This window comes from Amblyomma americanum, chromosome 7 (assembly GCF_052857255.1).
Source record: "Amblyomma americanum isolate KBUSLIRL-KWMA chromosome 7, ASM5285725v1, whole genome shotgun sequence".
Classification (NCBI taxonomy): Eukaryota; Metazoa; Arthropoda; class Arachnida; order Ixodida; family Ixodidae; genus Amblyomma; species Amblyomma americanum.
The window spans coordinates 46,090,824-46,234,284 of NC_135503.1; the positions used below are offsets into that span (position 1 = coordinate 46,090,824).

General features: G+C 47.1%; 4 protein-coding genes and 1 long non-coding RNA gene across 8 annotated transcripts in view; 3 read left to right on the forward strand and 2 right to left on the reverse strand.

Annotated features, from left to right (window-relative positions):
- The first annotated feature begins 600 nt into the window (after window positions 1-600).
- On the forward strand, window positions 601-71,233 carry LOC144099029 (diacylglycerol kinase theta). 2 transcript variants are annotated; one of them, XM_077632034.1, is made up of 19 exons: window positions 601-2,202; window positions 25,523-25,602; window positions 26,600-26,702; window positions 27,960-28,048; window positions 29,207-29,338; window positions 33,179-33,356; window positions 34,393-34,488; window positions 35,369-35,463; window positions 36,497-36,563; window positions 37,694-37,835; window positions 41,261-41,403; window positions 41,496-41,560; window positions 42,517-42,667; window positions 43,412-43,596; window positions 44,844-45,421; window positions 46,577-46,732; window positions 50,041-50,206; window positions 53,888-53,986; window positions 68,542-71,233. In XM_077632034.1, exons 1-19 carry the CDS (start codon window positions 1,914-1,916, stop codon window positions 68,674-68,676), a joined length of 2,949 nt encoding a protein of 982 aa, XP_077488160.1. In that variant the 5' UTR covers window positions 601-1,913; the 3' UTR covers window positions 68,677-71,233. The 2 variants fall into 2 exon arrangements, with proteins under 2 accessions (XP_077488160.1, XP_077488161.1); XM_077632035.1 differs by lacking the exon at window positions 68,542-71,233 and adding an exon at window positions 57,161-63,888.
- Window positions 71,234-81,582: 10,349 nt separating this feature from the next.
- Window positions 81,583-85,203, reverse strand: LOC144099033 (mitochondrial nicotinamide adenine dinucleotide transporter SLC25A51). 2 transcript variants are annotated; one of them, XM_077632046.1, is made up of 2 exons: window positions 85,017-85,203; window positions 81,583-84,290 (listed from the first exon to the last, which is right to left on the reverse strand). In XM_077632046.1, the coding sequence occupies exon 2, from the start codon at window positions 84,204-84,206 to the stop codon at window positions 83,301-83,303; it is 906 nt and encodes a 301-aa protein (XP_077488172.1). In that variant the 5' UTR covers window positions 84,207-84,290; window positions 85,017-85,203; the 3' UTR covers window positions 81,583-83,300. The 2 variants fall into 2 exon arrangements, with proteins under 2 accessions (XP_077488172.1, XP_077488173.1); XM_077632047.1 differs by having other exon boundaries at window positions 81,583-84,357; window positions 85,017-85,196.
- Window positions 85,204-85,546: 343 nt separating this feature from the next.
- On the forward strand, window positions 85,547-107,826 carry LOC144099034 (uncharacterized). Its single transcript, XR_013307287.1, has 4 exons — window positions 85,547-87,302; window positions 88,175-88,269; window positions 94,554-94,637; window positions 107,609-107,826. It is a non-coding gene; the product is annotated as an uncharacterized LOC144099034 (long non-coding RNA).
- A 6,800-nt stretch (window positions 107,827-114,626) lies between these two features.
- Window positions 114,627-118,691, forward strand: LOC144097090 (putative chitinase 2). Its single transcript, XM_077629879.1, has 2 exons — window positions 114,627-115,680; window positions 117,852-118,691. Exons 1-2 carry the CDS (start codon window positions 114,802-114,804, stop codon window positions 118,185-118,187), a joined length of 1,215 nt encoding a protein of 404 aa, XP_077486005.1. The 5' UTR covers window positions 114,627-114,801; the 3' UTR covers window positions 118,188-118,691.
- A 6,255-nt stretch (window positions 118,692-124,946) lies between these two features.
- Window positions 124,947-143,461, reverse strand: part of LOC144099035 (uncharacterized) — a 187,983-nt gene continuing 169,468 nt past the window's right edge. For both annotated transcript variants that reach the window (XM_077632048.1, XM_077632049.1), the window contains exons 7-15: window positions 141,708-141,818; window positions 138,436-138,623; window positions 136,152-136,306; window positions 134,038-134,080; window positions 132,244-132,430; window positions 130,516-130,651; window positions 128,495-128,558; window positions 126,996-127,957; window positions 124,947-126,759 (exon numbers count right to left, since the gene is read on the reverse strand). In XM_077632048.1, the coding sequence (XP_077488174.1) occupies window positions 128,510-128,558; window positions 130,516-130,651; window positions 132,244-132,430; window positions 134,038-134,080; window positions 136,152-136,306; window positions 138,436-138,623; window positions 141,708-141,818 (869 nt within the window). In that variant the 3' untranslated portion in view covers window positions 124,947-126,759; window positions 126,996-127,957; window positions 128,495-128,509. The remainder of the gene's footprint in view (window positions 126,760-126,995; window positions 127,958-128,494; window positions 128,559-130,515; window positions 130,652-132,243; window positions 132,431-134,037; window positions 134,081-136,151; window positions 136,307-138,435; window positions 138,624-141,707; window positions 141,819-143,461) is intronic.

A 143,461-nucleotide genomic window follows, 5' to 3' on the forward strand; every position in this document is an offset into this window, starting at 1 on the left:
CCAGAGCAGCATAACGTTTGTTAGGTACAAAGTCATGGCTGTCGAGCTAATATTTCTAGTTTCCTTAGCGAGACCTGGATCTGGACCTATAGTAAAGGCCCGGTATTCAAGCAAATTTAGCGAACGGAATTGAGAGAAAATGTAAAAGAATTTACAGGGTAAGCTAAATATTTGTGCATATGCAGTTTTTTTTTTTCGCGGACTATGGATGCTGAGCGTACAGTTCTCAAAATAACAGAACAATACTAATCTCAAGCACTTCCGCAGTTGTCTGATGAGGGCGTGGAGCACCGCGACCGTTAAGAGCGCAAAAGAAAACGTTTTCTGAGCTTCTGTGCCTACCTCATCTAACTGGTCCATGCTGCGAGCCACTACACATTTGGATTGAACGCTAAGTAACCGACTTGACGCTTGGCGTGCTAAATACAGACTGGCAGGAACGACACTACTTTTTGCGCCCGCATCTCTGGCGGCCTCTGCGTTTACCGCTAACGCGTAGAGGGAGAGAGAGAGTGAAGAGTGCGGAGGGATGCTCACACCCCTCTCTCTTTCTCCCCCACCGCGCGTCGCCCGCAGCGCCCCCCGCCGCTTTCCTCCCTCGGCTCTGCTCCGCGGATCAGGCCCGAGAGGCTCGCCGCGCACCGGTGTCGTCGCCGCCGTTGCGTGTTTTGGGGATGCGACCCGGCCGCCCGTCCTCATCGGCCAAGAGTTGCGACTGGCGTCGAGTGTGACGGCTTCAGCGAGCCGCGGCGGCCGACCCTCGCGAGGGACTCCGATGAGAAGAAGAGCGCAGCGGGACCGCCGAGCACCGCCGAGCGCCGCCGTGGTGGGCCTCTTCGATCCCGCGGCCGCTCCTCCGCCGACCGTCTGCTCGATGCGCGCCGGCCTCGGCCCGTCCTGCTGTGCGCGACCGAACCGACGCCGCCGGCCGCCCCCGGCGTTGCCGCAGCGCCGGCTCTGACTCCGCGCAAGGAGGGAAAACTGTGCCCGACGACGTGATTGTAGTACGTGCCTGTTTCGCGTGACCGAGGCTCCCCTTTCGCTACACACAACACAGCCTGCTTCCTCGACACACCTCCCCCCACCCGCTCCTCTGCTCGCCGCCTCCCCCCTCCCCAACTTCCCCGCTGTGTGTGCGGTGCTCGTCGAATGGCGATGGCCCGTCATCGAGATCGGCCGCCAAGAAGGACTCGCCAGGACGCGACCCGGAAGCCGGGACAGCAGCACCCCGCCGGCGTTGCGCCGAGCCCCGCGTCGTTCGCCCGTGGAGCGGCCTCTGCAGCGGCGGCCTCCGGCGGCCTGCCTCAAGGCGCTAACCCTCGTCCCAAGCTCCAGCGCCGCTAAGCCTGCGCGCCTCTCTGCCGGCCCCCCGCCCGCACAGTCAGCGGTCGCTGCCCGGCGGGACTCGGGGCCTACGCGGACGGCCCCCTTTCGAGCGGACCCCTGCACGACCGCCCAAGGCTCGAGCGAGGGATCCGCCGTAGAAGTGTACGCTTTTAGGCCTGACTGAGAGGGGGAGGAGGAGAGGGGGAGTTTTGTGTTGTTTTTTTTTACCCCTCCGGTCGGCTCGTGTCTCGCCGAGACCGCCGGTGACCGCGGCGGTGACGACGCGAGGGGACCCCCAGCCGGCGGCCGGAGCCCGCGGTCCTCGCGTCTTCGTGTCCGCAATCCCCGCGGCGTGTCCAAGGCGCCCGGCCGGCGCGCGGGCGCTGCGGTGACATGGCAAGCTGGCGGCGTCGAGCCGGGCCGGAGTGACGCGTCGCGCCGACGACCGCAGCACCGCGTCGTCGCCGGAGGCGTCGGCGTCCGTCTCCCGCGGGGCTCCAAGACGCCGCTGCGACGCGGCCCCGCTACTACCGCCACCGGCTCGCTGAGTGCAAGCGGTGGCGAGCTGTTTTCGGTGGTGCAGAAACATGGCTTCGTCGGCAGCCAGGCCTAACATGGGCGTCGGTTCGAGCGAGCCGCAGCAATGCTCGGAACCCGAAGAGGAAGCCAGTCCGACGTCGGCGGCCGGCGCTGAGGGCTCCTCGCAGCAGCAGCAGGACGAGCAGCAGCAACAGCAGCAGCAGCAGCAGCAGCAGCCCGAGTACGAGACGGGCCACGGCCACTACTTCACCAAGCGGACTTTCCACAAGCCCACCTACTGCCATCACTGCACCGATATGCTCTGGGGACTCATAGGTCAAGGGTACATTTGCGAAGGTAGGTTCCCTGTCCAACGTTGTCTGCTCGAACCTCACTATACACTGCCGCCCACCCCGTTCACGGGCACCGCTGACCTAGGTCGGGCAAGCGCTTATTCTGCAAGACCGGCTGGTCCCACTCATGTGCTGTGCGTGAAACATTAGCGCTGACATTTGATAATACCTAACGTTCTTCAGGTGACAGGTCGCACGTTGTTTAGTGCTGCAGTAAGCAGCGCAGCATGTTTGTGAAACTGGCTATTAGTAAAATGAGCAACCTTGGTGAAAAACGAACGTGCTTCTGCACACGTTAGGCCTAGGCGTCATGTTCACATGATACATTCCACTGAAAGCACTTTCCAGAGAAAGTATCATGAATATTGCTGCCGGTGTCGAAAGTTTCCTTTTATATGTTGACTTAACGCATGAGCAGCAACCTCTGAATCCGTTTTTGTGAAGAGGAGGTTCCTGACGAGACCGAGACGACGGTGGAAGTTGTCACGTTGGGCGCTGAGAACTGGGCAGTGCGATTTACGATTACGATGCGTGCTGGCAACCAGATCATCAGGGGCGGAGGCACATTATGTGAATGGCTTCAATGACGCACTCATTTGATCGTAACCTTTCTGAAAACTCGCCCACAGTAGCTGCATAACTTCGTGTTTAGCTTTCAGTGTGGGTATTTTTGCCGCCATTATGCCGTCTGAACATCTCTGTTTTTATTGCATGCGCTAAGTACGCGGAGGTAAAACTGTTGGGTACAAAATCTTCTAGAGCACAAACGATTGCTTATCATGTGGTGAGTTTAGGCCTAGAGGAATTTCCTCAGGCAATTACACAGCATCATCATTCCACGACCATTGTGATTAGGAAACTCAATGACGTGGAAGTTTAGACCAGTAATTACCCTCCGAGTAGCGTTTCTGTCGACTTTCTGACAGAGTTCTTTCAAGAACACGTGATTTTTTTTGCAAATGATGCTTCACTGAGCTCACGGAGTCGGAGAGAAGAAACCACGATTCTACTCTGAGCTCTGCGCGGAAGCTTCAAGGGCGTGAGAACAAAACGGGCGGTTATTTACCAGTCGTAAACCTTTTCGAGTATCCATGCATACGTGAACTTTGTTTTTTATTTTGGATTAAATATAGCATCAATGCCGTTCTTACAGAGAAAGAGCGGCTCGCTTGTGATCGTGTAAGTTGGTGGTCTCGAGCTATGATGTTTATTTATAAACAAGCAGGGGCGCCTAGTTAAACTTGGAAAAGTTTAGCCACTTTAGTGACTACTTTCGATCCCACTTTTAACAGTCGCGCTATTAAGAAAAGATAGTGGAATGCCCGCATATGCAAACGTCTTCTTCCTCTCAGAGAGTCCGGACACTTCTGACAACTCGCATCCTTCCCAGTGACGTACGGTGCCATTATGCAAATTAGTCGAGTGTCGTCTACTCAGGGCAGTGGTAGAGCGCCCTCGGAGTATAATTTAACGTCCAGTGCTTTGACTACGAGTGAAATACAATGTCTTCTTTTCGCATCACAACTCCTAAAATCCGTTATGCAAATGGGTCGTACCATTACTTCCTGCTTTTGTTGTCGTCTTTCACGTTATAATAATCTTTATCTTCAAAGCTCTCTTAAACTACTAGTTGGTGTTTTTGTGAGTGTGCTCGATTTCTAAAAGGCATAGCACATCGTAAGCCACATTCTTTTCTTGGCTAGTGCGGTGTGCACAATTGGCACATTTAGAAGCTGGTACAGTTTTGATGGAGCAACTGCGTATGTAATCAATGCGTGTTGCTTTTGATAGTAAACTGCTTCTGCGTAGATTATTCATGTTAGGAAAAATATTCTTAGATTGAAACCTTGTATCTAGTTACTTGTGGTAATCAGTGGCATTGCGAAAACGCCTTAGTTCATCCACACTTGAGCTTATCACTTTTCTCCATATCTTGTGCTCATGATGATTTTGTTTTTGTGCTCAACCTTTAGAGGTCTAAGCTTAGCAAGCTTGCAGGATAAGAGCTTTCTGAGTAGATGAGACATGTTTTGAGGCCTCGGACATTGTTTTTGAAAAACCGCCTACGCAATAAATGATGATATTTCCTTTCTCTGGTCTCGTTCTGTCCGTATTTGGCCTCCCAGTAGATAAAAAAAAATTGATTAGTTTACCGAAAACAAAACACCTTGTCAGTCTGTCCCACCCATCCTGGCCAATGTAGCTGCTCCTCTGGCTTAAAATTCGCCCATTCCAGCGAAGTTCTAGTCTTAGCGTAAGGTAGGATACAGCAAAAGCCAGCTGTGAAGGCGTTCTCGGTTTTTGAAGATGCATCATTGATCACGAGTTCAGGGGAGAATGATGAAAAGGGTAATAGAAGAAATATAAATGAAATGGTATCGCTAATTTCTCCATAAAAACTGAAGAAAAAATAAATGAAATGCAGAATGACAGATGTGATAATGCAGACACAGGTAAATGCCACGATTGCAGCTGTGCGGCCCATAGGGATGGCTTTGAGGAAGGCTAGGAATGGCTCAGCTATCCTGGTCGCTTCATCGCTTCGAGGGGCGCGCGAAAAACTTTGGAGATCTTCGTTCGCCACCAATTTCCAACCGCATGGGTGAATAGTGTAAGGGTACAAGATTATATAGATTTGTGTTGAGGAGTTTCAGATTTAATTATTTTATTTAATATTTTCAGTACATTACATTGTTTCAGGGTATATTTACAACATGAGGCCCAAAAATCGGAACTGGAAATGAATACCAGCATGCTGCCGATCACAGAGCAGCCGCGATTGGCTCGAGAAAAGGGGAGAGGGGGTACCTTTGTTCTTCAGAGGGCTTGGTTAGCGGTTAGCGTGATGACGATGATATTGGTGGCGGTGGCACTGATAATGATGATAAAGATAAGCGTCCAGCCCGCTCTTCTTTGAACTATTCCAAGTTTCCCGGTGTTAAATTTACAATGCATTTCTCACACTAATCATGCATATTCCGTTTCAAGTCGGGCAGCCTGATGTTGGAAGCGAAATGCCCACTTCAGCGCATAAGCAACGAAACCTGAAGAAATCGAATGGTCAAACTTATGATATCGAAACGCCAGGATAAGTTATCAATTTTGGTTGCACAAAAGTACCTGGATGCTGCCACTTCTTGCAGATGTAGTGAATTTAGCCTGCTTTTTTATTTTCTCAAGAGTTCAAAGCAACTGCGTTATGTTAGTCATAACGTTTCAGCACACTATTGCATGTAATATTCATGTCACTCTTGTCGTTATTTGTAGTGCTTTTTCTGAAGAACGATCAGGGAACTACTGAATTCACAGGAATAGGATAACCGCGCTCGCAATATCGTAAATGCACAAAATAAAAAAAACTGGGACGCATTACGACACATTTTTGTGGAACTGAAGGTGTCTTTGCAAGTAAGCTTGAGATGGTGCGGCTATTAATGCGTTAGCATTAGAGGGGTACGTGCAAGCGAAAATGGTGAGCGCCCTCTGTCAGTGGCAGGTGGCAACTTGTTCACCGGGCTGTGAACGAACTTAGTTTAATACCTTTATGAGCTTACCATTCTGCTTAGGATATATAAGGAACCATACTGCGCCTTTTCGGATAAAACGACCTCTCGTGTGCTGTCCTCGGATATAAAGAATATTTGTGTGTAACCTCAGATACAACGAATTTATGAGTGTTACTTGGGATATAATGAATCAAGTCCTCTACCTTGGATATAACGATCTTTCGTGTTTGGACTTCGGATAATATGAATGTCAACTTCGGATATAACGAACGTTTGGCTGCTAACGCATTCAAACGATCCAGTGAGGATCGCCTAACAGATTACTTATAGTGCAGCAGTCGCTATCACTTTTGCACCCCCGTAGGCGACGAAAAAAGCGTGTGTGTTTACTGTGATAAACTTCAGTGATCTTGCTGGTGAAATATCTGGAAAAAGGGGACGACACACCTTAGTGTGAACACTGAAAGGGTTGGCCTGGTGATCTGTCCGGCAGGCTACTCCAGATGATGGTGATAATGGTGAGCGATGCATATTCAGGCGAGGGGAAGGCTGAGGAAACTGTATCCCTCCTATGTGCGTCATGAAAATGACATTCTTTAGGATGAGTTTCTAGAAAATGCGCCATTGCATGTTCCTGAAGTTCACAGCATGGTGTAATTAGTGGTGTTATATAACGATTATTACCGCTTTAGAGTAAGTATCAAACCATTTGGCACAAAAGAAAGCATATTCAGGTTGATATCCCGTTAAATACTGGGTGATTTATTTTTCTTGTGCGATGCTTTTCTTGATTTCTTTGTGCGATGTGTGTGTAACACGCACACGCGCACACAAACACAAACAAAGAAAAATGCATAATGAAGAAGACCACATCACCACAGGACCAGGCCGGGGGAACAGTTCTAAGGCTGCTGTAGAAAAAATCTTGTTTCAAAACCCAGTAAGTCGTTTTCACGAGATAAAAAGCTGTTTAAGATGGTACTGACGCTGTGTGGGACCGCTACTGCTGCCATTAAATTTATTATTCTGTAGTACATACATCAAGCTTTAGTCATATATAGATAGAACTGCTGTCCTCACTTTTAAATCTAATGGCAAGAGAAAAGCAATTGGTATTCACCTTCTTCAAGTTTATTACCAGAGGACCCCTGTTAAGATAGTCGCACTAAGCTTGTTCCAAGTCAGTTACACGGTGTTCTTGCACTACGACATGCAAGCGTTCAGGAATTACAATAAGTGATCCTCTCCTGTTCTGAAGTCACTGCCGCGTTTTTTTATTATTATTTTGCGGCGACAGGCTCCCTGGTGATTGCGAATTTATATACTTTTCAGACGCTGTTTTCTGGGCGCATCATTGACAAACTACGCTATTTTTGTTGAACATTTATGTTTCCAGACGCATAGAAAACGTTAGTGGTGATATTGCACCAGTAGTACTGGCATGCCGTTCTAAGTGCCGGTAAACCAATGATGTAACTTTTTGATGTAGACACAAGGAATTGTGCAGCTTTCCATAATTAGCAATTAGAAAAACTTTTTTCCCAGAAAACTTGCCATAAAAGAAAAGGCAACTGGTTCGTAGCATGATGGCTATTCAAAAGAATTCGGATAAATACAGCAAAGGTATTCACTCTGCCTACTTATGAGGACCTCACCCGTCGGACATTTTTTGTTATATTTGAATTACTTCTGAGTGTTTCGTGCTCATTTCACAGTTAACTGCTCGTTTTTCATGTTAATTTCTTTTATGCTGTGGTTCTTCACACTGACTTTGCTTGGGCGATAGCGGAGAGCACTTTTTTCTCTATTTTATTTAAGAAACTTGTTTTTAGTGTTCCACGCGAAGAATCCATATAGTGTGGGGAAAATATATATATTTTTTTCATCGTTGTGAAACTATCAAATGAGGCCAGAACACGTTCATTACAGCTGTCGTTTCTTCGCCGCCTAAAAAAAAACAAAAAAAAAACAAAACAAAAGCACGCTGCGGAATACTATTAACGGGAGTCACTCAGTCGAATCCTAGTTTCGTGAATATGCAGTTAGAGCGACGTCTCTGAACGGAGTAGGCATATAGAGAAGTTCGGAGGTCTGCTGTATACGGTTGAAACAGTGTGCGTCACTATGCATCACCAATTTGTTACGCCGGGCACAATTCCACAAGCAGAGAAACTTGAGACCGACTAGCTTTAACTCAGGTTGATGTGAGGAGTAATCTTTTTCTTAATATATTTTTTGCGAAAGGTGAAGTGGGCACAAAGCGTCTATATAGAGACCGCTTTTTTTTTCTCTTTTCTGCCAGGCAATACTCCGGTTTCTTAAGGTAGCCTGCTTACGTGACAGGTCGTGACGCACGTCCTTACTGACGTCCTAGATCCTTACATCGACCACCTCTTTCCTTTACACATCCTTCTCTGCCCTCTCCCAGTGCAAGGTAGTGAATCGGAACACTCTTTCAGTTAATCTCCCCGCCTTTCATCTTTCGTTCTCTCTTTTACTCGTTTACGAAACTAATTCGAAAAGGCCGAAAAGGGGGGGTGGGGGGGGGGGGGGGCGCAGGTTCGCTCCTTGGGGGTGCTCAGTGCGTTTTCAGGGCTATTGGCTCCGTGGGACCAGAAGCGCTCGCATCACTCGCAGTTATTTTCCTTGCGAACAAAACCGCTGGTCGCGATTCGAGCGCTATCTGTTGCTCTCGCAGACACTCCCGTTATCGTCCTGTTTTGGCCTGCACCACAGTGAGCATAAACAGAGGCAGCAATAAACAGAGGGCGCAATAAACACAGATAGACGAAGCATTTATACCGGCGAGTCGCTCGGCGTCGCGCGTTGAACTCTTTCGCGACTCGTTTGACTCGCTTTTATAACTGCAGAAACCCTGTTGCGTCGTCATTCACGGAGCGCGAATGTTTCGCTGAATGGGCCGGCCGGTGGGCAACAGCCACGATTCGCTGCGCTGTTCATGCTCAAAAAAAAAAACTAAGAAGAAAAGTGCTTTAATCTCAAGAAGGAAGGCACGTGACGTCCACGGCTTTTCACGCACACACAGAAAAAAAGAAGGTTGTTCTTTCTGTAGTCGACGATTTTTAGCCGGCATGTAGCAGTTTCTTCGGAATAAAACACTAGACAGCCTCTCGTGACGTTCAAGCGCTCTTGCGTAACATCGTACGTCTATAGTCAGATCAACAGCTTCTGCTCAGTTAGGGGGCTTCCTGGGGTAAATGCGCTTTAAAAAGAAGCAAATAAATTAATTCATGCGCCGGATGGTTTAATCATGTTTTTTCGTGGAGACGACAGCTTGTGAGAGCCTTAAAATAGGATACGTATTAAAAGCATGCACGGGGAAGAAAGGTTGAATGCGCTCCAGAAGGGCACTGATTATATTGAAGGTGGAGAGAGACGGGGGGGGGGGGGGGCAGGAGGATTAAAAAAGAAGGGGGTAAACAGTGCCATTGGGCACTGCAAAACATCGAAGTGCCGTACTCTCCCATTAAGGGCCGAGTGCGGCACTAAGAAGTAGATGAAGCCGCGGTCACCTTTCCTTGCATCCTGGGAACTTAAGTGACTCTATGAAGTGGAGTCTCAAAGCGCAAGCGTGCCACAAAAGTTATTTTGGTGTCAGTCCACGGGAAGAAATAACGAAAGTGCACCATTACTTCACATCGCTTTCTTGGGAAACGAACAGAATTTACCGTACACGCGCAACGCATGCGCTCTATTTTCCCCCCTAGATATTTGCGATGATTGGTATTAGTCAGCACATCCGCGATATTTTTTTTATCAAATCATCCCACACCGGACTTCTTTGATAATCGTTTTATCTCTCATCTATCCGTTGGGAGTTGCACGGTGCGCATTCCTAGCTGGGCTGGTAATCCCAGCTCTCGTCAACGCTTTCTCACGCCTCTTTCCCTCTTGCGGTCATTACGAGAACTAAAAAGTGGCCAGCTCACGAACTGATGGCACGCTCAGTGACACCTGCGACAACCAGTTATGCATTCCAGACATTTAGAGGAAATGAGACGAAAATCGTCCTTCCAGTGTGCCTCTGTGAATGTGTGCAGCCCTTAAGCCTTTTAATGGCTTCAGGCTCAGCAGCTATACATAGACGCCACCCGCCACGTTCCAGCAGCAGCTCTTGGCTCTTGCATGGACATTGCGCCAGTCTAATGGCCGGAACGAAGCGTGCGCATACTGTTGGGCTGCTTGATGTGTACGGTTGAACAGCGCAGCGCTCAAAGACGCGCCGGAAAGAACTGGCGGGTGCTTTTTTAATGCGATAGCGTTAGGAGCATCATCGGGAAAAAAAAGTCTCCTCGGTCATAGAATACTCTGATTGGCTGAACGGAAGTGACGTCACCAGTCCGGATAAATCTCACTGGCTGGGTGCAGTGACGTCACCATACAGGAAGTGAATCCAGCTGGCTGGATGCAGTGACGTCACTAGGCAGGAAGTGACGTAACTTCCTGTTTGGTGACGTCACTTCACCCAGCCAGTGAGATTTATCCGGTCTGGTGGTGACGTCACTTCATGTCTGGTGAGGTCATTCCTCTCCAGCCAATAGGAATTATCCGGTCTGGTGACATCCGGTAAAGGCATCGGCAGCTTCTAATGCTATCGCATTGCCAACACACAAAGTAATTAGGTGTCCGTGTGATTTTTTTCCCCGGATTTTATCCGGAAGCCCTTGCTGTTCAGATGTGGAAGTTGGTATGTAGCTGATCAAAAAGTAAATGAAAGGTTATTGCTGCAGACTCATGAAGGCGCGCCGCCCTAGTTACCTCGGTGGATTACGTCGAACAGAAAGTGCAGCTATTAATTACCTTTCTTCCAGCGTTGTAACGGTGACTCGTAGCTGACGACTCCGTAACTCAGACAGGTTCATTGATGACGCGTGTTTAATGACGATGAAGGTGAAGCACACACACACACTCACACAACACGCACGCACTTTATGAGAGAGACTCTACAGCAAGTGCTGTGCTGGGGAAAGTTCGAACAATAAAAATTGTTTTGAGGCTGTCTTTGAGAAATTATTACACTTACACCAGCTGTGTCTGTCATCCGGCTCATTTGAGTATCGCGCGTGTGAATGCGGAAGGAAGGCGTAGGCTGTACAGCTACTGATGCATCTGCTCGTACGAGACTCCTGCAGGTCAAACACGACAGCTGTAGGTGACAAGCGCTCTCATTGATAGATTTTTTTTCGTGCGCTAAAAGAACACCGCGGGAACCGTGGCAAGCCGTAGTGGAGGGCTACGGGGCAATTTGCACTAACTGGGATCGGCGAGGGAAGATTCGCATGTCGCCGTAGTAAAAATATTGCGGGGACGAATTGGTCAGAAGCAACACGCTATATAGCTACTGAGCCACCATGGACGGTCTGTCAAGAGCTTTAAGTAGCACAACACGTATGGCCTTGGAGAAATGTGGCTTCGGTACACATGCTTTGCTTTTTCAGCCGCATATTGTTTATTTGTTTTTAAAGAAAAGGAAGCACGCTCTAACTGTCTCATTTCTCGGCGGAAACCTCAATCACGCCGTGAGGGAAGGTGTGGAGTGCATAACTCTAAATCGCTGCAGGGTGGGCAGAACTTTTTTCTCACTTTTCAAGATCTTTTGACCATCAGTAGAGCCGTAAGTGTTGCACTACACGGCTGAAAACGAAACCATGTGTACCGAACACTTCTGACCAAGGCTGCACATGTTAAATATGCGCGGAGCAAAGTGAGCGGCAGATCTTTTTTCTTTTTAGGTTAGTGACGAAATGCACAGTAAAATCACCAAAGCGCGCACATTAAGAATACAGCCTTTTATCTGTCGAAACAAAGCACTCATTTGAGTTCGCACTGGTTGTGAGGATTACCGGGCTTCCTCTGTTTTCTAATTTAGGGGATTTTGAGAGCGACAGAAATTTTGTTGTTTAATCCTCTGTGCGCAGTCTTAGTTTAGCGGTTGCTCGCGACAGTTACCTTGATGGCGGACGGCGAATTGTCTTGTGTTGGGACCCACTGTACGTTGGCGGTTATAAAGACGTTCCAATTCTTCATTTTTTGTGCATCGAGCCACATAGTGTGGTCTTGTGTGCTCACGTTCAGCCGTTGAGCCAACGGCCGCTTTTTTCCGAGTCGTGAGCGAGGAACAGGTTGATTTGTGAAGTGACGAGCTGCGCTTGTGCTGTACTGTTTACGTGCTCGCAAAACGACCTTGCAGTGTTCACGATCAGGGTGCAATGCCAAGAAGTGGGCTGATAATAATAATAATAATAATAATAATAATAATAATAATAATAATAATAATAATAATAATAATAATAATAATAATAATAATAATAATAATAATAATAATAATAATAATAATAATAATTGGTTTTTGGGGAAAGGAAATGGCGCAGTATCTGTCTCATATATCGACGGACACCTGAACCGCGCTGTACCGTTTTTTGTAGGACAGTGCCGACGTCTTCTTTTCCAGACGCTCAATAAAAAGTGAATAAATGCCGACCGAACACGTCATTTCACATTCGAACATGTTCGTGTACTCCGACTTGGCCTCTGCTGTTGGCTGTCCGTGTCTAGAAATGCAGCGCTCCACTTGGTAGGAATTAATCAGGAGTCCTCCACTACGGGCCTGGTTCGTAGTAGTAATAGTAAAAACATTTATTTCGGAGGAGAAGAGTTAGGACTAGGGGGTGGGGGAGAGAGAGATTTGAAGCTTCAGTGGTCGGTCTTCCCTATTCCAGTATCTCGTTGGCCTTAGCTGCCGCCTTGGCCCTCGTCACCAGCATAAGCAGTGTGTTCGGGTCGGAGTCAGTCAGGAGGGCCTCCCACTGCTCTATACTAGGGCTAGTTATCTTGGCTAATAAAAGGCGTCTTTCACAGGTCGCAGTGTTCCCTTGACGCTGCCTTGACGCAATGTTGCAAGTGAGCATTATTCCGTCTTTTGAGCGATATTTGTTCTAGAAACCCAATCGGTGTTTTTGGACAAAATAATTATTCGCTGTCGAGTGATACATCGATATATACATGTCCACACCACTCAGGTCACTCTAAACACGCGACGCGTATACAGTCGTCCACACATTTGTCTACAGCGCTAATACGGCACGCTGTGTTGTGCATTTATGACACTCGCTGCTGCCCGTTGGGTCCGATATAGCTTTTAAAGACATCAGTAGTTAAACATAACCAATGGGAATGTACATGTATGATAAAGCCTTGTTTCTAGCCCTGGGTCACTCGTAAATGACGCAAGTGAACTCCCCAATGCACAGTTCGAAACGTCTAGACAGGTATGTGGACGACTGTACCGTGTGTAGCCCTAATGAATGCTGTGTGTGTACAGAGACGCAGAGATACGGCGCGAGGTCAAGGCGGAAATGAGCGTCAAGCGCGATAAAACGTGCGTGGAGACATGCCGACTACTATATTGATACACAACAGCAGTTGTTGGTGTCGTTCCTGGACTACTGGTTCTCTTCGGCCCCCTCCTACTACACGTCGAAGAGAGAGTAGCGATATAATTCGGGCAGCGCTCAGCGGCAGATGAGCGGCGGCAGGCGCGGGAGCCGGGCGGCACCACCGCCTCCTCTTATTGAACATGGCGTCGGCGGCCGCCATTTTAACTCCGGCGTCGTACACACGCACGCACGTACGCTCACGCACACACCGAGCTTCCCTCTGCAGTTGGCTGCGGCGGCGAGAAGGAGGGTGGGGGAAAGAGCGTAGGGAAAAGAGGGGAGCGCAGGGACGGGGGAGAGGGCAACTCGAGGGTCGATGAGGAGAAAAAGGGGGAAGCCGCCGTGCGCGCGCGCGCGCTCTGGCCGCGTACGCGAGGCGACGCCAGCGGGCAATCGACGTGCGCTGCCGCTGGCGGCGGCGCGGGTTTCACGTACATTACGCGAAGGAGAAGGACGGGGCTGTGTCCGCCAGTGGAGCCCGTATGCGCGGCGGCTGGCGGTAGGGAATCCGGCCGACACTTTGAGGTCGGAGTCGTTGTAGACCAAGCACTGAATGAGCTTGGCGAATCATCGAATATTGTGAGCCCAGGCCGTAGCGCATGCTAATTACCTAGCTAGACTAGCACGTTAATCTTGAAGATGGAAGAAATTCTCATACATCCCAGTCTAAAAAAAACGACAGAATCGTGTCGTAACGACTGATTTTTTTTTTCTGTAGTGATATAGTTATTTCTCTAGCACTTTTCTAATGTGTGTAGTTCTTTAGTACTTTTTTGCAGTAACTACACAAAGTTCAGGTGTTACTACAAAAAGTTATATTATTAGTTCAAAGTTTTGGTCGAAAGCGTTCCAGAAAAACTTGAGCTGACAAACTTTTCTGTTGTTTTTCGACTGGGACATACATACATACATACATACATACATAGATACATACATACATACATACATACATACATACATACATACATACATACATACATACATACATACATACATACACACATACATACATACGCACCGCAGCGGTGGCCAAGTGGTTGAGCATCCGCCTCGTATGTGGGAGGTGCGGGGTTCGATCCCCAGTGCCGCCGGGTAGCCACCGGTGATACAATGGGTACAAGCTTTCCCCTCGTCTGGTGCTCGGCTTATTTTAGGGTGAAACGCTTGGGAAAGGGGTCTTTGACCCCACCTTGAGAAAAAGAAAAAATACCTTGTGCCGTGGCGCTCTTTGGCCATAGCTGCCCTTGCACCATAAAAATCCATAATCATCATCACATACATACATACATACATACATACATACATACATACATACATACATACATACATACATACATACATACATACATACATACATACATACATACATACATACATACATACATACATACATACATACATACATACATACATACATACATACATACATACATACATACATACATACATACATACAAACAAACAAATGGACGGAGAGGCAGGCCGACAGACGATAGGTAAAGAAAAGCGCCCTGCAAGACTCATAGTAAATCCTGGACTACTGGGTCGAGAAAATGTTTGCAGTTCGGCAGGGTTCAAGCTAGACTGTGATGTGAAAAAACGAGGAAGCGACACAGACAAGAGAGGTGGAATAGAGGTCGTAACCATTATCACCATCTTCAGTCTAACTACGCCCACTGCAGAACAAGGATCTCTCCCATATGCCTCCGATTCCATATGAAATAGAGGCGATGGCTGTGTGGTCACGTTGTTGTAAAACCATGCAACCGTTCAGGAACGAGCAGGTGTTTTCGGAGCTCTGCAGTAAGAGTGAGGAGCAACAGATACAAACCAGACATTTTACAACTGTTGTTACTAATCTAACCAAATACATGTGAAACTTTGAAGCTCCACTTACAGCCTCGCATGTTTCAGTAACAGTTCCCCCTCAAATACGGTACAGTCGATTAGCCAGAATTTGCGACTATCTCCACGCCTCCAGTCACTGTGCATCCGTGGTTAAAAAAACAAAGAAAAAGAAGCAAACTCTTTGTGCTTATAGTCTTGCTGGCGCCCAAAGCGCATCTTTCTTTTCCGTGTTAAGGAGGACAAGAGGGCTTTACTAATGGGATTTTCCCCGCACACGCGAACAGAGAGAGCCCGCAATAAGCGGCGGCCGTTGATATGGGCAACTGGTTCTTACGTCACGAGGCCGCGATATTGCGTGCCGTTTCCGCCTCTTCGAACAAGCACCGTCTGTTACCCGTTACCCCTTCTGAGGCAGCGTGAACAGCAAGTGGCCCGTCGGTTTATTTTGGGAGCCCGACACCGCGTCACGGCTCATTTCCCGATCCATCAGCGTAGTTTAGCGTGCCTTTGACGATGGGGGGGGGGGGGGGGGGGGGGGGGGTATTTGATTCAGCGTGTTGTTTCTCCCGTCTTTCTACAAGTCGTAACGGCCGCGTAAACCAGGTTCACGAGTAAGGAAAGTTCAGCATGTGTACGCGTCCGTACTGGCGCCGGGGCAACCCGTCGATAAATCGAGCAGCGAGATCGTTTTCTTCGTCACCATCTTTCGTTCTTTCTTTTGTCCCGTTAACCAGAAGAGAGGGTCAGGGAGAAAGGGGGGGGGGGGTACGAAGACGCAGGCGCGCACGTGTAGGCCGCCACCACACACGACAAACAGAGGCGTCCCCTTGAAACTTCAAGTATGCGTCACTTGCCGTAGCGAGTCCCTCGCTCTATCGACTGCTCGGTTAGGGGGCGTTGATAAATTTTCCTTTTGCTTTGTTCTGTTTTCCACCCAGAAGTTCGCCTCTTCCGAGCAAAAAAAAAAGTTGTTTGTGTCTCGTTTAGTTTACACCGTGTGCGTTTGTTGCTTGTCGTATCTTCACAACCGTTTGTTTGGAGACAAAGTACGAGAACCAAAAATGTGCACGAGAGGTATAGGTAAGAAGGATACGCATTAAAAAACAAACAGGGCTGGATATAGTTAGGTTGCTGTCGCATAGTAGAATTGAGTGACGTGTACATTTTTTGTATGTCGTGACCGGTAGAAGCAGCGTATGCATTCTCTTTCGCAACTTCGTGGCTCTGAAGTGGGAGCTATATAGGGAACCTGCTCTGCCCGGACATCGCTGCGATAGTTCCCCTGAGCAAACACTCCGGTCGCGATAAAAAGGGAGACCCCGTTCTTAGCTATCACAGACGCGTGCCTGACAGCTTTCCTGTTTCTTTTGTGCCTGCGTGGGTGCCCGTTGCACTGCCCAGTCACGCAATAAAACTGCGCGTGGAATCGACAGAAAGCGGACGCCCGTGCATCGAGATATGCCTGGGCACAGGTGGCGTCGTGAGCGTCCTGGTCGAAGCTTCTGTCGCCGCTCACTAGGCCGTGTAATGGCGCTGCTATCGGCACGGAAACCCGCAGTTAATGTCCCCTATAGCTCACGCCGCAGACCAGGAGGCGAACTGTTGAAGGACCTCGCACGTAAGGTTCTTTCGTGAGCGTGATAGCTCGGCAGAATACAGCGAAAGTCTAACGCGCGTTGTGTCTTAGACACCGAAACGCGGTGTAGACGTGTAGCGTAGGTGCGCAGTGTTAGCCGATGTGGTTTTGAGGGCCACTCGTGAGGTACAAAAATGGCAGAGAAGTTCGACACGCAGTTTCTTCTAGTGCTGCTGCAAGGAACGTTGGCTAATTCTCAAGATAAGAGAAGTATGGAGAGATTGGTTACGTGAATTGTGGAACGGCACAGGAGATGATGTTTGAGTTCCACGGGCTTTTCAAGCCTGTTTCATTAGGACATAGTGCTCAACGCTAGCCGGGACGGTTTGAAACAGCAAACTGCGATACACCAGGAAAGAAGTTCCGCAAAAAATAACTTAAAACTAAATAATTCCTGTATTTTTCTTTGAAATTTACTCTCCACTTTAGCGTGACAGGGGAAACGTCTATGGCAAGTTATATGCGAGACTGCGAGCGAATGAGCGTATTCCTGTCTTCATTTTCAGGGCACATTGTTTGGCGATGGGCGCAACATTGCGCGTAGCAAGTACTACTTGGACACAACATTGAGCCCGCTGTACTACTTATACTGCGGCGGTGTACCTCGCGCACCCTGAAGTTGGCCAGTCATTCGATCAGTGGTTTGTGGATAGCTGACTGTAGTCGGATACAACTCAAGAAAGAAGCGGATTTTTTCCTTCAAAGGGCCTTCTTCCAGCCAATGGCGTCAGCCGATTCTCATAAGATTGCTAGCATGACAATACAGGGAGTGGCAGATGAAAGGGGATAGTCCTCTCCTTGCATTGTCACGCTAGCAGGTTCTTGAGAATCGGCCGACGCCACTGGCGGGAAGGGGGTCCTCTGTCGGGGAAAAGCCGCTTCGGACTTGAGTTGTATCCGACTCTAGCTGCATCAATCATCGACAGGTCAGTTTGCTATTAGCTTTTTGGGTCGAATATCCATTTGGACGTTTTGAAAATTTTCTATTCGGTAACTCGCATACCAAGAGGACATGACTTAGCCTTCATCTGAGACTAGGAGAACAGTGGCGTGCAGTGGCATTGTATACATTGCGCTGCAGAGAAGGCATAAGCTGCGTGTGGTGCTGTTTTGCGCACTGCGGGAAGTGCAGCTCAGGTTTGGCTCGGCGAGCGGCCACGGGAACGCAGTGACCCTCGCGCTGATCGATACGGCCACTCGTAGGCTGCTGAGGCTGCCGGGTCCTGTCGGTGCCGATCTGGTTCCAGAAACTAGAAGAAGGGCGGCCGCAAGGTAACGCTGATATTTTTCCCTTTGCTATTTTAGCACAAATCAACAAAAAATAATTGCAGGAGAAGTGGAGCCAGACTTCTTTTTACAAAAACGTTTTGATCTGAAAGATAGACTGACATCGTTTCCAAGCTAAGGACCAGGCCGAGGGACGCTGGCGATCATTGACCTGCGGGTTGCTGGCGGTACCACGATTCGAACCCAGTGCCTTCGCAGAGGATGCGAATACTTTCTTCTTCGGAAAATCAGACATGTGCGTCACGTCGTCCTGTTCCTGTAAAAAAAATAAAACATCAAAAAAGGGAAGACGACCAGAAGAATAAAATAACAAACACAGGGATAGGACTACGTGCATGGGTGTTGTTCAGTAGTGTGTGCCTGTCATTTACTCCTGATTACGCTAGTGTGTAAACAGCATTAGTGCAGCGGCGTGTTCTTCAGTCACTTCCTACGACGCGTAAAGACGAGTTAAGAGAGACTTGATGGGTTTAGTTTCTGCACATTCTTTTAGCCGAAAGCAGGAGCTGGCGTTGACGCTCCAGCCATAAGTTTCCTTTAAGGAGAGATGGAGGGGACAATGCGAATCCGAGCCGTGGAATGATGTGAGAGAGAAGTGGAGAGTGTGCTGTTTATATACAAAGCTGACACCAGATTATTAAAGAGTGGTGGTGGGGGGGGGGGGGGAGAGGAGTTTGCCTCGTGATCTCGCTTCTTTCTGCGGTTGTTAGAGGCACCGTCTGGTAACTGACTGACTAGCACTGAAACTAAATTTACGTGGTTGTCTAGAAGGCTACATCTGCTTTTAGTCCGAAGAGAGCTTTTCTCTTTTACATGCCCGATTATTTTCACTTCCTAGGTCAAGCAACATACGAGGTGGCACTATTGAACAATAAGGTCTGTTCCAAGAGGCCACACACAAGTTTGCCGACCACAATCAGCCCAAACATAAAGTGCGCATTGTTTAAGGCTCAGTGGTTGTCATAAGCGCGGCGCATTAGACGGGCGCACATAATTGTTTCTTTCTACAGCGGTCACTGTAGGCAACGCGTCAGGTTAAGCGCCCGAGGAACGGCCGCGGCGCCTGAAATATTGAGAGTCACTCACACTAATGGACGTCACGTCCCGTTCACAGCTACGAGGACGCGAGAGGGCGCTACGGACCCTTGTGGTGCGCGACAACCCGAGCAGCGCACGATGAAAACATGGTAGGTGAGGTGTCAACGTGCGTGCCAGAATAAATATTGTGGCTTTTCGCAGGCATTTTTTTCGGAGTAGACAGTGAGCTGAGTATTGTGCGTGACACTACCTCACTTTCAAGAAGCTTCGCGTAATAACAACAGCCTTCCTTGAGCGTCTTCTTATGCTAAAAACCGTTCTTGCCACAGAGAACGGCAGCACAGGCGGAGGGTAAAAATGTGGTAAGGGTGAAAGATAACGAAATGAAAGTATGTAGCGTGCTGCATAAATAACTGCGCAGGGCTCAGCCACAGAGCGAAACCACGAGCGGTGGTACTTCTCCCTAGAACTACATAATCACTGCATAGTCTGCATTATATCTGCGTATCGCGGAGACTAGTCACGCGCTACTTTCCAGCCCTTCTCTAGCGTTATTTTACGGCACTCTTCGGCCAAGCTTCACCTGCACAATAAAAAAGAAATCATCATCGTCATCAGCTCCAGCGTCATCTCCTTCCAATGCATTTGGAAGCTGCTTCTTACCGAAATATTAATGACGCGCTACACACTATGTCATTTGTTATCGGGGTTTAGATAGACTAGATGCTGACACCAAAACCTGGAAGCTGGGGTGTGTACCGCACAGCTGCAGGTTACCTATCTCTACAGGGCTTGACGCACTGTAAAAGGTACCACATGTGAAACTGACCCTTAATTAAGCCTGTTACAGTTGCCGGAGGCGTATATTCTCGTGAAGTGGTCCACTGGTTGGCGGAACCAAACATACCCTAGGCTGACTGGCCAAGGCGTAAGGTACGAAGAAGTTGCGCACGCTGGCGCTCAGTATGAACTTCTGGGGACTACGGTGCCCTGCGATGGGGTTCGCGAACGTTGGCTCAACCGTGATTAGATCCAAGAAGAATGGACACGAGACTGCGTTGTGCAGATGCTTTTAATAATAATAATAATAATAATAATAATAATAATAATAATAATAATAATAATAATAATAATAATAATAATAATAATAATAATAATAATAATAATAATAATAATAATAATAATAATAATAATAATAATAATTGGTTTTTGGGGAAATGAAATGGCTCAGTATCTGTCTCATATATCGTTGGACACCTGAACCGCGCCGTAAGGGAAGGGATAAAGGAGGGAGTGAAAGAAGAAAGGAAGAGAGAGGCGCCGTAGTGGAGGGCTCCGGAATAATTTCGACTACCTGGGGATCTTTAACGTGCACTGACATCGCACAGCACACGGGGGCCTTAACGTTTTGCCGCCATAAAAACGCGGCTGCCGCGGTCGGATTCGAACGCGGGAACCCCGGATCAGTAGCCGAGCGCCCTAACCACTGAGCCACCGCGGCGGGTGCAGATGCTTTTGCAGTTGCAGTTTTCAGCGTTATTGCTGTAGCTCGATCAAACCTCGAAGTGCCTTACACTATTAGCGTTAGAAGTGCACAATTGGCCGCGCTGCTTCCGAAGGTTTCAGGTGTGTGTCATTTTCAGGGAAAGCGCAGCACTCACACGATAGTTTGTTCCTTTGTCCCTGTTTATGTTTCTTTGTCCCTGTTTTTGAAACATTATTCGTTTTGAAACAACGTTTTGAAACATTGAAACATTAGCCGAAACAACCGCTGATTTTTCTGCTGAACATCACGTTTGCATTTACTGGATGTCACTTTCATGTGAAACACTGAACGGTGGAATTATGGCAGATATTTGAACTAGCACGTGGGCAAGGCTAAAAAAAAACAGCGAAATAACACGTTTTGCTTTTCGTCTCTACCACGCCATGAACTCTCATAGATCTTCCTTCTCCTCATGTAAATGTCATGCATTATCGTGTTCTAAATATGCCTCGTGACAGCCGAAGTCGCTTGATCGCTTTCTATTTTATTGTTGTTTCGCGTTCGCGATTTTCTCTTCTCTCTAACGGTTCGCCCGTCCCGTCGATTTCGGGAGCAGTCAATATTGCCGCGAAGTACTCGTTCCAGAGAAAGCAAGCCTCCGTGGCGAGTCAATGTTCTTGTTTTTGTTTTTATTTCAACACGAGACTGAGTTCATCGTATTTATTTTCTTGCTTCCTGCTACGACGAGAAAATGAAAGGAGCCGATTTAGTGCGAGACTGAGGAAACGCAGCCACGTTCCTTGTGCGCCTAGTCTTAGCGTTTCCCCTTGCGCGGCCGATGGGCGAGTACGCGGACGTATTTTTAGCACGGCCATCTGTCCGGCTGCGGTGGATAGGGCGTCGCGTGCTCAACCTGCCGCGCTGAATATACACCGGCCGGCTGAGCGGCCTTGAAAGATTATTGGACGCGGGGTGGGGATCAAGTTATCTTTAGGATCCTCGTTAGGTTGGCTTCCTCCATCGACACAAAGTACTCCGCAGTGCACGCTTTACAGGGGAAGCTTACGTGGGGTGACATTTTGCACGGAGCTTGGACAAATGTTCAGTGGGCGTGGAAGGAAGGCTCCTGTTCAAATTGTCGTTGCTTAATTTTGTGTGTGTGTGTGTGTGTGTGTGTGTGTGTGTGTGTGTGTGTGTGTGTGTGTGTGTGTGTGTGTGTGTGTGTGTGTGTGTGTGTGTGTGTGTGTGTGTGTGTGTGTGTGTGTGTGTGTGTGTGTGTGAGAGAGAGAGAGAGTGTTGAGTGAGTGAGTGTGGTGGCGTGTGGCGAACAACGAAACCTTCCTTTACTCTAGAGCAGTAAAAAAAAAAAACTCGTGACACTCTCAGTGAATAGACAGAAAAGCTCTGCACGGATGATAAGGCAGATAGCGTTTGTCTGTACCTGTGCCCGCGATCGGCTGAGCAGCGCTTTTCAGTCAGTTTACGATGATGAGCCGACTCGTCCAAAAACTACTCTTGTTAACTCTCACTGAACCTTGAGGAGAGAGTGGCAGATTAAAAGGAATGTATTAGGCTGTAACCTGAGCAATTTCTGAAGACTGACTGCTGATTTTTCGACAGTTTTCAACATAGCGTAGCTATACAACTTAGGAATTAGTGAATGTGGTCAAAATGAAACTTTAAACATCAAACTGATGAGATGCATTTTTTGAGACTGATCAGTTTCGTTTATCTATCTTCTTGCTTTCGTGATAGGTGTGATGGATGCTGGCATCGGAGTGTACCCCCTTTGCCATAGGTAACCGAGCAGCAGGGTTTTGCTTCTGAACCGGATAACGGAGCACTTACGGCACCCCTAAAGACCGAAACGTGTCAGAACGTGAGGACTACGGCTCCCCTCAATTTGATCAGATTCAGAGCTTAATAGCTGCCATAAGTGCTTCGCTACGCTCCTAAAGAGTGTACGTGACCATTTGAAAGCTACTGTCTAGTCGAAATAGGCCATGTAAAATTGCTTATGTAACGCAGATGAGACGTTGTGGGGGATAGAAACTTCCAGTCATTTCAACGTTCCGCGTTGTATAGAAATGACAGCTGCTGCATTCAGCATGACCTACGGCAGGGAAAAAAAAAGTGGTGCGCTCAGTCCCTGAGAACGCAACTTTGTAGCAGCGCTCGTACGGCACCAGACTGGCAGGAAAGCGCAGTCTCCCACCGAACCCGCAGGAGGGGTGGGGGGGGGGGGGGGGGGGGGGGGTGGGGCACTGCGGCGGAGCAGAGACAACGCGCACGGCTTCGAACGTAACGCTGGCTCTCGTGTATGTTTTCTTTTGGTTAACTTTTTTCGGCGCTCTCGCTGTTGCCAGACTGCGGATCAATATTTCGCCCTTCTCCGCTGGCCCTCCGCCCTCGTCGCTGCGTTGGAGGCAGGATCGCGACCGCTGCTCGAGCGCCCCTTTGCTTTCGAGTGGCGCATGTGGTGCCTGCAGTGGAGACTTGTGATGCGCACAGCGCGAGATGTGGTCTTAGAAGAACCGTACCCACTTTTTCCCGCTAATATTGCCGAATAACTAACTGTTCAAGAAACTAGTGAGGGGTGCTCGTGGTGATTTCAGCTGATGCTGAGCTCCGAGCGATATGTGAACGCGTCGGTGGACATCTGGGCGCGCCAACTGCTACCGGCGTTTAGGCGCTTGCTGCCGGCCATTTGTGAACTTAAGCTCAATGTGTGCTGGCATAATTGTAGACGCCAATGGATAAACTGGAATAAGAGAAGATTTGAAAGAAAAGAGAATTAGGATTTTAAAAAATATGGTAGAAAAACTGGTCGAAGTTAGGAGAGATACACAGTTTGTAACGCTAAGCTCTGTGTTGTTTTCGCTCTGGGCATATGACGTCTTGCGTTAAGGGTAGTGAATTGGCCAGGTGATTTCAAGGAATAATATTGTTATCATCATTATCATGTTCGCTGCTATTAAACAGTGTAGGCAGGTTAGAAATTGTCACGGGGAGGGGAAACACGTACTGTCTGCCAAGAGGAATAAAACAAGTTTGGCTGCGTGACGACAGCTCGCAGACAGAGTGGAAAAAGAAAACGAGGGCACGAAATCAGAATAAACGAACAAAGGGTGATCTTAATAAATTATGAACTCGCTCGAGGTTGCAAAAAAAAAGGCGGACTGAAAAAGAGAAAATGTGAAACGTCACACGTGACACGCTGCAAGCCTCGTCTGTGACGTCACTGAGGAGTAAATGTTTCTCCAACCCACCGCCAACGTTGTCACTACAGTTGTTTTAGACTCCTCTTTAAAACACGTTTACCGCTGAATACAAAGTTCGTCGTGGGCGGCGCTTGAATCAGCTTGCGATATTTGCTTGTTGTTTCTGTTGAGGGTAACCTTTCCTGCGGATTACTCACTGGAGTCAGCGGGATGAGGCGGGTATTAGATGCGCTCGTGCCAGCCGCCGGGAAATTCCGCAGCATATGCGACGCAAATAGGACAAGCCCACGCACCTTCGCTCCTTCGTTGCCGTGGGCGGATGACGTTTCCGTGCCTTATTTCGCCAACACGAGTGATGCGGCTTCTCTCTCTCCTGCTGAATGCTCGGAAAAACAAGACCTTGACACGTGACTGCCTCCTCGACGATGCTGCTGTTGCTAAACAGGAATGAAAGTTGCTTTTTTTTAATTTCTAATGAAAAAGGCTCAATAGAAGACAATCACAGTGCCTTAACAGGTAAAATAACCCCATTGTTCATACAAAGTGGCGGGTTTATTCGAATGGCGATGAGAAGAAAACCGTCATTAGTCGTTTGGATGATCTTGTACGGAACGGAAATTGCGTCATCCTACATGCACTCTAAACAGAAGGGAGTATAAAAAGAAGACTGTGTCCTCTATAAAACTCCCTTTTATAAAAGGGGGTTAGCTTACTTACCTTTTTTACTCCCATTTAGGCGTATTCATGTTTAGAGTGCAGGGTAGAAACAGCAGCGAGAAAATATAGCTCGAAAGAAATTTATAGCAAAGAGAGAGGACCGAAAGGAATAACTTAAACACTGTGCATCTATAATGTAAACCCAGAAGTTGTAACACTGAAGTCCAACGTGGCGCCTGGTTGCCTAAGCGGCCTAAGTTGTACTTTTTTTTCAATTTCCGCAAATTACCGAATGATTGTTGCTGCTGTTCCTGATGGGTCTTTTCCGGACTGACGCCACACATTAGGGGAGTCAGCTACCAACAGCACTATCTAAGAACGTCTTCATGTTTTATTATCTCAGCTGCAAGAAATGCATTCTTACCCGCTAAACGGCAGCCGAACGATTTCTAGGAAAGATTAGTGAGCCAGAATGGATTGACTTGAAGCAGGCTCAGCGCTTTCAAAGAAAGCCTCTCGCAACACTTTACTGTCAAACGTAGTCTCCTGCGTGTGCGAGCTGCTCTGGGATGTGGTTGTGCGAATGATCACCATGTGATGCAGAAGTAGCGGAAACTACGCGTGACTCAAGTCGTGGTACACAGTTGCACGCGCACCTGCATTACATGCATTGCATCTACATTACCTGCATCATTATACTTGCACTCCCGACTTTGTCGACGGTAGGCAGAGAGGAAGGAAAATGAAGGGAGCACATTCCTCGTCAAGCCTTCTCTTGGCTTTTTGAATGTGCCTCTCAACATCACGACGTTTAAATAAAGATTGATTGGTTGATTGATTGATTGACTGACACTCTTTACATAGCAAAGTTGAACAATCAGTGAGATGCAAATACAGGTCGTCTTGTTGAAAATTTAGTCAGAAAAATACGCTTGTCCTTCCACCTCTTGTTTTATGTTTTGCAGCAAACTGTAGTTATATTGTACGCACGTCGCGATTCCAAATATAAATGTGGAGAACACCAATGGAAATATTTCATAAAAAAGGCAATAGAGCAGTTCTTGTCGTTTATAGTGACCCAGTGGGCATTAGTCGCTCACTTAGCTGCGGAAGTGTGCACTGAATTTTGTGACAGTGCTCTGCAGTGTATTATACAGTGGCGTTTTGTTCCTTTCTTTCTCTTTGCAGTTTGTAATTTTGTAGTTCACGACAGATGCCTCAAGACTGTGGTTTCTCCTTGTTCAACTATTGCAATCAATGTAATCAAAGTAAGTACCACACATTTCTATCTCCCTCCAATCTGCCTAAATTTGAAAAAAAAAAACAATGCTAGAAGGTTTTTTTTTCAGTTATGCCGTCTATTTTTCGTAAATATGTAGCATCTATGACGTGGAATGCTGTTTTTCTTCTTGGCAAGCTGTCAGTCTGTGAGTACATGAAATTAGACCAAGATGATATTAATCTTAGCAGTGAAAACGCATACCGTGTCACTAGATGTGTACAACGCTGCAGCATACGCATCCATTCTGAGCTTCAACAAAATGCTTATTGCAGGTTCTTTTATTCGTACCGAAATTTTCAGTCACAATTTATTGCGGGAAGCATCTCTAGATGTCTAGCAGCACGTTTATTTCGCGAATAATTCTGAATAGATAGGACCACCCTTCTGCGTGAAGTTTACTCAAGCATCAAGCTTGCATTCATTGTTGAGCATATTTAATAAAAGGCGAGATTGTACAGCGAAATAATTTCTTTGCCTGAAGAGTTTGGCATATATGAAAAATTTCATACTCGCTAAGCGCACTGCTGAATCAGGGTACGAACGTTCAGGTGATGTAAAGCGTACCAGTAACGGACGTGACAGTGAGTAGCCTCAAGCATTATTTGCCCCCTCCGCAGGAAAGAAAGTGCAGGCCCTCTTTTAATGCGATAGCATTAGAGTCCCCATAGGGCCAAAATGCATCGTTGGTCATAAAAACTCGCCCATTGGCTGAAGCGAAGTGACGTCACCAGATCGAAACATTTCCATTGGCTGGAGGGAAGTGACGCAATTTCTGAGAAAGGCATCAACAGCTGCTAATGCTGTCGCACTGTCGGCACATAATGGCATTAGTTGTCTCGGTGAATTTCTGTATCTAGTTTTTTGTTTAGTGGCATTTTATACTTTTGACGCTTTACTTCTCTTCTGTAGTCGGAGTCTAGTGCCGCGATCGCATAGCCCTACTTGCTGTTTCTCACACTTCGATGCCCGTACCCTCCTTGCAGAACCCAGTGCCCCACTGCTGGACGGAAGCAGGTCACCTCAAAAGAAAGTTTTGCAACGTCTGCAGGAAACGAATCGAAGACAACTGTGCAGTTAGGTGTGAAGGTGAGCGACCCGCTTAAGTCCCCTCTGCAGACTATTTCCTCCTTTAACTTTCGCCCACTTTTCATCACAGCATTCCAAAGAATATCTCCTTGCAAAAAGACTCGCGCAGCTACATAACTGAATTGCATAAAGAAAACGAAGCACGAGGCGGCCACTGACAGGATACACGAGTGTAAAGGAGCTAGGCGTCTTATGCTGCCGGTCAGCTTCGTGGTAAATCGTGGGATCGTGGTAAATCGTTATAAATCATGGTAAATCGTCGTAAATCGCGCTTATAGGTCATAGCAAACTTTTCCGTCGAGACTGGCTGCAGCGCTTGTCAAGAAAGGCTTCGGAGCGTACTGTTGTCTTTTAAGCATATTACTGGACCGTTGATATAACATGTCAGCTACACTTTCCTACTGCTGGCTGCTGCCTGCATTACGAGCACATAGCGCAAGCGTCGACCAGATGTGAACCTAAGTTACTTACGGACATCTTAATGATTCTGACTCACAGAGTTTCCTGGGAGAACAAGGAAGGTCAGGCCAGAAGACGTGCGTTGGCGTTTTGTGGTAGTCGAGCCGCCTTGATCACCAAACGAGGGGCACATGCACGGAAAATGCGAGTTAGAAGCGTAATTGGCGCAAAATCTGCAGTGATAAAGTTGTGTTACTTCAAGAATGGTTGCATCTCGAATACGAGGCATCACCCCAATACTGCTCGCAATTTTATGGAAAGGCTCCGTTGTTTGTAATTCGGTTTGGAAGTTTTTATGTATACTTCACCAACCGTTTTCTCGGCATAAGCTTTATAAAAAATGCACACCCCACCACATTTTCTTCTTAGATATACAGCGTGACTCTTTTTGCGTCAAAAGCGTCCAACACTTCCCGAGAATGAGAGGATCTGGCGTCCTCACCTTTCCGGAACTGAGGAAATCCACGGGCGCTGTTGGAGCCCCACCACACGACTTAGAAGCAAAGCCCATTAGCTGTATTCGCGGTGAATGACTCAGTAATGGCAGCGAGCATAAACAGGAAAGCAAGAAAGATGAGAGACACTTATCGTGGCATTTACAAAAAGCTGTGATGTTCATAACTCTACACGCGGTTGTTACAGGCCTTGAGCTTAGTTGTAACTTTGCATTTTTTTTAGGGGGGGGGGGGGGGGGCGTTACTTCTGCGCCGCTTTTGTTGCATTTTCGTTGCTTTCCTGGCACGCAGCGATATTGTTCACTGACGTCTTTTTTATTATTCTTTCCTTTCCTCTGCGCAGTTTGTGAATACTGTGTGCATTTGGAGTGCCAAGACTTCAGCGTGGCAGACTGCAAGCAGTGTGCTACGTATGCTCCAAGTAGAAATAAAGTGAGTATTATGGCATCTATAGGGTGCACACTTTTAATTTTATTATGAACATTTCGTGAGTGTCAGCTCGCGTAGCAGATCGTACTATTTCGTTACGAAAGCTAAAACACACAGTTAAAAGCACGGCACGAAGATCCCAGGACCTGCTAACGAGCAACTTTATTTTTATTCTGCTTCCTTCGTGAATACGAGGCGATATAATGTGAAAATTCTTTCTCTTCACTCCTATTCCATTACTATGAACCGCCTCACCGAATGATCTATTCCAACTACAGCGAGCGCTTGTCCACTTCTTATCCCAAGGCGAGTTGCGAAAAAAATAAAATCTGAAAAGGATTGGAATGGAATCTTTATGTTATCCAAGACAGGAAGAGCACAGGGCCCCCTTTTCCTGTGGTGCGCGTGTGTACTCATCGGGTTAGGACTTGACTCTGAGCCCTGCGCTCGTTAATCACAGTGCACAAGATTTGAAAAGGGTTATACATGAAGCGAGTAGGTTTAGTGCTCGGCGTCCCATTACCTCTAGCCATCGGAGTGATAGAAAATGAATCAAGCAGCTGTAGGAGCGGATGTAATAGAAAATATATGGGTAGTGTGTACGTACTGCGTTTCCTAATTTTAGTGCATTTAGAACAGCGCCTTTATTGACGCCAGAATCGCATGCCTCACTTTGCTCCGGACTGAGCCTCGCATGAGAGTCCTGCAGTCGCATGTTATGTTGTTTAATTTGAGAGTGTGCTGAGAATGTTGACGATTGCCAATTGCAGTACAAGCAGATGATTTTGCCGTTCCTAGGTTCACGCCTAATTAGATCAATCTTGCTGATCGACCGCCTGCAAATGTTGATGAAGTCTGCCACTAGACTGACCAGCAAGCGTAATAAAGAGATGACCAGTCACAATGACCTCAGCCTATGGTTGCGAGTATTCGGTGTTTCCTCTCCATATGGCCACTAAATATGACTCCCTCGAGGTTCGTCGCTCAATATTACTTTCATCCCCCAATGACTCCTGCTGAATAACGTTAATTACTTTGCGCGTGCTTGTATGCTCTCAGTTTTCCTTATAGAGACATCCAATGTGGTTCTCATAAGCAGTGAGATTACTTGTGAGGGAGTATGGTTCCGCGCCACTCATAATGGGCCTCACTTTTTCGCAGCCGTCGGTGATGCAGTTCCACCACTGGCGGGAAGGCAACTTACCCGCCAACTCCAAGTGCCAGCTGTGTAAGAAGACCTGCTGGTCGGCCGAGTGCCTGGCGGGCATGCGATGCGAATGGTGCGGCATCACGGTGCGTACTCCCTGCTTTCATACTTCCTTCTTTTTCCTGCCTCTCTCTGTCTATCCGAATGCCATGTAACGCTTATTTCCTTGCACTTCACGCTTTCGCCTAAGCTGTACAGCTAGGCGTTGTCCGACGCGGTACAGTAGTTAGGTTTGGTGCTAGTTGTTACTCGTGACAGCTTATTTTGTAAGCGTAGGTGCAGCTGGCAAACGACACGGTTAATTGGAGAGACATGGGAGAGGTCTTTGCCCTGCAGTGGGCGCAGTGAGGATGATGATGATGATGTCTTGTAATGAGGTGCATGGAGTTTAGTGGGTGCAGTGAGGATGACGATGATGATGATGATGTTTTGTAATGAGGTGCATCGAGTGTTGGCCATGTTGACATCCCATGCTTTAAGATGGAAAGCTGGGCGAGTTAAAGCTCACAAATGTGAAGTATGCGAAGAAAGTTAGCCTTAAAGGTCAAAAGTGGGTGGAGGTAGGACGCGAGCCCTCCAGCCTACAACTACGCCCCTGGTCTTTCGCGTTCACTTTTCCACCACATTTCACAACTGTGCACAGTCTTCGTTAAAACTGAGCGCTGTGGAAGTCAGAACGGGCTTCACTCATTCAGGGCATCATTCAGAAAACTGTTAGCACGCGGACTCGGTTTTGCTGGTATGAGACTTGACCATAGCAGTGATGGCCGCCTATAGCCTCGTATGCGTGAGGCACTGGGTTCGAATCTCGGCACCACCGGAGACCCGCCGCTTTCTTGAGGAGCACACGCGTGCCCCGCTAGACACTGGTCTTTTTTAGGGGTGAAACGCTTGGAAAACATGTCATCCAGTTTCCTACTAAAGTATTTGCGTTAACTAGAGTTGGCTATGGCGATTAACCAGTGTTCAGGCGCAGCCATTTGTGAGCAGTTTGTGGCAGCTCCGATGATACCAGGATTCTGAGGCTAGCTTTTATTATCCTGAAGTGGGCAGCCTTAAGATACAAGCTGAAGAGTACTATTTGTAACGACGAGTCATTGCTCCAGCGCCCAGCACAGTTTATTCTTGTTTTCTTCCGTGGTGCCCGAAACGCTGCAAGTAGCGTCTATATCCGTGCAACAGTTGCTGAAAAGAGCGGTCTTTGTGCGACACGATGTGCTTAGGCGGGAGCGCGGAGCAAAAATATTCACAGAAGATAGCGGCTATCGAGGGGCTCTGCGCTTCTTCTGTCCTCCTGAGGCCCGCTTTCGGTCGGGAAGCGGGTGCATTATTTATTTGTCTCTTTAGCCCCGAGATGTAAGAGAAAGAGCGTGCCTTATGTCTGCCATCCACTCTGCTCTCTGGGCGTTGACGTAGCAAAAACAAACACGCGTCAATCGGCGCGTTCTTGAGACTACGGGAAGGAAAGAGCAGCCGCGCTGCACTGGAGCGGACGTGTTGCTGTGTTCACACTGAGAATGAGCGTGACGAAAATGTCTGGAGCGTGCGCTAGAACCATGCTGTTTGCGGGAGGGGGGTGGGGGGTGGAGGGGGTTTCGGAAGCCGATGAGAACGAGGATGATGAATTACCTAGACTTTCCAGTGCATTCTTGTCCGCGAACTGAATACAATTAGGTTGTGTTTTTTTATTTTACGTGATGCATTGAATTGTTCACTGTGTAGCCAATCAATTTCGTGGTTATGTGCCAATGTTTTCGACGCCTCAGTAACAGCAGTGACTAGAATTTGGGAAATAACGGACAGCAACAAACAAAATGATAAAAACGTGAAACGAAGAAAATAAATATCAGCTTCTCTTTCTTTTTGTCACACTATTTTTTACCACTGTTGGCCGGAGAGCAAGAGCTGACGCTTGTTATAATAATCGTCGTGACTAAGCTTTTGATCTGTTGGGCATCGAAATTACTCCTTGATTTAACGTGTAAAGGCAATTTTGTATATACGGTCTTCGATTCAAGGAAAAACGGCGCTACTTAGGCAGCATATGAAGCTAAATTTCTACTGTATTACTTGACCGTATTTGGTGGTTGATGCACCATCAGCATCATATGAAGCGCGAACTGGAGAACTCTCAAATGAACGCATGAAAACAAAAAATATCAGCGGCCGAGGAAGAAATACTGGAAGGCCCCAGTAACACTTAGCGGTCTTTCCTGCATCTAAGTGAATCTAGTGCACTATTATACAATATCGCTGAACTAAAATATTCTCGTCTCACTGTTCTCTTCTCAGTTGTATTGTTCGCATTTGCCTCGTCCCGATGCAAAATATGGCACCAGTTTCCACCAGCGGATGTAACGCGCCATGCTCCACAACAACGCGTTGTCGTTCTTCAGACGCCGAGAAAAAAAAAAAACGACTTCACTCCATTAGATTCTCTTCCACTCCAGGACCGCTGCTATGTCTGTACTCTACGCAGTGTGCTGAGAGCCCCATCACTCTTGGGGTCTACCGGCGATCCTCATTTAGCTTTGAAACACGGCGGGAACTAAGAGAGATAACGCCAGCAAGAGAAGCAATACATCGTTCCAGATTATCGGAACTCTTAAGGGTTTTGAAAATAAACAGGTCAACCTCTGCGAGCGGCGTTGCTACATGAGTTCCGGCGGGCACTGCCAGCTTGAAGCACTCAAGGCTCTCGCCACTCGAGCTCCGTTGAGAGGTGAAAATGGTTGGGCCCTGGACGGACGGTTGTTTCACAGCCGATAGTCTGCTGGAACAATAACGGAACTTGGCCAGGCTTTATTTTTTGCTTTTGCGCCGTCGTCTTGAAAAAATGCGAAGCTTTATTTCTTGCCGTTAAAGAAACAAAATCAAGCGCTATTTTGGGGGTTCGGTGGTTAACAAGTTGTGCTTGCAATTGGGTTTTGGATAAGTAAGCTTGTGAACGAGATTTATACTTTCACTCGTGCCATCTGCAGCGAACTCAGTGAATTTACACCTGGCTACAACCCAAAACCATCTCCATTCGTATTTTGGGCCTGTTACTCGTTTATCTCGTTGCTGATGCATGTATGGCGTGCCATGTACGCACTGAGAAAAAAAGAACACGTCCTTTATTCATGTTTTGAAGTTTGTGGTAGATTGTGTCTCATGTTCCGAAAGATCCCGGTGTTCTTTTCACCAGACTGGTTAGGCTCCTTTTCTTATTCGTTCCCTAGCTCCTTTTTTCTAGGGGTTACTTGACTATCTATTCTTCATTACTCAATCCTTTCGTAGGATTCTGAATAGGACTTGCATACTACGGTTCGCAGGCTTACTTTCCTTTAGGCTGATTTGCGTACTGGCTCCTTCCTGCTGTGGCCTATTGATTGCTGCTCTTGCTGTTTAGCTTATTTATTCGCCCACCTGCTCACTGATACAGATGAACGATGTGCACAAAACTAACACGCGCGGCTGGCTCTCGAAGCATTCCATATCAAGAAAAAGGCTGAAGGATGTGTTAGCGATAATTCCTTATCACTTTACCCCGCCGAATTGAAGTTTTTGTGCTCGCATCGTTGCCAGTAACCTCACAGGACTGGAATTTTTTGTTATCTCGCGCAAGCGTGGAAAAATGTATATCTATGCGTTGGAGTAAGAAGAATAAAATAGTTGTTAGTGTTGCGCCAGTCCTTGTGTTTCTCCCGTGTATGTGGTTCGTCGAATGTTTTGCGCACATCGTTCATCTGTATCATCATGTACCAGCTAGGCCCAACAGATGTGCCATTGAAACACCTGCTCACTCTCCCACTTATTCACTCATTTACTCGATCGTTCACTTACCCGCTCACTGCACACCGCTCCTGGCCGAAGGTGCTACGTATCTCGTAGCCCAAGGGGCGTCGCTCACAGTCCCGTCCTCTTGGCCATACATGACTGCGCAGGCGCACGCCACGTGTTACCGGACCCTGTCCCAGGAGTGCAACTTCGGCGTCCTGGAGAGCATCATGCTTCCGCCGGCGGCCGTCAGCATTCCGCGCACGGACGTTCCCTTGGAAACCATCATCGGTGTGGAGATGCGCAGGAGGGAGACACTAGCACGGGCCACTTACCCCAGCATAGGCAAGCCTCCTCCTTCTCCCATCTCCTTACCCCTTACCTCCCATCGCCCGTCTTAGATTTGTTCGAAAAGAACTCAGCCACGTGATGTTGCCAAGTCTGCAGTCTTGACAGCGCAAACTTGAACATAGGAAGAAACGGAGGCTTCACTTCGGTGGCCGATGTTTGGACAAAAGAAGTCGAAACGTCGGTCAGAGGACTGAGACTCTATTCCCTGCTTAATGTTCAAGTTGGAGCTGTAAAATAGAAGTCCGGAGTCGTATCACTTTATTTCACTCGCGCTGTCTCGCGGATAATCTGCGGAAAACAATGGTGATGTGCACAGGAGCTTCATCTGCGCGGAAGAACTAAGTCAACGCAGCCGAGATAGACGTCGGAAGAATTTTCGCATCAGCGAACGAGCGTTTTCAACACGGTGTTTTAAAAGCTAGAGTGTCTTTTCGGCCCACATTGACATCGCACAGGGCGGTCGCCGCACTACCCGTCAAAACGAGCAGTCTAATCAGGAGTAGAGGCGAATGGTGATTGGCCGTCGCTGTGGCCGTTTTCGCGTTGCCTACCGTAACGGACCGTCACGTAGACGCGTTCCGACTACGTCTAATCCACAAGTGGAAACATAACGGGTCTCGTGTACCTGCAGTACAGTGGTTTTATGCGACCGCATAAAAGGTCTCGTACGAGAATTTTTATGTGATCGCATTTTCATGGCAGCTTGCAAACCTTTACGGTAACTGTGCTCGTATCAGAGCGAAGTAGTAATAACTATGACCGCGTATTTATACGGAGCCTGATTTTAAGTATAAGCCATGCGCATTTCGATTCCATGGAGCTGAAAAAAAAGGCGTGTTATCAGAACTTATGCATGATATGTCATTGCTTGTTATTTTTGGGAGTTAACATAGAAAAAAAATCACCTGTGCAGTTATGATGATGATGATGTCCTCAGGCTTAATGGCACATGGGATGCATATGAAGTGCGCGCATGCGCGCTTGCTATAACTGCTGCTAAACTGCATCTACTTTCATATTCGCATTTCAGCAAGAAGCATATCGGAGGAATTCTCATCGACAGGGGACCTCAAAAGCAAAGAATTTGATGATTATCCGTCACCAAAGGAAAAAGATAAAGATGAAGGTATGTTATTACTAAGATAATTATTTTCTGTATTTTAATTTAGACACGTTACCAAGGTGTGCTCACAAAGAGATCGGCTTTTGTTGTCGGCACTTTCCACGAAACAAAATTCACTTTTCTGTCACTGCAATAAAACGCGGAAACCCCCTACTAACAATCTTGAACTTTATACCCTTCTTGCAATGTAGAGTTTTCTTTCCGAAATAAATTTTAAAAATCCGATTCCTTCTGCATAATGGCCTTCCCGGTTCGTATCAATTCTTCAAGGGGTAGCGGCTGAATATGAAAATGTCAAATAATAACGCGACGTGAATCTATTAAGAAATCCTGATATCATCGGCGACGGTAAGTGCAATTATTATAGGGAGAAAAAATTCACTGCTCTTTGGTTAAACACGGACAACTCTTATTAACACTGGTGAATCGTTGTATATGTTGTAGGCTTAGTCATCTATAACGCCCTGTGACACAAACATTGAAGCTGTTTATTAATACTTACTGATTAATGACAACAAATATCTCAAACATTCTTTATGGTCATTGCCATTTTTGTGAATGCATCTGGTACATAAATTATGCTTCTGTGTTTGGCATATTGCAAAGAAATGGATTAAACCTGAACGAGAATGATTGGCGCTATTGTTGTAGCATTTGGCTGCTACATCCTGTTAGAGTTCGACTGACTTAATTTACGCAGTTATGATTAGTGACGTTGCGGGCGCGAGAAGCTCAGAAACTTGCCAGCTTTTTAGTGCATATTGATTAGATTTCCTTGGCTCGTTGGCTACTTCTAATCATCAGCGGATTATATGCTTGGCCTTTCCATTCTGGTGGTTGAAAAGAAACTGATCACGTGCGTGCCTGTTTCTCCGCTTTCCAGAAATAATCAAAGTATACGACGGCAACGCCTCGATGAAGAGAAGAATGTTCAGGACAATCACCGTATCACGCAATGCAACTAGGGAACAAATCATCGTAAGTACATCCGTGCACGTGACAGCGTACTGAAAAACAGCGCACACAATACAGGGACGAAGAAAAGAAACGACAACACGAGCGCTGTGTTGTCGTTTCTTTTCTTCGTCCCTGTATTGTGTGCGCTGTTTTTCAGTACGAGTACATACCAACTCGCCCAGTCTTCTACTTAGACGTGACAGCGCTTCGCCTTCACTCGTAATGCGAAGCACCAGTGGTCAACTTTTGCAAATCATTTATCATTGCCGATGGTACTCCACATGGTTTACCAAAGGTAACACGTTGTTTATTGTGGTAAATCATTACCACGTAAATAACATTGTCGAATTGGCTTTCTCTAACAGTTTGGCTATTCACCGATCAAAGCTGCGTAGCTCCTGGTGCTTACGTTACTACAATCTTGTTGGCAGGCGCTGAAACAGATCTCTGCACTGTTGCTTTAATTTGTTTTGCTCACTGATTCACCAAGAAAGAAAAACATGGCCTTTCATTTCGCATCAACTATACAGTCTGCCATCGTATGCGTGGGTAGAGAAGCTTAAACTTTGTTTTTTTTTGTAATACGCGCAGTGCGTTTACTGATTATAGTATACAGAAAGAAGCCACAGAGTATCAGTACACTTTGACAAAATGGACAAACTAATGACATTTAGAATTACAATAAGCGCAGCAACTATAGAAAAAAAAATGAATGCAAACATTCAAGGTAGTAATAACATATTTTGCCAAATATGCATACTGAAATGTAAAAAAAATGCAGTTGATGCATGCAAAAAAAAAAAGCGCATGCGAAATAAGCAACACAACTAAAATGGTAGCATATTACGGTTCAGAAATAAAGAAATAAGCACGAAGATAAACATGCTTAACTTAATTTTGTGCTTGTGGCCTGCTCTTCTTGTACTCGTCGTGCAGTCGTAATGAAACATTGCTAATCTAGACTCCAGTTAAAAAATCTTGCTCCGCCTTCACGTTCTTGTGACTGAGTGGCAACCGCAGCGTTTTGACTTTGGCATTGTTTGTATCCTTTCAGGGTGCTGCATTGCGAGCATTCCATATATCTGGAGATCCAAAGCACTACTACATAACCGATGTATACGGTACGTGACGGTCTTTACGAGTTATTCGAAGGCCAGTAGATTACGGGGCATATTAAATGATTCACGAAGAGGTTCCCGTTTAAGGCGAAGTCATTTCTCCGCGTACGTGGGTTTTAGAACGGCAATTTTCGCTGCGACCGCGATGCAACTCCAAGCTTGCAACTGGGCCTATACCTTAGATTTAAACCATCGTGTGCACGCACACACGAGGCACGCACATGTAGACTGTTTCATTCCGGAACCCACCCTATTCTGGTCTGGTCCTCTAGAGGATGCCTAACATCCTCTATTCTCGACCGATATTCATGATAGCCCTCTGGATTATGCAGTGTTTCGCGGGGACTCTGGTATCCCACCCCAATAATATCCTGAAAGCGTAAATTGGAGTAAATATTCGGCATTAAAGCAGTGCCGGATATATAAGGCCAAAGGCTTCGTCATGAGAGACTTCAGTTACATTGATATGGTGTCTTCAGTTTGCGTTAGCATCGTCTTGAAACTACTGTGACGACGCAGATGTGCGGAAAAAGAATCGGCAGATGTCAGCGCTACGACAAGAATAGAAAGATAAAACGCAGTGTCGACGACAGCTTTCTCACTGGGCAAAGTATGATGCAAGTATAGCCGTAATTTAAGTAGAGTACGATATTATTCAAGTAGAGATTAAAATATTATGCACACAGTGGTATGATGCAAGTAAGATGAAGATTAGGATCGTAGGACGAAGATTAGGACGAAGATTGTGGGTTTTCCCGGAGCTGAAGCCGACTAGAATTCGGCACCTGGCGGCGGTGGGTCTCTCACTGGACAATCCGGATTCCTATATCGCCTGGACACAGGGTCAATATCATCGTTCACTACTTGCTTTCATTAGATCAGTCCACCTTTTTTAGTTTATTTAAGCATCGTCCTCATCTCTCATTCCATCACCTTTATGCCCTGAGGCAATAAACATCGCTTGAAAAAAAAAAGATTAGGATGGACTAGGTTCGTAAGATTTACCTCCGTACCTGACCGAACCGGCCTCTCTTCCGTGACAAGGGATATAACGGCGTCACTGCTTCAGTCTCTGGGTCCCGTTAGCATCGTGACGTGCGTGCACTCCTTCCTGAGACGCTGTCCTCTTCCAGACCAGAACGAGAAAGAACTGGGCGACTTCATGCCGGTGCAAAGCCTGACTCGGAGGGAAGGGAAGCGACCTGCCATTTTCCTCAGGTATCGACCTCCCAACCCGGACCAGGGATACGTCAAGGTCTTCCCCGGAAAGCTCAGGTGAGCCCCGCGGTGGCTGGCCTCAGCAACTCCGGGAAACAATGACGAAACAACGCTATGACACTGGAGCTGATCGGCGCCCCGTCTGTGTGCTTTTTGCTCAGGCGGCCACTCTGCCGAAGAAAACAGCAGCGAAATACGTTTGCGTACAGAGCGCAACGTCAGTAGCGAAGAATGGTTGGTTAGTTCGGATGCTTATGCTAAACGAGATGAGGTTCAATAAAGATAGGTAATAGGAACGAAAGGCGTGTTAACTGTATCACTCTGAGTGAACAGCTAATCCACGCAATCACGGAAATGATAAAAGGGCCGTAAAAGGCGAAAGCGAAGTATTCCCTCAAACCCTTAATCGTGTAGCTCGTAAGGTAGCAGCACTTTCTTTACATATGATATAAGTGATACTTGCCCAATGGATACCATTTTTTTTTCGCGTTTCTTGAACCAAACAAAATTAGAAAACATTCTCAGACTTCGTACGCTTCGACAACACCACATTCTTTTGTGGATCCTTAAAATGTGTTTCTGTGAGAATGTGTCCGGTGTTAAAACTTGCTTGCCTCTGTGGAAGCACTTCTAAAGGATCAAATATCGTTCGCTTCTCCTTTGTATGTGAAATAGTTCAGCATATATGTAAAAAAAGATGATCACGAAGATCGGCACGTCATGGTGCGTCAATAAGTTGGTTTTTCAACATGTGCAGCAATCGTGGAGAAGTAATAGTTGATGTTTATTTCAGCAGATACTGCAAGAATCCAGATTATTGTGTGGAATTGCAGAATGTAGCAATAAATGTGCGATGCTTTCCTTTGCGTGAAGCCAACAGTATGGTTGAGCGATATGCCGCAGCTCAAATTGAAAAAGTGTTTCACTGCACCATAGTTGAGCAGACTAGGGTGAGGGAATGACAGGTTTCTTTTGTATTGGGGTACATAGCCATCATACTCAGTAGTATAGTAGTGCTTCGCAGCAGTGCCGTGATAAGGAAACGGCCACCAGCACTATAACTCACGCCTCGTGAACATGGACACGTCGGTTCTCGGGCACAACTGTTCATCTAGCAAGTCGGTCACAATAACAGACTACGGGAAAAGGAAATAAAAAAAAACGTTTATTCAGAAAACGAAATCTTACTTATAAGGAGCGATTAGGCGACGAATGCGTAAGCAGGCGGGGACCCAGGAGGAATAATGGAGACAAGGACAAATGACGAGGACGATTTCTTCTACACTGTTCTTTTCTATGTGTCATCTCCCAGTTGTGTCTTCTTGTGTGACCGTCTACCGGCGCATCTGTCGCCTAATTATGAATCCCCAACTAGCCCCGAAACAAACTCCTTTAAGTCTGTGATTAACGTGTGCCTCAGCAAAAATCTGTGTGCAATGAACTTGAAAATCGAAAAAAATGGTAACTTTAGGTGCACTATCGACTGTTATACCTTCAAGGCAATGAAGTGCAGCCTGAAGTTCCACAGGAGCCATGATAAGCGCGATGGCGTTGTCATTGAATCATATCGTGCGTCTCTTAGTACGGCAGCTCGTATTTTAAGAACCGATAGTACATATCTGCACCCATGTTGCTGACATGTGCTTTATGCGACTGTCAACGCAGCAGAAGTTGAAAGAGCTTTCCTTATATGATTTCATGTAATCGGCGAACGGAAAGGCGAGTCGACCGGGCCCCTGCGAGTGTAAAGAAGGAAACCGCATTACAAAAAAAAAAAGGCTATCCTTGAGACATTTGAAGTTTGGCAGTGACTTTGGCTGGTACCGTGCACTCAAATTATGTGAAAATAAATACGGAAGGAAGGTCAGGCCAGTCGAGGTTTTGTTCTCATCTCTGCCTTTACTAACGAGACACCAGTATAAGGATCCCAATGGACTGTGCATTCTAACGCGATCACTTTAAGGCTCCCGTGTTCAGAAAATCCCGCGTCGTCGATGTAGGTCACGCGACATTGTGACGTCATCACAACCTGCCCATCGGATTGTGAGCAAAGTGCTCATCGTGCCAGACGGAAGCTGAATTAATGATTCGTCGCGAGAGGTTGCTTAGGAAGAGCGACCTGAGTCTAACAAGCCCCACCGGTGGCTGTATTTGAAACAGCCGCCTGCCGGCGCAGTAGCGCATCCCTTAACCGCTGCTCCACTGCTCCAGGAGTGGTATGAGGACTCCCCGCGATCTATTAATGTAAAGTAGAGAGTGACCATTTCCACATATATGGCTATGTAGGCAGAACCTAGGCGACAGAGTACAATGCTTCTGCATTGTACTCTTAATGGCATATTAAGCGCTATGTAACGGTAAAAGAAAGAACAGTGTCCGTATCGGCGAAGTTATACGCAAAGTGGACCCCAGGTCGCTGAAGGGACCGGTTAACGCTATCGAGATATGCCCATAAGGCGGATCTTAGGCGTCCACTCAAGTTTTTCAGCCTTGTCTGTTGTCTGAACAGCGAATTTTCATATTACCGAGATGTAAATACACTGAAAAACATTGTTTATAGAAAATATGCTTGTGATTTGAGACGTCGATATAACTGGAGTCGTAATAATGGGGCATGGCTCGCATGCTAATGGACATTTTCCTGACGCCGTACAAAGAAGTCTGGAAGCCAGTAATATCGAAATGGATACAGCTGCGCACTTTTTCTTTTTGGAATTCATCGCCAATAACGGAGTCACAAATAGTTGCGTGGCTGCTGCCGCAAAGGTGCATCAGATGGCGGTACTGGCGCAGGTGTCCAGAATAGGTTAGTTATGACGTGCCAGCCTAGCCTTTTGAATGCAGTGGCGCGGCGTATTAGCAAATGTTTTTAGCTGCCATTCTCGGCACATTCTGGCGAACATCGTCCGCGAAACGCAGACAACACAAAGCCGAACATGACGCCGAACCTGAGTCCGAACATTCCGAAACTTCCCGTTCGATCCGGGTTACCGGCTGCGTTTCCCGGCTGCGACAGCACGTTCGCGCCGTCAAGGTTGTGTTTATGTGCGCCCCAGCTTAGGGCTAAACCACGGACGCGGCCCGTCCATAAAATAAAGGTGTCTGAAGCTCCTTAGCAGTACATGCCGTAAATCCATCGTTGTGTGAGTACGAACGAACGCTACCGCGCGGTCCCTGTGTCAACGCCACTCCCGCCAGCATGTTGAAACAGTGGCGGAACGTGCCCCTCTCTGGAAGTCAACGTCTTCGGGAGAGAGCCGTCCAAGGTTGTACTATACGTCTTTCCTGCAATGAATTTCATGCTTGCACCTACTCTCAACGATCATATAGGCAACGATTTTTAATAGCTGCGAGAGTTCAATAAGAATCCATAAACAATACGTGCACAAAGCACGAGATAAATTGCGAGGACGCGACCGCCTCTTCGACGAAGTACTGCCAAACAATGATGTATTTCGCTGTCGCCTTTTTTTTTACCCCAGGTCTGCAGACATTTACCGTGTGATTCCAGTGACAAGTGACACAAGTGTAGAAGAAATTATGATCCAGGCTCTCGAAAAATTCGGACTGGACTCCTCGGACATCAACAAGTTTAGGCTCTCTGAAGTCACGCTAGACAAAGGATGTACGTGAAGTTCGTGACCTTGGTCGCACTTTCCGCCCATTGTTTGTGTTGCAGGTCACACTGTTTCACTGCTCACTTTTTCCCCCTTGCAGCTGTTCATGAGAGAGTGATGGACAATCAAGAAGGTCCTTGGGTGTTACTTAGGAACATTGCCAGAGTAAGTACTGGCAGCAAGCTGACGCTAATGTGGCAGCTTCGCTGCGCAACTCTGATCAAAACTGGCTTTCGAGCTCTGTAGGTCGTATTTCCCACTACCCAAGAACTCTGGACAAAAAGCATTTTTGAGCGGGAAACCGTTTATGAACGCATTTTTTTTCTTATAATGCGAAATTTCACTGTAAAAATCAATATATCCGCAGATCACCCGACGGCAGTCTAGAGCTTTTTTTTTTTTCTACTAACGTTTTTGCTGTCGTCAAAAGCGTTCCACAAGGTTTTTTTTCTATGGTGTCTTAACTTGTCGATGTGATCGATGGAAACATTTTAGAAGAAAGAATTCGCTACATATCAGAAGAATGGACCATTACCTACAATGTTTCCATAACAGCATCTTACAGTTTTCCCATTTTCAAAATTTTTTTCCGAGAATGCTGGACATGGACCCGCAGGAAACCAGCTGAAAATGCGCTACTTCAGTGGTTGTTAAACTCTACCGCGACAACAGACTTATTGAAATCCTTTCTCAAAAGGTTGCTCAGAGAAGTCCCGAGTTTGAAATTACAAATACGTCTGCAGAGAAAAAAATAATGACCATGTTCTCAAACAAACCGTGCTTTAGCGGAGCCCAACTTCGCCTTATAAGATTTAACGGCCTAACTCGATACTCGGGGCAAGCCGCATAAAACTGAAAGGATGGTTACTAGTAGTAGAGCCAATAAAAAACGCTTGGAGAGCATCAGACCCTGTCGAATCTTGTTTACGCAGGGCCTACTCTTTGTCAAGGCTTCGTTGGAGACTATTCCCGATAAAGAAATTTTCGCGCTAACTCTTCTTGTCATCTTTATAAATTTTACGAGGTGTCACCGTCTGTCACCAGAGTTGCCTCTTGTGCTGCCTCGTGCTAACACTGCGTGCTTTCGTCGCTTGTTCTCTCTCTCTCTCCTCCTTTTTCAGGAGTCCATACGGCAGAAAGACCTGACCAGGTTCTACCTCCAGCAAAAGGAGGACTGTTATAGCTCTAGCGTTGCCCTTTTCGTTGGAAACCTTCCACCGAATTTATCCCAGAGGCAGTACGAAAAAATTCTAGTAGACCTTTTAGGAAAACGTGAGTACCATGCACCGTTTGAGGGCGTTTTTCTAGTTAATCACGGTCGCCGTGGTTATAATATAAATTATCCTTAGAGGCCCTTTAAACCATTACGTAAGAAAGATTAGGGGGAGGGGAATTACGATTATCGAAGAAAGGGACATAACGTAATGTAGTTAGCACAATGTAGAGACATACTAATACAACGCCATGCAATACAATGCAAAATAATGCTGTGCTGTGAAAAGGTGATCAGTGCAAACTGGTCTGTCGACGGGAGTTGGAGCTAAAAAAGATTGCGCATCGGTTATTTAACTTTTCTGCTGATCAGAGTAAGAGAAATGAATTAGTGCCTTCATTGTGCAGTACCTGGTTCTTCAAGCGTTCATGCAGATTTGCTAAATTTTATTATTGCTTGAAGCAATTTTCTAGTGAGTTTCCATTCTGGAAACTTGCGATACCTGTAACTGCTTGTCTGCCTGGCTACGCGGAAGCAGAATCGCATGTTTTTTCTGCCTTTGTATTGTTTTCCCTACCTTTTGCTCACTGGAGGAAGTTTTGAAACCTTTTTCAGGAATAATTATATTTAACAACTTTTAACAATAAAAAGAATTCTCCAGCAACAAATTTATAACAAATCAACTTTATAACACTTTTTTTAAACAATCAGGTTTTTGAAGAGCCATTGTACGAATATAAAACAGCCGAAGAGGAGGATGTGAACCTGACAGTTTCTCCTGTGCTTCTTCTCTTGCCCGACAGCTTACAAATTCAAGCAGATAGGCCCAATTTACTACGAGTACGGTTCCCTGATCATCACCTACGACAATGCAGACATAGCAGTGAAGGCTTTTTACATGCTGAGGGAGTCGAGCTTCGAAGACAAAAACCTCCTCGTCCTTCTCCTGCCCAACACCATCCCCGAAATGATCCCCGAAGGTGTCAGGGTGAGTGTGCTTCACACCTTCCCACCGTGCAACACCAAACTCGGGGTTATGAAGCCAGGACAGGCTTCATATACAAAAGCCGTGGCAATGCAGCGAGCCAGTTTTTTTTTGAAGTGATAGCGTTAAAGGCCCCGTTACACAAAAAAACTCCGATGTCGGCGTTGTTCGCATTGTGAGCGATAAAAAGGGTGGCATAAAGTGGCTCAGGCAGCCACCCCCCAGAGAAACAACCTAGGTGGGCAAGATAGGTCACGTGACCTTGTAGGGTCTTCACAATCTACCCACCGGACTGTGAGCAAACTAACCACACTGACAGTTGACAGTTAAATTAATGGTTGATCGCGAAAGGCTGCTCCGGAAGAGCAGCTCAGGCCACACAAGACCCACCGCTGGCAGCACCTGCCATCGGAAGGCAGTGGCGTATCGCTTAACCGCTGCGCCCATGCGCAAGGAGTGGTAAGAGGCACCCCAGGGACAAATTAATGTAAAGTTGAGAATGACCTTCTGCATATATGGGAATTAACCCATTACACTATCGCGTCATATCCTCAAGGCAGAGCTTAAGTGTCTCCTGCAATTTTTTTTAGAAGTGTGCCATAAAGTATAGGTGAGGAAGTGGCGAAGGGAATGTAGGAGAAAGAATGAGGATTAAAGACCAGTTTCGCTCATACAGTCGCAAAGGTTGCCGCTGGTGTAACGAGCCAGTTCACTCACGAAACAGAGTCGTTGCGAGCTGGGATTTGAGAGAGGGGTTGGATGAGGGTATTATCAGCGTATGGGTAGCCCCAGGTTACGTGTCATCAGGGTATCCACCGCAGAACCGCAGAAGTTCCTGTTTTTGTCGTTACGAGGCACCGTGCGCGAGCTTCGATGTCTAAAGGAGTGATGCCGCTGAATACTTCGGCATTAGCCGGCGTTTGAAGCTTGTATAAAGTTTTGAAAACATTTAAGGTGAAGCAGCTTCTTGTTTTAGCCCTTTATTCATGTAAAGCAAATTGCTTTTGCAGACAGCGTGGCTACATTTAACCAACATGCTCCCCGAAGGGGTGTAAACGTGTGTCAGGCAGCATCATGTCGACTATGAGGCATTCTGTAGCAGTGGAAAGTTCTGTAATGATTTCGACCTTTTTTATGGCAACGGCATGAATTCAAAAGACACGTATCAAGTTAGTCAACACGGCTGCTTGAGAGGAGGCTTTGCTCGTGCTATTTCACCCGACGAAGCGCGCCTGCACTTGCACTCGCAGCCATTACTGGTATTCGTGAACGTGAAGAGCGGAGGCTGCCAAGGCCTCGAACTGATCACGTCGTTTCGGAAGATGCTGAACCCGTACCAGGTGTACGACCTGGAGAACAGCGGGCCCTTACCTGGGCTGTACGTGTTTCGGCACGTGCGCGACTACAAGATCCTGGTGTGCGGCGGTGACGGCACCGTCGGCTGGGTCCTCCAGTGCCTGGACAACGTGGGCCAGGACTCGGAGTGCCAGTCCCCGCCGTGCGCCATCGTGCCCCTGGGCACGGGCAACGACCTGGCGCGCGTGCTGCGCTGGGGCCCCGGCTACACCGGCGGCGGGGACCCCCTCACTCTGCTCAAGGACGTCATCGACGCCGAGGAGATCCGCCTGGACCGGTGGACGGTGGTCTTCCACTCGGACGAGAAGCCGGAGGAGAAGCCCGGCTCGCTCACCAACAGCTCGGGCTCCACGTCCGAGGACAACACGGCCATATTCGTCATGAACAATTACTTCGGCATCGGCATCGACGCGGACCTTTGCCTCGACTTCCACAACGCTCGCGAGGAGAACCCAAACAAGTTCAACAGCAGGTGCGTGGCCGGCTAGACAGTTACCGCTGCAGTGCTGTTCTAAACTTGAAAGTTATAAGGATAGGTTTGGTTTATGGGGGTTTAACGTCCCAAAGCGACTCAGGCTATGAGGGACGCTGTAGTGAGGGGCTCCGGAAATTTAGACCACCTGGGGTTCTTTACCGTGCACTGACATCGCACAGCACACGGGCCTCCAGAATTTCGCCTTCATCGAAATTCGACCGCCGCGGCCGGGATCGAGCCCGCGCCTTTCGGGTCAGCAGCCGAGCGCCATAACCACTGAGCCACCGCGGCGGCTATGTTCTAAATTTAAACTTATGAGGATGCTGCGTGCGTGTTTGATGTGAAGTCGCCCTCAGTATTAGCGGCAACACGACGGCACTGGCCGTATTGTGGTCCGCGTTTCGTAAGCAACGAAATCACCGTGATGAATAGCACCAAAGGTGTGGGAGCACTGCAGAGAACGTAACTTTTTCGATGAGCAGTAAATGATTGGTTGCCATTTTGAGTTGCACTAACTACTTCTTGTACTGAGCTTATACGACTGCAAGTTGTGTGTTGCAGGTCGTACTCAGCGCGATAGTAAGCGTTCGTTTCTGATCAATACGTGTTGACTTGCACTTGTGTAAATCCGACGTTTCGGTGGTGAAATTAATTTTTCCTTCATTTCTTCAAAGTTGGACTAGATCTATTTTTTAAGTCGCTCAGCAATTTCAGTTCGTTCAGTGATTCTTAGACATGGCCAGTTGAACTAGTTCTTTTTTTTTAAATCGCCCAGCGTTGTCAGTTTGTTCAGTGATTCTTAGACATCGCCAGCGATCTGCTGTTCAGCAGTGCGTCGCTCTACCCTTCTTCCCACTGTGTCTGCTGTTATGGCCACGCCCCTCTCCCTCGTGGTCGTCGTCGTTGTGAAATTACTTCATCACATAGCAAGGTCACATGACCTATTAGTCATGAGTCTCAATGATCGCATTAATGGATCGCATGTGACCTGACCATTGTCATGTGACCCATTAATTGTCAATGGGTAATGTGCCCCGTAACGTCATTACACATACATGATTTCCACGAGCACCTTGACAGCTGACGTTGAAACTCGTCTCATGTGGTACTGTGAACGTTCCTTTAACGATTTTTCCTCTTCACAACGCGCAGGCTTCACAACAAAGGCGTGTACGTGAAGATGGGCCTGCGTAAGATGGTGAGCCGGAAGACCTGGAAGGATCTGCACAAAGAAATCCGTCTCGAAGTGGACGGCAAACTGATCGACCTGCCCCCCGTAGAGGGTATCATAATTCTCAACATTCTCAGGTAAGCACCTGCACGCGACGAGTCAGTTGCCTCTCTGAAGTCGTTGACAGGGTGTTTCTGCACAAGATGCAATACGAAAGAAATAGGAACTAATAATATCTGTACCTTCGTGCGCTGGAATCGGATAATTAAGGAGCCTAACAGTAATAGTTAAAAAGTTAACTATTCCATATAAGTTAACGAGCCAGCTAGTTTACACGTTTTAGCCATATTCTGATGTACTACGCTGCTGACAATGCTATGCCGAAAAAAGCGTTCTGTTAATTCAACAAGGCTATTTTTAAAAACTGTGATATGTCTTAGGTGAAACAGCCACTATATCGAAAAAATCTGATTCGCTTTACTATCGAAGTCACTGCACTTTATTTTTCTGACCTTGAAAAACGGGTGCGCGTTACAGTCGAGGGCGCGTTAGAATCGAGTAAATACGGCAACTCAAAAACAAGGAGGCGAATGCCCTTTTAAAGGGACCGCCCAAACAATTGCGTATATATGGTGCCATTTCGTCATGGTCAACCACCTTGCACCTGCTAGTTTGGTGCAAGGCGCTTGATAGCAACTTCATGACGGTAGGCTGATTCCGCTGGTTGGAGAGCCTCCGTTGAAGATACTTTGTGTTGTGTCCGACTGCGCCACTGTGACAGTACATTCATACTTATAGAAATATATATGTAAGTGAACACGTTAGCCTAGACAACGTACTGTTGCCAATAAGAACGTTTGCTGCTGAGAAATGTACAGTAAACGGCGAGAAACGGGCAGAAGGAGCGCGATTCTGATCCACGTGGTTAGACCGTGTAAAACGCATTACCTGGGAATTAACTGAAACTAATTATTGCTCTCAAGATCTTGACGCACTCACTGACAGCCCTAACCAGGTCTGTAGCAATTGCCCTATTGAGAAATGTGCAAATATGCATATGTTTGAATGGGTTAGCAATTAGGATTACAGAATATTTGGTTCGGTTTTATAGGTTTAACCTCCAAAAGCGATTCAATTTATGAGGGATGCCGTAGTGGGGGGCTCGGGCTAATTTCTACCTTATGGGATTCTTAACGCGCACTGACATCGCACAGCACTCGAAAGTCGCGGATTCAATCCCACCAACGGCTGTCGCATTTCGATGGCGAAATTCTAGAAGCCCGTGTGCTGTGCGATGTCAGTGCACGTTAAAGAACCCCAGGTGGTCGAAATTATCCGGAGCCCCCACTACGGCATTCCTCATAGCCTGAGTCGTTTTCGGACGTTAAACCTATAAAAAAAAACCAAATGTGCCATAATCCTATTTGCTGACCCTATCAAACCTATACACATTTTTCAATAGGACAGCATTCCTTCTAACTGTTTATAAGCGGAAATCTCGTTGTCACGAGCGGTCGGTAACTAGTGGAGCCACGGTGTTTTGTTTTATTTAAACGCGGGGAGGGGGGGGGGGCGGCACTGAGGTCAACCCCATAGAATAGTCGTTCTTTTTATATTTTTGTGGCTCCGCTGAAGTTTGCTTGACGGAAAACGATGTATTTATTACTCGGAGTATAGTAAGTCGAGGCAACGAAATGAATAAACATAATCGCCTCTCCCGCACCACTACTGTGTCGCGCGTGTAATCCCAATGATAACATAAAAGATGTGGCCCTGGGGCAATTGAAATTTTGCCACCCGAGGGTGGAAAGAAATCAATAAGGGAATGCTACTATAGCGACCCACAGCCGGGGAAGCGGGCCCGAGAGAATCCCCTGATCTCCCCTGGGAAGTAGTGGAAGGGGTTGGATAAATGGGTTATGAGAACTTGGAGGGGAATAACGACAGCGAGTTTTTCGTTCAGATCCCTCGAATGTCTCGACTCCATTACTGGTCTGCCTGGCCAGGACAGGGAGGGCGTCGAGATTGCCCTATGGTGCGGCCCCGCTCATGGGAGGCCCGACCACCCACCAAACGCAACGGGCTCCGACCGCCGGAGACAGGAGAACCTACGACGGGGTTAGCTACCTGGGGCCCCTCCGCGACACCTGGTTCCACAGTCTGTACCGACCGCAGACCAGGTCGTCGGTTGTTCCGACTCACATGGGTTGTTTCGGACCGCCCAGCTACTAGCCGCCGAGTGTTTTTCACGGTTTTTCAGACACCGGAAGTATGTGTGGTATGATCCGACCACTAGAGGCTTAGGTCGTCACTCTATCGACCCTCCGGCCTTCGGCGCCATGACCTAACACGTCCGGAGGGGCCCACCTGCGCTTCCATCCAACCAACCATGCACTTATTTTCTCCCCTAGCTTGCTCCACACCTACTGAGGAGGGAGTGTTCAAGGCAGGGCTGACCGGAGCCACATGCCAAGAACGTGGCTTAGGGTGAGATGACCGGGGCATACTCCGCCGTTACCCCACAACATCGACGGTTTTCGCACAGGTCGTACTACAACCACCTTCCTCGGCGTCCCGCGACGGCCCTTACGGCCCCGCGGCTGGCCTAAGACCACTTCCCCGAGGTGTCGGTTAGAGCCCGGCTACTACGAACCCCCGCGCGGACCCGGATTCTGCGGAACCAGAAACCGGCGCGTCGGTAGCCAGGGTTGCACGCCCCCGCGTGCGGAGGGAGGTAGATGCATGTACTTGAAAACCTTTTTACTTTTGGACAAGCCTTCCGTGCCGGATTCCGTGGGTCCAGCCTGGTAATATAACCACGACTGCATCCGCTCAGGCATCGGACCTCACGGGCGCAACTGGCCCTCACAGCTGCATGGGAGTCGCTGCCACTCCCATGGGGTTTTGCCTCTCCAAAGAATGGGTCCCGGCCAACCCATCCCCACCGCTGGCGTTGCACCGGAACAGAGCCTAGTAGCCGAAATTACATCGGCCCGTATCCGGTAGCGAGGGGTGCCACGAGCAGGCCACACAGTCGGATCCCCCCCCCCCCCCCCCCCATTGTTCCTTGTAGTTAAAACATTTCCTGCAACTCGATTCAACCTCGTGACGTTAGTGGTGACGTCTAATGGACAGAGTACTCCATGTTCACCGCCGGGAAATGGCTGGCGGTGCATGCGGACTATCCTCAGAGATCCACCTGCCAAAAATTTCGCCCGACGTCATTGCATTTGGTGTCTGAAAACTGCAGGTGGCGACGACACCTACCTTCCATTTGTTTGCTTTTTTTTCCCTAGGTTATGAAAGTTCCGTTTTCAGTAAAAGCAGCATTGTTCTTTTTCTTTAGAGCGGCAGTCAATTGATATATTGGCCAACTTCAGTTCCTTTAGCTGCCTCGAATATGCGGGCAGGTAGAGGCTGAGGCACCGCAATGCTTGTGTCGCAGTTGGGGTTCCGGTGCTAACCCCTGGGGGCCCGAGAAAGAGGACATGTTCTCGAAGCCGACACACTACGACGGCATGCTCGAGATCGTGGGCGTCACGGGCGTCGTCCACATGGGACAGATCCAGAGCGGTCTGCGAAGCGCCATCCGCATCGCACAGGGAGGACACGTGAGTACAGCCATAGGCTTGCCTGGTGCGCTGTATATACCTGGTGCGCTGGTGATGCACGGCTACTCTGTCTAAGCTTTCACTGAACTCATTCTTCAAAAGGAACTTGCTAGCTAAAATCTGAGGCCCCCTACGGCTGACTACAAAGGGAGTACGTGTGTGAAGCTGCTGGAACGTGAGGTCTTGTGCTTTTAGATCGCGACTTGAAGCCTGCATGCTTGCTGAGAGGGCCTGTAGGGTACTGAGCACAAAGCATCCATGAAATGTTCTCTAGGCCCATTACTTTTAGATCGTGACGTCAAGCCTTCTTGCTGAGCGTGCCTGTAGGGTACTGAACACATCGCATCATTGAAATGTTCTCTAGGCCCCATGGTATGGCGGTGCGGCGCTCTGGCTGAAGATACTATAAGATGTTGGTGGCTGAATTTCTGGTATAAAGGTCCTGTAAATTAGCTTTTGAGTGTTTGGTGGCTTCTTCACAGCCCGTCATCGCCGCCTGGCTATTTCACTATAGAGCGCGTGCAGGTTCATTTGGAGGTGCTGACACCGACGCAATGTATTTGAGACTGTGGAGCGAGGAGCGCGTGAACCGTTTCTCGACTCGTTCGCCGAAGACCTCATGGGCGCTGGTTGGGTGATTGTAAAGGGTATATTGTAGTCCTGCTGTTGCTTGAGCTAAGAATTGTCCTAAGCCAACAGTTAGTAGTTGTAGCGTTACTTATAGAATGCGGGTCTGGAAGAGGTAAATCTGTTGAATACTGAAGCATTTTCGCTGGGGCAGTGATTGATTTTCAGGCATTCCAGTGACCGGTACGACGAAACAGCGCTGACGGACGGGACGGAAGAAGAGACACATGCGCTGAACTTGCAACCAAATGGTCTATTGCGAAATAGGGGGGCAATACAAAGCAGCTTGGCAAGCCAAAGCTACGAAGGGCAACAACTGCGGCACGAACATGACGAGACACACTTACGGGGGCTATCAAATAATCCCTGATTAAGAAATGCGAGCCCCTGTGGAAATAGAGCCACCGATGGTTGGCTTACGCATGAGTCACCAAATTCGTGAATGTGAAAAAGCCTCGATATGAGGCGCGAGGTACGATCTCTATACTTGGCGATGAATAGTGGTTCGGTTCAGAAACGCCTCACAGTCTTTGCACTCGGCGGAAAGAATGACAATGTTATTTCGGCGTGACTGGTTTTCAATATCTTTCGCCTGTTGGCGTAGTCGTTCATTGACGCACCGTCCGGTCTCCCGATGTGAAAACGGCCGCATGACAGCGGGATCTTGTAGACTACACCACAGCGACTGTTCACAGATTTATTTCGATGTTTCTTCTGACACGCTTTCTTTCCACTTTCCTGGTTCGCTCTCTTGCACAGGCCTCCCAACCTGTTCTCGGCAGAGAAAAGGAGCTTGACGTCGGCTTTGTTCACAATGTTTTTCAGGTTGTGCGATACTTGGTGAACCTGCGGAATACACGTGATGTGCCTAATGTCTAGTTTGCGCGTGACCTTCTGAATTCTGCATTCGACTAGTATCGACTCTGCTCCGCTCTATAAGATCTTCGTCGGGTAGCCTGCACAGGTAAGCCTAGTAACCTGCGCGTCAAAGCTGGCTTGGGTTTTATGTACACATTGTCTACACAGAGCGGCTTTCATGCTATGTTTTTGCTATTCCGCGCTTAGCTATCTTAGAGTGGGCAGACTGGGAAGGGGAGAAGGCTCCTCCGAGAGCGCGGGGAGTGCATCCAACAAACATGGTCGCACGACAGCACGAGTTACATATCTGAAAACGTTAATTTGTTGTTAGGTAGCTCTGTGGTCAATTGTAGGCCGTTAAGTTCAGTACTGAAAACGTAAAAAATCTGAGCAACAGTATGATGGGCGTCCCCTTTGCGATAAAAAACTAAAATTTAAAGGACTACCTTCTTCTGTCAAGGCTTCGAAGACATCTAGCCTAAACATCTTCTTCAGCGCCAAGACGCGTAAAGTAAGCTGCCCTTTTCATGTCACTGTGTCCGAACGAGAATCCTGGCAGCGCGAGGTAGCGGAGTTCCTGCAGAAGTGTCTGTCGTACCTTGAGGTTGAAGATCCTTTCCTCATCAGGAAGTCTGAGACCGTGTCAGTGCTCCTTCAAAACGAGTGTCCTGCCCATGCTAGCGCGTTTTCGGTAGATGTCAAGGACTTGTACTACTCCCTGCCGCAAACGCGGTGATCGCAGAAATCGGCAGTTGCACTGATCGTCACGGAGTTCCAGAACTCTAGTGGCATGACTGTTAGCATGTTCCTAGAAATGCTCCGCTTTTTTTTTTATTGCAGTGCACGTTTGCTAGAGTTGACGATAGTTCTTCTCATCCAAAAGCAAGGTGTTTGCATTGGATCCAGCCTCGCTCCTGTTCTAAGTGACCTGTTCTTAGCTTCGTGAGATAGACGACTTCAGCCCAAGCTTGACGGCACCGTTGTTAAAGTTATGCGTTATATTCAGACTTTTTGGTTTTTGTTGCAAAGGTGACGCCCAAAAAACTGTTGCTCAGAATTTTGACGTGTTCAGTATTGAACTTAACGACCTACAATTTGACCATAGTAACCTACTAACAACAAACTAAGGTTTTCAGATATGGAACTCGTGCTGTCGTGTTGGATGTACTCCCCGCGCTCCCGGAGGAGCCTTCTCCCCTTCCCAGTCTGCTCACTCTAAGATAGTTAAGCGCGGCATAGCAAAAACATTGCATGAAAGCCGCTCTGTATAGATCATGTGCACAATAAACCCAAGCCAGCTTTGACGCGCAGGTTACTAGGCTTACCTGTGCGGGCTACCCGACGAAGATCTTAAATAGCGGAGCAGAGTCGATACTAGTCGAATGCAGAATTCAGAAGGTCGCCCGCAAACTATACATTAAGCACATCACGTGTATTCCGTATGTTCACCATGTATCGCACAACCTGAAAAAGATTGCGAACAAAGCCGGCGTCAAGCTCTTTTCTCTTCCGAGAACAGGTTGGGAGGCCTGTGCAAGAGAGCGAACCAGGAAAGTGTAAAGAAAGCGTGTCTGAAGAAACACCGAAATAAATCTGTCAACTGTTGCTGGGGTGTAGTCTACAAGATCCCACTGTCATGCGGCCGTTTTCACATTGGGGAGACCGGACGGTGCGTCAATGAACGACTACGCGAACACGCGAAGGATATTGAAAACCAGTCACGCCGAAGTAACATTGTCATTCATTCCGCAGATTGCAAAGGCTGTGAGGCGTTTCTGAACCGAACCACTATCAACTCCAAATATAGAGATCATACCTCGTGCCTGGTATCAGAGGCTTTTCACATTCGCGAATTTGGTGACTCATGTGTAATCCAATCATCGGTGGCTCTATTCCACAGAAGCTCGGCTTTCTTAATCAGTGATGATTTGATAGCTCCCGAATGCATGTCCCGTCATGATCGTGCCGCAGTTGTTTCCCTTTAGTGTTTTGGCTTGCCATGCTGCTTTGTATTGCCCCCTTCTTTCGCAATAGACCATTTGGTTGTTAGTTCAGCGCACGTGTCTCTCTCTTCTTCTGTCCCGTCCGTCAGCGCTGTTTCGTCGTACCGTTCAACATGAGCCAACCAGCCCGAATCAGTCCTCTCCTTGGATTCCAGCGGCGCTCATGTTTCCGGTTGCTCGCCGCCTCTTTCAGCTGCGGATACGGCTAAACACGGAGATGCCCGTTCAAGTGGACGGCGAGCCGTGGATCCAAGGACCTGGCGAGGTTGTTGTGCTCAGGTCGGCCCTCAAGGTGAGCATTCCCGCTTGCGCCGACATCATATGCCGATATACTTTGGAGCGAGGGTGACCCACGGGTGCGTAGCTCGCAGGTTTTGCGCCGTATCCTCAACGCCTGAGTTGCTCTGCTGATTTCTCAAGCCGGTAGGCGTTGAGCAATCACGGCTGCACATCTCGCGGAGTAGAGTGTCCCGCAATAGTCACATATCTCTTCGTGCTTTCAATTCTTTATTTTTTTTTATTTTGAGCGCGCATGTTCGGAAAGCAACGTCAGAGCTAAGCCTAGAGGCCCATGCCTCCAGCGTTCTGTCCAGTTTCAGCATTTGAACTGAGGCGATATCCGCAGTACAGGCAGTAGTTTATGCAAATGATGTCAATGCAGTGGCAAACTTTTTGAAAAAAGATGCCATTTCCTAAGCTGAGTTCGGCAGCCGTGGGACACGTTCGTCTGAATAGTTTAGAGCCCTAACGCAGGTTACCCCCATCCTTTTTGCTTTGTAAGTGGTTACTGCAAAAGTTAAGTGATTGTGCACAATTTTTTAAACGTATTTAGATGCAAAACGTCGTATGTACATGTTCCTATGTATAGAACAGTGTACCTTGTAGCCAAATTCACACATTGGAGGATAGGTCCTAACTAGATAGCTGTCCGCTTAATGACTCATGGTGTGCCTTTGGGTTTAAAACTAGGTCGCAGTGAAACAAAGTAATGTGTTAATGTGTGACAGCTTTGGCAGAGGAACCGCCCCTTTACCTGTGTTGGTTTGGTTGGCGCGTACTCAGAATGGTTCATCAAATCCTTGCCTGCCTTGCACATCCTCTGTATGCTTCCCCGGAAAACACATAACGCATGTGTCGTGAATGCTCCCTAAGACAACTTGTCCCCTCTCATTTTGATTGTTTTTTCTCCTGATTTTAAGCCATGTTTTTTACGTGATTCCAAGCTAATTGCGAGGTTCTTAGCAGTTTTGCTCTTGATTAAATAGTTTCTAATATCCCGTGACACATACAAAAGTAAGTTGTTTCATTCGCGAGAAGTCCGCTGTCGTTTTCGACTGAAACAGGATTGGTTTGACACCGGGGAGCTCTTTTACATTGCTCTCGTTGCAAAATAAATATACATATCTATATATTTCAGTTTCGCCTTTAGCTTAAACATTACTGATTTAGGCTTGTAGACATAGTAAAGGTAAAAACAAAGGCTGGTGGATAAGAAGTTGACTTAAAGTTTCGTCTCTAATAGGGTCAAAGGATGTCAGAAATTTACCATGTAGCACGATTGAAACGACAGCTACTCGTCGCAATCGCGACAGCTGCGAGTTAAAGCCTTTACCGCTAAGATATCTGTAACGTAACGCAAGGTTTATTGCCTTGAAAACATTTTTCCCATCCTAGCTACGATGAAATACGGATTACAGTGTGGCCATAGGAGGCAAGTGGGAGTTATTCGCTAAAGGACTTCGTTAAACGCCGTTGAGATACATTGGGTTATGATGAAAACAAAAGCACGCAGGATAATGACTGTGGAGGTATCGGTTCACTCTGTCCGCTATCAGCCTCGCACGCTGAACATTGTTTTAAATCAAACGAGTTGTAGTTTGGTGATGACACTAGGCTCTTAGCATTTTGCATTAAGCACTTTCCTGCCGCTTAACTACTAAAGCCACGCTGATTCGTCGTTACGTTGCCCAGTGTGCACACTACTTAACTACACGTTTGTATGCGTTTAAATGAGCAGTGGATTCATGGTGCCATAGGATTTTAAAAAAAGCCTTACCAAAATGTTGCGCTCTTCTATCGAATCTGTATCATGACGCAGTAAAGCAGTTTATACTGTGGAGACGAATTAGAGACACTTAAGGAGTTTCCGAACACAAGACTAATCAGTGCGTTGATGAGTCGTATGTTCGTTTCTCTAAAAGCTGCACTGAGCAGGAGTATAGCGAGCCCCTGCATTGAGGTCATTTTAATGAGGAAGTTTTATTGTGACTACACTGGAGGCAGCGAATTTTTTTCTTGAGATATCCCTAAAACTATTAGCGTTCCTGGTAGGTTCAAGGGTTACATGATATACATTCTTACAAGAAACAATAACCGTTAGTTACGTACACCAGAACCGTGCCTTATTCGCGTAAGTACACTCGCGGGTACCGCGCTAACTAAAATACAAGAGCTTGACCTGGAGGGAAAACAGCACAGCATCTTTTTTTTTTAGTAAGCTTTATTTAAGATGTGCGTGTATTTAACAGACACTGTTTGCCGACACCGCTAAGGTCATATTTCGACAAAATTTTAACATGTGGAAAGCAATATATGATGGAATATCGACTTAGTAATCAACAATGGAATCAATACCAGCATCCCAGTAAAGTATGTAATAGACTGATTCAAGGTTACAAGCTTCCAGGCATCTCCACACCAGTGACAGCGCAGAAATGTTCAGTGTACGGCTTCTTTTGAAGCTAAAGGTTCGATAAGATGAACGCATCATTTCCACAAATTTATTGCGCCTTCACTCGTTCCCTGCCGTGCTCGTAACTTCTAAAATACGCGCCCATTATTTCGCTTTCATTGAAATGACAGAGGAAACGAATTACAGACTCAGAAAAGATCTCGCAGCAGAAACCTTTGGGAGAAGCGAATGTTTTGCGCTCAGTTTGTGTCGCATAAGGCATGCCTAAGTGCCAAACGCAGGACAAGCCATATGTAAGGCACGGGGGCCTAGATATTGTACATTGGTTTTTCTGCTTGGTTTCGTGTCACCGCTAGCCAAAGCACTTGCACACTTTGCTTGCCGCCTTGACGAAGGGCCATTTTCGAGACCCTCTCACTCACTGTTCTCTCCTTTCCCTTTCTCCTCCCACCCGCTTCTTCTCCTACGCCTCCTTGTTTCACCACGTTGTGTCACCGTTCTGCCCACCTTTCTTTTCCCTTTCTCTTCCTCGTTTTTTTTTCTTTCTCCCTTCACTGTTCACGCTGCGTCGGATTCGAACCTGCGAAAACCTTCGTGCGATCTTTGTCGCGCGCAAAATGGGACGTCAACAACAAAACAATTGCAAACGCACCCGTGGTCACAACGCACATACCATGAACAAAAATAAAAACATCCACACGAACGCAAAACCAACACGAACACACCTACCGCAACGCGGCGCCACCGTCGCGCGGTCGTGTTTTGCACCGCCAGGCCACCATGCTCAGGAAAAGCAAGATGAAGCGGCGCAACACGGAGCCCATGCTGGCCTCGTCGAGCGGCGAAAAGTCGTCCGAAGACTGACGAGGCGGGCAGCGGCCCCGGCACAAGACGACGACGACGTCAACGACGACGGCGACCAGCAACGCTGGTGCGACCGCTGCAGTGCCGCCCTCTGTGGGGCGATCGCGCGGCGGCGAAGCCAGCGGCCGGAGGCACCGGCGGGATGGCACCCCGGTTGCCCACGGGGTGGCGCTGGCTTTCCTCCACGCCTGCTGTTGCGGCGCAGCCTACCTGCTCGGGCCGGGCGAGCCTCCAAGCGACGACGGCTGAACTGTTGTTTCTGACTCCGCGCCAGCCCGAACTGTTTCTCTCTGAATGCCGCTGCTATAGTGCGGGGTATGCTGGGGGAGTGGGAGGCCGAGGTTGTGAAGGGCTGGGGGCGATGCAGACAACGCCCGGCAAAGAAAAAAACAAAAGAAACACTATGGCCGCCGACCGAATAACGCCCGCCTTTCGTCAACTGCTGCTCCACTACCCACTTCCCGGGGACAACGAGCTCTCCGCCAGGGAGCGCACCGTGCAGAGGCGGACAAAGGGACAGCGCCGCTCACTTCTCACTCTTCTCTATTCTCGCTCTGTTGTTATCGATCTATCTGTCTCTCTCTATCTTGCCTTGTTTGTACGAAAAAAAAATGCAGTCTTCTCGAACACCACCGCTATGCCCTACCCAGACCACCGACGACGACGCTAGGCTTGTTCGAACCCCCTTCACTCAGTTCTTGTACAGGCGGCTGCGCGCGCCTTCTTCTCGGCTACTCCCTGAACCAAAGCCTCCTACGGTTTTACATTGATGATCAAGCACGTTTCCGGACGACCGCCTTTTTCCGCACCGGGAAAGGCACACGCACTCTGCTGTTCTCTTGGCGTGGCGCAATATGTGTGTATGTGTGTGCGTGTGAGTTCGCGCGCTTGTGTGTGTGTACTATGACGCAGCTAGCGTGGCGTTGGCATTGAGACTTCTGAGCCTGCCGACGCGCGGTGTCGTTCCTAATGCATCCGGATCGCTTGTAGGTCCCTACAGTTTAACTCCTGCGCCGCTCGACTCCATTGACGAATGCGTACAGCGACCTACAGAGCCGCGACGGCTTCAGTTCGCTGCGCATGCCAGAGTTAGAATTAAAGAATAGGCTTTTCTAGCCGACGTTGACAGTTGAGAATCTGCTGGATCCTGGTAATCCCGACGCCTTAAGACTAAGGTGGTGGTCGGTATAGTCACGCGAGACAGGATTACCTAATAATTCCGGCACCAGCCTTTCACCCTTTGTTTCCGATTTCCTTATTTCATTCTGGCCAATAGCAAGTTTGCAGGGATCACTGCTAAGCGCCAACGAATCATTGCACGATGCAGGACTTGTTTGAAACTCGGATTTTCCGCGCTATCCGGATGTCTGTTTACCGGGCTTTCCAGGCGAACGCAAACGGATCAATTCAGATCCTCGCAAAGCTGCGTAAGACTTGCCCCCAAAAGGAGCAGCGTTACATGTCTTCAGGTGCTAATCTCTCTTGACGACGCGTGCGTCTATATGGACGATGTGCTTAGGCAGGTGGCGGTCCCGCCTTGCTTCAGATTGTGCGAGTCTGGTCACGTCTATGCTGTGACATTACCTGTTGTCAGCACCAATACCCTTTAGGATATCTTTGTTTTATATTTATTTTTCGGCTGTAGAAAGCGCGACGAGCCGATCCTAAGCGCGGTCTTCTCAGCCTAGCGCTTCGTTTTCCTGTCGTCTGCAGTCCAGGCCGGCGATCCTTCTCATTCAAATGTATTTTATTTGTTCTTACTTTTTTGACAAGGGCGCAAAACAACTTCCCTGCCGCGAAGTCAGACATTATCGCAAAACTTATCCCTCCGAAGACGTAAACATAAGTGGGAACTTCCAATATTTCCCAGCATGTTGCGGAAATAACGCAAAATGTTTTGGGTTGGTTACCTACCCGTCGGTAGCGTTTGGCGATTGAACGCTTTTCGCGTGTTTAAATTTGGTCTAAGTAAGTCATTTTCCTCACTATCACTTTGCGTTTAACTTCTTCCTAGTTTCATTTTCTTTTCATTCCTTTGCTATTTTTTCCGCCAATCCTTTTATCCCGTTCGATTAAGCCAAGCGAGCGTCGATAGGCCAGTTTTTGTGGATTAGAAGACGGCGAGGCACTGGCGATCGCCCAATCAAGATAACCGGGTTCGTCCTTCCCGAATCCCCTTCTTTCTTCCCGAATTCCCTTTCTTTCAAACGACTGGTGTCTCTCTCACTGGCTCTGTACTTAATATCTTAGTGACGCTAGTACTAGCCACATATCTAGTACAGCAGTTGTGATATACAGGGCGTGTTCTCTAGTCGCGCCGAATTAAACTATCATGGTGTCGGGTTATGTTCTTGACTTATTAATCGTTTGAAGTGGCAACTACGTATAAGAAGATGGGACAGAACCAAGTTATGGATTTATTTCATCTGGTTTTCGGAGCTGACCTTTGGGTGACCCATTTTCAACTACGTGCATCAGCTACAAATTTAGCGCATTCAACTCAACTTATTTAACAAGCACATCCTGATGAAAACAGGTGAATCGGTTGAAATAGATTTCTCGTGTGCGTCGTCCTTTACGAAGCTGCTTGTCAAATTTTATAGTCTGAGAATCCTGTTGGAATCCTCTGTATGTTATCTAATTGTGACGTCTCTCACAATGCAACGCTGTAAAACACCTTAACCTTAATTTTTTTCTTGCCACTGCAAAATTTGGCGCAACTGAAGAATTGCCCTGTATAGAGCTTAGCAAACCGAAGTGTATGAAAGGCATTGCATATGAGAAATGTATATGAAATGTATATGGGGAAGAAAAAGATATCGAGACAAATAAGAACGGCGATGTTTTTAAATATATTTTTCACACGTGCGCATGCGCCTTCCGTTTTCGCCACGTGCTGAGAGTGTATGGGCGCGACCATTATCTGCTAGTTTTCTTCCTGTTTAGGCTCGAGCTTGTACATTGCGCTCGCGTAGTGCACTATCGCTTCGCGCCCCTTCTTTCATTTTTGTTTTTAAAGTTTTTCAACATACACGCAGCTCTGTGCTTTGAACGGTCGTGCGTAAACATGAATTCCTGGTTGGTGCGTCGGACGGGTGAGGCGGAATTTGAGACGAATGCGTACATAAGAGATAGAATGCATTGGTCTATACGTGCACACACATGTGCGATGACCCTCTGCGCAGTTTTTTTTCTAATAGGAAAGCGTTATTATGCAACCATACGAGTGCTAATGTTCGCGGGCGCGGCCCCGGTCGAATGTTACGTTGAAAATAAAATATGGACTTGCGTGAAGCAGTCTTTCGAGTAGTTTTGAATGGTCCACCCTCAACGCCCTCGACCGCTCCACTTACACAGTGCGGCGAGGAATGGTCCGTTAGGCGAGATTCTCAGCGATTATCCTTCATTTAGTTGCTCACACACACAGCCTTTGCTCTCAGGTATCCTTATTGGCCTGATTTTTCAGCTTGACTGTACTTGTTTTTGTCGCTGAGTTCATGTTTGGTATGTTATGATAGGTTCAGGCTGCAGTGTTGGGCGGTAGTAACAGCAGTGGGCAGCTTCGCGTATTTTGTGAAATTATTGAATTGCTTCGCATGCTCTTTCTTTTTTTTTTTTGTTCGCTCTTGACTTCAAAAGCGATACGGCTATTGTATAGCCAGTTTCTGTGCATTTATCTGGATCGGCCTAAGAGACGCTATCGCAACTGACATGCATAGCTAAGTGTCGTTGCCGAATTGGTTCTGTATACGCTTCCACGGAACATGCTCCTACCACAACAGCCGCTTTCGTGGATTACTCAAAGCCGGCTCGAAGCCTAAGCTTTTCAATTTGACGAAATGAATGCCTCTCTCTTCGGTAAGTGCAACCAAGGAAAATTCCTCACGCGACTTATCAGAAACACATTCGTCAAGCATGCCAGTAATCGAACCGTGACTCAGTACGTTTCTTACGTCGCGATGAGCGAACTGCTTTATCAGTTTCAGTGGGCACGATCCGCTAGCACTCGGGTTGTTTACCGCACTGCCACTGACTCTCGATTAAAGACCGTATTTCTTTTCGCGCTGTAGTGAAGTGATGGGTTTTCTTTTCCCGCTATAACGAAGTGATGACCTGTTCGCTGACAGAGTGAATGTAGCTCCGTCGATCTGCGATGAAGAAAAATATCGCAGACTGCTTCCTCATCGAGCCGGTCAGTTTACAACTTTTCACTTGTTTCGAATCACCGATATTTTTGCGCGGGGGGTCAGTCCACGGAGTCCAAAATACAGATAGCTATATTATCGAGATGAAACGACGGAAATTATTCATATATTGTAATTGTGGGTCCACGCACCTATCCGGATCTTGTAGGCATGCTTTCTCGGAGCAGGAGGCTTCTCGCGAGGGCGTCTCAATAGCGAGCTGCGACTTGTTACCATTGACCCTAGGAAGAATCTATATCAAGGAATATTTTTGAAACTGTGAGCCTGCTTGATTTTACTCTAGCTAGACTTAATAAAGACGTAATAGAGACATTCTAGCTTAATTCAGCAGCAAGAATAAATGCAGGCTCATTATAGTGCCCGCGTGGTTCTCATGCCGATTTTGCACCCCCTATGGCGTCAGATAGGCAGTCTTGGGAATCATTTGTACTAGAGGAATGCATGATTCCGTGCACTGCATCGCAAAGACAGCAGATAGGTTTCTGCTAATAATGTTCGCGTCAAAACCAGGTTTTATTTTGTCCTCAGTATTTTTATTTTTCTCTCTAGATTATATGCCCAAGGCCCATTTTGAAGGTTGCTAGGGTAAACGGTGCTATGCTTGTTCGTTCTCCGTGGCTTCAAATTCTCATCTTATTCAAGCAAGGCATGCAAAATGTCGGCCATTCGTCATTACATGTCACTCATTACACGTTAGTCGTGAAGTGTAATGACGTAATTCGGAGGTGCAGCACGTCTCGTCCTGAAGTAAATAACGAAAATAGGAAAAAAATTGCGATAGCGGGTTTGAGTGCTGGTCTCGGTTCGACACCGAATGCGGTACAGCCACAGGAAGTAGCCTTGTGTAATACAAACACTTCGGTTAAACGAACACATTTACGAGAAGCGCCTTGCGCTGGACACGTAGAACCTCAAAGTTCGCTTTTCATCCTTCCATTCCCCCTTCTTTCATCCCTTTCTTCATGGAGTGTTTCGGGCCTCCATTTTGAGTGGAATCTACCGCGCCTTTCCTCTCCTCACAACCTCCTTCCCCTCTCTTATCCACGTACTTCTTTTTTTTCTTTTCTCTTATCTGGAGCGCAACCGCCGTAAAATCGCTCTCAGGCAACTGCAGAAACTCAACAGCTTCGAAAGACGACAAAATGAGGGACGCGCGCAATGCCGGAGTCTTAACACTTGATGCGTGCGTTGAAACACAGACGCGCTTGTTTATTATTTATTTTTGTACAGACGTTTCGAATACAGGTGTCTCCGTTCGCAGCGCCCTCTTCAGTCCTGCACTTTGAGTTACAGACATATGTGAATGCCTTCGCGAAGCGCGAGCCGCAATAGTCGCGGCGACGACAGTTCTTTTGCAGTGCGTGGCCGCCATCTTGTCTTTTCTTTCACGCCCCCTGTCTCTCTCTCTATCTATCTATCTTTCTCTTTCTGCGAGGAGTGTGTGAGTGTGTGCGTGCATGCGCGCGCGTGTGTGTGAGTGAGCGTGTTCTCGTGCGTTGAAAGCTGTAAACGGGTGGCGCGTGAGTATGTATATCACCCGAAGGTGGAGGGGCTTGTATATAGCGGTCTATACATAACAACAACACTACTTATTTGTATAGCTAGGGTGTTTTCTTATCTATCGGAGTTTGGATCTTGTGCACCTGACACGACGCTGCGGTGGCGAACGACGCGGGAAGAGGGTGAAAAAAGAAAGAAGAAAAGAAAGGAGGTGAAGGAAGAGGTTACATACCGCCGCCACACACCATTCATTCGGCTCTCTAGGTTTATATGCTTTGTAGAGTCTCTTTCCTAGTCTCGCCAGGCGTCACGTTTAGGCAGTCATGTGCAATGCACACAATGTGAATATATATAACTTGATAATTGATGTTCTTCACGGCGATGGTGAACATGTTCGGATGCGACGTTAGCAGGTGGTTGGTGGTGACGTGCCACGTGCAGAGGCGGTGACGGTCGCCAGAGTCTTTGTGGTCTTCTAATCACGCTCTCTCAACGACGGCAGGTGTCGCCGCGGTTGCATTTTCACGCTACGTAGGGTCCAGTGACCCTGGGGCGCGGAGGGTTTCAGAGAGGAAGTGTGTACGAAGTAGAGCTCTCTTCAATGCCGTAGGTATGTTAATTAAACTGCAGTTTTAAACACGACTCAGTGTGTGGCAATGTAGGTTATGTTTCAAAAGCGACGCCTGCCCCTGTATAGCGCCGGTCGATCGCGATCGTGGACACAAACTTACAAGCGAGAATTCCGGCAAGATAACAAGGAAACAAGCAAACGAGAAAAAAAAAACTATGTTTCGGTGCAAATTGTATAGTATGTGTTCTGATTTCCGTTCTGTTTTTGATGCCTCGAGTGTCCATACGAAGGTTCTACCTGTAGTGTGCGTAAGAGAGGTTTGGTTGCTACCTTCTCGAATAAAAAAAAAAGTTTAAGCACTGCGCTGTAAGTTGTGTGTGTGTTTGCGTCTTGTGTTATTTGTTCACAAACGCATACCTTCTTGTGTGAAAGCATCCGGTGTGGTGCTCTCATTTAGTTCGCTGCACATGTTGCACTTGCGTAGGTACACTACAATTAAAACTACAAATTAGGTGTCACCCCTGCGATCGGACTAAACAGACATAACGTGGCATAGGCCTCTGTGACGAGTAGGCCGTCCAGATAATTAGGCTGTTCGCGTCTGCAGACTAGTTATAGTTTCACGTTTCATGTGATTACTAGACGTGGAGGCCACGCGTGGATTCCGTTCACAGTAGCGCTGTTTCGTGACTGATGAGGACGAAAAAAAAATATATAGAGGCCTAAACCGCGAGCACAACTGACAAGGAACAGCACTTCTTTCAACTAACTCAACCACGTATATAATCACCATGAAAGCAAAAATATACGTGAAGAAAAAAAGAGAAGGAAATAGCACAAGACACCACAAACAGATAACATCGAAAACACGGTGACAGTAAAAACATATATCATGCCAAAAAAAGTCGTCAGGTCACTCATGAGGTGCTCTGCTCTGTCGTTCGCGTTCGCCTTTTGGTGCTCCTCGTTTGTGCTTATATCAGTTATAAAAAAAGTTTTCCCAACAAGCTCAGCGAAATGTTTAATTTACATCGGATACAAAAATGTTACAGCCCAAGGAGGGACGCTTATTGGACGCCAATCGTAAATAAACGCAACAGCAATAGTATGGCGTTCCTACCTTATGCCAGGACTACCGCGCAACCAGTGCAATCACTGACAAATGCAACACAATGTCATGTTTGGCACATAAAATTTTAGGCAGGAACTGTCTATAGACTGTCCATAGACTGCCTACTGAAATTATTCGCAAAGGGAGCCTGAGCACACATTTCCTTCCCAGAAATGGTAAAGAACTTAACTTCTATCACATGGTTCAACTATACTTATTCCGCCGCGTGGACTATCGCAAACCCCGAAGACGAGCTGTCGACGTTCTTAGCTTTCAGTGAACCATTGAATTTACTCCGTTTTCGAGCCCATGGGTTTCTTTCGACGAATAGGTTCGCAACCACGTACTCCCTACATGTAATCCCGTTGCAAACCATTACATGCCACGGAGCTGGGCCACTTGCTGAACTTGATCCTTTGTGGACGGGGGAACGAAGGGGCGTGACCTGTTCATTCGACCTCTCTCTTGTTCTGCGCTTCCCTTACAACAATGGTCTATATACAGTCAATAGACTTCTTATAGACTCTATTGCCTTCCTATAGATATTCCTTTTTTGTCTATTCATAGTCTACAGACAGAAGTCTACTAAAAGTGTGTGGCCATAAATCTATAGATTGTCTATAGGATTTGTATTGCCTATAGACTATTCTCTAGGGTTTGTCTATAGGGAGTCTATGGTCTTTATAGACAGAAGTCTGTGCACTGCCCATAGACTGTCTAAAGAAATTTTCGTAAGGGAGCTGTGTCTGCAATGGAAGCTTTTGGTCCCAGCAACTCTTGGTTATGTTACTGGATACCGTGGCTTCAAAAGTCAGAAAAGAAAGGCAGTCGAAGATGAGGTTTTCGCTACTATAGAAGCTCATTATGGCAAAAGAAAATTAAAGCAGGCACGCCGATCTAAAGCTGGGCCTGTAATGAGAAAATCATTTTGGGTTCCATACGACAGCCTTGTCTGCAGCAGGAACACTGACTAAACGTTAGCTTGGCGCTCTTTGGCCTTAGTTGCCCTTGCACCATAAAAACCTAGCATCATCACTAAAGGTTAGCGCCAAAGTGAAAAAGACGGTTAGGCTTCCCTGCGCAAGCTCTGTCCACTAGAATTCCCTGTTTCCATACTGAAGCCTTGCTAACAGTATGGCCGCTGACTAAAAGTTAGGGTTAAAATGAACAAAAAAAAACACGCTTTAGCTTTCAAACGGAAGACTTGTTCACTGGATGTTCACGTACGCTTCGACGAGGAAGCTCTGCTCGTTGCAGTGAGCAAAGGCTTCTTCCTTACAGGAGAGCCCGAAAAGTATTTTACTCTCTTCATTTTAACGCCGTGTTTCTGCTCAACTTTCCTTTTGACGTGAACTGACCATTCGACCAAATTGAATTTCGTCGCACCTTTAATATCAGAAGTACATCACTCGTTTGATTACTCGCGTCGCTGGCTCCCTTCCGCACTCTTAATTACCTGGGGCGCTACTGACGCCTGTGGCCATGCTTTGTGACGATAAATTTCCAGATCCATTCTTATTACTTCTTTGTCAGCCGTCGCTTGTGCCTTCAGGGTTAATAGCCATCAAAGCAACACTGTTCGACACACCTGTTATCAAGTACGGGATAGAAAAACATGCTTTAAGAATGCTGCCACTGATTTCCGACTTCGCACGGGGCCAAACTCGGTCTGACAAGGGCGTCTTTAATTGACATTAAGAGTGTATACCTTGGCGCCAAATAAGGTAACACACATCGTGCGGCTAAGTAGTGTCCACAGTGGCACTGAGTACAACAGATAAAAGACACGACGAAACGCACCCAGACCGCACACATACTTCACCGCCCGTCACAGGAGTACTCCGCCTCTTCACTCATACAGGAACCGATCATTTGAACCTACACAAGAAAGTTGAAAAAAAAAAAAGAACGCAAGGCAGCGAACAAACCGTCGCATAGGTGGAGGTGGTGGTGGTGGTAGTGGTTTTATTAAAAATAATAGTAAAACGGAAGGAAAAGATTTTTGCTAGCCCCGGCATCTGCCATCGATACTGAAGCACCTGAGCTGGGGCAGCGGAAATGAAGGATCTGGAGCCAGATTATCAAAGCTGTTCATGTGTCTTCTGACCGCAAGGTTGCCTGCAGCTCTGCAGTTGAGGCAAAAAGCGCGAGGTGTTAGACAAGGCAAGCATCATGATTGGAATACGCGCTGGCTAATCACTACAGCCGATGAGACCATAGCTACGGTCGTGGCTTCTGCAAATCCCAAACAGGTTTTACGAAAAACAAGACATACGGGCAGCGTTCCGAATGCGGACCTTCGATTTTCGACCTAGACGGTGTTGTCAGCTACCCAACATTGTTTGGAACTCTGCGTAGAAATAAAGCGCATTTGAAAGCAAAATTGGAACCACAATACTTTAGTCGTCCTTTTTGTTCTCTTCCAACGGACTGGCACGCACGTCGGCTCGTCTGCACCAAACACGCCTGCATGACCCGCTGCTCCGCCTGATACCGTAATTTCAACCACGTAACTGACTGACTGTAACCGGCTACTGCACAGTTTGCACCTGCAACGTGTATGATTAATCCCTCGCTTGTGTTTCGTTCCGTTCTTTCTCACACGAGTCTTGCGTTGGCCCTGCATCTCGCACCCTCATCTTGCAACGCTCCTCGTCTGAGTTGTCTTTGGCCTGACGTTACCTTTACCATTCCGTTTCCGTTATGCGATGCTATCCCGACGTCAGTTAAGGGCACACGTATGCTATTTGCATCCGAGGTATGCATTGGTTCCCACATTGTTTCGGTGGGCTCTGCCTCGCTCGCGTCATCCAGTGAATGACCCGAGAATGTCGTAGCCGTGCACAGAGGCCGACTGGGACTTTCTTTTGCCTTCACACAAACAGATTATCTTTTGGGCAAAAACAAACTGCAAGAGGTAAACAGTCTGGGGAAAATAAATGACCATACGGGAGTGTTAGTAGCACGATCAGGTGATTCCATCGAATGCACACTGGTGAATAAAGTATACGTCCTTAATCCACAACACCTAGGCCTTTTTGAGAAATCTTAAGTCGACAACGCAGAAACCGATCAGGCTTAACGAGGCTTAACACTCGAGTGCATCATAAAAAGGAAGGAACTGAGCAGTGCTTCCTATGTCAGTCTGCCTGACACCTTGTTCTGAACACGTGGTCCACTAGTTGCTAGCACTTCATCCCTGGACGAGAAAAAAAAGCATGAAGAACGACGAAGAAACACTCAGATGCACTGTGCGTACAATCGCGCTCAATATAACCTGCAACACGATGGCGGTGATCGCACTGCTTTTTGCACTTTGTAGCAAATCAGTTTTCGTGATATAACATTAACACGTGGGGAACACGCGAGGGTGCTACAGGAATGGTCACGCGTGAGGCCGACTCCTTTCCTGTTTTCTCGCCCAGGATTTTAATATTGTCACGTGACTCTACCTCCTTGCTGTTTCTTTCATTATCGCAAAAGACGTGGCAGGGCCTCATTCGGTGGATAGCGTCGGACCATCTTTCACTCAGATCTGTGCGTCTTACATCAGACCTCCCAATCGCTAACTTTGCACCCGAGTGCACATGACGGAACACAGCGCGGCCGCGACTGTAACGCCGCCTCGTGGCCAACTAACAAACAAACACAACACACACACACATGCGCAAGTCGTCCACGCTCCACTTCTTTCCTCCCTCTTTCATCCTCTCTGCGCACACTCTTCTCTCGCTACTCTATCTCTCTTTAGCGTCGAGAAGACCGGCGCCCTTTCTTTAACGTTTTCTCTCTCGTCCTCCTCCTGTCTCTTTTCTTTTTCTTCATTCTTTTCCTGTCCGCTTTCTTTCTTCCGCTTCTCTCTCCCCCGGCCACTCCCTGTCTTGGCTTCCCTTTCCCCCCGCAGGCCACGATGCTCAAGAAGAGCAAGAGCAAGATCAAGCGGCGCAACACAGAACCCACCATGTTTCTGGCAAGCTTGGAAGGCTCGCAGCAGCCTCCGCCGACGACTAGCACTAGCCACACCATGGGGCCCTTCTGAGGGGGTCCCTCGGTCTCCTCGTGGGACGCTTTCAGCCAGGACAGCTAAATCTCTCCACTTTGCAGTGCGTGTGCATCTTCACGGGGGGCCCCTCCCCTGTGCGTGCTTGACGTTGCTGCGGTGACGGACCAAGAACCGCAGGCTCTACGTGCTCGGGAGCAGTCTCTAGAACGTTGGCTCTCGAGTCATCTCATCCCTCTTCCGTGTTTTGCGGTACAGCCTGTCGTCGAGCAGTGTGTGTGTTCCACGACTTTCCGCTCCGGTGCACAGGCATCGTTCCGTTTGGCCCAGAGCGAAACGTTGCTGATCATGACAGCTCGAAAGGAAGCTGCTTTCTGTAGTAGAGCGAGATGCCGAACTGAACAGGTGACCCTTAGGGACGCTGCACTGTGAAAGTGGACTGCTAAAACTGCACGTTTAGGCCTCTCGGGCAAATCGCGATAATTACGCTCGACGGGGGTGTTTCGAAGAAGCGCTTCGTGCTGGCTTCCTGGCTAGACGCAGTCAGGTGCGATGCGCCTTGGCGCTATGCTTGTTCGGGCACCGCTTGCAGCATGTAGTAGCCAGTGATCTGTCGCCATCTTGGCCTAGCTTGTCACACTATGCAAGTGCGTTGTAAGATCCCGTGCTCACTTTCGCAGTAGCAAGGAACAGACAGACGATGACTCAGCATGTGCAGACAGACGCTTACGCGTGCTTTAGTGGCTGTACACACGCTCTTCAGGAGTCAGGCATAAAGCAGAAAGGCAGCCGACGTTGGCGCCCCCGTGACGATAAGACTGTTTCTTTTTTGTTCCCCAGAAGCTAGCGTTTCAGGTGCAACTAGGCGTCGGAGTGCACTTCACGACCCTGTGCAGAATTGCTCGCAGACGATAGATGATTACGAAGCTCTGACGGCGAAGCTTCTCGTGTCCTGTGGCCCGCAGCACATCGCAACAGTTGTTGCGTCTTCTGCGTTTCGTGAATTCCGAGAGCGTTCTCCGGTTCTGTTCACTCCTATCTCAACGCGGATAGCCCGCGTCTTCGCGCGTTTGTGCTCGTAAATATTATCATCTAACGTTCCCTTAACGTGTCTTGTCGTGTTAGTGCGTATCTCGTGGGGGGAAAAAAAAGCCATAGAGGCTCTGCGGCTTGCATCTTTCTTGTTTTCACTCATTTCAACGTGAAGTGTGCCGTGCCGTTCCTCAACGTCTTTGTCCGGCTGAGGTAATACAGCGGATTATGTATTGCGCAAAAGACGGCGCCGACCCTCGCATGATGTACAGAGGCCCGTGGAGGAGAGCCCGTCACGTGTCTCATGCGGGACTCGCTCCTATCTCTGCACTCTTCTTCTCGGTCTTTTAACTCAACCATATCCGAGTCATTCCAGCCTTTGGATGCGTACAAACACAGAGAGAGAGAGAGTACACGTAAACTATATAAACATATATACTTTCGCTCCGATGTGGTTTGTTGGTCGTGTTCGGTGGCATTCTGGGCGTTTGAGCGTCGAGTGGGCTCACCTGCGTTACAGCTCTTGCTTTTTGTAGGCTCTCTCTCTATATATACATATATCCGTATCTGTAATATGTAAATACGGTAGCTGTTACTACAAGGCTTTGTCCCTGAGTTGGCGATAAAACAAGTGATCGTAGCTCCAAGTATACATGGTCAGACATTTCATTATTCGAGGTGTAGTTACAGAGTTTTCTATAGAGCACGTGTTCGTACACCCTGTACCATTCAGCAGGCTATTCTCAAATTTAGGCAACTATAGGGAAACACCCACTTTTAGCAAAACTGTATATATAGACGTGTCTAACTTTTCAGCTGGTGTTGTGATGGGGAAAATCAACAGACGCGCCAAAGCGGTGGGGCACTGTTCGTCAGCGAGCCAATTGTTCACTGGCGGTTGCCGGGACAGGCGAAATGCGTGCGGCTTTGAGAAGAGCATTCTGCACAAATGTTTTGATATGCAATAGTCAAATGCATTTGCTCGCAATGACTTACTAAAGGAGGATTTAAAAGCGACGTTGAGGCCAGCCCTTGTTCGCACCTATTATACAGAACCGCCAGAATATTTTGGTTAGACGGCGCAAGAGTAGGCTGTTGTATAGAACGGCATGCACTGTTGTTTTTTTTTTTCTTCGCCGCGTTAAGTGTAGAAGCTGAAATGTTTTCCTGTTCAGCTGAAAGTATATCTCGTGGAGATAACTTATATGGTTTCTCAAGGACCGTTTCTTAGACGTCTGTGTGTAGCCTGTCAGTATAGCGACTCGAGATTGCGCTCATGTACAGCTGGTCACAGAGTGTAGTGTGCGCCCCGTTCACGTCATCAGGAGGTCTAGACATTGCAGGGCGTGAACCATCGATGCTTGGGAGAAATTTCAGGACAAATTGATGATGGACAAACATCATACGAATCCATTAATAAAACAGCAGTGTACCTTATCATTCAGATATATGAACCAGGGGTCGGAATGTTGAATGACTGCTATATCTGAGAACTGGGCTTAAATAAACTAGAAACATCGTGACAGCTTCTGGATCTTGTAATTATACCGCAAAATGCCAAAAACAGCTCTAACTTACTATAATGCGTTACGGTTGTGGAATGTTGGTAGTCGTTATACCAAGAGTTTATGAAGGGAAAAAAAAACTTTGTTCTGCTACCGACTTTTCGACTGTGCCCGAGACGCTGAAGTTGATCAGTCTACATTACCAGCCTTGTCGCATGCTTCGAATTAGCACACATTTCCATGTGTATTCGCCCGCCATTACTAGTCTGATAGCGGATAGCGTCGACCCCTGGCGGCGCCCGAGAGAAACGGATAACTCACCCTGTCTCTCCTCATTGGGCAGCTGTAAAAATAAACGAGTGGTTTCGCGTTCCCCAACTAGATGCCGTCGTGTGTACTGCAGCCCCAGGCGCTACCGCACGGAAAATTCCACGCCAGTCAAGCCCGCTTCCCGTATAAGAACCGGGCCACGCACTTGTGTTGTATCCCGCACAATTAGCCGAAGCACACAATCCTCGCTCACCTCTTGCATGGGCACAGTTGAATGAACGCGCTTGTGCCGGGAGCAATCCTCGCTTCAGTTCAGGCGTAGCGTAACGTAGGAAACACAGGTGGCGATTCTAGATAGACACACAGCCGTGGTGAAACACACTGCTTCGTAGGCGTGCTAACAAAAAAAAAGAGGTTTGCAAGGCGCAGTTAACCACAACACTTTCCTGACGCGACACACGAATAAGGTTTGCAACACGTCGGCTACTATATAGAGTATAATGTAAAAGCGAAAGACTTGCCCACGAGCTGTACACATGTTGATAGGCATGACGCTAATAAAAGATTTATGTCACATATATGCGCCGTCTTCCTTACTCAAGCGACGGTTGGACGCTTGAGGCCACTGGCATACCTGAGCGTCACCTGTGCGCCGGGGTGAGCACCGTAGAGGCCTGGACGGGTGCTTTTCGGGCACGTTTCATTCAAGGTACAGTGCACTTTGATTCAACACCTCACCGAAGCTCATATTCTTTGTTGTTGTATAAGAACAATGGGCAAAAGACAGTGCTGCTTATAGCTTTACATTTAGATTGCGATCCGAGAGTGTGATCACGCTGCAAATTAAAAAAAAAATGCTACTCCTCTGGGACAGTGTGAAGAAGGCCAATTTAAGGTCAACGTTGCCGCATGCGTAACGTCGATATATCACCGGATGAAAAAGCCAATCTTAAAAAGGACAGTAGTGAAAAAGGACAGTAGGAAACAGATAGAAGTAAATTTCCTTTCCTCGAGGAGATGTCATTTTGGTCCACACAGGTTCGGCTGCACGGGTCTGCAGCTTGGAGGTTTCTAAACTTCTGGTTGAAGCAAGAATAAGATGCTGGTAACAGTGTTGCTTTTAATATTTGTCCTGCAATGCAAGGAAACGATGCCCTCTTATATGAAAGCGCAGCAACGCGCAGCCAATTAAAACCAACATGGTGGCGGCGTCAACAAGCAGAACGACAGCTCTGGGACACTGTATGTGGCACGCACCAACGTTACTACCACGCATTTCCTTCTTGACCCTGCAGCTGTCCGTTCCCGTAAGCGAACCTTGAGCACCTAGCTTCTTTCAGGTGTCCGCCCAAGCAGCACAGGTAATCGGCCCAGTACTGAAATGTATTGAGAAAAGCTGATCCTACAAAAGACCAGTGTAAAACCATCCCTTTCCAATATTTGGCCAATTACCTGTGCTGCTTGTGCTTGCGCTGTGCGATGTCAGCGCACGTTAAAGAACCCCAGGTGGTCTAAGTTAATCCGGAGACCTCCACTACGGAGGCCTTCATACCCATGTGACGCTTCCGGACGTCAATCCCTACAATTGACCAGTCACAAATTCTCAACTCCCATTCACGTGCACAGCTCGCGTGGAGCGCTTGGCTTGCGACATATAACACTTCTCCAGCGGCTCTGCAAGCGATACGAGTCGAATGCCTACTTGGCACTTAATACTCTTAGTTCTTTAGGCCTTAATGTTCGAAGGCAAAGGAAACGCTCGAAACCTCACTGGTCTTTTTCGACCCTCGACTGTAAGGTCACAATTCCCCATGTGAGCGCAAAGCGCAGCTCTCCTTTGGCAGCAACGCCTTCGCTCGTACTTGGACATTTGGAAACAGAGTATGCCCGCCGTCTTCAAATTTTCCCGGATGGTTCTGTGGACAAGGTCAGACAAGCTAGCGCAGCCGCTTTTTATATTCCTTCTTTGGACTGTAAGTGGTCTGTACGCTTCACTGATGTCGTATCCTCCACAACGGCCAAAAGTGTTGCTATTTAGGCGGCTTTACGGAAGTTATGGTCTTGTCCGGCTCAACCTGTTGTCATCTTGATTCAAAATCTGCCCTTCAGAGGTTAGAGCACGGTTTGCCTAGCGATGACTTGTCTATAAGCTCTCTACGCTTGGCGCAGCATCTGCACAGCAGAGGCTTTATTCTATATTTCCAATGGGTGCCCTCTCACATAGGAGTCAGAGGCAATGAGGTGGCAGACAGTCTCGCCCATAAAGCTCTGTCAAGGAATCCATCTAAAAAAGTGCCTCAAGATGGAAAAAAGGCTCTTCAGAGAAACGGTGCTCGATCATTTTAGTACCCTGTGGAGTGCGCCCCACAAGCCATGTTTGACCAAGGGACTGAGAAGATCCCACGGCACTCTACTACATCGAATTCGCGCGAGCTCTGCTCGTACTCCTGCCTGGATGCATAAGACGGGCACGGCATAGTCTCCGCTATGTTCTTTATGTGGTGTGTGCAGGGATATCGAACATTATATTATGTACTGCCCAGAGTACAACGCGGAAAGGTATGTAATGTTCGCTTACTTCAAGAAGACAGGAACCCGTCACAGTACAGTTGAGGACATTGTCTACCCGAGTGGAAACCAGACATGCAGAAGGGAGGCGGCACGCCTTCTTTTAACATTTTTGCAGGACACTGATCTTGTCTCTAAATGGTGACAGCAGGAACGAACTATGGTCTACTTTGATTGAATGCGTGCGTAGTTGGTGTCTTCTGGAGTGGACTATGTTATACTGTGAGTGTATGTGTGCATGGATGGTGGCATTGCAATGGACTATATATGTTCTACTGTGACTGAATATGTGCATAGATGGCTTCTGGAGTGGACTATGTTCTACTGTGAGTGAATGTGTGCATAGATGGTGACTGCGGGAGTGGAATATGTACTATTATAAGATACTGTGCGCATAGCGGGGCAGATCCGACAAGTTTTAGGTGATTATTAACATATAAGTGACGCTATACGGTGGAGCAATTGCCAGCAGAATGAACAAGGCTAATCCCACCTGTAGCATTCAACACCTCAACTCAACATATAGCCGTTTGTGCATTTCAGGATTAAAACGTTAACTCGATTTCGGCGGCAATACTATGCACAGCGAAGCCATTTTAAAAATATGCAACGCAGGAAAGCCAACTTAGCGAGCTTTCAAATGCGTGTTTTTGACGTTCTATGTTACGGAGCTATCATTACGGAGTGCGCAGCAGAGATAGGCGGTAGGATGGTTTGACAGCATACCGGCAAGCTCTCTAACGAGACGAAAGATCTGATTAAAAAACGCCAAAGCATGAAAACATCAAACCCCGCAGGCAGAATAGAACTGGCAAAGTTATCAAAGTTAATAAGCACAAGGTATCTGACATAAGGAAGTTTAATATGGATAGAATTGAGCATGCTCAAAGAACGGAGGTAGCCTAAGAGCGGCGAAGAGGAATCTAGGCATAGGTACAAATTATGTAGGCATCAAGAGACAAAGAGGGCAATGTCATTAGCAATATGGATCAGACAGTTAAAGTAGGCGAAGAGTTCTGTGCAAATCTAGACAGCAGCCAATGTAAACAGGACGTAAATAAGATAGGCAGTACCACACAGGTATGTGACATCCCGCCAGTAACGAAAGAGGAAGAAAAGAAAGCCTTATGAGCAATGCAAAGGGGAAAAGCAGCTGGTGAGGCTCAGGAAACAGCAGATCTGTTGAAGGACTGAGGGATTGCACTAGGAAAACTAGCCACCCTGTATACGAAATGCCTTATGACCTCGAGCGTACCAGAAGCTTGGAGGAATGCTAATGTTACCTTAATTCATAAGAAAGGAGACGCCAAGGACTTGAAAAATTACATACCGATCAGCTTACTGTCCGTTGCTTATAAGGTATATTTACTAAGGTAATCGCTAATAGAATCAGGGCAACCTTAGACTTTAATCAACCAAATGATTAGGAAGGCTTTCATAAACGATACTCGGCAATAGACCATATTCACACTATCAATTAGGTGATAGAGAATGCGTAGTGTATAACCAACCTCTTTATATCGCCTTCATAGATTACGAGAAAGCATTTGACTCAGTCGAAACCCCAGCTGTGATGCAGGCATTGCGGAATCAAGGTGTAGAAGAGCCTTATGTGAAAAGATCTATTACAACGGCTGCACAGCTAGAGCAGTCCTCCATAAAGTCGGCAATGAAATTCCAGTAAGGAGACACAATCGCGCCAATGTTACTCACCGCCTGTTTACAGGAGGCTGGATTGGGAACGGTTGTGGATAATAGTTAATGGAGAATGCCTTAGTGATATGCGATTCGCTGATGACATTGCCTTGCTAAGTATCAGGAGATGAACTGCAAAACATGATCAATGAGTTAGACAGGCAGAGCAGAACGGTGGATCTAAAAATTAATACTCAGAAAATGAAATTAATCAACAATCTCAGAAGAGGACAGCAGTTTACAATTAGTAGCGAGGTGCTGGAAGTGGTAAGGGAATACATCTGCTTACGGCCGGTATAGTGACAAGGGATCCGGATCACGAGAATGAAATAACTAGAAGAATAAGAATGGCGTGGTGCGCATTTGGAAGGTCCTCTCAGATCATGAATGGCAGTTTACCAATATTCCTCAAGGGAAAAGATACATACAGGGTGTTTCACCTAAGACTTTACACAATTTTTAGAAATAGCGTTTTCGAGTTAGACGAGCGCTTTTTTCGGCATAGCATTTTCAGCGGTGTAGTAAATCAAATACAGCTATAAGACGTGCTAACAAGCTTAACTAATATTGAGTAGTTAGCTTTTTAACTATTATTGTTTGGCTCCTTAATTACTGATAGCCGTGTAGCCAACCGTAAGTAGTATCCATATCAGTTTTTAGAATTTCGAAAACGGGTCACCCTCGGCGCTGTCGCCCAACAATTTTTTGCCATTTCGTCGAGTTACATGCACTGGAGAGGTTGCTTTGCCTGCAAGCTTCTCGAAAGCGCATGTATTTTGTCGCGATGTAGCCAAAAATTGCAGGGCCACATCGCTTACGTTAACCGCGTTTTCGAAATCCTAAAATACTGATATGGATATTACTTACGGTGGGCTGTACACTGCTCAATAATTAAGGAGTCTAACGATAATAGTTGAAAAGTTAACTATTTAGTATTAGTTAACCACCCTGCCAGTTAGCAGGTCTTAGCTGTATCCTAGTGTACTACACCCCTGACAAGGCTACGCCGAAAAAAGCGCACTTTTAACTCAAAAAGCCTATTTTCAAAAATTGTCCAAAATCTTAGGTGAAACACTTTGTATAGCAGCTGTATCTTACCGGTACTCACCTGTGGGGTCGAAACGTGGAGGATAACGAAAAGGGTTCAACTTAAAGGTAAGTTGAAATGTTTTTTTTTGAGAATTCGAGATTATTAAAAAACTTGAACTTATGAAGCTTTTAGGTAAAGCATGCAAATTAGTTTTGAGCTAGAATTTAAGATGAGGACGTAATCACCGATCAAGACCACGAAGATGTTCAGGCTTCTCCTCATTTCGCTGAAGGAGTGCGGCGAAACTCGCGGTGACGTCATGGTTGCCGAAATTTCAGATGCCCGCTGCCTTCGCCTACGTGCTGTCGTGTGTCATCCGATGCCGCCAAACAATGCTTCGTCAGCCTCACCTTTGACGGCATTCTTTTTCTTCCTTGAAACAACCGTTTCTTCGCTGGAAACTTAGCCCCTCCGTACCTGACGTCATCATTGAGGCCTCTACTCGCCGTAGTGCACTGCAGAAAAGCCTGAACGCCGACGCCGCTTTAGTCAGCGATTACGTCACCTTTTCAAATGCTAGCGCAAAAAGATTTCGCATGCTTTGCCTGCAAGTTTCACGCACTCGACTCCTTTAAACTCATCGAATTTTAAAACCTTTTTCAGATGCCCTAAATGTTAAGGACAACGCAGCGAGCCATGGAAAGGAAAATGATAGGTGTTAACGTTATGAGGCGGGAAGCGTGCAGAGTGGGTCAGGGAACAAAGGCAGGTTAATGACATCCTAGTCGAAATCAAGAGAAGGAATGGGCTTGGGGAGGGCATGTAATGCGAATGCATTCCAAGAGAAGGCAAGCGTAGCAGGGGGCGGCAGAAAGTTAGCTGGGCGGATGAGATAAAGAAGTTTGTGGTGATACGTTGGCCGCAGGTGCCTTTGCCCTGCACCACGCAATAGGCAAGATTTTTACAGGATCGCTTGCCCTATTGTGACAGCTTGACGCGCCCCCTCAGGAGGCTCCCGCGAAATTCCGCAAGTAGGCTTTCCCGCATAGCGTAGTTCACAAAACGGGATGGCAAAGGTGTCGCCTCCGAGCTATGAAGGCGATGGGACGCATTCTTCGGATTTGGGCATTGAATGTGTAACGTATTACGGAAGGATTAAAAAAGCGCGATTTCGCGTTGCGATTGTTCGATGCGGGCCGTCGGCCATCTTGTTCGCGGCACGGGTGATATGTGTGAAAGCCCACTTGCGGACATTCTCATGAGGTCAAGCCTAGCGGCGTCGGAATGCGATCGGTCCGCGTGATAAACGACGAAGGAAGGGAATAGGACCTCTGTATTGTTTTCCTACAATTTTTAACTCGATCAGCGGCTAATTTTCCCAGATATAGTGGCTTCGCCACGGTCGAATTTATGAAAGTCTGCGCAGTTTACGATCGCTGGCGAGTTTTCGGAAATTTTCAAATATTCGGAAATTCTCGAATATCAATTTCTCGAATACGAATCGAATATCAAACATATTCGATTCGTATTTGAAATTTCGAATATTCGCACGCCCCTAAAATTTATTATCTTATGGTCTACTGATGACGTCATGCGAGACCATGGTGACGTAATTGTGGTTTTCCGACCACTGCTGCTGGACAACGCCAGGTTTCGTCGTCGATGAGCCATAAAATGGTTTTGCACTAAAACGTGCGCACATCAACGATGATTACTGAGCGGTTTCGCACTGCGGTGCTCCCGCATCTTGGCTTTTAGTATGTGCCAGACTCGCATAGGTGTTAGCGACGAAGTTGGTGATCAATGGTCGGGTCTTTTGGCCGTCCGGCTACTCTAGGTCCTGATTCAGCCACCTGCTTGACCATTCCCAATTTGAAATAGGTGCCTTGCATGTTTTTAGCGCCCTGATCCGTGTGATGCTAATACTGCTAACACCGAAATGATCGTAGATTCATATATCTCTTAAGATGACGAGGAAGTAACTGACACAGAATACGATGGGTACTGAACAAATCTAGGAGTTAATATGAAACAAAAAGGCACACAAGCGTGAAATTCAATGCTGCGCTCGGTGAACTAGCTTCGATCACTTGGGCAGACTCACGATTGCGAAATGATTGTGCCACGCTCCAAACCAGAAGTAAGGCCGAGATGCCAGTTGTACGCGTAGCTATTTATGACAATTTGGGTATAATCTACAGTTTTCAAACGTATAGGCGTAGCCCGAACTGCTACCTGAAACGCATGCGTCCAGCCTTTGGCAGAAGCGTAGGAGCCTCCCTTATAGAAGTAATGTAAGCAGGGGACAATATATTAACTCTCTTGGGGACAGTAAGAGACCTATTCCGAACTTTGAACACAGTTTTCTTGGTGCTCCAGCCTATGCGAGGCGCGGGAGAACCGCGCGTGCGGAGGCATACTGAACATCATGCTTGGTCAGTTTCACCACAGAAAATCTGTTACGTGGAGAATGCGCACGACAGAACAAAGGCTAGCCGATAACTCGTGCTTCGAAAACGGCATTGTCAGACGCCCCTTAGGAATGAAATGTGCTGCGGTAGGTCAGTGCACGTTACTGTCATCACGGTGCAGGACTTCACGGCTCGGACAACTGAATTTTAAGTACCCCAATTTTTTTCTTCATCGCACAACAGGTATGAGGTGCTCGATTACGGAAAGGTTTTGTTAGGAACGCTGTAAAAGTTCTTATGGAGAATTTTTCCATGGGTGGATGCGCTCGCTTTTAGGCATCCCAATGCTGGAAACCATGATCAGCGAACGCAATGCGTATCCGCTTCCGGTTCCTGCCAGTGACGCGAGCGGAAGACAGGCGCGCAGCTGGCTAGTGTTCCTGTATATGCTCCCCTGCAGGAGCATATACAGGAACACTACAGCTGGCCGGCACCTGGCGCCATCTGGCGACTTTATTGTGGTCTGCATATACGCAGTGTCTCCCCGCGGAAGCGTATCGCGCTATGCTAAATCTCTCAGTTTATCACACCGCTTTAGTATAGCGTAGAGTCCATTTGGGTTTCCAAACTCAAAGCTGTTAAGGCACGGTGATGTAAGCCTTGTCAATGGCAGTTTTAGTGGACCATGATTACCACTTCAACAAAGAAATGCGAAACACATTTAGTAACAAAATCTTGACGCTCTTTATCAGCGATGCAAAGGCGGCATTGCTTTTTATCGACAGGTGCACTGTAGAGAGCGTAAGCTGTAATAGAATATGATGAACACTCTTGAAAGAAAAAAAACTATGCACTATCAAACAACTAGTATTTTACCGTAATGTGGTCTTGCAGTGGGATACACCGATAATGGTAACATTTCACCGCAGGATAGTGCCTTTGTTTTATGTGATTTTCAAGGCCAAGTTAAAGTTATAACTCCTCTCATATTTAATATTGCAGTGCTCAATTCTTACAACATGATGCCAGATCTAATTTTCACCATAATCTGACACATTTTGGCGAGTTGTCGATCTCTTTCAGGACAGCATGTTCAGATTTGCATTTTTTTTTTTCACAACCGAAAGTTGCCCACTGGCACCCATAGGCATTCTGGAGAACGAAGAATGAGTACCGAGTGCTACAAACTTTGGTATCTCTAATGTGGCCTTCAACAAGCGGTGTAGAAGTTCCCGATGAGCACTAAAATGTCCATACAGTCAAAACAAAATAGGTGATGTTCATGGTTTATGGGGGTTTGAAGTCCCAAAGCAACTCGGGCTATAAGGGACGCTGTAGTGAAGGGCTCCGGAAATTTCTACCACCTGGGGTTCTTAACGTGCACAGACATTGCACAGTACACAGGCCTCTAGAATTTCGCCTCCATTGAAATTCGACTACCACGGCCACGATCGAACCTGCATCTTTCGGGTCAGCAGCCGAGCACCACAACCACTGAGCCACCGCGGCGGCCAAAATAGGTGATGTGCGTTCTTTACTTTTCCACTGTGCGTTGTGAAACAGAGTAATTAACAGGTTGGTTTGCTCTTGCAAGACTAAATGAAAAGTTGATCATGAAGCAACAGGTATGCAATGCTTGTTTTCTTGATATTTGAAATATGGCTCCATAGCGATGCAGGAAAGTTATGACCATCTACCTGCAGTTGGCTCATATGCTCTAAGAATGTGAAAAGAAGGGGGTATGTTGGGGGGAGCTGATGGGAAGCTTTTTCTGAAAGATAGAGCTGGGCATGCATGTCTCCAGAATTCTCCCAAAAAATTACACTGCTCTCTTGTCAGCTGCACAAGAGCAGATTGATCACCTTAAGTATTGTTCAACGATAATCTAACATGGCGCAGCAGCCTTCTTAAACGACTTCTTTTATGCCAATATTTTCCTGTTTCAGTTAACGACACACTCACAATCCACTGAACTGCCATGCATCTAAATATTTTCTTTTGGAGTTGAAACATGTTTGATCCACTTAATATAAAACACAGCACATAATCACCCCACAGTAATTTCCAAGGGAGCTTTCTTGTCCCCACACTTGCTGTTATCATGAAATGTTCACAACCTGGAAAAGACTTGATGCTTGGAGCATGCAGAAGGACATAATGCAAAATCAGTACTGCAAATACTTGTTTTGGTACTGTATCATAAGTAAGGCCTGAAGGCATTAAAAATCAGTTGATGTATCAGGCACTTAAGGATAAGCCAAGTGAAAGAGCTGTAAAGCGTTACTTGGCACAGTGCACTATTACATAGAGCATTTGGCGCTTAAGCTGTTATGGTTTGGGCAGACATAGCTTTAAACAGATGATTAGCATTACTCAAATTTTGCTTGCTGATTTTTCTATAGTTTACAGCTCAGTAATGAGGAACCAACAGCAGTGAGTGCAAAATCCCCAACTCTCAGATGGTTGACTTTATTTATGAGCAACATACAACCTGCTGCTCACAGCTTAAGAAAGATGTGTTGAGAACATTGAACATATATTACACTGAACATCGTTAAAAAGCATTCATCAGTAACATGTGTAAATAGTATTGCTTCTTACAGTAAAAACAAGTTTGCACATACTCAAGTGAAGCATTATACATTATGACTTGCTTAAGCCAGACAAATCAAATTCACTTAGCCACCTCAAATAAAGAGAGTACTCCAGCCAGTGTAAATATCTCCTGCTGTGCTAAATTGAAATTTACACAACTACTCCCAATGAACACTATGACAACATTAAAAAAACAGAAGATACCCACACAAAAACGTAATGTAGCCAGATTTGGAAATTCCATCTAAGATTTGCAAAAAAACAAGAGAAACAGACTTGCATTAAAATGCCTAGTATTTCAACACTGCAGTGGTTAAAGAACCATGGCTGACTACTGCAACAAATTAAGTTGTGAAAGACCAAGCAGTCAGTAGTCTCCCGATTTTCATGCATCTTTGCAAGGCTTGCCTAGTTTAAAGCTTTCCACACAGTCATTTAGACTTACACTGACATCTCAGCAAGCAGCTATTTGATAAAGAAGCACACAGAAATATGACGATCTAGCATTCATTGCTGCATTTCTCAAGCATTTATTTTACGTGGTTCTTGCAGCACATTAGGCAAAAATTGATACATACTCTACCCTTCCAACTAGAAATCCAGAGTTTGATATAGCAAGCTGAAACCACCTCAGATCACACATGATTGGTAATTAGGTGTTCACTACTAATTTTCACGCAATTTTGCCTCCTGGGCAAGAACCTGTAAAATGACCAGTACACAACTTTCATATTTGCTCACTTCCACATTCCATGACAGCTGTGCTAAGTGCTTCCAGCGATAGGTCATGATGTTTCACATCAGTTTCTGAAGCAGTTACGGTAAACACTCAGAATCATGCACAAGCCAACATTTTTGTGACAGAGAAATATAAGTGAGTGCTCCCGTGAGTGTACATCGGTAGGCGAATGAAAGAAAGGAAAATGCAAGGAGAAATAGCAGTCTTGTAAATGGCCTTGTATTCATGCATAAACGATGTTTTACCTACGTGGCCAGATGCACTAAATGACACCAAACAAACTAGAACAATAACTCATAATAATAAAACTAAAGAATGAAAAACATATTTTGAAAACGAAAGAATGCTGATTTCGACAATTTTTTTTCCATGGTAGCAAAACTAAATAACACATTTCTAGTGCAATATAGTGTATCTCAAATAGGCATCAATGAGTGTGACACCAAGTTTTCAAATATTCATGCTTCTCAAACAACTTGACATCATTTACGTGGGAATCAACACATAGCGTAGAGCTTTAGCTGCATTGAATTGTTAAAATAGAGACAGTTTAAAAATTAGAAACCAGGTATCGCTAAATATGCCTATACACAATATAAGTCGTGCATCAATAATGATAGTCGCTATGCCTATTCGAACAGAACCTTTTTTCTTCCGACAGACGCACGTACAATTAAAAGAAACAACATAAACCTATCTATAACTTAAACATGACTATCAACCAAGCTCTTCTCTGGACATTTTTAGTGTATGACTGCACAGAAGCTAGACAGTCAAAACAGATCACCACTTTACAACAAGACATGGCTTACAAAAACTCACCAACTGCCATGAGGGCTCTTAATGTGCTGCATATACTGCGTCCTTAAAAACTCGTATGTTGCATTGATGATGCCCCATGACACCAGAGCACGAGTGTAGTTAAGGTGCACGCCATAGAACATTTTACGCAACGTCTTGCGCTCTGCGTATGTCTCCTTGAAAACGGTTAACATGCTAGGGCGTGGAGGACCATACTGCACTTGGATGATCGTCTTAATAACATTAACAGGGTAGAAAACAGTGCTCACAAATGCACCCACCATGGCACCGCTAATAAAGTCACTCAGCGTCCGCTGCCAGAAAACAGTTTTGTCCATCGGTACAAGGCGTCCCATTTCGTCTCTCAGTGTGAAGAACATGAACGTGCTTGGGCCGTTTCGAAGAAGAATGGGCACCAGCCCCCTGTAGTACTCTCTGATGCCGTATGGGGACAGGAATTTAAAAGCCTCAATAGTGTTCTTGAAACGGTGGTGGTGTTCCTTGTCTTGAAGCAAGGCCTGGACCCTTTCCAGTGGAGTGAGTATGGCCTCCGTAGAGCCAGCCATCAGGCCAGCGAGGAACTTCACGGTGAGATCACTCGCCTCGGGAAAATGATGAATTGTAAAACGGGTGTAACCGCTGAACGTGCCAAACATAATGGACACGGAGATGGTCTTTTGCACAAGCGGTGGCAAGCAGCCACGGTAGAGGTGGCGGAAACCTTCACTGCGTAGCTGGTCTAAGGCATGGTTGGAACGAACACCGTGCAACATCTGTCTAAACATCACTTTGTTCATCGGGAAAGTGCAGATGATGTTGACGAAGGCCGCACCCCAGCCACAGACAAAGGCGCACATGTCATCGTCAGTTGTGGTGATGTGGTGTGTGCCATGACCTTGGTTTTGGAGAGTAACAGACGCCATCTTGGCACAGATGTCCCAAAAGCGCACACAGCTTCAAAGCAGGAGGCTGCTATTTTTACACCACAGCAGCTGTAAACGGTTAGCCTGAAAAGAGACACTTGCATCACTGGCCTGTCGTATTGCGAGCATTGTCCGTCTTCAAGAAATCGTCCTGTAAACAATATTCCGCAAATGGTTTCAAATCGCTTTCAAGTAGTCTGTGAACGTGCCAACCAGCAAAAAAATTCCTAGCAGTGCCACAACTATGACAACCTTGACCTTCTCTATCAAGGTTAAACAGTAATATACCACAAGCCACACAAACACAGTGCTTTAATCGCCAACTTACACGTTCAACACGATTTTCCTTCTTAAGAAATCGCAGCGGCAGCCAACTCCTTCATGGGTGACAGGTGAGAATGTGTTCAGATAAAATTCGTGCCTCTGCTTTCAAACACGCTAAATTTCGCGCGTTAGTAACATTCTTGGTCCGCTGTAATTAGAAAAACACAAGTGGACGCTGTTTACAATACGATTCGCGTCCTTGGCGCAATAGCAGCAGCTGTAGGCCACGAGATTCCCTCCCGGCATCTCGTCTCACGAGTAGATTCTGTATTATCTGTGCAGAGAGCTCTTCGGTTTCTTGATAGAGATAAAATTAGCGAAACCACTCAATAGAGCAGAGTTAGCAGTGCAACAGCAGGGGCATTACAGCATTGGAGTAATCTAACATAACAGAGCAAAATAAAAAGACAAGAAAAATCTCCAGCATGAACGCGCTTTCGATTCAAAACCGCTAATGAACGAAGCACGGATCAGCTGCTCATTTACCATTTGTGCTGGCAGCAGAAGGTGTCTCACGACGCTGAAATGGCTCACTTCAATGACGTCGCTTCGTAAATCAACGGCAGCGTTTACTATTAAAAAAACCATCACCTGATTTCAATCGCACCACCGCAAAAATACCAGGCGGCAGTGTGACTCTAGCGGCAGTCGACGAGTCGCCCCGGCGACCACTGTTGTCTACACGGCGACAGAAGGAAAAAACAGCTGCAACAACTCCGTAGTTCTGTACGCACATCTATCTACACAGAAAAACAGCAACAAAAGGCTTTGAGTAAACGTAACCGAGCACATATTCTTATGATGACTGCATAGATTTTATATCTGTGAAATTTTAAGAAGTGACAGAAGATTTCAGCAACGATATAACAGGACGTCCTTGACATTCTGTGACCTTTTCAGTCACGATCACGTCAAGCAATGACTCTGCTATGCCAAATCCTGCAGAAAACCTCTTTATCGTGTGCAACGTTGTGCACGATGCCGTCACAGTCGCACACAAAGTCAATACAGTTCAATCCAATCCACATTAGGTCAAAATCTTTGGAGCGCCAAAAGCGGTTACATGGCGAAAAAGATGCTTTCTTGTGGCAGAGTGGCAGCAAAATAGTAGTAATAATTGTGCCGCGAAGCTTTGTAATGTTTGTTTGCTCACGCTGGAAGCTGCCTGCACGTGATCTTATCACTTTGAGGCTGGAGATGTGAGCAAATTTTTCTGGAATGATTGTAGCCGCGCGCAAGTTCGAGATGCTTTCCGTGCGTTACTTGAAAAGTTCTTTGTCGCCTTTAAATCGAGCGCAGTCGAAAGCCGCAGTCCTTTTGATCTTCATCCACTGCCAAGCGTACTTGCCGTTGTCGCCATTGTAGCCGCGCGCAAGTTTCTGCTTTCGGTCACAAGTTTGAGTTTCGCCTGCTGTCACCACTATGAAGCATCATGTGGACGTCATGGTGGTGCTGGACCGTGGACCTGTTATGCCCCGAAAAAGGAGACTGCCACCTAATCTTCGCTGCTAGTCTTCCAACAGCCCGGGAGCCGGACAGCGGTGTTGCTGGTGAAGGCGACGTATGGCAGGATGAGGTCCCACGTCTTGCGTTCGGCGTCGAAATATATAGCAAGCACGTCTGCGATAGCCTTATTCAATCGCTCTGGAAGGCCGTTGGTCTGCAGATAGCACCGCAGTTGGCCACAGGTAGCTAGCTCAGGATGGCTTGATTCAGCTCCGCTGGGAGCACCGTTCCCCTGTCTGTAATGATCACATCGGGAGCGCCATGCCGCAGGAGGATGTATTACGCGTAAAATTTCGTGACCTCAGTTGCTGTACCCTTCGGCAGGGTTTTGCTTCGCTGTATTGAACCATGTAGTCGGTCGTCACCATAGTCGGTCGTCACGTCCTGTGTTCGGCGTCGAAATATATGGCAAGCATGTCTGCGATAGCCTTATTCAATTGCTCCGGAAGGCCGTTGGTCTGCAGATGGCACTGCAGTTGGCCACAAGTAGCTAGTTCAGGATGGCTTGATTCAGCTCTGCTGTGAGCGCCGTTCCCCTGTCTGTGATGAGCACATCGGGAGCGCCGTGCCGCAGGAGGATGTACTGCGCGTAAAATTTCGCGACCTCAGCAGCTGTATCGTGCGGCAGGGTTTTGCTTCGGTGCATTGAACCGGGTAGTCGGTTGTCACCATAGTCGGTCGTCACGTCTTGTGTTCGGCGTCGAAATATATGACAAGCACGTCTGCGATAGCCTTATTCAATCGCTCCGGAAGGCCGTTGGTCTGCAGATGGCACCGAAGTTGGCCACTGGTGGCTAGATCAGGATGGCTTGATTCAGCTCCGCCGGGAGCACCGTTCCCCTGTCTGTGATGAGCACATCGGGAGCGCCGTGCCGCAGGAGGATGTATTGCGCGTAAAATTTCACGACCTCAGATGCTGTACCGTTCGGCAGGGTTTTTGCTTCGGCGTATTGGACCAGTTAGTCGGTCGTCACCATTATCCACTTATTTCCAGACGTCGACGTTGGGTAGGAGCCAAGTAGATCCAGGCCGATTTGCCGGAAAGGTCTGGTTGGTAGCTCAATTGGTTGTAGAAATCCTTATGGTTTCTTTGGATGCATGAGGGAGGCGCCAGTTCACTATTCTTGCGAGCTCAGATAAGGCCTGCAACCCAGCTGTACTTTTTATACCGCTTGCTGCTACGCCTCCTTCCTGCCTTAAAACTGAGGCACACACCAATGCGTTATGAAGCACAGATGCAGAAGAACTCTTCCACATTAGAAATAGGTAATGCTGATATCATCCGTACATTGACTTGCATGTTTTTCATTGCTGCTGCTTGGAGCATCGCCAAAATCAGTGTCTGGTAATACAGTTCCATGGTTGATACAGCTTTACTTTTATTAGCATGATGCTTGGGAAATGCATATTTGCAGAGTAATGATATTAGATGCACTTCCAGCTTGCTATTTGGTAATGAGTGTATGAATGAGAAGCACATCTACGCATTCTCATGGCTGCGCAGAGCCATTATATTAAGAAACATGAAATTTTCGGGAATCGCTTTGATATACGCTCGGCGAAGGACCACAGAATGAATGGAAATATTGCTGTGGGGACAGCTGCCAGTCAGATCTTTTAGTGTTTGATGATGGCAATGCTCAAACTCAGGAAGCATAATCTGTTAACATGTTGACTCGAGCCACGTTGATGCATTCTGGAGCTGATGCATGAAAGTGCTTCATCACATTGCTGGTAAAATAGAGATTCGGTCGTGTAATTTACAGAAAACAAATTTATTGCTTTTTTTTGGTATAGTGCTCGGATTCTCTTGGATGAAATGCTTGGAAAATAGGTCTTTGATCCCGTCATCTTTAGAGTAAAATACCTCATGCCATGATGCTCTTTCGCCAAGCTGCCCTTGCACCATAAAAATCATTATCTTACTTCTTTATTTTGACCTTGAAGAAGATCTATGCTAAATATAAGGCCCTCATCATTTCTTTGTTCTCGATGATCTTCAGAAAACTTATTGCTAAGGCCAATTCACAATTCTTGGGCATAATTTGAGTTTGTTTTGTTGTTGGAGCTAGAATGGCTGTTCGGTGCCAGGCGTTATGAATTTAACCAGCTGAGTTCACAATGTTTTGTTGTTTCAGAACCTGGTTGCTTTGCAGTTGCTGAATGTAGTGCCCGGACACCAATGAGCGTGTGAGATGCTGACCCCCGATGGTGTATCCTGGAAATTTGCAGTGTAAGAATGCTTTAACTGTTCTCAGGACCGAGTGCTTTGAAACGTGCACTACTTGTCTTGCTGGATGTTACTGATGCCTTTCGTTGTGAACATATTACTGTGCGTTAGCGGTGATCTGCCTTCTGCAGCATTTGTTTTATAGAGATCATAGCATCTCAGTGGATGTAAGTTGAAGCGTGCCCCAGGAGAGTATTATACAAGGGACATTGAGGATAACTCCATTAAATTATTCTTCTCAGTAAAAGTTGATTCTCCAGCCCCTTCTGGCTATGTTGACATTTGTTGAGCAGCAAAAGACGCATTTATCACCGAGAAAATTGGATTTAAAAAATTTACCTGCCTGTCTCTTGAAACCTTTGATGTAGTAGTAGTAAAGAACTTTATTAAGGACACAAATTAAGTGTCCAATAGTTTGGCGGCCTGACGTACCAAGGCTATACTCTGTTTCATACATCAGGTGAATGCTGTGAAAGGCACGGAATTAGTCTGGATGGAAAAATAAAGGGAGGCGTGTTACTTCGTGCTTGTTCTGTGCCTGAGTGCTCTATGGCACGAGAAAGCAACAGCGTGTTGTCAGCGATAACAATGCATTTAATGAAGATCATGACAAATGTGTCATGTGGCAAGCCTACAGGCAAAGCATTTACTATGTTTTGCTCACCACAAATAACGCACTGCTTTTTGGTCGCAGCTGCAGGCAGTGCAAACAAGAGCACTAGCTTTGACAGCGTTGCACTTGATGTTTGAAACGGAGTATAGTTGGTCCTCCAAATAAGTGGATTCCAGCCAGGCACGCCAGGAAACAGGTGGGGGGGGGATAGCATGGTGGTGGGATAGAGGAGAGGTCAGTGCTCAAGCTTTGCATACAGGGAGGGGCAGTTGGGGCTTGAGGGGTCAGCTCCTATATGGTAAAGGAAAAGGCGCGTTGGGATGACGAGGGCATTTGTCTGAATTTTTTGAAATACTCGGGTTTGATGGATAGTGAGATTGGGGCGGAACCCATGGTGTCCTTACCAGAAAAAAAGGTCGTCACCGTTTTGAAGTTAATGGTGATGTAGCATAACATCTGGGATCAGCGCCAAAAAACCTTCATGGATGCATGCGCTCTACTTGCGAAATTGGCTGTTGAGGTGACACCTGTATTTTTTCTTGGTTTTTCCTAGCTTATAAAAGCTTTGTTTTCGTTGTGAGTGGCCACATTGTAAATAAAACATGGTACTCTTTTGATACAGGCCGACTTCTGTTTGGTTTGTCCTCCATGTCCTACTTGATAGTTATAAATGGTTTTTGGGGAAAGGAAATGGCGCAGTATCTGTCTCATATATTGTTAGACACCTGAAGGGTGCCGTAAGGGAAGGGATAAAGTGGGAGTGAAAGAAGAAAGGAAGAAAGAGGTGCCGTAGTGGAGTGCTCCGGAATAATTTCGACCACCTGGGGATCTTTAAAGGGACACTGAGGAGAACCCTATCAAAATTTTTTTGTTAGCAATATCTTACAGTTCGGCAGTTCATGGCTTTGTTGATGCTTGTCCGGGAGCGAAAGATGCATTTATTTCAAAGAAATTTGGATTCGAAGTTGAAAAATTTTTTCCCGCCGCTCCGATTCAAACTCGAGAACTCTTATGACGACACGGAGAACTCTTATGACGACACAGAACGGAGTGACGTGAAACGTGACGTAAATGGAGACACCGTGATTTCTGGCGGCTAGCGGTGCGGTGCGCAACCTTCCTTTGCAAGCCTCAGAGATTCGTGACATCCATGAAGTAAGGAAAATTCCTCCATGGTGGCGCCTGTGGCAGCAATACCTGTATTTTGGTTCTTGCTATTTTCTACATTACAAGAGCTTTGTTTTCAGGAAGAGTGGCGTTTTTGTGATCAGGAGCTGGTATTCTATGGATACAAGCCAACTTCAATTTCTCCTCAGTGTCCCTTTAACGTGCACTGACATCGCACAGCACACGGGCGCCTTAGCGTTTTTCCTCCATAGAAACGCAGCCGCCGCGGTTGGGTTCGAACCCAGGAACTCCAGATCAGTAGTCGAGCACCCTATCCACTGATCCGGAGTTCCTTGGTTCGAACCCGACCGCGGCGGCTGCGTTTTTATGGAGGACAAACACTAAGGCGCCCGTGTGCTGTGCGATGTCAGTGCACGTTAAAGATCCCCAGGTGGTCGAAATTATTTTGAAAACGATTTTCTGAAGTTAGCTGTAGAGCAATTGTAATAAAAATATACCTGGGAAATTTGCTAGTAATCACCTGCGGTGTATACTCGTGCAAGGGCCGCAGTTAAAAAAATAATTTGGGTGTGAATTTTGAAAGTGCACAAATTAAAAGAAAATGTGTAACAGTATTTTTTTTCTCAATTATCTAGTCCAAAATAGGGGGCGCGGCCCATACACTGGTGCAGCCCTTACACGAGATTATACAGTAAATGAATACAGCTTTCACTAGAGCTCGGAACTAGATTAAGATTTAGTCTATTATAAAAAAATTTTTTACTAATGTATCGTTTTGTTGAAATCTATTGAGTGCAGAGTGCCGAAATTTTGTATCAGAGTAGACAGTGCTGTTCTACGCAACAGAAACTGAAATTATGCATGTCAAACAAAAAAATTATAACTTTTTTTCTTGATCTGTGCAGCAAAATTGCCACCCAGGAATGTTTTATTTTGGTCATAAAAATACAAATAGACTAAAGATATTTATCCTAGTACTGGTCATGTAAAAGGCATTGATTTATTTCTGTGGCAAAATTTTCTTGCTTACGCTTTGTAGTTTCTGAGAAAAAGTTACATATGCATCCAAAAAGGCTGTTTTGAAAAAAAATGCCGATAAAACTATGAAAATACCCACCTCTCTCCTCAACATAATCACGAAAAAGATGAGAAAATGCATTTTTAAAGTTGCGAATACCAAAGTGTGATAAATTCTCTAAAAACTAAAGAAATGCTTTATCAGAAGGTTGCAACAACTAAAAATTACTTTTTTTTTTAGACTACTTCTCACCCCACCTTAAGTTTAAGTGCATTTTTCATGTTTGGCAGCTGCTGCATGTCAGGCTCACTTTTAGCACATGCTAAAATTTTTACAAAATAAATTCAGAACCTCAGAACTTGAGTGTACCTACAAAACACAAAGCTGAAAGGGGCACACTTGCTTAAATTTGATATGATAAAAAATGAAACTGCTCTGGCAGTGCTGCTACCAGCTGAATGAGGCGGTAGTCTGTCTCATGTGAGTTCACCTAGACTGGCATGAGTAGGCTGTGAAAAGGCTGTACGAAAAGATATTAGTTATAGAATAATGAGAAATGCATGCTACTCACTGTAAGCCTGTTCCCATGGGAATCGGAGTAAGGTCGACTGAAGAGACAATGCCTAAATTTGAGGCTAAATTTGCAAGTTTACCTCTTCATATTCATATTTAAGCCTTAATGAACAAGACATGATGGGCATTGTGTAAGAAATTGCAAGGAATGCTAAGAGAGGCCATATTTTAGTACAGTGGAGCAACATCCTCTAATTATGAATCACAAATAAACCCATTTATTGGTCTTCTAAACTAGCTGAACAGCAGCTGAACTGTGTGTACTTGTCTTGTGCTCAACACTTCTGAACTGGAGACCGAAATGAACGGTTGCGGACGGAAATTCCGACGCAGTGGTTTTGGATTTATTCTGTATCAGGAAATGGTGCCTGATATAGGGAAGGCCGTTCAAGTGCATAATGCATTCCTGACTGCCGGATTTCAGTGTATTAGTCTGTAATATCACTCACTGCAGAGCCGCTGTATGCATGACCAATCGTGAGCCCATTGCTTTCAAATTATGTTGTGCATAATGCAGTCACCATATAAGCTCGTGCAATTCATCTATATGTGGGTGTGGGTGAGTGAATTATGTTGTTGCCTTTGTCCATCCTGACACCTTGTTTGCACTTCTATAATAGTCTAGTGAAAAAAAAAAATGCATAAATGGGTTCTTCTTTTTACTTTCCCATCTTCAATAGTAAGATCCTTCAGGGCTGCTTGCTCCTTTGGGCTGTATAGTGTCAGCTGTGACACTTCGTGTCACCTTGGGTTGAGTTCTGATGAAATTTACCAAAACATTTGCAATATCTGGCCGTGCTTTACTTAGCTTCTTGTCTGAGCATATGCCCACCTTCACAATGTTACTGCTGTTATCTTTGTTAGCTTTCAGCCATGACATTGTATTATGTTTACTAGAAACAATGGGTAAACGTATTTGCACATGCTATCAGCATTTGTGTAGTTCCTGCCTATGCTTTGTTGCAAAAGCTTTATGGCAGAGTATGGTGTTTATACCCGCCGCAGTGGCTCAGCGGTTATGGCGCTCGGCTGCTAACTCGAAAGACGCGGGTTCGATACCAGCTGTGGCGGCTGAATTTCGATGGAGGCGAAATTCTAGAGGCCCGTGTACTGTGCGATGTCACTGCACTGCACTTAAAGAACCCCAGATGGTAAAAATTTCCGGAGCCCTTCACTACGGTGTCCCTCATAGCCTGAGTCGCTTTGGGACGTTAAGCCCCCATAACCCGTAACCAAGTATGGTGTTTATATTTAACAAACTCTCTATCATCATGGTCCCAACCTTGTTTGGCATGTTGTGCAAGCACCTGTTACAATATTGCTGGGAAATAGTGTATTGATCATCCCAAAAGCGTGCCAGCTTGTTTCCTTTGCGGGGTATTTGGATTTTAAAGCATACAGTGGGCAAAAGAATGACTAAAAGGAAAGCATGCTCCATTACGTCTAATTTTCCTAACTTGCTTCCCCTCTTGTCTGTCTGTGCTTTAGCAGCCATGCAAACAACGGTTGTCTACTGGTTTGTTCTGTTCACATGTGTTACTGACTTGCTGAACGAATCTGGTAATGCAGGCTAAAAACTAGTCGATACAAATTGAATATGAGAATATAATCTCATGTTCATTTCAACAGAAAAAAAGAGATGCTGACCAATGGTTTGGGTCAAAAGAAGTCTGATGTTTCGGTTTCTATACGGAAGCCTTGTTCATTGCTATTTTCTTACTCATGTTTTTCAGCAGTTTTCAAATTATTGGTGTGAAGAAATGTCAGTTTCCTTTAATAACCGTTTCATAAACAATGCCCACTTCGACTCCACACAGCGTGTTGCCGCAATGGGTTTGCGGCAAGAAGGAGGGACCAGCACCACATTGTAGTACATTGGTGCGGTGGCACTAGTAATGTTCATAGATGACCTCCGAGATTCGGTGATGTGTCAAGGCTCGGTCAGCTTTAGCAAACCTTGTAGCAGTGCCCTATCTCAGTGGCCTGGTATGCAACTTTAGACTCCCTCATCTGCCAAGACGTGGTGCTAGGTTATTCTCTGTCACCATTGGTGGTGAGTTAATTTTTCTGTACAAATAGCCTGACACTTCTAAGTGACACCAGTGGAGGTCATTACTGTGTCTTTTTACAAAATAGCTGTAACTCCGTGAGTTGTAGTGCTGTATGACAGTGCTGCTGCTAGCACCTCACATTTTTTGCTTGTACACCTCAGGTAGTGAATGTTTGTATGAATATCTGACTCTTATTTGATTCAGTGCTTTTATTGCTTGGTTTTCAGCGACACTATTCATATTTGATTTAGTTTGGAAAATGTGCTGTTTGCACACTGTACCGAAAAATGTTCACTATTTTTGCATTTCTTTAAAAAATGAGAATTGAAGTGATAATAATAATAATTGGTTTTGGAGGAAAGGAAATGGTGCAGTATCTTTCTCATATATCATTAGACACCTGATGCTGCCCCCCCCCGAAGGGAAGGGATAAAGGAGGGAGTGAAAGAAGAAAGCAAGAAAGAGGTGCCGTAGTGGAGGGCTCCAATAATTTCCACCACCTGGGCACCTGGGTACCTTTAACGCGCACAGCACACAGGCGCCTTGGCGTTTTGCCTCCATAAAAACACAGCCGCCGTGGTCGGGTTCGAACCCGGGAACTCGGGATCAGTAGCCTAACCACTGAGCCACCGCGGCGGGTATTGAATTGAAGTGCAGATTTAATTTGTTTACAGTTTCATAGGGAATCAATATTTGTTTATTGTCTTTAGCTTTTTCTTTGCTTCTATCTTGTGCTCTGCTTCTTTGGTGCGTCTTGAAGAGACGTTTATTTGACACTGGGTGTGTGTCCAAATCGAAGCAGAATGTTGAAGGACTCTGATGGAAATAACAAATTGTGAAGCATATGCACTTTGCTTCATTCAGTGATCAACTGACTGTGGTCTTGGTGATCACTTTTTCCCAGGTGTCCAGCAAGCATACCTCCACCCACTGATCATGGTGTGTGCAGCAGACTGTAGCCAGTTTATCTCTCTTCTCTATAAATCAGGCAAGTAGCGTTGCTGAACATGCTTATTTGCTGTGAGCTCCACCACTGGAGCGAACGGCGTTTGTGTCTACCTTGCGCCGCAAGGGGGATCGTTTTACTGCTCTTGCTGCCGAAAGAGAGGATGCTGCAAATAATTTCTGCACTTTAAAAGACAGATCTCATTATCCTGTTGATTTTTCTGTGTTCATGAGTTCCTGCTTTGCACATTATAGTCATTTTTCATTCTAGTGACAGCGACACATCATTTATGCTTGTCAGAGTGGTTTATTAGTGCCTCGGTGCTGGACGCATGCGGCTGAGCTTGGTGCAAGCTCCGATTTCGATCCGAAAGATGGGAAGCTCCGAGAATCATGGTTATTTACGCCGAAAATGGGCAAAAAAAGCGAGCTCACCCTCTCTTGTGTTGAGCAGTCATTTCAGGGAGTGAGATTACGTTGATGGTAGTTGTTGCTAAACTGTTCAGTAAGTGGTAGCCAACGCCGGAAGGGTAGACCAAAATGCACCTCCATAGTTTAAGCATTTAAATATTGTTCTGTGTTGTCCAAGACCTGGTGCCGTCCCCAGTGCACTACTCGCCTACTCTAAAATAGTTCAAGAGAGCGGTTGAATGGCGCCGCATCTGCGGGCACAAATTGAAATCAGCTGGCCCGCATTTGATTTGTGCTGCATTGGTGTGCTGACTTGGTGCTCTGTGAAGCTCTGCATCTGCCAAGTAGAAGTTCTTTTTACCGAGATTTAGCAACCTGGTTACCACTCCCCTCTGACTATTGGCATAGCGGCTTGAGTGTCGTCCAAAACAGCTGAAACGCATGCGCTGAACGAAGGTGGCAGAACATTGGTTGGGACACTGTTTTAGTGGCATATAAAACTCACCGCGCTATTCTGTGTTAGCTTATTCATTTGGTGAGGTGCTGAGTTGCCGAAAAAGTCGATGGGGTCAGATAGATTGTAAACAGGATGACAAAGCCATAATCTCGAAAACCAAATGTTCAGAGACTCATTGCAAAGCAGGAAAGCAACACACATGGTCCCCCATCCAGCGTTGCATGGGGGCTGCTGAAAGATGGCGCCACAGGATGTCCTCGAACCCAGTAGACAAGCTAGACCACGCAGTTATTTCCATGCAATAGCGAGATGCAGACAAGTGACCAGTGTAATAAAGTGCTCAACGGCTTAGGATGCGCACTTTTGTGGTACTGGATAAAATAAATGATTATTTATGTTTCCTCTGTGTTCCATCCAGGACCTAAACACCTAAACAAGCCAAATGCAATGAAATTTAACTTCTGCAGGGTGGCTTATAGACAGGGACCACAGGAACAGTTGAAAGTAACCGGAGCATGTTAATGGTGTCTAATATGCATCACTGCACTGTAGCAGAACTGCTTTGAACCGAAAACCGTCACAGCACATTGGAGGTTGGTGGCCTTTTTTGTACTTTTCAGTCTTGTTTTATTGATGGTCTAAATGTTAAAGCACTGCTTCAAAAATAACGCATCAGAAGTTAATTGTTAGCAAGGCTTTAAACGGGGCTAGTTGATCGTACATCTTAGCATAAGGGGGTGCAAACTATACTACAGAGGGGACGACACAGGATGACAAGTGCAAACTTTCAACAAAAATTTTATTTTCAACTGTGCGTGTTTTTATAAGTTGCTTATGTAGACACAAAATCAGAAGGTAATGAAGACCCACCACAGTGGCTCAGTGGTTAGGGCGTTCGGCTACTGACCCAGAGTTCCCGGGCTCGAACCTGGCGGCGGCAGCAACGTTTTGATGGAGGCGAAACGCAAAAAGCACCTTTGTGCTGGGCAATGTCAGTGCATGTAAAAGATCCCCAGGTGGTCGAAATTATTCTGGAGCCCTTCACTACAGCACCTCTTTCTTCCTTTTTTTTTTCACTCCCTCCTTTATCTCTTATCTTAAAGCATGGTACAGGGGTTGGCAAAGGTGTGGGACAGATATTGTGCCATTTCTTTTATAATATTAATTATAATAATTGGTTTTTGGGGGAAAGGAAATGGCGCAGTATCTGTCCCATATATCGCAGTATCTGTCCCATATATCGGGGTTCAGCCATTAGGGAAGGGATAAAGGAGGGAGTGAAAGAAGAAAGGAAGAGAGAGGTGCCGTAGTGGAGGGCTCCAGAATAATTTTGACCACCTGGGGAACTCTTTTAGAACAGTGTATTCTGGTAGGCTAGTTGGTGCAATTCGTTCATCTTCAAAAAGTGTGGGAAATACTGTATGTGTGTCTGTCCTCCTTCCTTTTGTCCTAATTTTTTTTGAGCAGATTTTGAAATAGTACTGTGTGCTGTCCGGTTTATTTTACTTTTTGTTATTCACTTGAGATTTCTAAGTAAACATTTGTCCCCAAAGGAAATTAGTTTTTTTTAAAAATCTGACTCGGCCATAAATGTAGAGTCGTGCCTTGTTCATATGGACACTTTGGTACCCAGGCAAAACTGCCAATAAAGCGAGTCGTCTGTAATAACGAAGCTTGAAGAAAAAAACTATGTTAACAGAAAACACCGTGTGATTAAGGTCTGCTTCTGTAAATACATCGTGAGCAGTGAAGTTGAAATTAGGCAAAATCTTGGTAGCTAGAAGTGCATTAGCCTACTCACCATTGTCTTTAACATAATGTGGTGCAGATTGATTCACCTACTGGTTCCTGAGACGCATGTTGGTGCGCGGGATGACTTATCTCCTACTACGACTGTTCACATCCCATGAATTGCTAGTACATAGCTGTATTCAGTCGGCTGACAGCTGCTGATTGTGGATTTCAACTTTGCATGCACTGCAGAAGAGTTTTTTTTCCTTTGCCATTCATCAGTACGACAAAATCGTAAGGCGTGTGGACTGAGCCTATTGACACTGGAAATGTAACCAGGGAAATAAAAAAGAGCATCATGCTGACATTTTCATTTTCACAAGCCTTTTGCTAGTGTCAAGGAAAAGTCGGGTTGGGGTTGGGGCAGTCACGATTTTGTTCTCATCGGTGTTCATATTAAAGCGCAAAAATACATGGGTCTCCCTCCACCTCACCGAATGCTTCTTCTTCCTCCTCTTTATTCTTCGGTGGTTAATTGGCATTGTCTTCTTCACACCTTTTCCCTTTAAAATCTAATTTAGGCTCCTTAATATATGTGACAACCTTTTACGATTTCTTCTGCAGCGGGAGAGAACAAGTTCTTGCGGGTATTCTGATTGTGTGAGCCTGCACGCTTGGTTTGAAAGGCTTTCCTTCTGCTTGTGCTCCCATGACTTGTTCAAGGCATTATTAAATGTAGACTGAATGATATTTCTGTTTACCAACGTTGAGAGAGCAGACTCATATGGCAGGTAGAGCTTGTTGCCCCTAGGTTCGAATTGCCAGCACACGTGATTGGGTGCCTCTGTGCCTTTTCACCCTTTTCATTGTCTGGATAGCGAGTTTCCATATTACGAGGCATAAATACATTGGAAAAGGTTGACGCCCAGAAAAACTGTTCTTACTTAGAGACATCCATATTAATGGAGGGAGGACATATTAATGAGGCACAACTCTGTGCCGATTTTCGAAGCCTGAAGCCACTTGAGGGTAAACAGTGTCATTTAATGAATTGCTGACCAGTTTTTTGAGGTTCACTGGGCAGAGCATCAGCACTGATGGTCACAGATGCCATCTTCATAACAAGCTTGCATTGAGCATCTCGGTTGTAGGACTGCTTGGCAAACTAGACAGTTGTTGCTTAAAATTCGTGACATAGGTTTAGTTCATTTGTCACCACATTTTTTGAAGTGTAACATTGTCAGCATGCACGAGGCAGAAAGGGATAAAAGAAACTCGTAAATAGCTAAGAAGAAGGAAAATGGCCCCATACTGCAAGCTCTGTGTGCATGCTCACAGATTCTGCTGAAGCTAGACAAGATGCCTAGTCTGTGCACAAGGGAGCCACACATCATCCCTGCATGTGTGTAATTTATATGTTGCAGAGATATTAGCCGCACCTCCTATTTACATGCTGCAATTACTTGTTGGCATTGGTGTTTGGCTGCTGATCCGACATTCGATATATTGAATCCTGGCTGCAGTAGCTGCATTTCACTAAAGGTGAAATGCAAAAAGGCCGATGTGCTTTGTGGTGTCAGTGTATGTTACAGAACCCCAGGTGGTCTAACTTAGTCCGGAGGCCTCTACTAAGGTGCCCCTTATAGCACATGTGTCGCTTTGGGACGTTTAACTCCTGATACCACAGATCACATATCTCATACTTCTGTTTGAACTCAAACACAATCGAAAAAGCAGGAAATGCAGATAAAAAGCAAATAGGCAAGCAACTGAATCAAACAAGCATACAGGCAGCACTTTAACAAAAACAAAAAAGACAAGAAGAAAAAACAACGGCTTAATTACAATGCATATTTCGCAAAGAGGAAAAAAATACATCAGGGGAGGTAATGGTAGCAGTATCATGTGGGAGTTTATTCCATTCGCGGATTGTTTGGGGGAAGAAGGACATCTTCAAGAAGTTCGTTTTACACCTGATCTCTTTAATTTTGAAGGCATGATCAAGACGCGGTGAGACATAGTCGGGATGACGCAGATAATGCTCCCGGTTAATGCCAGTTTTATTATGAAAGATATTGTGGAGAAATTTTAGTCTAAGAAGTTTCCTTCGCTGCTGGAGTGATTCCCATCCAACGTTATTCTTTGCAGCGGAGACGCTAAAATTCCTGGAAAAATTGGCATTAACAAATCGCACAGCCAAATTCTGGATCCTTTCAACCTTGTGAATACCTACCTGCAGCCAAGGGTCCCAGACACAGCAAGCATATTCAAGTACTGGTCTAATGTTAGTTTTATACAGGAGCTCATTGGCATTGGGCGGTAAATTGTTCGCATTTCTGCGAAGAAAACTCAGTACTCTGGAAGCCTTGCTTGTAATGTAATCTATATGGGGACGCCAGGATAAATTTGCAGTAAAGTATACCCCAAGATATTTATGTTTGAAAACTTTTGACAATGTTTCCGCGTTAATACAGTATGAAAAGTCATGAGAATTTTTTTTTCTAGTAAAACACATGTACACAGATTTTTTCACATTAATATCCATGCGCCAAGTATTGCACCAGTTGGTAATCAAGGATAAATGATTCTGCAGGGCAATGCAATCGTCGGAAGTATGAATGACTCTATAGAACGCAGTCGTCTGCAAACAGACGCATTTTTGAAGAAATACCGCAACATATATCATTCATGTAGATTAAAAAGAGGAGTGGCCCCAGAACCGACCCCTGAGGTACACCAGACGATACGTCTGTCTGATCAGACTGCACTCCATTTAACACTACTATTTGACGTCTCAAATGCAAATATTCTTTAATCCAGGCAATAACTGAACAATTTATGTTGTACCAGGATAGTTTTTCAAGCAGCAGAGAATGGGGGACTAAGTCAAAGGCTTTCCGGAAATCAGAATATAAACAGTCAATAGTGAATCGGTCGTCCAAGGCACCAGCCAGGTCATATGTAAATTCGGTCAATTGCGTGACACAAGAGAATCCAGTGCGGAAACTGTGTTGCTGGTGGGATAGTAACGAAAAAGCGTTCAAATGATTCATTATGTTTGTAAAGAAGATATGTTCAAGCATCTTGCAGCTAATACTCATTAGTGAGATCGGACGGTAATTTGAAACAATACTGCGCCACATCGCTGCGTTGCTTCCACCCGAGGTTGTCGCCGAGGTACACGACCTTCTCATAATGCCACCTGCCTCGGTGCCCTTTGACACATTGGCTGCTGAGCTCATCAAGTGAACAACAGTGTCTGAGAACCGCTGCCTGCAACAGCTCATCTCCTCCAAAGAACGGGGAGACCGCCAACCTGCACAGTGACTGCGGCGGCTCCAGCAGCTCCTAGGCAACAAGGCTGCCACTTTCGACCAAGCCTTCCTATGTGAGGTGTTCCTGCAGCGCTTGCCCTCGCCAGTCTGCATGGTGCTCGCCACCGCCCATGGTTTGTCTTTGGAGCAGCTTGCAGACGTATCCTCTTCCCCGGTTATTCTTGGCACTGTCTCGTGACCTCTCACCCCGCCGCCATCTCTTCCCTCCCAGTTGGACCTCCAGAGCCTCCATGACGAGTTCCATGCACAGCTTACCCATCTCTCTGACCAGCTGACCGCATTGTTTACTGCCCACACACGCTCTTCTCCTCGCTGCCGGTTGTCACCTGACCGGCGTAGTCCAACACCACCTGCTCAAGACGGCGAGTGCTGGTACCATCGCACCTTCGGGGAAGAGGCTTTGCTGCTTCGGCCCGCAGATCCAAGCTGCCAATCTCACTCCCATTGCTACATACGAAGAGCATGCTCTCACACTAAATTTGGGTCTCCGGCGTGTATTTTGATGGGTCTTCCTCGTCACGAACGTGCGCTATCTGATCCTAGGGACTGATTTCCTGCGCCAGTACAGCCTGCTGGGCAACATGCACTGCAAGTGTCTCGTGGATGCCACAACGAACCTCGTTGTTCTTCTAGCACCACTTGCCACTATACCCTGCTCACCCCATTCGGCCTTCTGAGACCCTCCTGGACGAATACCCATCCATGCTCCGTCCATCTGACTTCTTACTGCCCGTCAAGCACCAGGTCACGCATCACACTGTGACCGCTGGCCTGCCCACACATGCTCGATCCCGTCGCCTTGCTCCAGACCGGTTCCAGATCGCCCGCACGAGTTCGAGCACATGCTTGAGCTTGGCATTATCTCCGACCCTCCCTAGCCCATGGGCCTCGTCTCTATACATGGTACCGAAAAAACCCCCGGGTACTGGCTGCACTGTGGTGATTATCATGCTCTCAAGAATGCTACAGTTCCAGACCGCTTATCCCCTACCTCACATCGTGGATTTCACAGCATCGCTGCATTGGGCCACCAGTTTCTCTAAAATTTATCTGGTCAAGGCTTGCCACCAAATCCCCCTGGAACCCTTTGGCATGCCTAAAACTGCCGTCATTACACCCTTTGGCCTCTTCGAATACATCTGCATGTCCTTTGGCCTCCGTAACTCTGGACAAACATTTCAACGCTTTCTGGACACCGTGATTTGCGGGTCTACCCTTCTGCATGGCTTACATCGATGATCTCTTCATCTTCAGCGGCGATGCTGAGCAGCACTTGCAACACCTCTGGCAACTTTTTCAGCATCTCTCTGAATATGGCCTCATCATCAACAGAGCGAAGTATGACTTCAGGAAGTCGACACTACACTTCCTTAGCCATCGTGTTGACCGTTCGGGTATCCGTCCTCTTCCATCCAATGCCAAGGCCATTCAAGAAGTACCGCCACCTTCTTCAATCTGCAAACTCCACGAATTTCTTGGCCTTATCAATTTTTATTGCCGCTTTAACCCTCATTGGGCAGCCCGCCTCAAACCATTGACGGACATGCATCAAAGCAAGAAAGCCAACTCTGCACAACTTAAATGGTCTTGTGCTGCTCTAGAGTCTCTCAAAGCCGCCAAAGTGAAGCTATTCGATGTCGCTCTCCTGACCCATCCGCATCCTGAAGCACCTCTACGCCTCATGACCGACATTCCCGACACTGGCATTTGAGCCGTACTTCACCAGCTTGTGAATGGTGCCTGGAGCCCTCTCATTTTTCTCCCAGAAGTTTTCTCCTGCTGAAAGCTGCTACAGTACATTCGGCCGTGAGCTTTTAGCCACCTACATGTCCGTTCAGTATTTCAAGTATCTCCTCGAAGGCCGGCAGTTCCACATTGTCACCGACCATAATCCGCTCACTTTTGCCATCAAGTCAGGGAGTAGTAGATTCTCGCATGTGAAATCAGTCATCTCTCGTACGGGGTGAAATTCATGACAGACATCAGACATGTGCGAGGTCTTGACGCCTTGACAATGCCTGGCTGACACACTGTCACGTATCACCGCTTCCCTCACTTCTGCCGCCTCATTAGATAATCTCGACTTCGCTGCCCTCGCCACAGCACAGCACAAGGACCTCTAAAGTTCTCTTCCCTTCTTGCCCCATCCCCATCATTTTTGACACTGCGACAGGCACTCCCCGTCCTTTGGTCCCCTCTGCGTTCCGTTGCCTTGTTTCAACACCATCCACGGCCCCTCCCACCCTGGAATTCGCACCACGCAGCATCTCTTTACGCAACATTACATATGGGCTGGTATCAACAAAGACGTGCTCTCCTGAGCTGCGCCTGCCTGCCTGGGCTGCCGCTGTCAGCAGTCTAAAACACAGCGATGCACAACATCTCCTTTTGGCTTGGTTCCACAGCCATCAGCACGTTTCGAAAATGTCCACATTGATAACTTGAGTCCTTGACCACTTCCTGCTGGATATTCCTATCTGCTTGCGTGCATCAATCGTTTCATTCGCTGGCCCAAAGCTTTCCCTCTCCCCGATGCCACCATCGCTGGAATGTTTGTTGCCGGCTGGTTCGTCATTCATGGTTCGTCATGAAAGCATGCCACCGTTGCTTGTGTGTGAGCAATACTGCTAAAGCTGACAAGTCTACTTGCTTTGACTTCATGAAAGTCTACAAAGTAATTTGCCATCAGTAAATATTATTATCGGAGGGTCAAATAATTCATGCAGGTGTCATGGTTTATAGCATGTTGAAAATTGGTTTTTGGGGAAAGGAAATGGCGCGGTATCTGTCTCAAATTTGTGGGCTGCACTGGGCTGTAAAGGAAGGGATAAAGGAGGGAGTGAAAGAAGAAAAGCCAAGCGCCCTAACCACTGAGCCACCTTAGCAGGTTGTCTAGCATGTTGTTTTATACTTTCGTCCAAAACTCTTACCAAGCCATTAATAAAGTAATTCTACAGTGTTTAAGAAGCACAAACACACAGATAGACAATGGACTGGACAGGCAGGACAGGACAGTACAGGACAGATAAATTTATGTGTGAGCTGCCTTTGTTGCTTTCAACAATCAATTTTATTTGCAGTGCGAGGCCATGTGCTTAGGGTCCTGTGAGCCCCCATTTTGTGGAGTAGTATTTTTTTCACATTTATTTACCTGTCTCTTCTTTTCTTTTGTTCCTCATAGCCTGAGTCGCTCTGGTACGTTAAAACGCATAAATATAAATCTTTTGAGCCTGATGAAGTCCTCAAAGTCAGTAGTTATGTGGATTCTTTAATAATTTCAAGAAAAAAAGATAGCGGGTTATATGGTGAAACCATCAGTCAACTCTCATAGAGGCTTTCCAATGTAATGGAGGTGTTTGACTTTCACTCTAGTAACTTCCGGAGCATGACTGCCTACAGTGTTTAAATCTTAATAATTCTTAAGCTCAAAGACGCAGGTTTCTGCTGATGCTATCGGCCAAGTGTTTGCAAGAAGTTACTTGCTTATGCTTCGGCCCATTCGAAGCTTGAAATAGACAATCAAAAGAGCACTCACATGGCAATCGTTAGTGTGTTTTGCAGAAATCATACGACCACATGATGCAAACAGGTTTAATAACTAGTTCATGAGGCTTTGATCGGCAGGCTATTTTGACCACATGGTGGTGGCTGTGACAGAGTCCCTGCCACAAAAATATGAAGGGACGGCCCCATAAGCCAAGAAGTAATGCTGATGGGGCAAGGGTAGGGGTCACCATCAGACCCGTAGTTGCACCTTACATTCACAAGGTGACACAGCACTTGGAAGAAGCTTCCTAATAAATATGGAGTTCGAATGGTTTTCACCGTCCCTCATAAACTGGCTAACACGTGCACTCACGTGGCGGGCGAAAGAAGAAGAACATTAATGGCCGACTGCTCCAAGCAGCACTCGAAGCCTTACGCCAGATGTGCCACTGAGGTTTAACATGTGGAATGGTTTACGTCGGCCAAACTGGCCAATGTGAATGATCGGGCCAGAGGATACGGGAGTTCTCTTGAAAGCAATCAGGATATGCATCTGTCCACCCACTTTTCAAATCAATCTGCCAGCCAAGAATAGTACAATTGAGAATTCTAACCAGAAGTTAGGACACACTCGCATGTGAATTGCTGGAGGTATTTTTTTTATCTGAAGACTGGGCTCAAAATGCATCAATGACACCTCGGTACCTCAAATAGCAAGTACCAAGTGCCTGCGATCTGTGTAAAAGTGATTAAGTGTTATTTTTTTCCACCATTCACCTTCTGGCTCTTGTGCTCTTCACAAAGAAAAAAAAAATGGGGCACTTAAGACATTTATGTAGGATTAATATGAAAACATTGCAATTCTATTCCTATTATATTCCAATCTGATTCTAATTCTATTCTATTCCTTGGTAGTTGGGGCAGTTGTAAGTACTGATTATTAAGGGTTGCATTTTATATTTTCCTGCATTTGATACTGTCACCCGTTTTGACCAGTCGTGAGTTTTGCTACACTGCTACTTTTTGGGCGACGCCGGGTTTTCATATCGATGAGTCATCTGTTGCTTTCGTATTAGTTAAGATGGAGTGCAGCACCCATCCTTTCCATTAACTTTCTGTGTAGTCGTCATGACTTGAGCACAGTAGAACTTTGCCTTTATTAAGAATACTATACCAATTAGCCCAGCCACTTGTTTTGCTGATCTTACCAAGGCCTCGAGAAGTACCAGTGATACAAGGTGGAGCGATACACTCTGGTGGGAGGACTATACTTGCAGTTTCCATACCGTTGCATGCCAGTGTAGAACACACTCCGTCCTTGTCTTTCTGAAATAATGTAGTCAGCCCTTTAAAATATCACGGCTTTTTCTCCTCCATTTATACTTGAAAGTCTGAGTATGAGGTAGGTATGGCTCAAATCCCCATGTTATTTTAAATTCGATGGTATTTCAACTATTTTCAAATCGGTACTACAAGCATCCCCTAGCCTGGTACTCAGCTTTGTCAAGAAAAAAATGTTGGAAAAGTTTGTGTCACGATCTAGGGTCAAATGTTATACTTAGCGAATGCACGAAGCTTGCATTTTTATATGGAGACTGTGTTTCAAAATGTAACGTAGTTTCTCTTTTTTGCCGCTGCGGTCTTTAAAATTTTTTAAACCTACCAGAACACATGCACTAGGTGCTGGAGCGAATGAGAACCATAAGCCAGTGCAAACAACAACAAAAATGGATTAATAGCATTTGCACCTGTCATAATCAAGATGGGGCACTCAATGTCTGCTGATAATCCTGCTAGTCAGCCGGCACTGTATGGGCTGCTGAATTGCTGAAATTCCTGACATCGCCACTGAGAATGTGCGATGAACCCAAGTTACAGTATTTATTTCGCATATTTTCATGCAGATTTGTTTATTTTTAAGTCTTCTTATTTTGGCGCATCTGTCGGTGTTCGCACACGCAACGTCCGAACGTGGCGTGGCATATTTCCATGGCCAGCGCAGCCACCGCAGCCAGGCAGCCGCTGTTCACTTGCCACACGCACTAGTTTGAAGCTGGCGGCATGGAAGGGTAGTTGAAATGGATAGCTCGAATTTTGAAACTGGCAGCGGAAGTGACGATCACGATCAGCAGAGGCAGTAACACCATCGGGGCGTGGAACCGGCATGACAAAAATGGTGCCCTTCACGTTTTTCTTCCTGCTTTGACAGGCAGACGGCATCTCTGCCTCGAGGCAGTTTTTCGGCAGTGGTGGTACATGTCTTTATACAGCTGAAGAACACCCTGTAGCCTAGGAGCTTTTGGCGCACCCTGTACATGTGCATCGTCTACCATGAGTTCACCCTTTGGGTCTAAGACATGCGTCAACAGAACAGTGAACGACAGTGCATTAGCTGGTAACGAAGATGGTTTATCATCAAGCATCGCCGCTGACTTCGACAGATATCCGGCGCAGGTCTATGGACACTGGTGCACTGGTGCCCGCTGTAGGGTCGCTCCTGTCGACTGTATAATGCCGCCGTCCTACTGTCGCTGCCGAACGTCATCCTATTCAATGCTTCGTGGTGAAAACGGTCAAGTTATGCAATTATGACTGCAAAGGTTTAACGGGGATTGTCCTTCCCAGTAATGCTTGGAATGGTAAATAGGAAAATAGCGATCTGTGCTCTGATGGCGCATTTCACAAAGAGCAACTGTCACTGGTATCAAAACGCGCCTCCGTGGAGCTTTTAATTCTTGTGCATGGGGCAAGTATGATAGCGCGAAGTGAAGGTCACACACTGAGGAAGGCGCTTTTGCGGGTTGGTGTTCGGAACAGTAATATAACCAAATAACACTTAGTGTATGTACTACTAAATGTGATTCAGATCGAGCATAGAAATCTGGATGTGTATTTGTGCTCCCATAACTACGTGAATTGCTAGCATACTTCACATAGTGGTTCTCTTCACTATATCTATGAACATGAGACTGACGTGTAAGCTGCCAGACGTGCAGAAAGCCTGTGAAAATTTGTGTGGTTGTAATTTTGCATTCATAGATTGTGGAGATATTTCGAATTTTGTACTTCACTTACTGTATCGGACTGTCTATTTGCACAAAGTTGTGTCATCTTTACACATTTAAGAAATTATTAAAACGAGTGTAATTCAATTATGCTGCATTCATTTATTTTTAATGAAGCTAGTTTCTGCACCTCCAAGGGGCTACTAATACGAAATCGCGACAGTTCACAGTTCATAATTGTAATCCTTCATTTTCGATACCTGGGCATAAAAGGGATAAAAGGAACAGGTGTTTTGCATGTCGCTGCAGGACACATATGCCTCCACACTCCGAACACCATGAACGAAACCCCGCTAACACTAATCACTGTGGGGGTCCTAAGGGTACCGTGACGCAAGAACAGCTATTGCGGAGACCCGCTAACCACACATCAGTGCAAGGCACGCTAAACTTAGCGCACATTTCTGCCCTCCGTGCTGCATTGAGGCGTGCATCTCATAACTACTTTTCCAGCGTTTTATGAATGGAGAAATGTGCGTTAGCCATTCATTGATATCATCGTTCCCCATGCATTCCGGTATCTTTGCAGACATTACAGCAGTAACCGTGAACCGAGCGGAAACCGTCGATCGTGGCTGAGGACGACAACAGAGCGTATTTTCTGCAGATCTGCATTGCTGAACGCACAGCATGAGCGACGGTCACTTCCGTTCATCCACAGCTGCCTGCAGCGAACAGCTCCGCTGACCTGCACTGCACGTCATCGCCGTGACGTCATTACGGTGCAAATAAATTCGGTGAAAAATACAACTTCCATTGTTTTCCTGGACAGTAAGTATAGTGGCAGCTTTACCGCCCGTGGAATCCTTTCGATGTGTTCACCCCGCCTCTACCCTCCGTGGTGGCATAGTGGCGAAAGTGCTGAACTGCTGAGCCGAAGGCCGCAGGATTGAATCCTGCCTGCGGCGGCCACATTTCTATGGAGGAGGGAGAGGAGGAGGAGGAAAAATTTTTATTAGAAAACTACAATGTGCTCGTCATCTTGAGTGAAACCCTCAGTCCAGGGCTCCATGTGCCGCCGCGGTCCTGCAGGCCTGCCAGATCAGCTGTCGCTGTTATTATTGGTTTGTGCTGGTCAGAATGGTCCAAGGTGTAAGAATATTTTAGGTGTTGACACTGCACGCCCGCTGCGGCGGAGAGCACGGCGGGCGTGTTAGCCCACTAGTACATGCGCTGACCGCAGCGGGTCGGGGGCGCTGCGGAGAAGAGGTTATGGGGGAAAAATGGGGGAAAGCAGTGGGCTAGGAAAGTTTTCAGATACCTGTACATAAGGAATGTTGACACGAAATGGAGAAAGCGGAACTAGAAAATTGACAAGCAAATATCTGGACAGCAGTAGAGGGGAAAATCGGCAATTATCGGTTAAGAAAAAGGTTAAAGAAACAGAGAGCTCTGTGCAAAACAGGGATGCTGACGAAATGGGCACTGGGAGCATACAGGATCTTTAAGCAGGAAATTGCCAAAGAAAATATCTGATAATTGTAGGGGAAGCTCTTTGTTGTTTGAGGCCAGGACGGGAGTTTTTCGGACTAAGACATATAGAGTCAGGTACCACGAGATAGACACGTTGTGCGTTGCGTGCGGAGAGGAGGAGGAAACGGCTGTACACTTGATACTTTCCTGTAAAGGGCTTCACCCTACAGTGGAAAGCAGCGGGGCTGATTTATCCAAGGCATTGGGGTTTAAGGACAGTGAAGGGAAAGTAGATTTTAAGCGGGTAGCAGTAACCAAGCGAAAGTTATCCGATTGGTGGTTAAAATCGAGACGAGTAAAATTTCACAAGTCATGACTAGGTGTCTTTAACCACCGCCCGATTTAAACGGTTCAGTCTATTCGCTTGCGGAGAGGCGGACGCGGCTAAGCGGTTTGCGCGGCTCTCGGTGCTGTGTTAGGCTCTGTTGGCGTTTTGCGCTGCCACGGTGCGTGACAAGGTGTGGACGTGAGGTTATCGGCTTCCACGTTGTTTTAGGTACCGTGCGCGAACAAAGTTTGCTAGAACCAGCTTTCTGTGTCGCGGTTTGGGAACAGCCGCAGTGATCGTTGTGCAAACGCACATGCTGTCGCGGGCCGACGCCATGCACGGTCGTCGCAGCCTATGTATCTACACAGTTGCTGTGATGTGTTGGTTGCTGCGGTGGCACACCTGAGCGCGATTATGGATAAGAAGTGCCTCGTAACCAACAGCAGCTCGGCTTACCATAGCTGTCCGCATTAATGCGTCACTTTTTAAAGCTCAGTTGAAGCCTGCTCGCCTAGAATTTTGTCGCCAGGAAATCCCCGGAGCAGATGGAATATTGCAAGCGAGCGACTACATCTGCGCGAAACACTTTCCCGAGCATACTATATAAAATCGTACTACGCCGACTTCAATCGCTAGGCACTTTTAAATGCACCCAAGAAACCGGTGCTGTCTTCGAATGCTGTGCCAAGTATTTTTCCCGGCTGTCCCAAATTTTTGACAAAAGAGGTAAATTCAAGAAAGCCTCCTAGAAAACTAGTCGGCAGCCACGTGTGCTAAGCAGGCAAACAATCGGTTCGCACCCGCCTCTGCCGCACTGCCCTCGGGAACGGCCTGTGAAAAACAAAAAGACGCTAATCTATCATGGAGCCCTCAAAAGAAATTGTGCACAGGTAGCTGGAGTTTATCATGCGTGTCAGGTGATCAAGGAACATGCCTCATTCCACCATGAAACTTGGAGGCGTTAAGTGCAAGCTCCGTCTTCATCGGCATTCATGGTGCTAAGGTTCGTTCTATTGTGCACTGGTACGGGTGCTTAACATTCTATAGGTGCTCAGCGTTACCTGTACATGCCATGGTAGCGCAGCAATTAATTTTGGTCGACGATCTCGTGGCCAGTTGGCACCCGCTGTACATTTTGGTGCAACAAAACATGATGGTACGAAAGGCAGAGGGCATGCCGGTAAGATTTATAACAAATATGTATATATCTACATAATTTGTCTGGCCATAGAACGCTCGATGGAGAATTTCGAGGCCCAATATTACTGAGGTCAACAAGTCGCTTCATCATGAAAACTGCAGTTATTCTCTACTGACATCCGCCAATCCTGGTTTAGAGTCGCGCATTTTACCTCAGCGCGTACGTGCATGCCAATCTTTCCTTGAGGGAGACAACAGCTCAGCATGGTCGGTGTCGGCGTAAAAGACGGGCTTGGTAGGAGGAATGCCACGGGAATTTCCATTAACCATTTTCGCGTCGCCTAGCTTAAAGTGCACTGCACTAGCTATCAAAACGCCGCAAATGGACACTTGGTTTCCTTTCGGTCTCTGTGCTCGTTCATATAGTGCTGGAAGCGTTCCGCAGCGCAGTACAAGAGCGCGGATTCTATTCCTGGCTGAAGATGCGATATTTCTGATGCAGACTAAATGCGGAAACGCTGTTGAGGTTTCTCTGCACATTAAAGAACACCAGTTGGCCGAAATTAACCATGTTTTCTACTCGGCGGGCATCATCTCACAGAGTCGGCGCATTACACTCCTCGAGCAATGTCTGAACTTACGCGTGGCTCTTTGGCCCAAATCTGGGAGAATGCGCGTTGCGGTCGACCTTTTATATTTCGGAGTCGGTACAGTTAACTATGCCCTCAGCATTCGTGCGGATGAACGAAAGGAACTTTAGAGTGAACGCATTTCGATGACGAGCTCGGAAGGATCGCAGTGCAGCGTCCTTCCGGGGATATGTTCCTGTACATGCTCCCGCAGGGAGCATATATAGGAACACTGCAGGCCTTCATCGTGCAGCGCCATCTCTCCGCGTTCGAGAGAAGCGTAAGGAGCAGCGAACAATTAAGATCTAGTCGCGCTGCCGGGCACAGTGTCCACACCTAAATACGTTCTTACACCGTGTAACGGTCTCAAGAAGGGCTCTCAGTCCATGGCCCCGTTTGCCACCACTATTTTCTCGGCACGCTGGAGTAGCCGGGCGCTGGTCGGTCGGCTCCGTTCTTGACAGTGCATGTTCTCAAGAGGAAGGGGTGGGGAGGGTTATGGGTGGTGTTCTTGGCAGCTCGGGCATTTGTCCGGGCAGAGGGTGAGGAGAACAAGTGTTTGTGATATAGATTAGGATAAGTGTGAATTTGAAGTTGACGCCATTTGTCACAACTTCGCCCTTGGTCAGTGTTCGGCGCGGTGGTGGCAGTGTTCTTTGCGCGCTGTAATATTCTATGGTGTGTGTGCAGAGCACGTGTAGTGCGCAGCCATGAAGGTGCCCTCTATGTCTGCTTCCTCCTTCGCTTCCATCGACAGGTCCCGGCGAAATAGAAGATACCGCCGCCCTTACCCCATCGGCATCGCTGGTTCTCGAAACGATTAAAGTAACAATGAGGTCACGGAAGACTGCCAGCGCCCCATGAATTCGCATGAACTACGCGCAAATACGCTTATACTCCGAAAAAAACCTGTGAAAGACTCCCAGTCGAATTGTCTCTCCTTTTTTTACTTTTTTATGAGTAGGATTCAAGGTTATCGCTCGACGCTCCCTCCTGATCATGGAGGAAGGAAAGAAGATAAAAAAATGAAAATGAAAATTGGTTTTTCGGGAAAGGAAATGGCGCAGTATCTGTCTCACATATCGGCGGACACCTGAACCGCGCCGTAAGGGAAGGGATAAAGGAGGGACTGAAAGAACAAAGGAAGAAAGTGGTGCCACAGTGGAGGGCCCCGGAATAATTTCGACCACCTGGGGAACTTTAACGTGCGCTGACATCGTACAGCGCAAGGACGCATTTGCGCTTCGCCTCCATCGAAGCGCTGTCGCCGCGGTCGGGTTCAAACCCGGGTACACCGGATCAGTAGCCGAGCGCCCTCACCACTGAGCCACCGCGGCATAAGCTGCCAACAACGTAATTCGGTGGCAACGAAAACTCATCGGCGGCCTGATACGCGGGGCGGCCCTGAGTAGGGCCGCCCCCTCCCCACCAACGCATCAATCCTCTCACTATCCTACAGCAGTGAGTCCAGATTTATACTTGCCAAGTGTTTACACTCTGCTGCGTAATGCGCTGCTGGCTGTCTCGCTAATGCCTCACACCTACAGTAAAGTCTGAGCCTTACAGACTTTGTGGAAACCTGGGCTACCGCAGCGGGCGCACGGTGACGTGTCTGGCGCTGGTCACGTCACCGTGCAACCGCGGAGACATCGGCGTTAGGCTCCTGCTTCCTCTGATAGAGAACTGCACCTGCCAGTCGACGCTCCGGACGCGGTTCATGAGGGGCGAGGCGAGAGATGCTTGACTGAACCTAATGCGCAGGAACAAATACAAGAAGCTTGTCGATGATGAAACGTGACCTGGGCCAGGCACTTCACCGTGAATCGGTATTCCATGTGATGGCATTACAGCTGTCGTCACACGACAAACCCGCCTATGTCCGGAGTCACGAATTTCGCTGATTGGTCGAGAGCGGTTGCCTTGGTACGTCAATTACGACCTGACCACAGTGGCAGGTGACAAATGCAATAGCATTAGGGTAGCCACACCGAAACGCCGCCGGTGGCCGATGTGACGAAAATCGCCGATTAGTCGAAAGAGGTTAGGTGACCGTTTGACGCCATTGCAACCTGTCTTCCTGGTTGTGAGCAACCTAGTTTCTAGACAAAAATCTTGGTAGAGAATCGAAAAAAATGTGATCTATGCAAATTATGGCACCGCCACAGCATAGCGGATACCTGCTGGTGCAGCCTAGCAGTCCGAATGTGGCGGTTCGTGGACCGACAATTGCAAAGAAACTGACGCAAACACACGCGGAAGTTGCGAGAGAAGCTGCGACCGATTTCTGGGTCCCAGGACATGCAGGTCTCGATGGCAATATTAGGGCCGACGCCCTAGCTCGAGATATACGTACCAAGCGGGGCACACCGACCTCTACCCTCTACCTCCTCTCAACCCATTTTTCCACCTGCCTTGAGACCCTGCGCCTAAATCGGCGTGTCTACCCCCCAGAACATAAACAACTTTACCCAGCGGACTCCTACCACTCATACTTTCCCCAATCTCCACTAGCTACACCGCATTCATCCAACATTACACGCATATACATTTCCTCATGGTGTGGCGTTATTCCTAAGTTCACACACATTACGTTGTCATGCACAACTAAACTCAACCACTTAAAGCCGCCCAACGCGCTGCTGGAACAGTGGGAGGTGAGGCTGGCCAGCGGCGCCCTAGAAGACCAGGAGGCGCTATTCGCCATCGCCGGAGCGTCGGTACCCGCTCGTTGGCCTTCCCCAGCCCTTTGCACCTGCTCACTAACACGATGCTGTGCCCGGCAACTCTAAAGCATTTCAATCCTCAATTCGACGGGCGGTGCTCACACTGTGGGGAGGTGTCTGACACCTACCACATGGTGTGGGCCTGCCAGCAGAACCCATCCCTACCCCCTATCCCAAACCCCGCCCAAGAGGACTGAGAGGCGACCCTGTCTGGCTGCTGCACCCTCGAGGCCCAAAGGGCCTTAACGCAGCGCGCCTGGGCTGCGGCAACCGCCAATGGGGTGCCTGACTATAGGCATCCGACCCAGTGGTTGTAAGGGCGTGACCCTTCAGGTCACGACCCCAAACACCTCTCTTTATGATTAGAGAGTTTTAGTTTCACGTACGTAGAGGGTTCACGTACGCAAACGTGAGAAGTCTACGTAGTCTGCACGCAGGTGGTTTGAAACCCTTATAGTTACACGTACGCGAAACAAGCCGCGCGTTACGCCTAGCGCCATCTACTAAGAAACACAGACACTGGTTGTAGCCTAAATCATCCAAGACAAGTCTTTAAGCCAAGCCATTCATAGCGAGACGGTTGCTATGACGACGACCAACGCTACTTCGTCAGGCTTAACAGCTGAAAAATCGCCCTTCTGTCTGAAAAACAAAAGCTATTTGTCGCTTGAAACCTTATGCGAGGGTAAGAATGGGCGAATCGAAGGCGAATACAACAGTTTAGAACACGATATCGCCTCGAGGGATTAGCGACGAAGCTGTTATCGCCGTGAAGCGGCGGGCAGGGCGCCGCCATGTTTGGCAACGCTACGTACGCAAGCAACGCAAATACCGCAACGTAAAAATCCGAATCTCACGTACGTACGTGAGACTCGCTCATACCCTTTGCGTTCTGCGCATGCGCACTGGTCACCCGTAAGAGCTCTACGTACGTGAAGCCTCTACGTACGTGAAACTAAAACTCTCTATTAATGAATGTTTTCACCACGACGACCACCACCACCAGAGCATCGGTGGAAGCTACTGGAACCCTGGACTGAGGGCCCCATCCACAATCCACTCTGGCCTCCTTTTATTCAATAAATGTTTATTCTTTATCTCTAATGCTATCGCACTCCACTCTTAAAGTGACTTAAGCATCCTTATAATTTTTTTTGCATTGTTTTATCCTCGACATGCTTCTTGCCTTTTCTCTTGCACATTAGATGCAGTCCATCGTATCTAGCCTCGCCCCTCACCAACCGCATCCTGAGCGTCGACTGTCAAGCACAGGTCTCAAAGCAGAAGAAGAGGAAGAAGAAGGAGCTCAATGTCGGTCTCTCCGCTTTCTCTGCTCCCTTCCGCGGCAAACCTAGACGACACCGGGCGCCCGTTATCTCCCCATGGGCGCTGCTCATGCCACTGCAGGTGTTCTTCGCATCAGCCCGCGGTTAGTCGGGTGGTGCGGCCAGGCGGTTGTCCGCTGTGGGTCCCCGTCCTATCGACGTTCATGCTGGCCGGCCAGTTCGCTCTGCTCGCCACCTTCCTCCTGGTCCCCTGGGGCAAAACCTCGACGTTGCCACCGCCCTCGAGCGAACGTAGCAGTCGCAGGTTTGCCAACTGCTACCAGCCGGAAGAGAGGAACCGTCTCAGGTACGTTCCCCACCACCTTCTCCACTCGAACCGGAGCCGAGAAGTGGACCCGAGCAGGGTGCCCATCTTCTGCGTCTTCCGCAACACCGCTTACCGGGACTTCAAGAACATCCTCTACAGACTCGGCACGGTCCCGCACTCGCTCTGCACGCATCTCCTGTACCACTCCGCGAGGTACTCGTCCGGCGCAATCGCGAGCCGAGACAAGCTGTTCGACGAGGTGTACCAGGGTTTCACCATCGCCGCCAACATGAGACGCGTCTGGTCGCACCTCAGGGTCCTGCTCACCGTGTCCGTAAGTGAACCGGAGACGGCCGAGTTTTCGGACAGCATCCAAAGCGGCGTCAAGATCACCGTGTTCAGGGAGGCCGCGTACAGGTGGCTTACGAGGCACAAGTTCGACGGCCTCAACCTGGACTGGCCGCACGCTGGAGGACCTTGCGGTGCCGATTCGGACGTGGCCAATTATGCTGCGCTGCTGAGGTCGCTGAAGGCCCGTTTCGAGTCGCGCTTCTTGCTCACGGTGACGGTGCCGGGAGAGCTAAGTGACGTGAGCAAGAGCCTCGACCTGCGGGCGGCGAGCGAGGTCGCGGACTTCCTGCTTCTGAGGTCCGAGAGGCGGAAGAACTGGAAGCCTTACAAGTACGACTGTCCTGGCCACGCGGTCGCGCCCGTCTTCTTCGCCCTAAAAGCGCTCGCTCCCACAGCCAAGATTTGCTTCTCTATTTCCTTCGAGGTTGGCAAGTTTTCTTATGCCTTGTCCGTTGTTAGCGCTGCGCAGTTGTTGCCATGGAGAAACTGATTTGTTTATTAAGGCGAACGCCTTTAATGGCTCATCGTTGTCCGTCCGTCCGCGAAATCTGTCACACTATAATGTCAATCAAATGACGTCAGCTCGATAAAAAATTCATTGCGCACGGCGGGATTCGAAACATACTTCCGATCCGCAGCCGAGCGTGCTAACGACTACGCCACTCCCTGCCAACGCTTGTGTAATACTTGGCACGGGCATGCAGGGACACTTTATTTTTCATTCTTTTTTACAGTCTCGCAGTAATTTTTTGTCTAGCGTAAGGACGCTGGAGAGTGTTTGCGGAAAGTCGTCGAATCAGACGGATGCCTCCCAAACGCCCTCCAGTGTCTCCAGCATTTAAAATTCACAACCAATTGTGTACTTAATCAACATCTTAACCACACATCAGTGACACACGCAGCAACACCGCGCTAAATGCTTTCGCCTCATCGCACTTTAGGCCAACAAAGTCCCCCCACCCTGAATTTTTTAATTGATTGACTGATTCATAAAGTTTTACATGCGAGAGCAAGAGTGCGTGCTGTGAGAAGAATTTCAGTGGAGGGCTCGAGATTCATATCGACCAGCTTAGGTAATTTTTTAGTATGGGCCGAAATCTTGGTACGCGGCCATTTAGGAATTTTCACCTCTGCCGAGATGCGGTCGCTGTCGGGCCCGCTAACCAGTGCTAAGCAGTAGAAAGCCATAGCTACTGCGCCGACCTCGCAGATGCCGCGATAGATAGCTCGTTAAAATGCATGAACCAACAGCCACTGCGACCTTGTGCTGGGTCCAAGGTCGCGGTATCGAATCGCAACTGCTGCGGCCGCGTTTCAACAAACACCCGAGTGCTGTGCGATGCTAGTGCACCTTAAAGAACGCCGGGTAATGGAGATTAATTTCTACTATGACGTCTCTTAGATTCCATGCGCTGCTTCGGGACATTAAGCCGCACGTACAGATGCGAAGTGCAAGAAGCATATCTTGAAGATAGACTGCGCCGTGTTCTAGTGTTTGATAAGCATATACTTACTCATGCTGTCAGACGTAGTTCACAGCGATTTGGCGTGCGCTCAGTCTAACCTTCTAGATTTTTCTTCATGAAATGGGGTCATGTGTGGCTGATCTTAACGCAAATGCGTGGTGCTGACGCAAGCTTCGTATCTGCATGATCGCGCACCACGCATGCAGATTGCGTGGTGGCGATTACAGTAGTTGACTGGGTGGATGGCCTAGTGGGAAATAGAAGGGCAGAGCTATTGGGCGTTGTGCACTGACCAGTGCTTGGGAGCGTTAAAGGGCTCACGAAATGGCTCCAGAACGGTTGCAGGATCGCGCTACCGACGGGCGCCTGGGTGAAGCAATACTATGCAGTTTGGGAGAGGTCCCCTTAGACGCATTAAAATAACTGTCTTTCTGAGTGACGTAGGCCACTAGAGTGGGTCAGCCTCTCCGTAATTTCTAAATGGTCGCAGAGCGCTTGAATAGAACTGCCGAAATAGGATACGCAGGTCACGCGGGTGCTGTTGTATAACGACGATGCACGTACACAGGAGACGGCTTTTCTTACTCGCTTGTTCGTCGACAAGAGCGAGAGAAATCGATTGTATGCTGCAATCAGTGCTCCTGGGCGCAGGAAGGCCACAATGCTTCTGTGCGACCCGATACGACGCTGTTTGGTCCACTCAATGAAGACAAATAGTTCCGCTCTCTACCGCCGTGCGGGGTGGTTGCAGGAGTTCCAAGACGGTTTGCTTTCAGGCCTCCTGGAGCACGTGCCGGTGCCGCGATAGCTTCACACAAGAGGGCTCCACGACCTCCAGTAACCCTAACCCGGAGTTAGACGGTACACAGCATAACAGTGTGACATTAGCGATATAGATTTTGTACTAAAAGCAAGCGCATGCGCGCCCCGACCGCGAAGCCTTAACCCGGGTACTCTGGCTTAGTACCGGAGCACCATAACCATTGATTCACCGCGGCAGGTCCATCCTTACTCCCTTCCATCACGGCGCAGTGCAGGTGTTCACCGATTGTGAGACGGTTACTGCGCCTTTCGTTTCTTCGAAAAGAATTTTCATTTGCTCATTGTTGCTTCCATTTTGGTTAAACAGGTGCGTGCCTTCAAGACTTCCTGGAACCGCTCTGTGGTGGTGCCCGCGGACCCAACCCCGTACACTGGCACTGCGGGACTACGCGCGTTCTCGGAGGTGTGCGAAGCGTATGACGTCAGGGTGGACCCCGTCAAGTACTGCACGCTGGCCTCGTCGTCTCGGAAGGTGAAGCTGGCGCTGGAGACGCCCCGCTCCATCAGCCAGAAGCTGCAGGTGCTGTCCAGGCCGTGCGTCGTGCTCTGGGGCATGGAGTTCGACGACTTCGAAGGCTACTGCTCGCCGGGCTCCCGCGACCCTTGGCCGTTGACCGCCGCTGTGTACAACGCCCTCAACTGACCTTCGACAGAGAGCTCAGAGACGCCGATAATAGATCGCACTTGCATATAGCACTGTGCATTTGGGGCTCTTCGACAAAGCTCTTACACGCCTGATATTAGACAATACGTATGCATGAGGCGCATGCTCCTTTTGAGTTTTGAATAACTTCAAAGCCTACACTGAGAACTGCCTGTGAATGACGTGAGCGCCATCTATTGGTTTGAACCGGAAACCTTGGGCACTGGTTTCAGAAGTTCGACTCAGCGAGAAGCATGCCCATAGCGATGCGCGAAAAAATTGCCTGTGGTCTTCACGCGGTGGCACAGGATCTGGATTGTCACTGCATCTCGTGTAGTTTGTACGATGCGCTGAATCGATTTTAGTAAGTATATCGTTTTTTTTTTAGTGTAAACATTTTTAGCTGATGCCGTCGATCACTCCACCCGAATCTCTCTTCTTGCACACCAAGGACGTTTTATAGCCAGGACACGAATGCAGTGATTTGCGCATTAGCTAAGCGGCAAGGACAGCTGTTAAAAATAAACAGTTGTGTGTCTTTAAATGCTGCCTTGTCTTCACGTCTGCCAAATAAAGATGTTACTTGAGCAGTTTGTTCTGGAGGCCTTTTCCAATCGCAAATACTTTGTGATGTAGTGCTGCACCACACTGATGACAAAAAGTGAGACTTCGTCAAGTGATGAAGTCGCCCTTTCTCGGCAAGATTTTTGAAAGCTGATTCGTTGTGAAAGCTGCAGCTTGAGAAGTCAGCTAACACCGCCTTCCCATTGTTTCTGCTATCAGCACGGAGGCCTATACTCTGCGAGCTTAAATCTGAATTCGGCCTTAGGAAAGTTAATCATAAAGGAATAACCATATATCCGGCCTGTAGCACGAAGGTTTCTCAGACAACACTCCAAGCTGAAGGGATACTTCAGTGTCTTCGAAATGTAACTAATTCATTTGTAACTGATCATGTGATTTGATTTTAATGGCGAAACGTTAACTTTGGCTAAAGGGCGCCCTCGCTAACGAGTTTGATCTGCACATTGTGGGGGGTCAACAACGCGTTTGCCCAAGAATTTCACCTAATGCCGAGCACCAAGCAAGGGCAAACCGTGCACCCACTGAAAAATCGATTGGTACCGAAAGGAATTGGGGATCGAACCTCACACCTCGAGCACTTCACATGTAACCGGCGAAATGGAACTGTCAGCTACTGTTCTATTGTTTCTTGCTTAGTACTTGTGTTTCGCGCTGCTCGTTTTAGATGGCATTTCACTTTTCCAAGAGCGGCAACTTATTTATTTCTGGTTCTCCATGCAAGCTGTATGTAAGCACTTTCAGCCGCCCGAGTCTGCTGCTTACCGTCTAATTAAGGCCTGCTTGAAGAGTGCGCCGCAAAGGCGACCGATTACCGCGCTACATTTGTAACTTGCAGTTCTGCTTCGTGCATTTTAACGCGATAGTGTTAAATGCCCCGTTTGTAATGTGCAACAGGGGCGACGCTTACAGCAGCATGGTCAGAAGGAGGAAAGCCACCGTGTATTGAGAGCACAGCTTATATTGGCACGAGCACGTGCGCAGTACACACTGCGCGTCACTGATACGCATCGCTGCTGAATAATCACTGCACGTTTCCGATACGCCGTTAACCATAAAATCCGGTGTCGGCGCCGGCGCTGTGAGCGAATAATAACCTGCATGCATGGCCTGCATGGCTCTGGCAGGCGGTCCTTAGAGAACAACCTGGCAGGCAGGTGGGCCACCTAGGTCGCATAACCTTGTGGCGTCATCACAACCTGCTCACCGGATAGTGAGAAAACTGCCCATCGTGGCAGGTGGCAGTTAAATTAATGATTGGTCGCTCGGGAAGAGCAACGGCCCACCGCTGGGAGCACCTGCCATCGCAGGGTACTGGTTCATCGCTTAACCGGTGCACCACTGCGCCAGGAGGGCCATTGGGACTTCCACGGACATATGAATGTGAAGTAGAGAATGTCCTTCCGCATGTATGAGAATTAATCCAATACGCTATCGCGTCATACCCATAAGGCGGAGCTCAAATGTCTCCTTCAATTTTTCCCCATTAGTTCAGAATAACATAAAATAGGAAAAGAGGAAGCAAAACATAAATGATAGAATACGATTCTAAGACACACTGTCTTTTGCCACGCATAAAACAATACATGGTTAAGAATAAGGCGTAGGGTGGCAAGCGCGCAGGATGTGTAATATGTAAATGTGTGTTTTTTTTTTCAAATTGTTAACAGCTTGGGAAATACAGGAGGTCGCTAAATTTTGCTCCAGTTCAAGTTAACTAATCCCCTTTCCTTGGTTTCGTTAGATCAATAAATTTTGGTGGCATAGAATTATATAATGACCTCTCGCTTAATTCGACGTCCGCTTTATTCGAATTGACATCATGGTCCCACCATTATCAAGCTTGTTAAGGCTCTCGTTAATTCGAACTCAACATTTTCGGTTTCCTTCAAAGTCGAATTGTCGGAGTGGACTGTACTACGAACGCATCACATGTTTTAGCTGTATTAAACCTGATCGCCAACCTCTTATCACTTTTCAGCGACGTTCTTACAGCGAGGCTACGCAAAAAATTGATGCTAAGCATCAGGGACGGCACATGAAACGTTTCGCAAACTTCAATTCTTTTGCGCGAACGTTGTAACATACCTTTCGGTGCTAAATCATGCTAATATATACGGAGAGCTTGCCCTCTGTGAAAATTGTATGTGATGGCTGGCAACATTTACGCGTGCCTTGATACGCTGTTTAAGTGCCGGAGTTGTACTGTAGATGGCGCCACGTGCACAGTACAGATGGGGTGATTCGAGGGCCAGCGCCGCTTTTAGGTTGAGGTAACCGCTCTCGACGGCGGCATGTTGGGTCCCACCCTCTTGTGAAGCTAAATTAGCAGCAATGCGGCGGCGGGCTATTTCGAACAGAAAACTGCCTGTACCGCATGATATTCCTCAAATTTGGTTTCCTCCCAAGACAGGGTGGTACCATATATAGTTTAAAAAGGGAATCAGAGTTCGTTACGCAAAAATATACCTTCTTTCGCAGCTAATGTGCCGAGAAACTCGGATCATTGCGAATAGTCGTTACATCCTCACAACAGGCGATGCTCGAGTGAAATCTGTTGACCAGACCAGGATACTTTACATCTTAATATTTTCAAACAAACAGGATCGCTTATTTCGAGCTCCATTTTTATATTCGCCAAAGACTGCCATTCAAACAGCTCCTCGTTCGCCATGAAGTCATGTGCGAGAAGTCGCCTTTGACGTCTGCTAATTTAAATTTACGAGGATGGCACATTAAAGCTGCCCCCAGAAAAAACTGTCCTGAAATGAAAGCATTTCGCATGCCTCGCCTCGCATACTTTGGAGTTCTGTTGGTTTCCAGTCGTCTGGCTTGACATCCGATTCCGACTTTTTTTCTTTGCGCGCGCTCTCCCTAGCAAAGCGTAATAGCCGCTGTCCTTTTCTAGAGTGAGCAGAACATCCGGGAACACAACAGTCCCTCATAGCTTGATTTCTGACTGCTGCATCACGCACAAAACGCGAGCTCACTTCAAGCAAAGAGGCATGGCCCAATGGGCGATATTGCCTACTTTCGCCTCGGTTTTGCATGTTTCGAGCGTTCCGCGCCACCTTCCTTCTCCCGATATGAGACGCATCATTACGCGCCGCGGCCTTTATTCTCCCCAGTAAAGCAGCCTCAGTACACATCGTACATTCGGCACCAGGCAGTCAGAAGTCGCATGTTTTGCCCGCCAGACAACTAGAACATGCGCCGATGACGTAGGCCGGGAAAGCTGTAATCATACAGCAGTTGATCGCGCCAAGGAGAGGCGAGGATTAAAACTTGCCAGGCCACATCAAAATTTGCCGAGCGCTTTCTGCAGAATATGACGACAAAGACTTTTCCCAGTAAGGTACCCATAATTTTTAGGCGCGCTATCGCAGGTAAGCCAGTATGCGAACTCTTGTCCTTCATTTTTTTTCAGTTTATTTATCTTTATGTCACGAAGGCATTCTAAACCCCTCTCACCTCCCCCCTCTACTTCTTTGCTCCAGCTCACTAGAAGTCCTGGCTCACTAGAAAAGAAGTTGTGGCTGCGTGACGGGGTTTATTGACGGGAAAGGCAGAGACGTTGAGTCATTAAGAAAAGGAGTTGTGGCTGCGTGACGCGCTACGGGAGGAGCCTCTTTTCTCCACTACAAGGGGGGAAAAATTGCTCTTTGGCGTCAAGCAGCCACATCAGCCAAATTCATCACGCGTGTTTCTGGGCAGACATTTGAGAGAGTTTAGGTGTTTTTTTTCCCCGCTCTTGATGACAGCTGCGGGGATGAGAGCTTCTATGTCCAGTTGACTCGTCCATGTCTTTCTGCGCGCTTTACGCAAGACTCGGTTTTCCAAATAGGCCGGACCCATATACTTTTGCTATTGCCTTTCCCGACTACTTTTGAGTGAGGCGACCAGCCAACGTCCTTTGAAAATTGGAGCATACGGTTCCGCGGAAGCGAGGGAGACGGCCCGCCTTGCTCCGCCTCCCCTTTCTTAGTTTAACTTGGCAGAGATAATGGGATTCAAACGAAGTGGTTAGCAGGGGCTGATTTTGTGAGGTTTCTTTGCGAATCTGTCGCTTTTGATGTGTTTTTTTCGGGAAGTTTTGAAAAGAAAATTAAGCTTATCAGTTAAATTGGTCCTCGAATAGGGCCGCTTAGCAACTACATATCAGCAAAACGTCGTCGCATCGTATCATCAATCTACATGTAGTCAACACCATTCAGAGTGAAACCCAACCGATTCTTTTGCGGAACAAGCCACTAAGGGAAGCGGTTGAGAAAGCATGACCATTAGGTTTCAGACGTGCCAGAGCTATACACCTCGGAGCAGTGTGGCGACGGACCGTTTGGAAGAGAAATTTGCCATTACCGCTTGAAATTGTCCACATATGGGACAGTAGTAAGAAAAAAGGATCTCAGAAAATGTTGCAAAAGCGGTTGTTAACAACGCGGAAATGGCTATATATGGCAGGTCATCCTCCGCGCTGCTGCCATACCCGAGAAAATTGGCGCCTTGTGAACAGTCCTTACGTTCGAACAACAAATGCATCACACTTCTGCTGAAGTTGGCGAGCACCGTGCGGACGAGGCCGCGCGAACTGCTCCCCATGAGGGTGATTGTGTGTCCTTCCTTATCTCGAGAGCCGACACAGCGGGTAGACTTAGACCACTGTCGCGGGACATCACGCTTGTTGCATGGAATTCAGACCAATTCTCGCATTCGCATTTAGAAACCTTAGACCCAGATCATATGCTTTGGGTCCCATCTGGCCGACGTGAAGCAACTTTGTTGTGTCGCCTGTGGCTTGGTGTAGCTTTCACCAAGCACTACTCCTTCTTAATGGGTATGGCTGACAGCCGTGCATGTGCCATCTGCGGGTGTGATGAGACTATAGCCCACATTCTTTGTGAATGCTCTGCCTACAGCGCCGAAAGACAGTCTCTCTGCCGTGCACCTGCGCCCACTGACGGAAACGAAGATTCTCGGCCACTGGCCGCGGCGATCGTCGGCGGTGAAGACCTCCAAGGCACTGCTCCGCTTTTTGAAGACTTCTGGCCTGCACGAAAGGCTGTGACGTTACTGAACGCTGTGACTTTACAGAGTGACTTTAATTTCCTTCAAGTGTCTTTTCTCCTTCATCTTTTTCTCCCCTCACCCCTTTCCCCCGTGCAGGGTAGCAAACCGGCTATTCGTCTGGTTAACCTCCCCGCCTTTCCTCCTCCTCTTCCTCCTACTTCTAAGTTGCAACTACGAAGGAACACTAAATAACCGCTGTCCCTTTTCAATGCAAGAAGTGAGTGGGCGACACAGCAGCCCGTCAAACTTTTCGACTGCCGTGCAGTTAGAGCGACTGTACGCTCAAAAGTTTCAGGCTATTATTGCCACGAGAGAAACAAGTATGCACTGCCTATTTCCAGTTCAGTCGAATTATTTCAGCCGCCACGAAACCGCATACAAACCACGCCACACGCGTAGCGCGCAGTACGCGACCGGTGCTTGGGACCCAATATACCGCTGCGAGGGGAAACGGCGGCGCGGGGTGGTGCAAAGGGTGTCCCCACCCTGAAAGTGAAGGCGAGCGGACATCAAGGCACCCTAAGCATAGATGAAAGCCGAAGCATGCAAGTAAAGGAGATGTGTGGAGAAAGAAGAAGGGCATTCCCCCCGTGAGCTTGTGCCAGGTCATCAGAGGCGAACTACAACAATGACTGGAGAGGTTTGCAGGAAAGATGCCAGAGGGGCTCAAAAGCACGTCGCATCGTTTCCTTTTTTTTAAATCGCGACAGCATGTCTTCCGGCCTAAAGTTACTCATATCCAGTTTTATGCCACAAAAGCAACAAAGGTTAAGATGCACCGAACACATTTTGGCCTAAAGTAGCATCCTCCAGATATAGATATTCGCCGGATTCCAGAAGGAAGTTCAGAAAGGTCCTGTGGTGGAGCCCTTATATCGACATCTTCCACATCCACATCTTCCATGTCCGGCGGTCTACTTGAGGGCGCTCCGGATCGAAGTCGTTCCTGCCGGCAGGCATACAGGGAGGGCTAAGTTTGAACTAAAAAGCTTACACGAACCACGCCATGCAACATGACTGGTGCGTCAGTGCTGAATTATGTGGCTGCTCAATATATTTATGAACTAGTGTCACCTCTTTGGTGAATAGAGTGAGCCGTGGAATCGAGATTTTCACTATGTCGTTTATTCAACAACTTTTTATCGGAAAATGGTGTTACTTATGAAATTAATAAGAAATTGTGACTCGGAAGTTATCTATAAGTATATAATTATGTCTTGTACAGCGGACCTTGGTTATTAATAGTAGAGTATATCTGAATTGGCGTTTCGCTCATCCATGCAGGGAACGTTTAACTCGCGGCTCCAGCGCGATTGAAGCCCACGTTTACGCAGCTGATTGAACCCTTTAGGTCGGTGGATTGAACCATGTGCCAAAGGGCGCAAGACAGGGGCGCATATGTTCGTTAACGATCCGAGCAGCATCAGCCAAACATTTAGTAGGATCGGCAGTAAAACTAGCATTGGTTAATATGTGCGCAATTTATTACATAATTCAACGGCGCCAAAACTCGAGAAGATTCCGGTACTAAAATTTCGTCGGCATGAAAAACACACACGGCCTCTTTGATGCCGGAAACTGGATCGCGGCAGGTTTTCTATTTTCTTCGCTCTTTCTGAACGCTTAACACCTCAGGTTCAGCGGCAACTGAAAGAGTGTTATTTAAATACGGCTGTGTCGCTAAACTTTAACCCAGGATTTATTGAGATGCCACTAGTAGCCCAACGACCTACCCATGCAATTGAGTCAGTGTGCAGTTGTACTAAAACCAGCTGTATTTAATTTGTTCACGTTTGGAGAAGCGTTGTTCGTCATTTTTCTTTGGCACTTGATAAATGTTGTTCGTATGATGCTGCTTTTATAGTTTGGCATGATGGTCTCGCTTTTAAGATTCTGCTTGCTTTTGCTTCTCTGAAACATTGTGCAGCTGCGACGTCACAGCTGTTCTCAGACTACAACTTGTAGAAAGCTTGGAGAGACGATGTTGTTAGATTAAGGATAGGCTGTGTCGGACAGGAGGTACTGAGCGAGAACGGCATTTTCAATTGCCTCTGATGATCTCGCTCGAAAGCTGCATTTTAAAGCGTTTATTACTTATGCTTTTATTGGTACTTCAATCTTGTTCTGCTGTCAAGATGATGTAAAAATGAGAAACTGAAGCGGCTTGGAAATTTGAGCTCACCTTAATAATCGACCCGCGAAACAAGGAGATCGCTTAGTCGACACCTTAACTATTTGACGAAGATCGATCGGGTCTCTATTGCGCAGCACGGATGGTCGTGGTGGCGTGGTATGTCTCATTACGTGTACTACTTAAGTCTTGGCCGTAATGATCTCGGCTTTTTATCCTTGTCTTAATGAAAATGTAAAGCAAGCGACGTTTACAAGAATTTGACAATAACGTGTCGAATCGGTTTGTTGGGCGTGTCAAGATCAAGTAACCGCGGCCAGGTCGGGCCAAGCTGGTGTCAAGGCGAGTACAGGTCAAGTCGCCTGCATGGTTAAAGTTCATCTGCTCGATCTGCTGGGTGAAAATACATGTAAACACGGTCGGGTCCGGTTAGGTTTACCCCCCTTTTAATACAATCCGCTGAAGCCATGTTGATGTTAACGATGCGGCATGCAGACGCTGCAGCAGTTCTCCTTTTATAGGCTCCGCTGACGTCAGTAGCATTCACTGCAGCTTTTCTGAGCTCCCATCGGCCGCCTCGTATATTTGTTTCCGTTTCACCGTTCCCTCTACCTCCGGTAGCACACGTCCGGGAAGCTTATTTACAAATCACACTAAGAGCTGCCATTAGCCTCGCAGCTCAAAATTTTCTCATGAATTTCGATCTCAAGCACCACCGGAACTGTAGCCTAGATTGTACTCTACACACACACACACGCTGAAAAATGTGTAAGTCAGCATAAACGTACAGTACTCACGGATTGAAATAGGACATTCGGAGCGCTAGCCTTGCAGTGCCACGCAGGCATGTGGTAAACCACAGGCCAGCTGATTGGCTACTGGAAGGAACAATTCTGCTTTGTAGATGTTCTCCCTCTCACGCCATACCACAATGCACCACCTTGGTTCCATGAGCGTCTACGGGCGGCGCTCCATGAAGCGACGGCCACGCGCTCCGAATGTCCTATTTCAATCCGTGAGTACTGTACAGGTACTCGGTACTAATACTAAAAAAAGAAAGTTCACGCCGCGTCGGGGCGAATGGCTAACAGGATTCAAAGAAATGAAAGAACTAAGGGTTTGGAAGTGGCAGCTATTCGGAGCTTGTGATGTACGATCCTTTTTAGACCTGTTCGTAACGGCTGGATGGCACTGCTATCGCCGGCTGTGCTTGAAATTATAGATAATCGAGTGTCCAGGGACGCAGTATATCCGATGAAAAATGTGCGCTTACGCTTACCCTGAAGTAAGATATCGCTGTTTCACTTATCTCTCCTCGGATAAAGAGAGTAACGAAGGCTAATCTACCTTGGGCACGCGCGCGGAGGCTTCAAGTGCGCTGGAGCAGCCGTCATTCGGTCAAGTGGAGAGAGATAGGGGCCATCGAAGTCTATGGACACGCCGAACTGTGAGCGCGTGAGGCGGCGACGCGCGTCTGCTACCTTTTTGGCACGCGTCGCTGGTCGAGCCAACGGCAGAGGAGAGACGACAACGATGCACAACTGTCAAAACGAGAGCGCGCTCGGAGGCGCTCAATTTCAAGATGCCTAAGTAGTAGTAGTAGTGGTGGTGGTAGTAGTAATGTCTTATAGCTTGTAACGATGACGACGACGTCTCAACACAACACTGCGTCGCACTGCGCACAACAAACTGCGCTAAATCAACTTCGCCGAGGCTCGTAGTGTGTCTGGTTGCGGGGAAGATGCCCTGTGCGAGGGTCTTCCCCTCAGTGTCCTTGTTCGTGCGACAAGATTCCGATTTCCAATCGAGATATGTGCAGCGCTTCTTTGCTTTTTTTTTCTTCCGTCTTCTCCTTGTTGGTCCTTAGTTCTCACTTCGACCAACGTGACTGCGGACGCTACAGGCGCCGTGCGTATTGTCTCCCGTCCTCGTGTCCTGAGTCGTGGATTGGAGAAGTCCAGTTTTGAAGCTGCTTTGGCACAATTCAGCTCTGCAAAGTCAGAAATAAACATCGACATTCATGATTGACCGTAGGCCTGTTAGGAACTGATACGTCAATTAAGCACCAGAACTTGCCGTTAACAATTATTTTTACTGACGTTGCCTGCGAGATATTGATGTCAGGGAAATAGCCATGAAATGTAGTGCGGAATTTAACACTGACTTGGAAGTAGCGCTTCGATAACGGAACCTGGCGTGCTATTGGTCAATAAGCGAGTTAAACCATGCTCAGCCTAGCAACAACACATCAGTTAACTGGCATGCCAAGCATAATTGAACGTCGCAGCGCGGTGCCATCCTGAGTAGATGCGCCTAAGCATTTCCGCTGCATCACATATCTGGCTGTCAATCGACTGAGATTAATTTAAATGAAGGCAGCTTTAACCAGCGAAACTAGCACTCACGAAGTGTCTATTTATGCACAAACGCTGTTAGCTGGTGCTGTTGAACAATCAACACTGGCACAACTTCCATGAAATAATTATCATATCAAATCGAAGCCTCGGCCAGAGAGGGCTATGCTTACATTTTTAAGCTACCATCAAACTTTTATCCACCGGTCGATCGAGTACTCCATCGATGCCAGCCACCTGAAAAATAAAGTGATCAATCGTAAGTTCAGTACTACTCCATACCCTCGATGTTATGCCAACGGTACGATTAAGGATCGCGGTACACTTAATCTCGCGAAACACGTTCCTGTTTCGCCGATATGATCGAGCAGGGTAGGTACGGGAAATGCGAAAGCCTCGGTATGAAGGCGCGTTTAAATTTAAACGAGAAATTTCTCGTTCCCTCGGAGCGCAAAAGTAAGGTAAGAAAAGTCAGAGGAGTACACGGCAGGAGCGCTTCTTCTTGGTTTCGTAGCTAAAAAGCAAGAGAGCTCGTCTTAATCATTGTCGGTGCTCCTCGCGAAAGCAATTTATCACTGACCTCCGCTGGGCGTAGCGGCGTCTTATTTTTGGCGCGCTTCTTCAGGTGATTAGTTTCGCACTGATGGGATATGAACGCGTTTTTCACGACGCGATCCGCGCTGAAAAAAAAAACGTCAAGGTCTTGACGGCTATAGCCCGCCGTCTTGTCTTCTCCTCGAGGCCTGAGCCTAGCTGCTTTACAGAAAAGCACTTCCAGGATCTAAGAAGTTCTTCATATCTTTTTTTTTTCATTTCCGAGTGCAGAACGATAAGAAAGAGAAGTTACATTATGTGGAACAATTGATGGTCAAAATGAGTATTTTGCCTATGCTTTAGTGAAGCCTCACAGCTTTGAAGCGTAATTAGGACAGATGCTAACAACATCATGAGAATAGGACAGTTAAAAGAAAACAAAAGAGCTACAAGAACTTTGCGGCTTCTTTCAAGGAATTTATGCACGTACAGGGAACCACATGACGACGTGACCAGGATAAAACCATGATGCCGTGAACAGCCCGAACAATATCTGCCTTCCCAAGTATACATTACGCCTTTTCGAACCGTTGACCTCTCTGCGCTTGTAATTGGGGTACTGGGTGACCGAGCTGAGGAGCTCTACAGATGCTAAGGATATCTAGGGAGCCCCGAACCTTCTCTACCTGCTCTTTTCACTTCCCTTCCTTAAGCTGGGAGAGTTTTCAAGCGTAACCGCTAGACGGCGCCGTCATCAAACATGCCAGGTTAGGTAAAATTCTTACGCGGCACTTTGGCCTTTTGAAATCGACGGGACAATCTATAAACTCTCCACAGAATGTCTATGGATTGTCTGAATAACAGTTTGCAACGGGCTCGCAAACGGAGCGAAAAGTAAGGTCTTCTTGTTCTACGGCCTCTATACGTCATCGTTACCTAATATTGCAGCTTTCCTTTACAAAAGGTGGGGCAGAAGGGAGCGCTCGCAAGGTAGTAGTGGGAGTCTGGTCACCGTGGGTAGCGCCGTTGGCCTCTACCTCGGTAAATGTAGTGGTGCTTCCTAGGGCGCAACTCGTCGGAAAGCGGGATTAAATTCTAGTTAAGGAAAAAAAAAACACAGCCAAGCTAATCTGGACAATGTAATTTAATTCTGCTGCTCCTGTATCCAGTTGACGAAAATATTCCCTCGGGATTACATTCGGGATTTATGGGCTCTCTGCGTATGCATTACAGCGCAGCGTTCTATGGGAAGAAAAAAGATAGCTGTAACGTTAAGAAACAGGAAGAGGGCAGAGTGGGTCAGGGATCAGACGCGGGTTAATGACATCATAGACGAAATCAAGAGGAAGAAATGAACTTGGGCAGGGAATGTAATGCGAAGGCAAGATAATCAGTGCTTCTTAAGGGTGACAGACTGGATTCTATGGGAAGGAAAGCATAGCAGGGGGCGGCAGAAAGTTAGGTGGGCGGATGAGATTAACAAGTTTGCGGGAATAGAGTGGCCGTTGCTGGCGCATGACATGGTTAATTGCAGAAATATGGAGATGCTTTTGCCCTGCAGTGGGTGTAGTCACGCTGATTACGATGATGATTGAGGGTAGGCTACGTTGGCTCAGGGCCCCTCGAATAATCGGGTGATGCAGGCTAGCGTCATGCTCACCGTTTCTTCTCGGTTTCGGTGTCGGCAAGAAATCGCAGGTGCCGCATCAGAGGCTCGGGGGGTATCGCTTCGAAAGTGTTCTTCTTGCCGGTCATGGAGCAGCTTTGCACGCGATACCCGTGGAGAAGAAATGCGCCTGCAAGGGAAAAGAAAAGCACGCTATGCTTAGACATCATGCTAGCTGTTACTGGCACGGATCAGAGTGATGGCTCGGTGAATTTCGGGCTCTGTTATTATGCATCACTTAGCCGAGGGACTTGCTCATTTCCCACTCGTTGCGTTGAATAACTTGAACGGGGTTATTCAGACTGGTTCACATAATGGCTGTTGCAGTCATTGGCAGTCAGTGGTTCGCGGATAATTCGTTTGCCGTGCCGCACTGTCACTCGCTAGTTGGGTTGCTCACCCATTACTCGCTTCCCGGCCACCTTATTTCTCACTTAATCTGTTTTGAAGCGATAGGTTCACTACGCCAATAAAAGACATGGTCACCGGGCCGAGCCGAAGCCGTTATTGCGCATGCACCGAGCAACAGGTGCAACACGTGCGACGTCAGAGTTGCGCCGTCACCGCTGCCGACTCCGCAGCCTCGTTGCGCACGTCACGCATGCGCAGTAGCTACGAACTTCTTCACGAATCCCCGCAGTGTCTTCATAGCTAAAACCAAGGAAACACCTTCTGCTGAATAAAAAGCTTTATGACGTGTAACCATGTGTATGAAGCTATCGCATACACACTAGGTTTAACCGAAGCTAAACCATCAGCAGTTTTTCCTTACACGTTCACTGACACTTCTTAGAGCGCCTGATTACCACTTTCTTCCCCTTTGTTCGTTCACGCACGAGCTGAACCACCCATTCAGTACCAATCGCCCTTTCCTTTAATTATTAATCTCTCTCTCTCTCTAGTTTTTTTTCTCTCTCTCTCTCTCGTGTGTGCACACACGCACGCACGCACGCACTGCTCCTGGTGCTTGATGGTGGCCAGTGGCGTGTTTCCGAACCGTCAACGGCAAAGCGCGCCAATTCAGCTGCGTCACCTAGTGGAATATAGATAATTTATGAGAACGGGTTAAGCGCACAATTAATGCCGCAGGTTTCCGTTGCTTCTGCGGCGCAATGAATTACAGTGCTGCTTCAGAATGCACAAGGTAGCAGTTCGACTTCCATTGTTACTGGACACCTTTATTCGTTTCCATTTTTTTTTTTACATCACGCAAACCATTTGTCATTCTCGCCTCGGAATGATGTTGCCTTTTAGGGTGAATTCTGAGATGCGAGTGAAAATCGCTGCTTAAGCCACTGAATACAAAGCAATTTTACTCGTCAATTTTTTTTTATTTGAAGAAGCAATTACTCCACTTCACAAATAATTTACTATATCGCGTCGCGGTGCATGTTACCTCGCATACAGGTCGCATTATGAGGGGTTTTGAAGCGAGAGTCGCCATTTGAAATGCTTTCAGACTAGCCAGCACACAAGACCAGCAGTTGATGCACTGTATAGTTGACGGAATAGAAATACGCTGGCCAGTGAGCCATACAGTCGGCTGCTCAGTTTAGAAATTGTGCACAGAAAAGGAGAGCTGCATGCGCAAGCTGACATTCGCCTTTGGGGATTGAAAACGTGAAACTGAACGAAGCAGACAGCGGAACACATACTGCCGGCGTCCCCTGGGCGAGACTGAATTTCCTTCCCTGTTCGGGGTTGTCTCCCCGCGGCACTCACCGACGGCGACTGGTGCGTTCCGGTCCTTGTAGAAGTAGAGGCAGGCATCCTTGAGCACGAGGAACCTCTTCCTCCACGACTTCCACTGCTGGCTGAGCTTGCATAGGTAGCCCTGACAGTCGGGGTCCACCAGGGAGCCGCACGGGGCGTGCATGTTGCTCACCACCGTGTCCATGTACGAAGCACCCTGCGCACGCCGCACTCAATGAAACAAACCCCAGGTCCGTTCAAGGCGCATACGCTAGTGTGTGCTTATTATTTAGGTGGAACAGGGTACAAGCCACATGGGGCATTCTGTAAAGTGGGGAGGGGGGGGGGGGCGTCAACATAAAATCTGAACAAGAAATACTTTTCGATAGGCAAACAACAAGAAAAAAAAACATAATGCTGGAGACAATAATACTCGAAATGTGAGAACTGATAGCAATAGAATACTTTAAATCGATGATAATATACTAAACTAAAAAAATTACTACAGACTGCTGATACTGGACAGTGACACTTTTACGCAGCATCTGAATGAGTTAACATTAAAACTGACCGGTGGAAAACTCTGTGCTTGTTCTCTTTACCGACAGACACCTTCACTTAACTAAGCAACGTCTTTTTTTTTGGAGAGTGTCCGCGTTGTCCGCGATGGTGGCAAGGACAGCACAACACGAGTGGCCCGATTTCTCGTTTTAAATCACCCTCGTTTCTTTTTCATACTCGAATGGTCACCTTCTATTTGGCAACACTGTTTGGTGCTGCTTCTTCCTCTCCCTCCATGACACATTTATTTTGTTCGTTATGGTTAGTTTAAGGATTTAGTGACGCTTATTGCCATTGCCCACATATTTATCGCGTATCGGCGTCACCTCCCAAATCATCAACGATACGGCACCATTATATAATGCAGCGTGGCCAGTTACTGTATTGTCAACCGTCCCCATAATAGTCGTCGACACCATCATCGTCACCAATTATCGCCGTCCCACACCACCCACGGCCACTTTATCTCGGAAAGTGTACTTATTTCGTCTTTTCGCCTGACGTTTAGTCATCCTTGGCTATAACGTGGCCAGTAATCGGAGTTGTTTCATGATACGTCGTCCGCATGGCAGGAAACCGAAGTCTAACGGGAGTTCTGGCGGAGATTCTTGCTACGATAAACACCGATAAGAGAAATAGTATTACCTCCTCTTCTTTTACTCAAATGCTGTGGCTACAAAACGGTCAATGGTAAAATCTGGGACCAAAGCATAAACAATTACTTTTATGTGAGAAAATGAATTTCGAGATGGTGCCGTGGTCTCAACTACGTGGGCGACCAATGATTCAGTCTTTCAACTGCCCAAGCAACGCTTTTTGAGCACAGCGAGCAGCTTCAGATAATGAATTCGTGGCTACAAAACTGAGGCAAATGCAGTACTTCCAAGAACTAAGAAAAAAAAACACTGCGCCTGCTTAGAAACCGCTCTTTTGTTGTGGATTATATTCGGAGATGCCTTTACACGTGGTCCGAAACGAGAGAGTACCTACTACTTTCATTTGGCAGAGCGTTTTCAAGATATTATTGATCTAATGGAAGAGATGGCAAGGAAGAAACCCGCTAATTTATATAATGAACACGAAACACCTTTCCGTTTAATTAGAACATCAAACGTAACGAACACCTAGATATGGTGTCCTTAGTTTGTTTTAAAAAGTTTATATAGAGAAATAACAATTCGCGTGGAGGGCGTTTTCATTTCCGGATGGTTTAGGCATGGCCAGCGAGTAATCATCCTCTTGCTAAGCCATCCTATAACTCACCCTTGATGCGATGCAGGCGACTTGGTTCAAGGCACTGATCCATCTGCGGAATGAAAAATGGCATCGTAGTACAATTATTATTTTTTGCGTATATTTCACTTCAGGAAAGGGCCGAAGAAAAGAGAATTGCTAGAAGTATTCAAAGATGAAAAATATACCACACACACTCTAATAAGAGCCGCGCTCATGTGTGGGTCTCTTCCACTAACTTGGGAGCAAAGAATTTTACCTGTGTTTAGATTTATTTGCGTGGCACGCTTCAGGAGGACCTGCAAGATTACAGATTACGACAGCCAGGGGCTGCTATCTTTACTATCATCTTCCAGCGTGCACTGCTGTACAGGTGTGTGCCGTATAAAGTTGAATTCAGTCTCCTGTACTAGGAGGGAGTGGGTGGCAACGGCTGACCACTAAGTGATGTAGATAGTACGGCTCAGGAGACCCTCACTGCAGCTCGTCTCCTTGTGGATTTTGAATTAGTAGCGTATGGTGTTCCCGGACACTGTAAGAATATTTTAAAGTTGCAGGAGTTTAGAATGAAGTGACAGGAACCAAAGACGACTTTCTTAACAAGGGAGGTGAAGAGCCGGGTTCGAGCAGCTGATACAGCGATAGCGATGAAGAAACTTCAAGGTACCTGCATCTGGGTGCCGGTTGCAGTATCAGACTGCATGGCACAATATTGTAGTTTTCCCGGAATAAAGTTGAAAAGTAGAACTGAAAAATGCTGCTTTCGTGTAAGAGCCGCAAACTGCAATAATTGCGAAAAAAGGGGCCGGCCCTTTGTTGAGTGTATACAGTACATCGCTAGGCGCCGTGGGCTGCGCTGACATTCCATGCAATAAAGGAGCAATTCAGTTGCAAGAGAACACGGTTCAGTGTGATTCTTTTTTAACGGCGTGACCAGGAACATACATCGTTAGTTAAAACGCGATAATGAATGCAGATTCTTTTCCTTTTAGATCTTTTACCTTTTTGCATTATCACTTTTTTGGTTTCACGACGTTTAACTGCGGGAAACAGTTGATTTTGAAAGCAGACTTATTCCGTAGAGCCGTACTTCTGCCTCATGCAACCATTTCGAAGCTTTGCAAGCGGACAGCCTATGGAACTATTTGGCGCAGTTTGACTTGAAAGCAACCCGGGAAAGAATGGAAAGACCGATTGCTTCGCAGCATGAGTCTTATGCGTTTGCTTTGTTTGTTTTGGTTGAGATTGTGACATGAAGATTCAAGGCAAAACCAAAGATAACACCACTCCAACACAAGAATATAGAAAATAACGTGCGCTATTGTTGAAAACGAGGTAATTCGTCTAGTCACTGTGCGCGCAGTTTTTCGGGAAAGTCGGTCCGCTGAAGCATACCGTCATACCACGAAGGCACAGGAAGATATGAATGCAAATGTGGGCCGGAAACTGAGGTGTGCACTGAGTAATGTACAGAAGTGTGGATCATGCTAAACAAGGAGAGTATCGAGTTGAACAGCCATTGCTTGGTTTAGAGATGGCTGGGGAGCTGTTAGCAAGGTTTTTGATGGTGAGTGTTCAGATATGCGTTTAGAAGAAGCAGGTTTTCGAGGAAATAAGTCGACAAATAAAGTAGGTAATGAGGCAAGAGCAGAGACTTCGGTTTCTTCGTGATTTTCTTCTTTGTAGCGTAAATAAACGAAAGGAACCGAGAAGATGAAAGGGTGATTACAAGAAGAGGGTATAAAACTATAGCCTTATAATCTAAAGTGATAAAGTATAACAATTATGGGCAAGATTAGAGAGAATAAGACTGTGTGGTTAGCAAATGTAGACGTGCACAAAAAAAAAAGCATTTCGATGCTGATTCCTGAATAGATTACTGTCCTTCTCCACCACAGAGAACCGGAAGGAATCTCAAGAAGAAGGAAGGGGAAAAGAAAACGAAAGCAACAAAACCGGAAACAGGAAATAAGAAAAATACAGGCTTGAAGAGCGCCGAGTTAACAATTGATGAAGAGGGACAGAACGGCAAAGGGGCACTGCGATTCGTGTTGGGACAAGATGACACCGTTTCCAGTGTCATGCCAGCGTAGAGGGTAAGAGGAGACTGGGAATCAGGGATTGGAGGATGAGGCGGCACGTGCCTTCCGGCAGCCTCTTCGTCGTCGGCCGCGAAGTAGATGGCGTTGGATGTGGTCCCCGGTGATTTGACGACCTTGAATGCGTGCTCAGCCCCGGCCTCGACGACGCGGCTCACCGACACGGCCTCCAGCATCACGGCGCCCACCAGCTCGCAGGCCTGAGCGCCAGGCATGGAGAAGAGATCACGCAGTGCATTGTGCGGGAGGATTTTGCTGAGCGCTACGTAGTAATGAAGGTTACTGACCCGCTGTGGTCTATGCACAAACTACCTTCTGTCATGCAATGCGAAATTTGCTATCGGCATGTGCAGAAACTTTTCTTTTTCTCTATTTCTTTGCTAATGCTTCTCACCCTAATCGACATACGCGAGCTTTTGCCCGGGATAGGACCTCGGATTTCTAGATCATTAGCCTAGCCCACAAATGAGCTCGTTAATGACCTCTAAGGAAGCCGGCCTACTAAACAGCAAAAATTGCCAAGCAGAAGAGGAAGGAGGATGGGGATGAGTTTGGGCGAAACAGGAAGACAAGCGAAACACGGAGCGCTAAGAAGCAAGAAACCAACACAGGTGCGCAAATGAAGCTTCGCTTCATACCTATAAATGAAGCGACTGCGTCCGCGAGTACGTGGTTCATAAAGAATCTTTTAGCGCCACTGATCAACCGGATGAGCCCATTGAGGCAAAGGAAGGATGCCGGGGCGTAGCCGGATATTTCCGATCTGTCTTGCGAGCGACAAAGATATTCTTCTCTCATCCACATCCTCCATCCACAAAACTGTCCACTCATTTCCATTGTTGTCTTTTCTCTGTCGCGATTTCTGAGCTCTAAATATTAAAAAAACACCACAAGTTCATGAGGTTCTGGCAGTTACATGATGCAAAAAAAAAGGGGGGGGGGGAGCGGTATGACTGCAATGAGTCGGTGACATGCTGTGAATGAGAGTTCATTCATACGCTGACGATGCCACACCTGCGAAGTTTTATGTAGTTCGCGTTTTACCGTGACGATAATTGCGTGTCACCAGCGACTTTGCCTTTTACCTGGAAATACATGCTCCACAGTGCAACAGGTCCGCATCTTTTATCCGTTCATTAACCAGAAAACTAGCACCAATGCGCAAGATATTAATGACCAAAATATTTGCTTCCCATCACTAGAATTAAATTCATGTACTGTTAGCTTAAAATGAAACGAGAACAAATCAGTTGAAGTGCAGGCAACTAATTGAGATTTTGTTTGAAAATGGCTGAATTGTAACGCTTCTTAATTTTTTCTTTTATGTCGCAAAGACCGTTGCGTAGAAAGGTTAACGGGCCTCGCCTGTATTTCGTCTCCAGCAGCTAATATTTTCGTGTTCTTGCGTTGGCATAACAGTTCGCATGTTCGCGTTTCAGTTGACGCTTATGATACTATAGAGCGGCATAATCGATTGATTTTGTGAACATGCCGTTTTAGTTTTATCTCGTTTCAGTTAATTATTCCTCAACTGGTCGTTAATTACTAAAGCATCACTTGGTTTGTATCCGCAATTTAAGACAAATTATGCATTCACACTCTTACTCAAAGCGTTTGTTGGCGTTTTGCGTCTATAGGAAAGTTAGTTTAAGTTTACTATAATTTTCCCGCTGCTAGTGCAGGTCAAAAAATTTCTTTCTTGTAATTCAAGTGGCGAGCTAGTAACTTTTTCTTTTCCTTGTTCGTATTGTTCTTTGCTCTATTCTCGCTAAAACTCAAAGCACTCTAGTACAGCTGCCTGTAAAGAGTGTTTTGCTGCATTTATACTTTTGCTGCGGAGAAGCCAGTTTTGTTGTGCGAAAGATATATGTTTTCTAACTCGCAAATCAGAATGGCAATATTCCTGATCAAGGAACAGCAAGATAGCCTGTCTAATTCAAATACTTCTGGCTGCACTCTCCAGCATTTTCTAAACCAAAATTATACGGTCCGTCGCATAAATTCTACAGTTTTGCTGTGTATTTTCGGCAAGCGTCTCTGCAATGTATCATAATAATGTGTTGGTTCGGGCTAGTTGGTAATCCATGCTTGACACAAAATGCGCAGAAAACAAAACGAAGAGTGCAAACGACAGACAACCGCTGTCGTCTGCACTCGTTGTGTTTTCTGCGCGCTTCGTGTCTGCTATAAATGACTCGCCCCTTCAAAGTCCCCATGTAAACGAGAAAGCGCAACGTAAAATAGCTATAATTTAAAAGACCGGCACGGGTAGAAATGTGTGGGCCACGAGAGGGAGCAGTGGAGATAGGAAGGATAAGGCGGTTCTTACGCGCTCGTTCTTGTACCAGTAGAGGCGGTTGTCGGGTTTGAGCACGAACCAGCGTCGGCACCAGCGCTTGGTGCGACCCCCGCTGCTGAGTCGCTGCAGGTAGCCCCACATGATGGGCGGGTGCTCCTTCACCTTGGGTGTCAGCACGTGGCAGGTGCGCGCCAGCTCCATCACCAGCACCTCCGTGCCTGCGCGCGCCGCACAAGTTGTGAGTTAACTGCCCTCGGGGGTGAGCGCAGGGCAGGCGTATAGTCGGCTACGATACCACGTACAGTCCACGGGACAAGCAGATTAGATTAATCCATTACGCGCACTTCTTCCTCTTTCCCTCTTTTCACTCCCTTCATTTATACGCGGTTACGGTGTATACTCGGAGTGAGCCAGCTCTCACGCCTTTCGTCTCTTCATAACCTCCTTCTTCTCGTCTTCCAAGCGCATGTTTCCCACACATCGACCGCGTTTCGATGGAGGCGAAATGCAAAAGGCGCCCGTGAGCTGTGCTATGTCAGTGCACGTTAAAGATCCCCAGGTGGTCGAAATTACTCCGGAGCCCCTTTTACAGTACCAATTTTTCTTCTTTCACTCCCTCCTTTATCCCTTCTCTTACGGCGTGGTTAAGGTGTCCAGCGAGATATGAGACAGTAACCGCGCCATTTCCTTTCCGCAAAAACCAATTTTAATTTGCTGTACGCGCAACGCAGAGGTTCCTGGGTAGCTAGCTTCTTTCTAGAATTCTTTTAAGAATTGAGGGCAACTTTGCGACAAGTTATTGGATATTTATTTTGGAAGGGTGCTGGTGGTTCGTGTGCAGTTGCGGCTGGACCGGAACTACTTTTCTGGAGTAGAATGCAGTTTGAATCGTAAAAAAAATAAATGTTTAGTTTTATCCGGTTTGTTAGGCTTTTTTTAAACACGATTTGTTTAGATGAAGGAGTTTCATATCGCATCAATCTAAGCATCAAGATTTGCGAAACTGGCACCATGTTTGGTGGCCTTTCCAACTGAAAATGACAGACAAACAATGGTGCACTACTTAAATATACTTTATGTTTCATTTGACCCAGATTTAAGACCGGAATAGCTGCTTCCTCAAGAATGCGAAGACTTTTTGCGGAAGTAAACAATGTAAACAGCCTGCAGGTGATGCGAATGCCATACATCAACACGCACGCAAGAGATGTCCTGCTCATCGCCGCGGTTCTTTGGCAGCCTGGCTCAGCAATCTTTTCGTATCAGTAGTCACTGTTGTTGCTGATTCCTTTGTTGTACACGAGCTGTTGAGGCAGCTTTACTTCTGACGTGTCTTACTAGAGTAAACGGCAACGGTTAGAGTTATCTTAGGTGGCACTTATATTAGTGAAACGCTTAGCGAAGCAAGTTGGTGCATAGCTTCTAGAATTCAAGCGCAACAAAGACAGCACACAGAAAAGGAGAAGCGCATTTCCCGTCGTTCTCCTATTCCTTGTGCTGTTTTGCAGCGCTTGAATTTTAGAATGCACCTATATTAATTTTGTCATATACCTATGTTGGCTAAGTGATACTCATATATAAAGATAACACGACAGCAGTGGGTCAGTGCTGTTCTGGTACTATAATTCAAGCCTTGGAATCAGTTTTAGCTTACCCTCGTTAAGTTCGAACAATAAGGGTAAACCGGCGCCCAGGACTCCAGCACCCGCACCGGCACTTCGACCTCACGTGCTTTGCGCTACAGACCTAGGGAAAGCCAGCCGTTGCTTACATACTTTCGAAAACAGCGGGACGGGGCACCTCGTCTCAGTCCGTACCATTCAATAAACACAATCTCGTTGTGACCCGGGTATTTTTACAAACAAGCAAATGCAATGTGTCGACGCCTCATCATCTTCAGCATTACGGGGTTGCGATAATTGGCCACAGTATGTAAATTTAAGAAAACAATCTTGTTCTTTCAATATTGAATTTGCTGTTGTAAGTCGATAGGGAGACTATTTTTTGGGACTAGAGAAAGTACGCTTAAAATAAATCAGATGGCGATTACGCCCCTGGTTATGCGGATGATCAGAGCTAGCTGGCCCGCTTTGTGATTTTGTTATTGTCGCACTTGCAGTGAATGCTACTGCCTTACATGAGTGTGCGATGATTGTGTTTCTTTATGGGTGGGTTGAAACGAGTACGTTATGTTGTAATAAGTGTTTCGGAACAGACTTGAGTATCTTGTCGCGCAGCGCGTCTGGGGCCAGCGTCCTGAGAGCATCCGTCCTTTACCCTATCATAACCACTGTGGCTGCTCTTGGGCAGGTGCGCAGGATGGCGCGCCATGCAGTCATTCTAGAATTTAGCCTTTAGAGGCGTTCGCCGTCTTGCTGCAGCCGCGCGCCCCACCTGATAACAATGAAGCTAGCGCGATGCGCGTGGCGTGGGCTATGCGCACGGGATAGCCAGCGACCGCGGACGCCTCTTTTAGGCGAAAGCGTGAAGGCCCCGTGTCGCAGAAAAGCCGGTGTCGGCGTTGTCGTCGGCGTGACCGAAAAGTTCGTTTATTACAAGAGGCTCCCATAGATGGCGCCAGCCACACCAGCGGCGCATCAGAAACCCCTGACCCTCGGTCCCTCGGTTTGCAAGTCAGGCACGCTACTGCCACGCCATGCAGGCACATTACTACGGCTTAGTTAAAGCAGGGCTTTGTATGTACGTCATGTGGTCTTTCACATAATGACTACGACCGTGAAAGGCGAAACAGAATACATGTCTTCGTGGGCAAGAGGAACCGCGGTCGCCTCAGATACTTAAAGGCGGAGCTTAAGTGTCCCCGAATTTTGGCTACGATAACCACGTGTTGGCCGGAACCTACACGTAAACAACTTACCGCATAAACTGTTGAAAAATAAATTGGTACCCTGGAATCTACACTGCGCGAATCGTTATCTTGAATGACTGATGTGCTCCTGTACTGTGAATAAAGAATCCATATTTTCTTCCTCTAGGAGCCGTCGCGGTGTCTGAGTGGTTATGGTTGTCGGCTGCTGACCCGAAAGACGCGGGTTGGATCCCGGCCGCGGCGATCGAATTTCGATGGAGGCGAAATTCTAGAGGCCCGTGTACTGTGCTATGTCAGTGCACGTTAAAGGACCCCAGGTGGTCGAAATTTCCGGAGCCCTTCACTACGGCGTCCCCCATAGCCGGAATCGCTTTGGGACGTTAAACCCCCCTAAACCAAACTTTCCTGTAGCAAAATTTTTTTTTTCAGGCATTTTGCCCCTGAGGCAAAGGCATTCTGAGGTGACATTTACCTGCGTGGGCTATCCGAACTACCTCCGAATGAGAGGCCTCCAGCACGCTGATGCCGTTTATGGTGATGATGATGTCTCCTACCTCCAGGCCACATGTTTCGGCCGGCGTTCCTGCGAGGAAAAACGGTACATGTACTGGTTAAGCGCACGAGTCTAAGGAAACTAGCTCAAGCACAAGTCCTCTTTGTGAGTGACCTTACTACTCTTTCGGCAAATTTGCAGGGGACCTCTCTTTTCGCCTGGACACAGCGAACCCCTGTAGTCCCATTCCTGGACACCTGTCAGCTACCACACTTAAAAACTGTAGCGTTCGAGAAGCTTCGGTTGGTTTTGAACAATCAGAAGTTCTCAAACGCAAGAAAAATGAGCGATTAGCCGGTGCGACTGCGCTGACCAATCAAGATGATCAAGAGCATAATAATGCCTAAATTCAATGCGGTAGTCGACCGCGATAGGTTTAAGTATGGGGTCCCTGTTTGTGTTCACTCCAGTTGTGGGTTCTATTGCACTGCGTTGTTTTGGAGGGACGAAAAAAATATTCTGACGGATTAAAACTATCACTGAGAAGGACAAAGTACAAATGTATTTCAAGAGTTGGACATTGTATATCTGAACCCAAATGTCTCCATATCATTGACAGTAGCGTTTGACTTGCGAATCACCAAGTACGCGTGTAATTTTTACTTCTGCTCTGTCCTTGTTACTCAGTGGCCCGAACTTTCGACAATGACCAATTTCTTTCAATGGCTCGCATTAGTTTCACCTCATGATCGGATGCGTTTGATCGAAACAGTTGATTGCGTCAAGCGTGGTAAAATCTTGCTGACTTTCCTGTTCTCGTTTACAGTCTGAATCGCCGTAATGTAACAATTGTTTTTTTTTTTTTGGGGGGGGGGAGGAAATGGCGCAGCATCTGTCTCATATATCGGCGGACACCCGAACCGCGCCGTAAGGGAAGAGATAAAGGAGGGATTGAAAGAAGAAAGGAAGAGGTGCCGTAGTGGAGGGCTCCGGAATAATTTCGACCACCTTGGGATCTTTAACGTGCACTGACATCGCACAGCACACCAACCAGTGAAGTGAAAACTGTGGCACCTCTTTTCCTGCCTCTCGGCCCCATTCGCGGCCGTCCTTGGGCCTCGCCCAACATGAGTGCGCTGGCAGGAGCCCTTACTTCCTTCCTTTCTTTCGCAGTACATCGCTTCCGCTTCCGTTCCTCCTTTCCTTCGTCTTCTCCTCTCGAGGAGCGGCGGCTGCACGCGATGAGCAATACATTATCTCGAGAGCCCGCACAGTCCGCACTAAGCTTCCCTTTGATCTCGCGTCGCAAGTGATAGAGCAGCCAGGCGGCAATTAGTGATCGGGCGGCAGTTCAAAAGTCAGCTTGTCTCGCCTTCGGCAGATGTACGGCACGGCCATGCATCGAGCCAGGTTGTCGAGTAGACGAATGGTGGAAGAGAAGAGTTGCCTGGGCGACGTAATGGGCGGCTCTTCTTATGGGCGAGACCTTAGCTCATAAGAGGCGGCGGCGGCGGCTGAGCCACGATCAATGGGCTCGTTTTGTTCGGCCGCTGAGCGAACCGAAATTGGCCTGGCGGATCCCGCTTTCGACCTAGTCCCCTCCCTGCACAGTTTTCCTGACCGGCACTGCCGCAGACCGATCAGAAATCGATTCCCAGACTTCACGTTTGGCGAATATTTCCCTCTCTTCTCACCTCTTGATTCCGCTAAAACTCAAAACACAAGCGCAGAAG

Bases quoted from the DNA above. Each gene is read 5' to 3' on its own strand.
- LOC144099029 (XM_077632034.1), top strand. From the start codon at position 1,914: ATGGCTTCGTCGGCAGCCAGGCCTAACATGGGCGTCGGTTCGAGCGAG. The intron at 28,049-29,206 runs GTGAGTATTATG...ACTTTTTCGCAG, and splicing joins ATGCTCCAAGTAGAAATAAA to CCGTCGGTGATGCAGTTCCA. The intron at 41,561-42,516 runs GTAAGTACTGGC...CTCCTTTTTCAG, and splicing joins TACTTAGGAACATTGCCAGA to GAGTCCATACGGCAGAAAGA.
- LOC144099033 (XM_077632046.1), bottom strand. From the start codon at position 84,206: ATGGCGTCTGTTACTCTCCAAAACCAAGGTCATGGCACACACCACATC.
- LOC144097090 (XM_077629879.1), top strand. From the start codon at position 114,802: ATGCTGGCCGGCCAGTTCGCTCTGCTCGCCACCTTCCTCCTGGTCCCC. The intron at 115,681-117,851 runs GTTGGCAAGTTT...TTGGTTAAACAG, and splicing joins GCTTCTCTATTTCCTTCGAG to GTGCGTGCCTTCAAGACTTC.